This window comes from Pinus tabuliformis, chromosome X (assembly GCF_031772625.1).
Source record: "Pinus tabuliformis cultivar Carrire ecotype Pingquan chromosome X, CPIR1, whole genome shotgun sequence".
NCBI classification, from domain to species: Eukaryota; Viridiplantae; Streptophyta; class Pinopsida; order Pinales; family Pinaceae; genus Pinus; species Pinus tabuliformis.
The window spans coordinates 1,651,844,795-1,651,988,973 of NC_142308.1; positions in this window are offsets into that span (position 1 = coordinate 1,651,844,795).

A 144,179-nucleotide genomic window follows, 5' to 3' on the forward strand; every position below is an offset into this window, starting at 1 on the left:
CATCCTGTGCTATGCAGGTTGTTGCCAAAAGGGCCAACAGTTAGGGTTTAGTTGGTTGGCACGAATAACTCTGAACCTGGGTCAGGTCCCCTTAAGCCAAAAAATGGTTCTATTTCCAGGACCAAGATCAATCTGAGGAATGTGTGATGTGGAATAAGTGGTTTCATAGTAAGAAAGAAATTGAGAAGTGGCTCAATAAAAAATAATAAGAGTTTTCAACTCAGGAGGAAAAAAATATGTGGTTATCCAAGGAGCAATGGTTGAGTAGACACCTATACTCAGACGAGACTGAAAACGTTTTGTACTTCTTCCCTTACGAATTGCACAAGCGGTTGTCTATATTGGCGAACAGTCAAGGTACATGGAGACTTGATGGCCCTATTGTGTGGACTCTAGAGCTGGTGAGGTGCTTGGAAGCTTAAGGAAACAACATTGCATGGGTTGTTGATCATTGGTTCATCTTAACATAGGAGGATTTGACACTGAGTTCACAATCTATACAACTGTTAGCTATAGTGAAGTAGAGCACATGCTCTTCAAGGGACTGTGAGGTAAGTACTTACAGTCTCTGAAAACTTGGATTAAGATGTTGTGTGAAAAATGGGTTATGCAATTACCTTGATGTTTGGGACTACGCAAAGTGGAAAACCTTTCAGAAAGAATGGAGAATCAGGCTTGGAATATGGTATGCTATTGGGATCCTCTTCAAGTGATGACAAAGGAACGATCCTGAATACTTTGCGAAGTGCGTTGAAGTTGGTAAGTCAGGGTATCATGCAGATACCTCATCCATCCACTCCACCTCCACCATTCAACATGATGAACAAAATGAAGATGTCGATCTCCAAAGGGGTATGGAGAGAAGACCCTGAATAGTTTTGGTTCATTGCAGATGCCGTGCAGATAGTGCAACAAATGATTGATGATAATCTAAATAAAGCACAGTTGGTTAGAGCGCTATAGGATAGAGCACTAACCTGCTATATCAAGTACTGTCAAGACCACCCTGTAGTGACGTTGGCAGATACTCAGCAAGCTTTGAACTGCAAGTTTAAGAATCCTAAATCTTAGGTGCAGTCTATTACAGAGTTTAAGGAGATAAATCAAGTGGTGAATGAATCTTCATGGGATTTCGATCAAAGAATAAAATGTTTGATCCGACAAGTGAATATGAACATCATAGACGAACAACATAAAGATTGGTACATTGCTTTGTTATTTCCCCACTTAAGATTACCATTTTCACAGAAGAAGATAGCAATGCAAATAGAAGTTGTGGAAATCACGATGAGGTTGGAAGCCTCGCCAATACAAGATACAAACATTGGAGTACAATAGATTCAATCGTAGCTAGAAATTCTACACCTAGAGTTGCAGAGCCTGAAGAAAGGAAGGGAAACCTAGGCTGAGGTGTGTGTTTAAGTTTGGTGCTTGAAATGAAAGGGCCATAACCATGATAAATACCATTTCCTTGTTTATGAGAATTATCTTATCGGGGGCGGGTCTATTCCCTTGAAGCTAGAAAATACCAGTGGGTCGAGCATAGGACAAGCACCATGGTACGCTATTTGTCAGGTTACAGGACAACATGAAATGGACAATTGTCACATACTACATAAGTTTTTCCAGAACCCTCAACAGTTGTTTTGGAATTTTTGAAAGTTTGTAGGTCATGATGAGCGCCATTGTCGAAGCTAGGAATTAATGATGGATAGGACCCCTTCCTATCGAATGCAAGCAGAAAATTGACCTCAGGATCAGGGTGCAGGTGCAACATGTGGAAGATTCGAAGGTCATGGAAGAGGATGAGGATGAGGGGCTAGTAGAGGTCATGGAAAAGTTATTTGTTATAATTGTGGTGAAGTTGGACATTTTGCATGGAACTGTCAGAACCAATGCATCCGTCTTATCAATATTGCAGACAGTTTGACCATGTGATTGAAGATTGCCTGATCCTTATAGCAAAGATGAAAGAAAAGAAGACTCTGACCCAGCAACCTACACAGAATAACCAGATGATGAGGGTGGAGCCTCGCAAAGAAGATCATAATGTCAATATTGCAATGTGCAGTGGTATGTCCATAGGTGAAGATAAGGGAAAGTAGCTAGATATCGAGGGATGGGTGCGCAAGGCCACTGAAAAGGAAGTCAGATTTGACCTCAATCAGGCTAAAGAAACTTTTATGGAGGCTAAATATTTTTTCTGAAGCTTCTACATCCGAGAGTCAAGAGAAATTAGCTGGGAATAGTGAAGTGTAAGATGTGGATCCTTCATTGTTAGCCACTTTCCGGAAGACCTGTATGAATTTTTTGCGTGATAAGAAGGCAGTAGAAGTGCTCCAAGAAATAATAGACAATTGTGCAGGTAAGATTAAGGTTCCTTCATAACAATGCACTGTGAGGAAACTAGGTAAGCATAAGAGGCGGATAGGGCACAAGATGAGGCTGACTGCAGAGATAGGAGAATATAAAATGGACCAAGTCATCCTAGGTTTATGTTCAAATGCGAACGTGTTGCCTAAGTAGACATGCAAAAGGATGGGGAGACCTATGCTGCAATGGTCTCTTATACAACTACGCATGGCCAATCAACAGAAGATTATTTTGATTGGGTGCTTATATGGTATGACGGTAGACATTGAGGGCATGAGCACGCTGGCTGATTTTGAAGCAATAGAAACAGTAGATGAGAGTAATCGGTATCCTGCACTACTACGAATTGATTGGGCCTTTGATATGGAAATGATGATTAATATGAACCAGTAGAAGATGACATTTGAGAGGAAGGCACTCAGGGTTATTATGCTACTAGACCCTAATAAAGGAGAGTGCTATATCGAACTTGTTTGTGACATTTTGGAGGATGATGATGATCTAGAACAGATATAGAAGATCATGGTATGAGACGAGGATTGGATCAATCCCACTGCAGATGGGCGAATTACATGCGATAGGGATAGCTCCTATACCTCATATTCGCATGTACAGCTCGAACACTAGTAGAATCGATTGCATGAAGTATCTACACTGTGCTGCAATATGATGACCAAATCACTGTAGTGCGTATCCAGAAAGGTAAGAAAGCTTCCACACTATGATGGTTTGAATGATGTTAATCTCTTTTTTGATGAATTTGAAACGGGGTTGCCCAAGGAACAATGGTTCCAGGCACTTGAATTGGTACCGTGCACTACGCCCATTCGATGGTGGAGTACACAAAAGGACAACATCGTTTACTAGAAGGAGTACAAGTGGATGATGAAGTTGAGGCTTGGATATGCTAATACTAGTGTTATCCGGAAATCTAGTGTCCACTCAGAGCTGCTAGTCCCACTAAGACTGGTAGCTATCTTAGAAACAAACAAACTAAAAATACTTTTGTTTTCCTTTATGAGAAGTAGATAAGAGGGGAATGAAGGAAACCAACCTCAGTCTTGTGCTTGGTTCCTTGCTCGGTTCCTCTCCCTTCTGACAGATCCTTGTCACTTCTCCTTTGTCTACCCAGCTTTAAAGATCACCCGTGGAATCAAAGCAGCATAATACTATCAAAGAACAGAGATCTACAATCATAAACAATATAGGACCAGATATATATTGACCACACAAATGCATATATCATCAGACATACAAGAATGTGGAGGAAAACTTGAATAGATTTATTAATATCAAGAATAGAAAAGAGAATTACAATTATTCTGACCTAGCATCATCCTCTAGCATGAAAGCCCTTCTTTCACCTCCTGAAAATCTTAGATCAGCAAACACTATGATATTCCACCAAGAAACCAACAACACTTCCTTACAAGATCCAAAATTCTAGCCTCTGGATCTCTGGGATGAGGGATCCATATATAGATGATTGCAGTGGGGTGAGTCAGCTTCTGGGATTTTGATTAGTGTCCTCTCTCTGATAGTTCTTGATTCCACTTGGAGATTGATGATCTCCTACTCATCCCTGGGTGAATTCAGAGAGGCAAGTGTCATAGGAGAAGTTTCTGGAAGATTCCATGACGATCCACCTTGCAAACTGTCTCTGCCATTTGTCTAGTCTCACCCATCACACCCTACAAAAGGGCTTTCCATTATGCATCGCACCCTTTTCATTGGGTAGGTGAGATGCATCACACCCTCTGCACTAGGTAGTCTGTATGGTCTAGCTTTGACTAGTTCTGAGCAGTTTTCTGTGGAGAACTTCTGGGAGATGATGTAATTAGCTGACCTTGTTCTTTTAGGGTGTGAAGCAACACTTTTAGGGACTTAGGAGCGCTTGGTTTATGGACATGTTTGATTGGGGTTGCAGTGCCCAAAACTGTCTATAATAGTTTCTCCCTAAAGCATGAGGTCGTTAATCTTTTGGTGTCGAGAGAAATGCTTTATCATGAGGATCGTAAGTTTTTTCGAGCTGGAAGGCGACCTGTAATAAGATACAATACAATACATTATCTTCATGATATTTTTCATGATCTAGCTGAGGCAGGCATTCCCATGCTCAACTTTATAAATTCATTTTCATGTACATAACACAGACAACCATCTGTGTGGCAGAATGATGATTCTGATAGAGTCATCATCCTTTGGTTTGGATGATCATCTGTGCAGCAATAATGTAAATTTGATGTTTTTATTTTCCTTAATATATCGCAGCCTGGATGGATGAAACTAGATCCGGGGTCTTCAAAATTGTTCAATCTTCACTTGGAGTACAAGTCGATCCATGTGAAAGATGTTCTGGAGTTGAACATGGAAAGACATCGCATTATTACCAACCAACGATGTAAGCTGTTAACAGGTGCGAGAGGAATCACCGATAATGACGATGACCCTCAAGGTACTACAATACAATTCGCATGGTGTGAAAAGGGACTTGGCGTCGAACACCACGCAAAATATTTTGGTCGAAGACCATCGATGTAAACTTGTCACTGGAAGTGAGAAACTTGCCATTGAGGCATGCAAGCTTCAAAGTACTGAAAGGGTTGTTCCTAAGTCGACTTCTTGGACAATGAGCTGATGTCGACAAGAAGCGACCCTTCATAGGAGGGCCTTAATGAATCCCACATCTACGACACGGAATGGAGTAAATGATTTTCGAGGTGAAAACGATCTAATGATAGAGGGTTGAGGGTGGCAGTCATGAAAGAATGGAGCGTGAATGTATTGCAGCAGATGAGACACAGGTGAATTCTCTGAGCGAATTCTCTTGAACATACCAGTGACACTAACATGGATTGGTAGCATTAACCCCAAATATGGATGGTGTATCGGACCAATGGTGATATAACCGGTGAACAGAACAACCCAACCTGACTCGAATGTGGAGTAAAAGTGTCATGTTCAAGAGTGACTTGCTACCAATAAAGTTTCTTCAAGTTTTCTTCCCAATTTTTCCCCATTCATTGTTGACGAGTACCTCCTTATTTTTATCAAGCTTGAGGAGGATAACATATGCTTTTTCTATGATTTTCCCTTCGGGCAAACCCATCGCTATGTTTTAATGAGCCTAGCGACAGTGAAACTCGTTCTTGTCTGTATGGACAAGTTTGTCGCTACTCGGTTTCAAGAAGTTTAACGAAAAAGATAACTCGGTCCTTTTCAATTTTAGAGAGTCTGAAAGGGACTTAAAGGAAACTCCAATAATCCTTTTTTGTCATATAATCCCTTAAGTCTGAAAAAGTATAAAATAATACGAAAGGGATGAATTTTCGGTAATTTTAACAAGCCAAACAAAACAAGCGCTCGATCTTTTTGTGTAATAAACCCTCAGGTCCAAAAAGATTAAAATCTAGAAGAGGGATAGCACTTTTGGTAGCTTTAACGAGCTGGAGAGGCCAATTGCTCAACAATCTTTTCATATTTTACGAGTCAGATGAAAAGAGCTTAAAGGAGACTTGTTTTTTGAGGAACGAGTGATAATTTCAGGTAGCAGCTAATTCCAGGTAACGTTTGGAATTTTCCAATCACGGCAGTGTCACAAGGATGGCTAACAGGATCACTCTTCACAACTATTCCTCAAAGGGGGTAAACAATCCAATGGAGGTGAATGATCGGCTAAAACAGAGTGGAGGTGATGGTAAGAAAACGACCAGGGCTCAAAAGCTAATGATAATGCATTCACAATGGTTATTTACTGGAAATTGGTTCATCTTTTAATGAGCTTAAACTCTGGGGGAACATTTTCTCATTACTGAGGTTTAATTTTTAACGAGCTTGAACTTCGCATAAAAACTGCTCGTGGTAGGTTTATTTTTTAGCGAGCTTGAACCCTGCGGTAACACTGCTCATAGTGGGTTTATTTTTTAACGAGCTTGAACCCTGCGGTAACACTGCTCATGGTGGGTTTATTTTTTAATAAGCTTGAACCTTGTCGTAACACTACTCGTGATAAGTTTGCATGCCCCCAACATAATAAAAAAAATCGAGGTGCATGCCCCCCAAGCTTCATTACATTCAACACGGTCATTGGAATGAAGGTTTACCTTCGAGATCTTTGAAAGACTTGATTTGGATTTTATGAGATCGTAATCAAAGACTCAATTTGGAAAGGGAGTTGTTTCATTTTTTAATGAGGTTGACACAGGAAAAGAACTATCCTCAGTATCCACCGTATTTACAGTATTTGATAGAAAATCAAAAAACTGAAGGATGATTAAGGTTGCTGGAATAATCTTCGTGGTAATTCAGAAGATGGGAACAATGGTGGTAATCTTCCCATGGTGCCTCTCTTATCATCTTTTATTGAATGATTCCTTTGTCTGTAGAATGTACATGCGACCAAGGATCTGAAGAGGGGCCATATTCCTTAGACCTATCTATCCAAACACTCGATGAGTGTTGATTTGGGTGTGCCCCCCAGGCCAAGAAAATTGATTGCTACAATATTTCTAAAATGGCAATGATCCATGTTGTCAAAATTTTCAGGAATCTTTTGAATCTAGAAGACATCATATTGCAGGTTCCCACCGTGGCCACTTCCGCTAGATTGTTTGGAGGCAGTAGGGAAAAAGTCCCCATTAATGTAGGGTCTTTTAGTAGGCCTACTCCGACATTTTGAAGCGATTGAGAGCTTCCATGGATCATTGGAATGCTTCCTGTAACTTGTGAACTATTGGGGAGGAAGTTTTGTTGGTCAACGATCATAATCCCTCCTTGGAAGGGAAATACAATCTTTCTAAAGTATGTCGACACAACTGCAGCCATAGCATAAATCCGAGGCCTTCCCAGGAGAATGTTGTAATTGAGGTTTCCATCGATAACCTCAACATCAATTTCTACTATTTTTCCCCCCAGTTCGACTTGCAAGTTACTTAAAATCCCATATGGGGTGTATGTTCGTCCATCAAATGCTTTTAATGTCATCGAAGATCATGACAAGGGTGGAGATCCTAAAGTTTTCCAGCAACTCATCGACATAATACATGTAGATGCCCCCTCATCAATAATTGTTTGATGAATAGTTTTGTTGAGGACTTTCACTTGTACAAGGAAAGTTAGTTGAGCTGGTAATTGAGGGTCATATCCTTTGTGATTAAAGGACACAAGATTGGAATCCGTTGGGTCAATCCGACCTATCACTGATAATAAAGCTTGCTTTTGGGAGGGTCAATTTTGCAGTACCTCAAGTGTCGACATAGTGGATGGCGATTGGGCCAGATCCTCCACTATATTATAATGTTGTGCTGCTCTGGCACGAGGATTAAATGTCGATTTGTGTACTACTCCCTTTGGCGGCTTTATCGTTAGCTCAGGAATGATGGGTGGCACAACTTCGGTCAAAGTTGTTGTTGAAATAATAGGTTGATCATTAGCCTTGTTGTCCGACAGCTGTGGATTCTCGTAATCTTTATTCATTTTTGATATCAAAGCATCCTTTTGTTGCTTCGAAACCGACAACATTAGCACTTGGGACGGGGAAGCATTGTCACTAGCAACCAGATTTGTTCCTGGATTTGGAAATGGATCAGTCAATACTGTTGAGGTTTTCGAATTCTTGAAGAATTTTCTAAGCTCAACTTTATACAGACACTTTCTTGTCCAATGATCCTCATCACATATAAGGCATGGACAATTTGGTTTCCTATCTCCAGAAGGGTTTGCAGAAGATTTTTCAGGGGACGACTCCTCCTGTTTTTTCTTCTTCCCTTTCTTTTTCTTCTTGCCTCCTAGTTGCTTGGTTTCTTTTCCTTTGTCAGTCGATACAGCATTTACTTCTGAGGTGAGAAGTTCTTCACTTGCATTTTGACTTGAAACTGTACGGGCCTTCTTTGACTTAGCCTTTACGATTTTTGTGCTGGCTGTTCCTATCACGCCGTCCTCGGCATGAGAGTCTTTGTTTGATTTAGGAGAGGGAGGAATGGAAAATTCCAGTCTAGGATCATCAGGGATTTTATCGTAGAGCGTGCCAGACTGAGTATAGATTAAGTCTAAATATTGCGCACGAGCAATTACTTTCTCTTCAGCGATGACTCCTCCCTTTGCCACATCTTCCGTAATAGAAGGTAACAACGACTTAATAAACCATTCAACAAACAACTGATCAGGAACATATGTTTTTACCATTCTATGATGACATCACCACTCATGAATATGATCGAATATGTGAGTGGCCATCATTTGCTTGAAATTGGTAAGAAGCTCTGTTCCCATTTCATACCTTATGGGTAACTGAAAATGAGTTAAAAAGGTTGTGGCTAGGGTACTGAAGTTATCAAACGAAGCTCTAGGCAATTCGATATACCATTTTGCTACCGGACCAGTTAACGTTTGTTGAAAAAGGTGAAGCCTGATCGAATCATCATTTAGAGTGTTAGATGAACACCACAGGTGAAAGGTCATCACATGATTCGACGAGTCTTCACCCAGATTTCCATTAAATTTAGGAATATCTTACGGAAGTTTATGAGGAATCGCTGGCCACCAAGGGGCATAAGCGATTGGATCGTTTGTTAGCCGGTTTAGATCTGGTAACTCTAAAGTTGCCATGAAGGGAAACTGTTGATTCAGGTTCGGCGAAGCATACCCAGGATAAGATGGGATTTCCTGAGCAGTGGGTCTTTGCATACCAGCATAGTGCATTTGATGTTGATAACTTTGATAAGGTTGATGGGCATAACCATTATGAAATGGTTGATGTTGTCTGTTTTGAATATACAGCTGCCCATTACTTGCAAAGACTTGGTGCTCAGATCCTTGGTAAACTTGTTGGAATTGTGGTTGTTGATATTGCACCAGCCATGGTTGTGAGACCATGTGCTGTTGTCCAATACTGGTTGTTTGACTGAGATGAGGGGTAATGGTACCCATTTGAGCCTAGATCACTCCAGTTAAGGAGCCACTAACCAATGATTGTGGTGGCATCGCAAGGACAAGGGGCTGTTGGATTGCAACCTGAGAGACTTGAGGTTGGCATACAACAGGTAACACTTGTACTTGCGACACCGTCAAAATAGCCGGTGTAGTGGGGATATTTGACATAGGCATACTTTGTTGCATTGAGTATACAACTCTTGGTTGTTGAGGCAGTATTGGTATCCAACCACTGGATGTAATTCCAGCATAACCTGAATTCTGTTGCGAACCCTCATATGTTTGACCTCCCGGAGGAGACAATGAAAGGGCATATTGCCCCCCATACGGCGGTAGTCCGGTGCTTAATGGAATGATTTGCCTTTGAAGACCGGACTGCCCAAATTGACACTGCGAAGGATCAATTTGTTGAGACTCAACATAAGAGATTCTAGATATTGTTCTGGACGAACAAACGGGAACAGACCATACTGTCGAAACAGCCTTTGGACAGATTCCATCCAGTGATTGAGAGCTAGTTGCGACAGATGGTACGCCGGCGAACATTTTCGGAGTGACAGCAGGAAGTTTTACCACTGCTATGTCAGATGACGCAGTCCTAGATGTCGATGGTTGTTCAGACATATCTAGTCTATCCAAAAGGTTTCCTAGCGATTATACAGGAACTTCCGATAACGGTAGACTAATTTCTGATGAAGAAGGATATAGAGTAATCCCAACTCAAAACTGCGATGGAGTACGAGATGGTGGATCCTCCACAATCTCTTCTATAGCAATCAAACCAGGTGGAAGAGGTAGACCGTCAGGTCCGTAAAATATTTCCGGTGCCGAAGAAGGTATAGATTCTGCAGCGACTGATGTTTGGGGAACAACACCTTCCGAATCAGCTATAGATTGAGCCAGTTCAGGTATACTAGGATTAGTTCTACTGTCCTCTAGTGGCTGCGGAACTTCTTCTGTGAAGGCAGGGGCACCAGAAATGTTTGGAGTAACCAGAGTCTCCGAGGCTGTCGGAACACTTGTCCCAACTAGACCAGGGGATTTTGAGCCGGTTAAACGAGTTCTCTTTGTCCGGAATAGTTTTGATTCTGGGGACAAAGACAGTTGACTCGTAAGTCTCCGCGAACAACGGGGTTTCAATTGACTTTCTTCCACGATTGTTGATTACTCGATCAACTAAAAATAAAGGGAAAATGTTTCCAAATTAAATGAATTTTAGATGCTTTGACACAACTTTTTTTTTCAATTTTTAAGAGTCGAGAAAAAACAAAATATGACTCTAGTCGCCTTCGATTTTTAATGAGCCTGAAGTGACAAGTGCTCAGATGGACCTTTTCCTTTAAGGAGTCTGAAAAGGAACGAAAGAGATTACTCTGGAAATCTAGACAGAGGGATTACCAAACCAATCACAAAACTGCAGAATACTTTTTACGGTACGACAGTCAATCTTCCCGAATGTTGTGTTCAGTGCATTGCGATCGATAGGGCGGCAAACACGGCTTCCTATGGATAAAGGATATATCCTATTGTGGTCTCCCAATATATACTCGACGGTATGTGGGAGCACAAGTCCGTACTGGCACTTGTCATCTCAAAGAGGAGGAATCACCCAACCAATAGTGAAAGTGACAATTACCAGGCTTTACGACGTCGGAATACATCTCTAGCGTAGACTTCTAGATGTTGTGTGTTAGGTTCCAAAGCATTTTTATGTTCATTGAATTTATTTTACAGTTGATCTTTCTTAAGAAATTTTCCTTTCAGGTTCACCACTTGATGTAGATATAATTCCTAAAATGAAATCTAAGATGATAAACAATCACTTAATCTTCTTTTTGCAATGAAAATCCTAGCTACTAAAGAAAGAGAGATGATATTCTTTCAACATAGAGCAGAGAGCACACACTATATGCACTGTCCTAAATCAAACCAACAAGCAGTCTAAATGCAAATGCACATGCATGTATTTGTTTTCAGCGTTCTTAATGTGTGAATGACAAGAAGAATGCTATGTACAAATCTGAATTATCTTTTCAAAGCGACAATACTAACAAATTTCTCTTCAAGAACGAAAAGAAGATAATGACAAAACTTTGCTATTTTGAATTGAAAACTGCTTTCGACACTTGAAAAACTACTAATTCAAATCAAATACAAGAGTAACTATATAATTGACCATCAATAACAATAGAATTCTTTTCTTTGACTGAAAATGACACTTGCGACACTTTCAAATCAGAAGACGACAGTTTGATTATGCTACTTCTTTGTAAAATAGAACTGAAAATGGCACACAATACATAAAAACATTCACAGTTCTTTGCACAATGGAGGCAAAATGATGGAAAGGAAGGGAGTTTCCACAGTGGTATATTGATCACAGACAGCAAAACTCCTGAATAAAGCTGAAGAGAGTGAACACAGAAACCAAAATCTGAGATCAGAAGATGTCTTGTCTGATCAGCGCACCTGTAACACAGGGAAAGTGCGATGCAATGCACCTACTGCACATGGGAGGTGCGATGCATCCAGATTCCCAAGAGGAGAAGGTGCGATGGTCTAGGGACGAGACTTCAACTCGGTTCTGGGTCACAGTTTGCAGCTCAGTTCAGGGATTTAGGCCGAGCAAGTGATGTACAGTGAATAGAAATCACAGGGGCTGATCTAATGAGGTTACTAGAGCCACCACTAGGGCAATTAGAAGGTTTGCAAATCGATTGTTCAGTTTATAAAAAAAACCTGGAGATAGACTGAAGCAGCATTGATCTACTTTGCACTTGCATAGCAAATGCAATTCGAAGGCTAGCTGGCTTGACTTTAGGCTCCATCTGCAAGTTTATAAAACAAACAAATATAGACAAGCAAACAATATATTCGCTCCCCAGTGGAGTCGCCATTTTGTTATCGGGAAATCTAGTGTCTACTCAGAGCTGCTAGTCCCACTAAGACTGGTAGCTATCTTAGAAACAAACAAACTAAAACTACTTTCATTTTCCTTTATGAGAAGTAGATAAGAGGGGAATGAAGGAAACCAACCTTAGTCTTGCGCTTGCTTCCTTGCTCGGTTCCTCTCCCTTCTGACAGATCCTTGCCGCTTCTCCTTTGTCTACCCAGCTTTAAAGAACACCTGTGGAATCAAAGCAGCATAATACTATCGAAGAACAGAGATCTAAAATCATAAACAATATAGGACTAGATATATATTGACCACACAAATGCATATATCATCAGACATACAAGAATGTGGAGGAAAACTTGAATAACTTTATTAATATCAAGAATAGCAAAGAGGATTACAACCAATTGTTCTGACCCAGTGTCATCCTCCAGCATGAAAGCCCTTCTTTCACCTCATGAAAAGCTTAGATCACCAAACACTATGATATTCCACCAAGAAACCAACATCACTTCCTTACAAGATACAAAATTCCAGCCTCTGGATCTCTGGATGAGGGATCCATATATAGATGATTGCAGTGGGGTGAGTCAGCTTCTGGGATTTTGATTAGTGTCCTCTCTTTAATAGTTCTTGATTCCACTTGGAGATTGATGATCTCCTACTCATCCCTGGGCGAATTCAGAGAGGCAAGTGTCATAGGAGAAGTTTCTGGAAGATTCCATGACGATCCACCTTGCAAATTGTCTCTTCCATTTGTCTACTCTCGCCCATCGCACCCTACAGAAGGGCTTTCCAGTATGCATCGCACCCTTTTCACTGGGCAGGTGAGATGCATCGCACCCTCTACACTGGGCAATCTGTGTGGTCCAACTTTGACCAGTTTTGAGCAGTTTTCTATGCATAACTTCTGGGAGATGATGTAATCAGCTGACCTTGTTCTTTTAGGGTGTGAAGCAACACTTTTAGGGACTTAAGAGCCCTTGGTTTATGGACATGTTTGATTGGGGTTGCAGTTCCCAAAAATGTCTATAACAACTAGGATGACTGAGAAGTACAATGGGAAGGATGACCCACATGAACACGTGGCATGGTGGACTAAAGCTTGGGGTGAAGAACCTCAACAAGAGTGGGTACATGTTTTCTGCCATACCTTAGACACTATCCCTATGAATTGGTACATAGAGATAGAGCTGCACCACAGGACGACTAAATGGGATATTTTGCGTGAGAATTTCTTATTAAGCTTCATCATTGAGGATGGATTTGAATACATTGATGAAGCGCTACAAGAGATTAAGGTCAATATATTTATAATTCCTGAAGAACCGGTAGAATGGGTTCAATAGGACTGGAGTACACAGCTGTGCCACACGTAGAATGCTACAATGTGAGTGTTGAAGAAGAAGATGATCTAAGAAAAATCAACATTCCAGAAAGTGAGGGACAATACAAGGTTGAAGGACCTACAATAGAGAACCCTAATTAAGAGATCCGATGAAAACCCAGCAAGTAAATATTGGATTTGATGCAGAGCCTAAGTTCGCGATGATAGGAAACTATTGGGATGAAGATACAATCAAGAAGGTGGCAGAACTGCTACGTGAATACCAATATCTATTCCCATCGAAGTTATCTGATGTAAAAGGTATTATAGGAGATTTGGGTGTAATGAAAATTACTTTAAAACCTGACGCGAAGCCTGTAAATCAGAGACCTTATCGGCTCAATCCAAAGTATAAATAAAAGGTGTGCAAAGAGCTTGATAATATGTTGAAGGCCAGCAGTATTGAACCAGTTGAAGAATCTGATTAGGTGATTCCCATGGTGGTTCAGGAAAAGAAGTGGCAGGGTGAAATCAAAATATTCGTAGATCTGAGAAAGTTGAACGATGCATGTGTACATGATCCAATTCCAACACCATTTACAGATGAAGCGTTAGAGAATGTTTGAGGACAGGAGGCTTATTCATTCACTGATGGGTTCTTAGGATACCATCAGATTAAGATCACACAGGAGGATCGCAGCAAGACAACCTTCGCAACAAAGTGGGGTTTCTTTTAGTATACAATAATGACATTCGGGCTGAATAATGTGCCCACGATATTCTCCAAGGTATTAATCGTGACATTTAGGGAGTTTATTCATAAATTCTTGGAGGTGTATTTTGATGACTAGACTGTGTTCGGATTGGTGAAACGCCATGTTGCAAGTCTGAGCCTCATGTTGGATACATGTTGCAGATACTATATCGCGTTGAACTTGAAGAAATGTATATTATGCGTGCCTTTTGGAATTTTTCTAGGCCGTGTAGTATCTAAGCACGGATTGATGGTGGACCCTACGAAGATAACAGTGATCGAGAATTTAGAAGCTCCCAAGAATGTTAAGCGGCTGCATGCAATGTTGGGCCACACAGGCTACTATAGGAATTTTATCAAGTCTTATGCCCAGATAACTACGCCGATGGAGAAACTATTAAATAAGGATGTGATTTTTTGTCGGGATGAGCAGTGTCAACAAAGTCTGGATCTGTTAAAGGACAAGATGGTGATTGTGCCCATCTTAGTATTTTTGGATTGGAAGAAATAATTCCATGTGAATGTAGATGCCTCATGTATTGCACTGGGTGCGATATTAACCCAACCTGGTGAGGTTGATATTGATCATCCAATAATATTTTCCAGGAGGAAACTATCAAAAGCCGAAAAGAACTATTCCACTACAGAGAATGAAGGGTTGGTGATGGTCTATGCACTGGAAAAGTTTTGACATTATTTTTTGGGCACACATTTCAAAATGTACACAGATCACTCCAATCTCAAGTACCTAGTCAACAAGCCTATGTTGGGGGGGAATATCTATAGGTGGTTGTTGATGTTTTAGGAATATGATTTTTAAGTGATTGTGAAGTCGAGACGGTTGAATGTGGGACCAGATCATCTTTCTAGGATTGAGACAGGTGAAGAGCCAACTAATTTAGATGACGGATATCGGATGTGCAACTCTTTGTTGTGTGCATTGCGGAAGATCATTTTGTAGACATTATTTAGTTTCTAACCACTAGAACAACTCCGAAAGGATATTCTACTCAACAGAAGAAGGAACTGGTGGTCCGCGCTACTGATTTTTCTGTGATAGCGGGACACTTGTATAAGATGGGAATAGATGAAATATTGTGCCAATATGTTTCGGAGTTTGAGCGTGCTAGTATCCTTATCGAGGCACATGGAGGAGTGGCTGGAGGACACCATGTAGGTAGAGAAACCGCATAGAAGATTCTACGTGCAGGGTTATAGTGGTCGACGGTGCATAAAGATTATAAGGCATTTTGTAAAGCATGTGACGCTTTTCAAAGGAAGCGGAATCCTTTGCGAAGAGATGAATTGCCCCTAAACCCTCAGGTTTCATTACAAGTATTTGAAAAATGGGAAATTGACTTTGTAGGTTTGATACAACTACCATGAAGGAGGACCGGTGCGTGGTACATTCTTATTGTGACTGAGTACCTAACCAGATGGGCAGAAGTGCAGCCAGTGAAGGATTGCATTGCTGCTACCACTGAAAATTTCCTGTTTGAATACATATTAATGTGGTTTGGGTGCCCTAAGGTATTGATGAGTGATAGGGGTATGTGCTTCATGAACAAAACAATCAGAAATTTTTAAATAATTCCAGGTATACTATCAAAGGAGTACTCCCTATCATCCCTAAGACAATGGTATAGTAGAGGAATTTAATAAGATTCTGGAGAATTATTTGAGAAAGGTTTGTAATGTGAAGAGAAACGATTGGGATGTACGCATCCTAGCAGTCCTATGGGCATATAGGAGGATGTGCAAGAAGTTGACAAGCCAAACTCCGTTTAGGTTGGTATATGGGATCGAGGTGGTGATGCCCATGGAATATATTTTGCCAAGCCTACACATTGTGGCTTTAAGAGAGATGATGGAGCACAAGACCTTGGAGGAGAACCTCACACAGCTACTAGAGTTGGAAGAAGACCGGTTTCTTGTAGGATTTCACTAACAAGTGCAAAAGGAAAGTGAGAAGGCCTGGCATGATAGGCATATTAAGTTGCACACTTTCAAGGTGAATGATTTTTTTTTTCTATATGATAGAAAGTTCACCAAGTTTCCTGGAAAATTCCAAATGCACTGGCTAGGCCCATATGTTGTTAAGGAAATCATGGATGGTGCCGCAGTTTAGCTTGTGAAGCTGAATGGTGAATTGTTCCCTGGAAGGGTGAATGGAAATTGGTTGAAGTTGTATACAGGGGATCCTACCCCTGCGCAATGACTATATGGCAGCAGGACAGTCTTAGTGCACTAGGCAGTTGCAAGGAAGAGCAAGACTATAAAGTACACTTCTCTAAGAAGAGGCGAATGTAGTAAGGAGGCTGCAAGATGGATGCAAAGGGTAAAATAGAAGAAGTTTCAATGGATGAGCTGCACCATGGGGGTTGGTTCTGTGCAGATAGGTCCAAAATTAGTCCTTGAAGTCACTGTTCATTATTGGATAGCAAAAATCCCATTAGGAGGAGTAGGTAGGTGACATTTGTGGTGAAAATATTTGGAGATCTACCACCAAAGACGCATTTATGATCAAAATTGGAGGGAACAGTCGGATTTGAATTCGAAATCACATATAAATTTGGCATGTTGGTATGCTGAAGAAAAATTTTTCTTCTGAAAGTTGCATATGAGCCCTCTTGTTGTCGCTCTATGAATCAGTAGACTTGGGAGTTGCAAGCTTGACATTTGTGAAACTACTTGAGTATAACCAGAAGATTATCCTTGAACAGATGGTTGAGCCAGTAAGTCCAGAAGCCACTGTCTCTCAAGCACAAGGCCCTGAAGTTGCATCAATGGAAGCTACACCATTTGTGCCTACGACGATGAGATCACCTAAGCTGAAGCAATCAGGTGCTAAGGAGAAGTTGAAGAAGTTGAGGAATTGGATTTTAATGAGGGAGAGCCTATCACTAGGCTCCCGATGTATATCCCTCCGTGGAAAGGGAAAGAGAAGGTAACCAAGGACCTGGATTCGAGCAAATTCATGATCTTTATGCCTCTATTACCAGAAGAATTGGTCTTTGAAGGCACGCTCTTAGCACGTATCCCTGTGTTAAAACTGGAGGATTGGGATCTCGCCGATCACGAGAATTTCCGCATTTGGCCACCAATAAATATATGACCAAGATTTACTATGAAGAGACTGGGGTCACAAAGCTGGAACCAATCAAATGGATAAAAGGGGTCGGGCAGGCTGGATTGCTGCATATGCTGTGTGTGCCACATTTTCACCGGTCAATTATCAATATCGTATGTGTGCACCAATTGCTCGTGCTGGTGCACGATGGGTGTTTATGGTTAGGTAAACCCATCCCCATAACACACATGTTGATCCATAGAATTATGAACTTTCCCTATAAAAGGGCAGATCCAGCTAAGAACTTTGGAGGCAAAAGTAAGGAGAAGGAGCTTGCAAATAAAATGAAAACTGAGTATGAACTGGTCAAGAAGTCATGTGGATATTCTATCCACTCTAGTGCAGACCTAGCAGTGTAGTTTTCTGCTCAGATTTTGGTCAGGAAGGTGATGAGAAAATGTCATGTGAACAAGGTTCCAGTGCTAGTAATTTCGTTCGCTACACAATGCGCAAAGGGGATGAAGTACAATTAGGTGCACGTTTGCAAGGAATTCTTAGAAAACTGCCTTGAAGCACATGAGGAAAGCAAGGCATTTCACTATTCCTGGCTCTTGTTACTGATTGTACTAGTTTCATGGAAACTACCGGAAGATAGTCAGTTCCCTCCACAAGATGAGGATTTACTAGAGGTAGCGAAGTTCACTTCACTATGCATGACAAAGGATCTAGAGAGGATCACAAAGTCAAAAGTCTTTTGGGTACTAGTCGAGATGGACCTCTGCATAGTGATCAGTTAGAGGCCAAGGTTGTCTCCAACCTTTTTTGAACAGTTGCGAGCCTTCACGGAATTTAAGGCCAACTTTCATAATGTAGCCATCTGCACAAGGTGAGACCATAAGAAGATCTGGCACAAATTTCCATGCCTAGTTACGGAGTGCCGATGTATAAGAGATTGAGGGAACATTGCTATCAGAATTAAGGATACCCACATATATTGGCATAGGTACTAGCAGAGGCAGAGAAAGCTCTTCCATGCAGATGAAAGCTACACAGAAATGGAAAGAAGCAGCACAGGAAGTGGCATGGGAATTGGCTAAGCATAAGAAGAAATAAATTGTTCCTAAAGCAGTTGCTACTAAGGCAACTTCTACTAAGGTAGCTATCGATAAAGAGTGCACTGCAAAGGAGGCCACAGTAGAAGTCGAAGCATCAGCTTCCTAGCATACTAATGAGCAGGAATAGTCTGGACAGGAAGGATGTGGGGGCGATGCACAGAGCACTCCCTTCAGGTTGTCAAAGTGCCAAAAGGAGACAACTACTGGACCAAGGAAGAAGAAAAAATTAGAAAAACAAGCACATGCAGATCCAATGGTCCTCACTGAAGGGGACTTGTCTGAGATCGAGGACAAGGTCTGAGATACAAAAATGGAACTGCGGCAACAGTTTGAATAATAATACATGCAGACACTAGGGAGTGTCCAGAAGGATTTGCGCAAGTTGCAGATTCAAGCAGGCAGAATTCAAGCATGCATAGGCCAAGCAAGCGGGGTTCAAGTGAGTGTGAGCATAATGGAACCAGAATGAAATTTGGACCTCATAGTCATTTCCTTTCCAAAAGGAAAATTGCACGCAAATTCAGAGGAAGATAATGCCCAACTTGGAAAGATCAAAGGCATGGGTATGAATTTATCCACGCTACCACTTCAAACCCTCCACTTACTTCATTAGGGGGTCTCGGATGAGCTTCGAATCAGAGAACAATGCGTGCTATCAGTGATTAGCGAAGTTAAAACGAACAATGAGCATATCTTCACCAAAAAATTTTAGGATCTTAGGGAAAAATAGGAGCTAGCAGCGTGAAGCTAGAGCCTAGAAGCAGCAATTACACAAGTGTGTAATTCAATACAGGAGCCACACATTCTAAAGGATGCGGCTTCTTTAGAAAAGGTTCAAAAGTTGGCCACTGTAGTGCAATAGTTTAAGGATGAGGTAGGCCAAGTTACTTTTGATTTTCAAATGAAGATCTCGAAACTCCAATTGAAACTGTAGCCGACTACTCTACCAAACGTGAAGGAGCAGTGTGGCGCAGCCATCAGAGAACACATGTCTACCTTGGATAATGGAGTAATGGGCTAAAATTGTCTCTTTGAAACTACAATAGAGCTATGGACCATTTTGTAGGAGGACTCCAACCTTCAATGACTAGGTACAAAGATCAGAGAGGTGTAGCAGAAAGTTGATGAGATCATGGTGAAAATGTGCACTTTGGTGCCATTCCAGTGCTTTGTGAACTTACAAGAAATGAAGGTACTACAGGCATAGGTTGAGGAGTTGCATCGTAAAGAAAAACTTTTGAAGGCTCAGATTCAACCATGGATAGAGGAAGCAAGCCAGATTAATCTAGCTATCCAAGAGAAGCTGAAGATTTTCCAACAAACACAGTGGACCATGCACCTTGCGATGGAGGGGCTAACTACAAAGAAGTTGGTCGAAGAAGTGTTGCAAGATGCCATATAGAGAACAGCGGACCTTGAAGTCTTAAAGATGGAGTTCAATGAACTCTACCACAAAGTGGAGAAGCCAACTGAGTGAATCGAGGGCAAGTCACCATATTTTTGTTGGGCGTTTGTAGCGATGGGATTCCTAGGGTCAAATTTTGTCAGTAAAGTCAAATTTTGTAATAGTTTTTGTGAAGGAATGTAAAGTCTTCGTGAAATGAGGAAGCAGAGTGCGAAGCTAAGTAAGAGTCAAAGGGGCATTATTCCTTTGTATGGATAGGGGACAGGTCAGTTTTGAGACTCACCCATGGTCTGCGAACCATGGTATTGTAATGAAAATGCTATATATAATTGCATCTTAGCGAGTCTTAGGAGATAAATGTTGATAGAAAAGCATTGTAAGGGCAAGGTGCTAAGGCAGGAAAAGTATGTTTCCTATACTTAGGCGAAAGGGGAAGGCTCCTACAGCTGAGTGCATGGAAACCTTCCTAACTCCGCAGCTGAGTACGTGGGTCCCTACAGCTGGGTGCGCAAGGATAAGAAGTCTGTATGTGAACGTTTACCTCTTAATAAAGACTATTTTTAACTAAATTTGTGCAACTATGACTTGTTTATTTAATTTTTTAAGTTATGTATTTTCTCTATATGATCTGTTTTATGTGAATTAATGCTTAATTTATGCACAAAACAGATGGATATGTAATATTTATGCATAATAATTATAGTTAACCACCTTCGCGGATCTTGGGAAGCTATTAAATAAATCTATTGTAGTTAACTGCTCAGAAAGGATAGATCTGTACAAAGGTAGATCTAGGTCATAAAGGCTTCAGAATATACAGTTTATTACGCAGAAGTATTGAATCTGTGTCTTTTATGCCTATTAAGTACAATAAAATACCTCCGCGAAGGTCTGAAGGTCATTTCGGTAGATTTGTAGTAGTTAACAGTCAGAAGGAATAGGTCTGCCCGAAGGTAGATCTAAGCTACAAGAACCCTAAGAAACCATCACATAGGCCTCTGGGTGCAGAAATATATATAGGTTGTGTCATGTTTGCTTATAGCTGTCCAGACATCACTTTGTTGTAATTCAATATCAAAGGACTTTGTGGTCTATGAAAGATTTGTTAATCATAAGATAATATGCATCTTATTGTATACAAGGTCTGTTAGCAAAGAAATTCAAGGATTTGTTTTGGTGAAACTCATATGGAGTGAACAGAATACAGAATTTCAGAGGGGCAAAATTGTTCTCTAATCTCTAAATTTAATACCACCATTAGCAAGTAAAAAATCGTCCATTTTGAACGAACAAATTTTGCAGGCCTCAGGAATAACCATGCGAAATATTTATTGTTAGCCAAAATTCATTATGAAAAAGATAAAATATAAATACAACCCTCTAGATTGAACAAAACATGGCAAAATTCATCGAAAAAGAAATCAAACCTAGAAATAAAATGTACGAAGGAAGAAATAAAATCTAGTCGCAGTTCTTTCTCACACCAAAATCATTTCCCACTTCCCACAGGCCTTGAAATATATTCGCACTATGGTTCCTCATAAATAGAATTGGACACTTTATTTTTGTATTATTTCTATAGTTAGGGAGAGCCATGTTTTTTATTAGGGATGACATTAGATTAATTAGATTAAATTTTCACATTACATTTACATTTTACATTTATTTACATTTATATTTACATGTTTATGTTTTTTTACATGAGATCTACCCGATTTCATTAGATTAAACTTTCAAATAACATTAAGTTTATGTTTACGCTTACATTTACGTTTACATTTACATTTATGTTTACGTTTACAATTTTACATTTATGTTTACATTTTACGTTTACGTTTACATTTACATTTATGTTTACATTTTTACTTGAGATCTACCCCCATACTGGGTTGTACAACACCTCTCAATGCAATAAGCTCACTCAATGAGCATTTAATTTCTAGTGGTTAGAATTTTTATTTCTGCATTTCAGTTTGAGGAGGAAGTGACTCTGTGCAAACAAAGTTTCATGGAGATTTTATGTAAGTTCATATATTTCTGACTCCATGCCCAATGGTGAAGGATACTAGTCTATAGGTTCTCAGCACCTTGCCAGCAAGGCGCTATCCCTAGTTGGAGCCAATTTTGTCACTCACTGCTAAATGTGTTTCAGTTGTGTAAAGCATTAGAAAAACCAGTGAAGTTTGAAGTCAGATTCCAAACCACAGAGGCTCTATAAACTTAATCGGACCCCATTTCATAGTGCTCAAAATAATATTTCCAACTGTATATGGAAGTCCAAAAATGGACTTCTGGATCAGAAGTTAGATTAGACTGAAGATGGGGGTTTTGTTGCCTTGAAATGAAAGAAAAGAGCATATCAGTGGGTCCGAGGGAGAGAAAATATTGCATATCGTTGATTGGAGGGCCCCGGGCACAGTAAATAGGTGATCGACAGTGGACAAATCTTATAGTCCCACAATGCCACATATCACAATCAAGTTGTCCATGATATTGCAGTCCCACATCATTGCAATCCCATTGTTGCATGATATCACAATCCCATTGTCCTACGACATCGCAGTCTCGTAATCGCACACTCCCACATCATCACATTCCCATAGTCCCGCGATATCACAATCTCGCAATCCTACATATCGTAATCTCATAGTCCCATGATATCGCAGTCCTGAAATCTCATAGTCCCACATCATCGTAGTCCTGCAATCCCACAGTCTCACATCATCGTAGTCCTGTAGTCCCGCAATATCAGAAAATCGGCAATTGGGAGTCACAATGGAATATTCTTAAGGAATTGAGGGGGAAAAACTTGTTGATAGCACAAAATCACCAAGAATTTGGGCTTTAATGTTAACGTGCTGGGAGGGGCTGATTTTATTTAACAAAGGAATTCACAGAAAAACTAAGGGCAGATGGGCCCTTTTCTCTCTCCTCTAGGGGGCCACGTGGCAGAATCCTATTGGTCCTAAGAATCCATGGGGTAGTTGACATCAGCATGATGTGGTAGTATGGAGATGATGTGGCAGTATGGAAGATATGTGGCACGCTGATTCAGCTTTTTCAGGGGTCCTATGGGGGCATTTTCGGGTGAAATGTGTCACCACTCTTGAGGTGGCACGTGGCACTATTGATGTCATTAATCCTGCAATCAGCGATCATAAAAAGAAAAGTTTCCTCCTCTTTTGAAGTATCTCTCGGCTTGTGATTGAGATATGTAAATATCCTCCCAGATGTGATTTATTATGTGTTATATCTTACGAGGATTTCGCGTCCAAACAATTGGCTAGTGCAATGAAAGGAGGTAAAATGGTCCCCCACTCCCATGTTGTGATTGCGATATCTTTGGTGGGATCAATCCCACAGATCGGTGATCACAAGGATCAAGGGGAATGCCACAGACAAAGTACTGCAAATCATCGGTATGTGTTTTTGGGAAAACTAGTGTCTTTTCGAGCGACTAGCCCTCTAGTTTTGGCAACTACCCTAGAAACAATAGTTTAAAGCAATTCAACGATTTCTTCTATGTGTAATGGATAAGAGAAAGATAATGGGACCAACCTAGAACTTCTGCCTAATCCTTTGTTTGATCTCTCTCTCCCTTGACAGAGCTTGCAACTCCTCCCCGTACTTATCTCGCTTGGAGAGTACCTGTAGAAACACAGTAACAAAGAACCATCAAAGAATCTTGATCTATTACAACATACACATTACAAAATCAGATATATAATGAAGATATAATAGCATTCACAAATGATAACATTCATAATTGTAGAATCATATGGAAGAAAACTTGAAGAACTTTATTAAATAGAAGGGAGAATTACAACCCAGTTGTTTGATCTAGCATCATCCTCCCAGCATCAAGCCCTCTTCACCTCATGAAATAGTAAGAGCACACCAACAATACAATGCTTTTTCCTCAATTACAAACTATCAGCACTTACTCACCATTCACAACCTTCTAGCCTTCTGGATCTTTTAGGCAGTATGCATTGCACCTGGCCAGTGTAGCATTGCACCTAGCCAGTGTATGCTTCTTTAGGCAGTATGCATTGGATAGTGTATTACTCAGTATGCATTGCACCTGGCCAGTGTAGCAGTCAGTATGGTTCAGTTTAGGCCATTTTTGGATAGTTTTTCAGGTGGAACTTTTGGGGAATGATGTAATCAGATGACCATGTTGTTTTAGGGTATGAAACAACTCTTTTAGGGGTTGATGAGCCCTAGTTTATTGACATATAAGTTTGGGGTTGAAGTGCCCAAATATGTCTATAACAATATGTGATATTTTCCATAAAAAAGGAAAATACCCCCTGGAAGGCAATCCAAAGTCCATAGTGCCTTAAGGCTAAGCACCTCGCCATAGCCCCTGGTCATATGAAGAGAACACTGAAAGGGGCTATACTGAAAGGTAGCCAAGGGGCATCAGAGCTTGTTGTTCCATGACTTTTTAAAGAGGAAAATCCCTGATGCAGTGATGCCTGATAACATGGTACACGACTTTAAAGGTGGATGGGTCAGGAGCTGAAGCATTGAATGAAGTATGGCATAGTAGTAAACCAGTATAGGTGGCTCAGGAAGACTTAATGGTTCTGTATGGAGCTCCACTCTGATACCCAGCAAAGTGTAGGAATTTACAGGGTAAGTTCCTCAGACAAAATACCAAAGGACACCGCTCACAAATAGATCACAGATCAATACACCTGTATTGTTGACATGGTTAAAACCCTCAAAGAGGGAAATAGTCCATGGCCTAAGCCAATGCGGCCACTTCAGGCAATTTATTAATAAAAGAATGAAAATTTAAATAAGCTTCTCTCATGAATGGTTACCCTACAAATGACCCTCCATGCTCTTTGAATAGAGATCGTGGACCAATCGGGTGTTAAGCCACAGATCAAGTGTCGGTAATACCGAGGAGAGAATGAACCATCAGATCACTACATATCATGACCATTGGATTGTAAGTTACAAAAGTACATAGTAAGGAAACACACTTTACCTAACTCTACACTAGACCAAGTTATACTTAACTATTTCCTATGTGTCAGAATACCCTAACATCCCCCCTTAATAACAACTTGGGATAGGATTGAAGGATGTACAAATATGACACAATGGGAGAATGAAGGAGGCATTACAACCTATCCCCCCTTAGTGACAACTTCCTGAACTCCAACCATAAATCAAAGTTTAGTAAACTTCACCTCTGTGAGACCCTTTGTAAAGATGTCTGCAACTTGATCATCTGTTGAACAATATTTCACTTGAAGAACATGGTCGTGAATGAACTTTATGATGAAGTGCATGTGCCATTCAATGTGTTTATTGTGCTGATGTTGGACTAGATATTTGCATAGTTGAATGGCACTTTGATTATCACACCAAAGTGTAGTTGGATGCTACTGCTGAAAGTCAAACTATGACAGGATCTGACAAAGCCACAGGGCTTCCTTACTAGCTTCTATGGCATCACGATACTCTGTTTCTGCTGAGGAAAGAGAAATGGGACTTTGTTTCTTGCAAGCCCATGTAATAGGTCCTGAACCAAGAGTGAACACATAACTAGTAGTAGACTTCCGATCATCAGGGTCACCAGCGCAATCAGAATCAGTGAAACCAACCAATATAGGAGGTGCTTCTGCACTGCAATGAATCCCAAACTAAATTGTACCTCAAACATAACGAAGTATTCTTTTAGTTGCTTTCCAATGACTTTCATGTGGGTTTTTCTTAAACTGATAAATAAGGCCAACATCAAAGGAAAGTTCAGGACGAGTATGGGTCAGATACAAAAGTTTTCCTACAAGTTGATAGTATAAGGTAGCATCAACTTCGCAGGAAGTACAAGTGACTAAAAGTTTGGCTCCAAACTGAAAGGGAGAATGGTCTGGCTTATAGTCTTCCATGTGAAAATGGCGTAGAAGATCACATGCATACGTGGACTAAGAAAGGGAAATACCTTGCTTGGATTGCAAGACTAGAAGACCAAGAAAATAATGCAAGTGTCTTAAATCTGTCATTTCAAACTTCTTTTTAAGGATGGACTTCACATGGTTTAGAAGGTTGGGATCACTACCAGTAAGGATAAGATCATCAACATAAAGAACAAGAATGATAAGAGACTTGCCCACTTTCTTGGTGTAGATAGTATTGTCAGAATGACACCCAGAAAATCTAGTTTCTAAAAGAATGATATCCATTTTGGCATACCAAGGTCAAGGGGCTTGCTTGAGACCATAAAGGGATTTCTTAAGCTAACATACAAGGCTCGAGTCTGTTTGTATAAAGCCAGTAGGTTGTTCCATATATATTTCTTCATGAAAGAAGGAAGATTTAACATCCATCTGATGGACTTCCCATTTGAAAGAGGCAGCAAGGGAAAGAACAAGGCGGATAGAGTTCATTTTGGCAACAGGGGAGAAGGTTTCAGTATATTCAATGCCTTCAACTTGTGAAAAACCCTTAGCAATAAGGCGAGCTTTATGTTTATCAACTTGTCCATTTGGTCCATACTTGGTTCTGTAAACCCATTTGCATCTAACAAGTTTTCGTTCCTTTGGAAGGGGAACAAGATCCCATGTATCATTTGCCAATAATGAATGATATTCTTCATTCATAGCTATGTCCCAATCTAGATGGCCTGAAGCTTCTGCAAAGGTGTCAGGATCATAATTAGTTGAAGCTTGAGCTAGTAAAGAAGAGGCTCTATCGAACTGAGAACGTGTACGTCATTGATCTATAGGATCACCAGCAAGAGCACCTGCTGCATCCCGAGTAGCATGAACCCATTTTGAAAGCTGAGGAGCTGAAGGAAGATCTTGAGAAGGTGGGGGAGGATTTTCAACCTCGTTGTCATCATCTAAAGAAGAAATATTTTTAGAAGTAGAGGGCATAGGGAGAGGTGGCACATCCGCCGAACTAGGCTCGTAGGCTAATATATTTTTAGCAAACTTTACATCTCTTCTAATGATAACATTTTTGGACTTAAGTGGAATAAGTCTGTATCCTTTGACATCTTTAGAATATCCAACAAAAATACATTTTTCACTCTTAGGTTCTAAAGCTTTATGTTTCTCATTTGGAATATGGGCCCATGCTTCACTTCCAAAAACACGAAACTGACTTACATCTGGTTTAATTGAGCTCCATGCTTCTTCTGGAGCGATATTCTTTAAAACCTTAGTAGGAGTGCAATTTATTATGTAATTTGCACAGTTAATTGCTTCTGCCCAAAAATTAAGACTAAGTCCTTTAGATTTAAGCATACAATTAGCCATTTCCTTTAAGGTATGATTCTTCCTTTTAGCTACACCATTTTTTTGTAGAGTATATGGAACAATATCTTGCATTTGAATTCCATTCTCAGTGCAAAATTTGATGAATTGTTGTTAACATATTCTCCGCAATTATCAGATCTTAGCTTAAGAATTTGATGTCCAGATTGTTTTTCAACAAAGGCCTTAAAGGCCAAGGACATGTTAAATACTTCTCTCTTGAGTTTTAAGAAGTATACCCAAGTGCGTCTGGAGAAATCGTCAATGAAAGTTAAGAAATACTTGTAGCTAGAGAATGAAACAACTGGAAGTGGACCACATAAATCACTATGCACAAGTTGTAAAGGGGTTGAGGCGTACCAAGAGGCATGTTTTTCAAAACTATCCCAATGATGTTTTCCGAGTACACATCCGGAACAAACACCATCTCTACAAGATACTATTGGAAGACTTGTCACCATATTTTCATTACATAGATTCTAAAGGGAACAATAGTTTAAGTGACCAAATCGCTCATGCAAAATTTTGCTCACTTCATCATTATGAGCAACAAATACCAAGGGAAGATTTGATGACCCAAAGTTGTTAAACTTATACAACCTTGTAGAATCATCAACAATGCCAGTAGCTAAAATCTGTCTAGGATCTCTTAGGTCCTTAATTACAACATTGTGAGGTGAAAATTCAATGATTTTACCTTCACTTGAATGAGTTATCTAATATACAAATAGAAGGTTGCAAGATAAATTTGGAAAACATAATACATCATTAAATTGGCCATTGTCTATATGAATAGTTCTAGTTCGTACAACATGAAGAGATCTATCGTCACCAACATATATATTTTTGGTGTTACAATCATTTAAATAAGAAAACATGGCTTTATTTTTGGCCATGTGATAAGAAGCTCTAGAATCAATGAGCCACTCATGAGAATGAGAAGAAGAAGATACATTTAGTGCATATCTAGACCGAGATGCTTGACAACCACATGCAAAAAGTGCTATTCCTAAAGATGAAGTTGAAGTTGTTGAGTTCTCCAAATGCATGTTATGCTTCTTCATTGCTGCTTCCAAGGCTTCCATCTTCTCAAAACATTTAGATTCTAAGTGGCCATCTCAATTACAAAAGTAGCAATGTCTATCAATCTTCTTCCCTTTATTTTTATTTGCCTTATCATTTTCTTGAAATGATTTTTCATTTTGAGACTAAAATGGCTTGGGACCCTTGTTTGGGTTAGGATCATTCTTTTTAGGATACGGCTTCTTAGGATTGTTTGAAATTGGTTGTTGTTGGGCGGCTAAGGCTTTCTTAGAAGAGTTTGCAAGATTAAGAAGACCACGATGTAAGAGTTTGTCTTGTTCTCTTATTAAAGAATCACAAAAGGCATCAAAGGAAGGGGACTTGTAGTCATGTCCTTGAGAAATGAAGGCTTCTCTTGTAGAATGGAAGGTGGAAACAAATAAACAGTAGGCTGGTCTCAACAGTTAGTAAGAATGGAATAGATAAGGTTACCATCTTCTTTCTTAACCTTAACACCTTCCTAGAGAAGTATAAGGGTCTTGAACTTGGACAAAAAATATTGAATGGAAGAAAAATTATTGGGGTCCAATGTAAGAAACTCATTTTCGAGTTGATGGGCTCTAAGTTCATTTTTAATTCCAAAAACTTTAGTGATCTGTTTCATTGCTTCATTAAGAGTATCAAGTTCTGCGATATGGAATCTAAGGTCTATAGAAATAGACACCCTATCAACCCACATTCTTGATCTTGCCTATTTTCCAATTTGGCTGCCTTATCTTCATCTTTCAGTTTGGTTTCTTGGCCTGAGGCTATTCTGTAAAGACCTTTACTTATAAGTAAATCCACAATGTAGGACCACCATTGGAAGTACTTGGTGCTGTCAAGAATGACTTGGCATGGACTTTCCATTTTAACAGAAACTAAAGCTATAGATGCTAAAACTAAGTGTTCCAATGGAAAGATCTCGAAAAATTAGGCTGATTAAAAAAACACGACTCTGAAAACGGCTTCCGGATGAAGAAGTTATGGCTTTTTGAAGAAATGTTGTTGAAGATGCTGACGAAGTGCAAGAATGTGCGAAAATGAATGATAATGTTATATTTAAAAAAAGTCTACCCCCTTTCCAAACTTAATCTAATTAGCTCAACAAAAAGAAAGACTTGAACTCAAGACCTCTATTCTCATAAAGTAGCTTTGGATCAAGTGAGCTAGATTAAGGGGTTAGTAATTTTTGGAATAGAGTAAGGGTTTTTTTTAGTCACTCAAGCTTTGGGGTGTGTGCTTACTTTAGAAAGCTCTTTTTTTCCTACAAAACCCAACACAGACATACAAAGAAAACAAACCTTACGGCTTGAAGTTAACTTTAGCCGGAAACTAAATATTTTCCTCAATGTTTATGATTTTCCAAGATCACACTAAGGCACGGTAGAAAAGAGCATATGCATGAGGAAAAAAATCCTTCCTTTTTGTTTCTGATTTTCCCAGATCACACAGAGTCACGGGGAAAAGAGCATACATGGAAATGAATGGTATAGATCTGGTAATAAAAAAAACAAAGAGCTAAATGAATCGAAATAAACAGAGAGAAAATAACTAAAAACTGCAAATAAACATTGTATACCTCCATATCTTAAAAATGACGTAGCTAGGGCTACCGAAAACCTTTTTGCATCAAAAAAAAGGGGTTCCTCACTGGAACAGATGCTCCTAACACAATAGACTAGTCCTCTTAGCTCGAAAGTAGTTAGTAATAGTAAATCTAGGAAACGGCAGTCGGATTCAGTTCTACCGGCTTTAGATTTGGATCACCAATGGATGCAGCCCTCAAATAGCTCTGATACCATGTAGGAATTTACAGGGTAAGTTCCTTAGACAGAAGACCAAAGGACATTTCTCACAAATAGATGACAGATCAATACACCAGTATTTTTGACATGGTTAAAACCCTCAAAGAGGGAAACAGTCCACGGCCTGAGACAACGTAGCCACTTCAGGAAATTTATTAATAAAAGAATGAAAATTTACATAAGATTCTCTCATGAACGGTTATCCTACAAATGACCCTCCATGCTCTTTAAATAGATATCATGGACCAATCGGGTGTTAAGCCATGTCGGTAATACCGAGGAGAGAATGAACCGTCAGATCACTACATATTGTGACCATCGGATTAGTTACAAAAGTACATAGTAAAGAAACACACTTTACCTAACTCTACACTAGACAAAGTTATACTTAAATATTTCCTATGTGTTGGAATATCCTAACACAAAGGACTGCTTGGACACACTCAACTCCCACTCCGCGACAGGAATTCACAATTGACCCACTCCCTACTCTAGAGAACGAGCTATTCGGGTAGTTAAGTGGGAATTGATAGGATCCAGCCATGCAACATGAGTAGCACATCATAGCAGAGACATGGCTTGACTAGATGCCATTCACAGGAACAATAGAGGGGACACTTCCTCCATTATCTTTCCGTTTTCCTCTTTCTTTTCATTATTTTGCAATTTATGTTTATTTCCAAGAAGGGATCAAATCTCGATTGTAATCATTTTTGGCAATAGAGCCTTGCACACCGAGACAGCTAGTCTAGCAGACAGCTGGATACTGTGGCAAAGATATTTTGTAATTGTGACCCAAGCTCCCCCTCTTCTTATAAATAGTGGGAAGAAACTCTTAGGAAAGGTCCCAAAATTCTACACCTACGGGTCAGGATTTCTGTGATTCCACCTTGGTTCTACTTTCCTGTTCATGAGGGACTTGAGTGATATCTTGGCTTAATGTAAATAGACTGGCATGTAGGCCTCAGATTGGATTAATAAAACACCCTCATGATTCCAAGAAAATCAATGTGTAGTGTGTTTTACCTTCTATAATCTCATTTCATATATGTTTTCCTTCTCTAAAAATAGTGTGAGGAATCTATCGGTTTTCCTTTGATTCATGGATTTTTCTAGGCAACTAACTAAGTGAACAGTACCTATGCATAAGGAAGATTTACTTGTGTTAGTCTATAACCTACAGTACTTGTGTGCAAGATAGATTTACTTGTGTTATTTTATTAACCTGCAGTACCTGTTTGAGCCCAAATTTACTTTTGTTGTTTAGTGCTAATGGTACCCATGTTATATCTAGTATGGAATCTCAGTAAGTACTCCACTCTTCCACATCCTCTCTCTTCCATATTTCTGTTGGAACATTGTTGCTTAGGATTATGTCCTATCTACAACCCTCTGCATCGAATTCCCTCCTTCCTTTCCTCCTCTTCACTTTACTGCAACTTCAATATAAAGTTGCTTGTTGTTTTGTGTCGGCCACCAGAACTAGACATTTCTCTTTGAGGTTGGCCCAATATACCCCCTGAGAATTTGGATCCATGTATCAGTTTGAGTTTACCTACATGACAGACTATTGAACCAAGCCCCCTTTATAATATTTTTAACTACATGACAATTGGAGTGCAACAGAAACCCCACTCATAATCTTCCATGCACTCCTCTATTTAAGATGTCCTAGGCACTGGTCTACAATCAATCTAGAGGCTATCTCTAGGAGGCTTTCTAGGTCCCTTGAAGCACTCATGTTGCGGGTGCTAGAAAAAGCCACAATATAATCATTAAATACCGTTGCCATGTTCATTACACCTTAGGTCCGATCCTATCAGGTTGTGATATTACCCCATATATTTTTGCACATTTTAACTTAGTGGTAAAGCTTTCTTGTACATGGATACCCTAAATTAGCACCTTTTTTCCAAATTGGTTTCCATGCAGTAATATTTTCCTATCTTAGAATTTCTCCTTTTATCCCACCATGACGTAGAATCTAAGCCTCATTCACTCTTGTTCATCATTTTCTAGCCTTAACTCTAGAGGATTCCACCCCTTTTTACCTTGTTATTGTTGTTGTCTTTTAGCCTTACTTATGCATGTTGATAAGCCTTGGATTTCACCACCATTTTATTATTATGCTTGACACATTTCTTGATTTCACTTGGATTTCTTACCATTCCTAGAAAACTAATACATTGAGTGGCCTCCCTTTCCAACCTCTCTTCCTCCTTATGCATAGGGCGGTTCCATCAACTCAAAACTATTTTCTACCATTTATAGCATTGTTTCCTCCATGACGAGTTTCCTTTATGTCCTTCTTATGCTCATTTAACCATGAAAGACACCAAGTATCTATTTATTACTTTTTTAAGCTCGTTAAAATTGAACAAAAATTGAGCTTACTTGTCTTCTCTTTCATGTTCACTAAACTATAAAGGAGATTAAAAATAGAAAACGTGAAGGGAACTTATTTGCATTATTAGTCAAAATGGTAGTCCCACTTAAGTCACCCTTAAACATGGTACCTATTTACATCATTTCCTCATGGTTGGGTTTTAGCTTTCCTAGGAGTCATACCATACACATGACTTTGTCTACTCCTCAAGTTTGTTAGTCTTCCAATCACTATGGAGCATGTTTCAATGCCTCCTATGTCATTTCACGCTATCGTGTGTTACTCATTAGTCAATGCTACCAAGTCACTATGATGTCATGCCATTATATGTTCAAGGGAAGTATCATCCTTAGTCAGCCATCTGTAGTCCTTATTGACCCTTTTGTGTCAACCATCCTTGTGTTAGTTGCACTTCATGAATTCATCCATTCACATAATCTCTTAGTTTGTTCTATGTCAATTGATGGGGGATACGTTAAGGACCTATTTTGACACATCTTCTCCTATTGATTTTAGCTCATTATCTGGGAGCTTAATCTAGGAACTAGTAGTACCTTAGAGCTTACAAACCTCAATGGAAAGTTTCCTCATGATCGATGGTGGGTTTACTCAATTTGCTCTTGATCAACCGAGTCTGCAAATATTAAACATAAAATCATTTGTTCACACTTAATGGATTTTGCTAAATACCTTGGGGTCCATTTTCAACATTGGTGTCTCCCCTCGCATTTGTTACCGATATACCTCAATGACTTGTAATTAGGAAATTTCTACCATGTTCAACATCAACATGTCTATTCGCATGTTGTATATTCTTTCCATTGAGGTTGTGAAGAATACCTTAGGTTAGGGACACTTCACCCTTTTATGGCACCCTTACCAAGTTGTGTTGGAGTTATATATCATTTTATGTACTTTGAGGTCTAGTCTAGGGCCCCTCTCTATTATAGACATATTTGGGCATTGCAACCCAATCAAATATGTCCATAAACCAAGGGCTTCTAAGTCCCTAAAAATGTTGTTTCATACCCTAGAGGAGCAAGGTCGGCTGATTACATCATCTCCCAGAAGTTCTCCATCAAAAACTACTTAGGACTGGTCAAAGCAGGACCATACAGACTGCCCAGTGCTAAGGGTAAGATGCATCTCAACTACCATATGCAAAAAGTGTGATGCATACTGGAAAGCCCTTCTGTAGGGTGCGATGAGTGAGAGCAGACAAATGGCACAAGCAGTTTTCTAGGTGGAGACCCTGAGAATATTCTAGAAGCTACTCATTTGACACTTGCCTCTTTGAGTTCACCCAAGGATGAGTAAGAGATCATGAAATCTCCAAGTGGAACCAAGAACTATCAAAGAGATGACAGTAATCAAAATCCCAGAAGCTGAGTCACCCCCCTACAAACATCTATATATGGATCCCTCATCCTAGAGATCCAAAGGCTAGAATTTTTTAATTTGCAAGGAAGTGTTGTTGGTTTCTCTTTGAAGACATTGTTGGGTGATTTTGCTTTGTATGAGGTGAAGAGGGCTTTCATGCTAGGAGGATAGCGCTAGGTCAGACCAAGTGGTTGTAATCCTCTCTTCTACTACTTCTATCAATAAAGCTATTTGATTTTTCCTCCATATTCTTGTATGTCTCTGAATCTTGTATTGATATATGCATTTGTATGGTCAATATATATCTGATCTTATATTGTTTATGGTGATAGATCTCTATGCTTTGATGGTATTATGCTACTTTGACTCTACAAGTGCTCTTTGAAGTGGGAAAATGTTGGGTCCCTATAATACTAGTGATTACCCCATTACTATTGTAGTTATACCCCTTATTAATATTTTTGTGCCCCTATTGCCCCCATATTGTTATTATTATGCCCCATAGAATCCCTTTATTGTTATTTTTGTGGCTTTATATTATTATTGTTAGGGCGGCTGGATTATATTGTGACTCCTTAGACTCCTATATATAGAAAGGAGGTTTTTTCATTTGAATCATCCAAGAATTGTTCATTTATGTAATGTAAATGAGGTTGACCCCTCGAAGAGGCTGAATTCTAAGGCGTTGATCTATCTTTTCTATCTTTTCTTGAGCTGGTTTCATAACATTTGGTATCAGAGCTTTGGATTCTAGGGTTTCACTGCTCCAAACAGGTCATCGTGGCATTTTCGCTATAACTTTTTTCTGTGATGTTTCAGAAGTCACAAAAAAAACCCATTTGAGAAGAAATCACGCTGAACCTTGGGTTCGAATTTCAGAGCTTTTCGTGTGATATTTATGGAGATATGATTTGAGGAAGTTGGTCTTTTTGCAGACTCCTGAATTACATCCAAAACAAGTGACCTAGGGAAAATCGTCATAACTTTCCCTCTGGGGATCGGATTGAAATTTCATAAGAAGGTACAGAAAGAGAATAGACTGTATTTTCTTTTGTCCATGTTTCAGATCCAAAGGTCGAAACAGTGACTCGTGGCACGTCATACAAGTTCGCTCTGCTGAACTAGTCTATAAGCAAGTCACTGTGGGAGATTTCACATAACGCTTACTTGGAGAATCCAATTTGGGTCAGACTTGTGGCATTGGAAAGAGGACACGGAGGGCTACTACAGATCAAAAATTCAGAACTAGATGATTGGAAAGTATAGAGATACATCAAAGGCAATATCGAGCTCCTACAAAGTGAAAAAAGGTGTGTAGATTTTCTTAAATTTTTGCTTAAGCTTGGTTTGAAAATTTATTTTGAAGGAATTCAAAGGGAATAGTAGAGCATTATTATCGGTAATTGATGCCCCGAAGAAAGAAAATGCAAACACCTAGTAAGGAACCTGAAAGCTCTAGCATGACTCATGAAGAAGAGGAAGAAATGTAACATGATATATCAAAATTACAAGACCAAGTGCAACAATTGTCCCTTGCACAAAAAGGAACAGAATCTAAGATGGATGGTTTAAAGAAAGATGTAGAAGCTAAGATGGATGGTTTAAGGAAAGGTGTAGAAGCTAAGATGGACTGTTTAAAGAAAGGCGTAGAAGCTAAGATGATTGACGTGGAAGCTAAGATGGATGATTTGAAGATAGATTTGAAGACAGACATGGACGAATTGAAGATAAATATGAATAAGTTGCTACAAGAAATGGTCCCTAAGGGTGAAAGGGTACTAAAGGAAACTCATGATGAGAACAAAAGAAATGTTAATCATGATTCCATAGATGCTAATGTTGGATCGAAGACTCACCATATTCCAAAAATCGATATGAGGAAGTTTGATGGCAAGGATCCTGCCACATGGATATTACAGATGGAGCAATTCTTCGATCTCAATAATGTGAAAAACACACAAAAGGTACGTATGGAAACTTTATATTTGGAACCAAATCAGTTTTTATGGTATCAATGGCTTTGCTCTCATAAACCATTTATCACTTGGGCAATTTTTACGGAAGAATTGATAGCACATTATGAGGATACAAAAAGCAACACTTTTTTTAGCCAATTGATAAGTCTCAAACAAAAGGGTTCAATAATGGAGCACATTGAGGAGTTCCAAAAATTGAACATAAGGGTAAAAGATATTCCAGAGGAGCATAGGATTGATGTGTTCATAGGGTCTTTAAAGGATAATATCCAACATGATGTTCGCCTTTGGGAACCTGATTCATTAGAGAAGGCATTCAGGTTAGCAAGAAAAATGGAAAGCAAAATTATGGCAACCAAGAAGCATACCACTCACAACTATAAAGATGGAAGTGTTGTTGCCCCTAGTCTTCCACAACCTATAAGGTTGACACCACAACAATTGGAAGAAAAAAGAGCAAAAGGGCTTTGTTACAGTTGTGATAGCAAATACACTAAAGGTCATAAGTGTGCTGAGAAGAAATTATTCTACATAGATTGTGAAGAGGAAGAAGAAAAGGAGCAAGAAAGGTCAAAAGAAGAGGATATACTCCAGGAACAAAGCCTAGATGAAGAACAAATAAATCCGACCATATCTTGTAATGCATTGGCGGGAATTACCACTCCTCAAACCATCAAGATAGAAGGACAAATCAAGAAGAAAAAGGTAATAGTGTTGATTGATTCAGGAAGCACCCACAATTTTATTCATTGTAAGGTAGCAAAAGAATTGAATTGCTTCCTATATCCAGCACCAGAGTGTCAAGTGATGATTGCAAATGGAGAAACAATAAATTGCTCTGGAAAGTGCCATAATATCAAGCTATCCATGGGAGAATATGTATTGACTAGCCCAATGCTTTCCATTCCAATGGGAGGTGCTGATGTTGTACTAGGAGTCCAATGGCTACAATCCCTGGGTACAATAGCTTTTAATTTTCAAGAACTTTTCATCAAATTTTCTATGGAAGGAAAGGAAGTTGAATTAAGGGGTATTGCAGGGAAACCAGGAAAGATAATCAGCTCTAATGGTATGACAAAGCTTCTAAAAAAGGAGCAAAGAGGTGTAATTGCACAATTATGCTCACTAGATGTTTCCACATCGAAATCATCTATTTCTCCAGATCTCCAAAAAGTCCTGGACAATCATTCCAAGGTATTTGAGACTCCCAAAGGTCTCCCACCTATGCGTGATCATGATCATGCTATTCATCTGATTCCAGGAAGTGTTCCTCCAAACATCAGGCCGTACAGATATCCCTATGTCCAAAAGAGTGAAATTGAATGTATGGTTGCAGAAATGCTAGAGGCTGGTATAATTCAACCGAGTCAAAGTTCTTTCTCTGCTCCAGTAGTATTGGTGCACAAGAAGGATGGATCATGGCGCATGTGTCCGGATTATAGGGAGCTCAACAAGCTCACTATTAAAGATAAGTTCCCCATTCCTGTCATTGATGAATTACTGGATGAATTGCATGGATCAATTTACTTCACCAAGTTGGATCTTCATTCAGGATATCATCAAATCAGAATGAAGACTGAAGACATTCCGAAAACAGCATTTAGAACTCATGAGGGTCATTATGAATTTTTGGTCATGCCTTTTGGCCTTACCAATGCACCTTCAACATTTCAAGGTTTGATGAATTCAATTTTCAAACCATTCCTTAGAAAATTTGTGTTAGTATTTTTTGATGATATACTAATCTACAGCAAGTCTTGGAAGGATCATGTTGAACATGTTGACAAGGTGCTACAACTATTGAAGGAGAAACAATTATATGCAAAAAGATCCAAATGTTTCTTTGGAGTCCAGGAGGTGGAATATTTGGGTCATATTGTATCTCATGAAGGAGTTAAGGTAGACCCTAGCAAAATTAAAGCATTAAGGAATGGAAAATCCCCACATCCATAAAGCATCTGCGAGGATTTCTCGGGTTGACAGGGTATTATCGCAAGTTTGTTAAGAATTATGGGAGAATAACAGCACCTCTAACAACATTATTGAAGAAAAATGCATTTTCATGGACTCCGGAAGCAACAAAGGCCTTTGAACATCTTAAAGAGGCAATGTGCCAAGCACCAGTCTTAGCTACACCGGACTTCACAAAAACCTTTATTGTGGAATGTGATGCTTCAGGAAATGGAATTGGTGTTGTTCTAATGCAAGATGAAAGACCCATTGCTTTTGAAAGTCATCCAATCAAGGGAAAGTTTTTAAGCAAAGCTATTTATGAGAAGGAAATGTTGGCAATACTCCATGCACTTAAGAAATGGCGACCCTACCTAATGGGTAGACACTTCAAGGTAAAAACGGATCATGATAGCCTTAAATACTTTTTACAACAAAGATTATCCTCTGAAGAGCAACAAAAGTGGGTCACAAAGATGTTGGGTTATGACTTTGAAATCATCTACAAAAAAGGGAAGCAAAATGTGGTGGCAGATGCACTCTCAAGAAAGGATGAGGATGTGGAAGCATTTTTGTGCGCCATTTCTATTATCCAACCAGATTGGATAAATGAAGCAAGGGAGGAATGGAAGAATGACGAAGAAGTGTGGGCACTTATTCGAAAGTTACAACAATATTCCAGTACGTCTGGTACATTTAGCTGGAAAAATGATTCGTTATGGTACAAAGATCGCTTATACCTCTGTAAGAATTCCCAGCTAAAACAAAAGATTCTTATGGAATTGCACACTTCTCCCTTAGGAGGGCACTCAAGATTTTTAAAAACTTACCACAGGGTTAAGAAGGAATTTTTTTGGGATGGCCTTAAATTAGATATTCAAAAGTTTGTGGCTGAATTTTTGGTTTGCCAACAAAATAAAGTTGAAACAATCAAGACACCAGGTCTATTACAACCTTGATCCATTCCAAGCCAACGTTGGGAGGAGGTTTCAATGGATTTTATCACAGGTTTACCCAAGTCTGAGGGAAAGAGTGTCATCATGGTGGTAGTTGACAGACTTACCAAGTATGCACACTTTTGTGCATTATCACATCCATTTAAATCCAGTACAGTTTCTACTGCATTTATGGAAACAATTCAAAAGCTACATGGAAACCCAAAGATTATTGTAAGTGACAGAGATCCCATTTTCACTGGAAATTTTTGGACATAATTATTTTCTTGTCTTGGTACTCAGTTAGCTCATATCTCATCTTATCATCCTCAATCTAATGGGCAAACTGAGATAGTAAACAAATGTTTGGAAGGATATCTTCATTGCTTTGTATCTGATAAACAGACACAATGGTCAAATGGTTGCCTCTGGCTGAATGGTGGTATAACACTTCCTTCCATACAGCAACAAAAATGACCCCATTTATGGCACTTTATGGGTATCAACCACCATTCACCACATCATATTTAAGAGAAAATTCTAAGGTTCAGGCAGTGGAACATCACTTCGAACATCAACAACAAGTCCTCCAACTCTTAAAGGATAACCTCGTGTTGGCATAGAATAGAATGAAACAACAGGCAGATCAACATTGCAGTGAAAGATGTTTTGATGTAGGTGATTGGGTATTCCTACGGCTACAACCATATAAGAAAATGTCCCTCAAGAAAGCTAAGAAGTATAATAAATTATCACCAAAGTATTATGGTCCGTACAAGGTGTTGCAAAAGATTGGTACTATGGCATACAAATTGGAGCTTCCTACAGCTTTTCGATTGCACCCAGTTTTCCATGTTTCATGTTTAAAGAAGGTTATAGGGGACAAGCTCCCACTTCAAACAATATTGCCAGAACTTGACGAGGAATAAAAAATTATATTGGAACCAGAAGCAGTCACAGAAACAAGAACTCGATAGCTACGAAATCGTTCAATTTCAGAGTATCTTATCAAGTGAAAGAACTTATCCGCTGAAGATTCCACATGGGAGGATGAGAATTTTATGCAGAAGTATCCAGAACTACTCAAGCGTTGAGGACAACACTTTTTTGAAGGAGAGAGGCATGTTGGGTCCCTATAATACTAGTGATTACCCCATTACTATTGTAGTTATACCCCTCATTAATATTGTTGTGCCCCTATCGCCCCCATATTGTTATTACTGTGCCCCATAGAATCCCTCTATTGTTATTTTTGTGGCTTTATATTATTATTGTTAGGTCAGCTGGATTATATTGTGACTCCTTAGACTCCTATATATAGAAAGGAGGTTTTGTCATTTGAATCATCCAAGAACTGTTCATTTATGTAATGTAAAGGAGGTTTCCACCTCGAAGAGGCTGAATTCTAAGGCGTTGATCTATATTTTCTATCTTTTCTTGAGCTGGTTTCATAACAGAAAAGTAAAGAAGGAGTGGCGATATTTTGTCAAAGGGGAAAGGAAACAAGCAAGGAGCCAAGCGAAAGACTGAGGTTTGTACTCTCTGCTTCTTTCTTGTCTATCTCTAGTAAAAGAAAACACAAGTGACTTTAGCTTTTTTGTTTCTAAGATAGCTACCCATCTTACTGGGACTAGCAGCTCTGAATGGACACTAGTTTTCCCGATAACAAAATGGCGACTCTACTGGGGAGCGAATAGTTTGATTTCTTGTCTCTATTTGTTTGCTTCATAAACTACAGACGGAGCCTAAAGTTAAGCCAACTAGCCTTCAAACTTCATTTGCTATGCAAGTGCAAAGTAGATCAACGCTGCTTCAGTCAATCTCCGGGTTTGTTTATAACTAAACAACTGACTTGCAAACATACTAAGTGCCCTAGAGGTAGCTCAAGTAACCTCATTAGATCAGTGCCTATACTTTGTATTTACTGACTATCATTAGCTCCACAAACTGTGACAAAAAACCAAGTTAAAATCTCGTCCCTAGACCATCACACTATCTCCTTTTGGCAGACTAGATGCATCGCACTACCCATGTGCAGTAGGTGGGATGCATCCCTATTTCCCTGTGTTATAGGTGCGATGATTAGTAAGACTGTTTATACCTCCAGATTTTGGTTTTTTCTTCACTGTCTTCAGCTTTATTCAGGAGTTTTGTTTCCTGTGATCAGTAGACCACTATTGAAACTCCCTTCCTTTGCATTATTCATCCTCTATTGTACAAAGAATTGTGAATTTTTTAATGTATTTTTTGCCATTTACAGTTCTCCTTTACAAAATAGTAGCTTAATCAAACTGTCATATTTTGATTTGAAAGTGTCGCGAGTGTCATTTTTCAGTCAAAGAAAAGAATCCTCCTCTTTTTGATTGTCAGTTACACTGTTACTCTTGTATTTGATCTGAATTAATAGTATTTTAAGTGTCGAAGGCAGTTTTCAATTCAAAATCGCAAAGTGTCATTTTGTCTTCCTTTTGTTTTTTGAAAAGAAAATTGTTAGTACTGTCGCTTTGAAAGAAGAGATAATTCAGATTTGCATTTAGCATTCTTTTTGTCATTCACACATTAAGAAAGCGGAAAACAAATACATGCATGTGCATTTGCATTTAGACTGCTTGTTGCTTTTGATTTAGGACAATGCATCTAGTGTGTGCTCTCTGCTCTATGTTGAAAGGATTTCGCTTCTCTTTCCTTAGTAGCTAGGATTTTCATTGCAAAAAGAAGAGTAAACAATTATTTATCATCTTAGATTGCATATTTAGGAGTTGTATATTTACATCATGCGGTGAACCTTAAAGGCAAACTTCTTAAGAAAGATCAACTATAAAATAAATTCAATGAACATAAAAACTCTTTGAAACCTAACGCACAACATCTAGAAGTCTAGGCTAGAGACATATTCCGGTGTCGTAAAGCCTGGTAACTATCACTTTCATCGTAGGTTGGGTGATTCCTCCTCTTTGAGACGACAAGTGCCAGTACGGACTTGTGCTCCCACGTATCGTTGAGTATATATTGGGAGACCACAATAGGCTATATCCTTTATCCTTAGGAAGTCGTGTCTGCCACCCTATTGATCACAATGCATTGAACACAACATTCGAGAAGATTGACTGCCGTAACGTAAAAAGTATTCTGCAGTTTTGCGATTGGTTTGGTAATCCCTCTGTCTAGATTTCCAGAGTAGTCTCTTTCATTCCTTTTCAAACTCCTTAAAGGAAAAGGTCCATCTGAGCACTTGTCACTTCAGGCTCATTAAAAATCGAAGGTGACTAGAGTCATCTTTAGCTTTCTCTCGACTCTTAAAAATTGAAAAAGCAAGTTGTGTCAAAGCGTCTAAAATTTATTTTAATCGGAATAACGTCATTGTTCCCTCGTTGATCTTAGGTTGAGAAAATGGAGTCCACCAATTAAGGATTTCACCTTGGGTAGAATCCTAGTCCTTTCTCCTCTTGGGGAGATGTTGGTGCACCTCATATGGCCACATTGTCCCTTCCAGGATTGACAATTGGCCTGCCAGTATGGCTTTTCTCGACCTCTGTTGTTCAAAGCACCGTGATTCCTGAGCAATCAAATCAGCAACTAGATGATACTAGAGTTACCCCCCAACCTTCTACTTTGTTTGTTTCTCCCTCTCCTTCTTCCTCTTTGCTTGGTGAAGCTAGTAAAACTAAAAACCAAGTAACTAAGAAGAAGAAGAAAGGGAAGGAGAAGAAGAAGAAGGAGCCAACGGCAAAAAGGGGCAACCGTACATCGTCTAACGAAAATCCACACACTACACCATCCAAACCTAAATCTCCATGTGTCATCTGCAAAGGGGACCACTATCATCGAGATTGTCCTTACATCGCACAGATCTTAAGGGACTGGTCTCCCCGCTTGCACAATCCAGTGTCGTCAACCTCTGACAATCATGTTGAGAGTACACCATCAACTAGTGAAAACGAAGTCACCAGATAAAAAGGAAGATCTAAATTTCCTTGCAGACTGTGTGAAGGTGATCATGCCCTCCACCATTGTCCCTTCCTGGACGAAGCTAAAAGAGTCTTGGATAACCGTCCTGCATCCACGCAATGACTTCCTCCTGGATACAAGAAACTCTTGCCAAGTCCATTAGTAGTGAAAATCTGATTAACACTTCTTTTTGGTCAGTCGAAGCACCTATCATTGAAGATAAACCCTCTGAGTCCACATCGGACCAAATTCAATAGGTCGAGACGGCAGTCGACCCCATCTTGTCTTCAAAGGATTTACCTTTAGATGATACAGTCACCAAAGAGAATGAGAACGACACCATTCAAATTATTTTCATAAACACAAACTCCGATGAACATGAGGGTAGTCTACCCATTCCTTTACTGCAGGAAGGAAGTTCATCAGAGATGTATCCAGTCATTTATTTGGTCCCACCTCCAAGCAACCTAGTCATCTCCTTCGATTGGAATCTACCAGGCAGACCCCATCTACCATCTAACGTACCATTCTGATTCATAGTGTAAACTTACAGAATGGTCATGGTTGGTACCATCATAGATGAAGGGGCTTCTGTGAGTATCCTTTCCTCAACTACTTGGAAAGCGCTTGGTTCGCCATCGCTTTTGCCTGAGATGCAAAATCTGACAGGCTTCGACAAAGGAACTAATCAACCGTTACGGATCCTTCCAAATTTTCCTATAACTTTGAGAAGGAAAACCATTTATATGAACGTAATGGTAGTCAAAGGACCTTTAGATTACAATCTACTCCTTGGGCGTGGCTACATTTATAGCATGGGAGCTATTGCTTCCTCACTCTTTCGAGTGATGTGTTTTCCGCATGAAGGCAGAGTGGTCCAGCTCGTAGACCAGCTTTCATTCCCCGGTTCACACATGGCTAATAGTCAAATGCCATCCCTAATAGGTATTTTTGTGCAAGGAATGTCTCATCAATCTCCAGTACGTCCACTTGATGAGCGTGAGTGATTCGGTGGTTGTGACTGAAACCAAAGGGGCATGCACCCTACTTTGCTTTGGCAGGAAAACTTCAAGTATAGGGTGGGTTTCCACGAAGGATATATGACTAGTTTGACACACCCGTTCGTTTAGGAAAATGGGATTGGACTGGAATAAGATTCCTCCATCATAAGGTATGCCTTTCCTTACAAAGCAAATGTTTTGTCTGCAAATTGAAGGGTAACCTAGAAACTCTACTTCACTATACCTGGGGGCATGCAAACCTTTTTGCATGAAAGTGAAAAGCGATCATTTATTTTCTTAGTTTGTAGGTTCTTAACCCTTTAAACTCGTAGGATTGGTCGTTCCTAGCTTACATAATAAAAGGAGTCGGAACAAAATTTCGAATGGGGCAAGCTCCCTAAAAAATGAACCTATCGATGAGGCATCCTTATTATACGACTGGCACGAGCAGTTTTACACGAAGTTCAAGCTCATTAAAAAATAAACCTAGCAATGAGCATATGTTCCACTAGAGTTTAAGCTTGTTAAAAAATGAACCCACCTTCGGTAAATAACCATTGCGATCGCATTATTATCCGCTTTTGAGCCTTGGTCGTGTTCTTACCATCACCTCCACTCTTTTTTAGCCAATCATGCACCTCCATTTGATTGTTTACCCCTTTTGAGGAACAACTTTGACGAGTGATCCTATTTAGCCACCTTCTTTACAGTGTCATGATTGAAAAGTTCCAAACATTACCTGGAACCAGCTGCTATCCGAAAACATCACTCGTTCCTCAAAAAATGAGTCTTCTTTAAGCTCTTTTCATCTGACTCATAAAATATGAAAAGATTGCCGAGCAATTGGCCTCTCCAGCTTGTTAAAGTGATTGGAAGTGCCATACCTCCTCTAGATTTTAATCTTTTTGGACTTGAGGGATTATTACACAAAAGGATCGAGCGTTTCTCTTGTTCAGCTCATTAAAACTATCGAAAAGTCATCCCTTTCACATTGTTTTATACTTTTTCGGACTTAAGGGATTATATTATGAAAAAGGAATATTGGAGTTTCCTTTCCGTCTCTTTTCAGACTCTCTAAAATTGAAAAGAACCAAGTTATCCTTGTCATTAAACTCGTTAAAACAATAGCGACAAACTTGTCCATTCAGACAAGAGCGAGTCTCACTATCACTAGGCTCGTTAAAACATAGCAACGGGTTTGCCCGAAGGGAAAATTATAGAAGAAGCATATGTTATCCTCCTCAAGATTGACAAAAATAAAGAGGTACTGGTCAGAAATGACTGGGGAAAATTGGGAAGAAAACTTGAAGAAACTTTATTGGTAGCAGGTCACTCTTGAACATGACACTTTTACTCCATCACCATGATTGAGTCGAGTTGGGTTATTCCATTCACCAGTCATATTACCATTGGTCCAACGTACCATCCACTTTTGGGGTTAACACTACCAATCCATTTCAGTGTCGCTGATATGTTCAAGAGAAGTCGCTCAGAGAATTCACCTACCCAGCTTATGTCTCATTCGTCGCAATACCTTCACACTTCATTCTTTCATGACCGCCACCCTGAACCTTGTATCATCAGATCATTTTCACCTCCATAAAATCATTTGCTCCATTCCGTGTCATAGATGTGGGATTCATTAATGCCCTCCTACGACAGGTCACTTCTTGTTGACATCAGCTCATTATCCAAGAAGTCAACCTAGGAACAACCCTTTCAGTACTTTGAAGCTTCCATGCCTCAATGGAAAGTTTCTCACTTCCAGCGACAGGTTTACATTAATGGCCTTCAACCGAAAGATTTTGCGTGTTGTTCGACATCAACTCATATATGCACACCACGTGAATTGTACTGCAGTACCTTGAGGGTCGTCATCATCATCGGTGATTCCTCTCATGCCTGTTAACAACTTACATCATTGGCTGGTAATCAAGCGATTTCTTTCCATGTTCGACATTAGAACATCTTTTCACATGGACCAACTTGTACTTCGGGTGAAGATTGAACGAGTTTTGAAGACCCCGGATCTAGTTTTATCCATCCGAGCTGTGATATATTCAGGAAAATAAAGACATCAAACGTACATCATTGCTGCACAGATAATCATCCAAACCAAAGGATGATGGCTCTACCAAAATCATCCGTCTGCTACACAGACATTTGTCTATCCTATGTACGTGAAAATGAATTTATAAAGCTGAGCATGGGAATGCCCGCCTCATCTAGATCATGAAAATATTATGAAGATAATGTATTGTATTGTATCTTATTACAGGTCACCTTCCAGTTCGAAAAACCTCGAATCCTCATGATAAAGCATTTCATCCAACATAAAAAATATTTACAACCTCATGCTTTAGGGGGCAACTGTTATAGACATATTTGGGCACTACAACCCCAATCACATATGTCCATAAACCAAGGGCTTATAAGTCCCTAAATTTTTTTTTTCATACCCTAAAGGAGTAAGGTCAGTTGATTACATCATCTCCCAGAAGTTCTCCATGAAAAACTACTCAGAACTGGTCAAAGCAGGACCATACAGACTGCCCAGTGCTAAGGGTGCTATGCATCGCACCTGCCACATGTAAAATGTGCGATGCATACTAGAAAGCCCTTTTGTAGGGTGCGATGAGTGAGAGTAGACAAATGGAACAAGCAGTTTGCTAGGTGGAGACCCTGAGAATCTTTCAGAAGTTGCTCATTTGACACTTGCCTCTCTGAATTCGCCCAAGGATGAGTAAGAGATCATGAAATCTCCAAGTGGAACCAAGAACTATCAGAGAGATGACACTAATCAAAATCCCAGAAGTTGACTTACCCCCCTGCAAACATCTATATATGGATCCCTCATCCCAGAGATCCAAAGGCTGGAATTTTGTAATTTGCAAGGAAGTGTTGTTGGTTTCTCTTTGAAGACATTGTTTGGTGATTTTGTTGTGTATGAGGTGAAGAGGTCTTTCATGCTGGGAGGATGGCACTAGGTCAGACCAAGTCGTTGTAATCCTCTCTTCTACTACTTCTATCAATAAAGATATTTGAGTTTTCCTCCATATTCTTGTATGTCTCTAAATCTTGTATTGATATATGCATTTGTATGGTCAATATATATCTGATCCTATATTGTTTATGGTGATAGATCTCTATGCTTTGATGTTATTATGCTGCTTTGACTCTACAGGTGCTCTTTGAAGCAGGACAAGTAAAGAAGGAGTGGCGAGATTCTGTCAAAGGGGAAAGGAAACAAGCAAGGAGCCAAGCGAAAGACTGAAGTTGGTACTCTCTGCTTCTTTCTCATCTATCTCTCATAAAGGTAAACACAAGTGACTTTAGTTTGTTTGTTTCTAAAATAGCTAGTCGTCTTAGTGGGACTAGTAGCTCTGAATGGACGCTAGTTTTCCCGATAACACTCTCTCTTCTATGTGTCTATTGTCCCCTTGATGTATACTATGATATAAATCTACATTATATTTACTGGTGGCTATGGTCTTTTGGTTTGTCAAATGGATCAATTATGTATTCCTCATGACCTTGTCCTAGCATTTCATGTCATGGATCCACAATGTATAGTTGGTGACCATGTTTAGTTTCTCTATATGATCGAGCATGGTTATTCTTGAATTGAGGATGATATTAGCATGGTTGAAACTTCTACATTTTAGCTACTCTTATCTAATTTTGCAATCTTAGCTCCCTCCTCCCATTTTTAGCTCTGTGTTTTTGTAATGAATTTTTTCTGTCAGTTTCTCTTTTGACCTCATGCACTAGGGGTAATACGTTATAGCCTATTTACACACATTTAGTCAATTACAGGAACCCTTATATTGTTGACCTTGATGCATAACTTCTCCTCTTTATTTTTTCTCTTTTACACTAGTGTCATTGTTTTCACACTTACATCCTACGAAATAAATCCAGTTCACAATGTATAACTTGAGTTGTTGGACACAATTTTGTCGTTTATAACTTGCAACATTGTTGGGGATTATATATTTTTCTTATTTCCGAGGAGATTAACTCGACTGATTTTACCATGAGTTGGCTAGGGGTGAATTATTGTAGAAGTTTCCTAACTTCTCGACCCCTTATCTGTCCAAATACATTCTCCTAGAGAGGGAATAAGTCCTATATAAATTTATCATGTCAAGAGGATGAAAGAGAATCTAAAAATAGTGATAGATCTAACATATTACTGCCTTGAGACTTACTTTTTTAGAGGAGGAGTCTGGGATTTCAGATTGGAAAGAAGAAATATCATTTGGATGGTATGTTATTGTATCATTTTATTATTGTAATGAAATTCAATTCCCTTCCCACTATATTTATTTCCTTTGGTTATCATATACATTAGGGGAATTTTGAGGTCTAAAATGGGCCTCCTAAGGAAAACAATACAATAATAGTTAAAACAATAAAATAAGAGTTATGAATGTTTAAAGAAAAGTAAAGAAACTTATTTTGTTTATTTATTTTCAGTATAGATCCTTATAGGTTTACTGAAATTTCAAGCGTAGACACCCATTGGTTGCAAAATAGAAATCCACATTCATTGAGTACCCACTCTGCATATTTCTAAGTGCACCCACATCAAAGATGTAACAGCCGGGGGTTAAAAGTTGATGTAATAAAGTTAGTAAAGGAAAAATAAGACCAAGCTCATGGGACATGTATTCAAAACTGAATGTTAGGCAAAACATCCTAGTGGATGTTTTTTTCATTTATTATCACTAAGGAAATTGACAAAGGCTTTGAAAAGAAAAAGAGGCATTAATTGGTATTTTATTTATGAAAATAAAGGAAAATATGAGATAAGGGAGATGGAAGGTCACAAAATTGAATGAAGAGGAAATTGAAGGAAAAATAGTGGAAATTGAAGAAAATAAAGGCCTCAATGATAAAAAGGCTTTTGAGGATCAGTTCACAGTTTTTCTTGGTTAACTTTTTTTCAGTTCTACCTTGGAGCTCTCTCTATTCTCTCATACTATTTCACACTTAGAGAATTCTTAGAGCACTATAGCATTGGAAAAAGGAAAGCAAAGGAAGGACAACGAAGTAAAGGAAACGAAGGGACAATCATGGAAAATTTGGATCAAGCAGCTTCAATAGGAATACTTTCGGGCAATAGGTTGCATGTGTGATTTCCTAGATGGTTTGTGAATTCATGCTACATGCATGTGTGTATTTGATTCTCTTGTTGTCATTGGTATGGGTTTTTCCAGGTGTGACAACAGTTTCATCTTTGCCTTTCCATTTTCAGATAGCCATGGTGTGATGCAGTTCTTCATTTAGTTGAGCTTTTGATTGTTGGTTGGTTTTGGAACTAGGTGAGGTGGTCTCAGGAAAATTCCCAAAGGCTTAGGAAGCCCTTGACTAGCTTTGGTGGGATTGCGGTAAAGCCTAAGGGTGGAGATGGGAAAATTCCTCAAGGTATTGGTGCAGACATTATGATGCATCTAAGTCTTTTTTGGGCCTAGTAATCCCTTAACCGATTTTGGTGGGACTGCGGTAAAGCCCAAGTGTGGAGGTGGTTTAATATTTGAGAACCCTTGGTTTTTCTGGTCTTGAGTCCCACATTCATACTTGGAATATGGCACGGGGGTGATTGGCTGAAATAAAGATTTGGTTCAGCCCAATCTATGGTGAGGAGGTATGTGGAAATCCCTAACTTTGTTGGATTTTTCATATGTTAATAAGAGATCTTTTGTTCTTGTATTTCATGAGTGCTTGTACCTATTATTATGTGGATTTGATGGTTGTTCTATCATGGTTATTATTCTGGTTATACGCTATTTATAAGCATGGTTTCATAACAGGTTCTAGTTATGGCTCTTGACATGTTTTATTAGTTGATGAAGTTGATGAATGCATAAGCGAGAAAATGTCATTTCATCTATTGTGAGGGGGAATTATCCTTTCTTGATGATTTTTAGATAAATATCAAAACCCTATGTTCATATAAGCATTCATGACCTGTAGATTACATGTTCTCAATATGTTTGATGAAAGGACTATTATCGTTAGGCGTAGTTAGGTTGTGTCTCTGACTCAAGCTTGAATACTTAGATTTTTTGTCATGTCATTGTTATGTGGAATTTTGCATCTACGGATAAACACAACTTCCCTATGTGCGTAACTACACTTAGAACAATATAATTAAAGAGTTTAACCTTTTCCTATAGAAGATAAATAAGACAAGGGACCTACTTGTTATCTTTTGCTTCCCTTTGTCTCCTTTGAATAGCTCCCGTCGCTCCTTCTCGAACTGAATCTGCTCAATCAGTGACTACAATCATAAAGAGAGGAAAAAAACCAATCAAAGCAAGAGATCTATTTACTATAATAAAATGGAATCAAAATAATTTACACATATAATCATGATACATAAAGACAAGAATATGGGAAAAGGTGTAAACAACTTTATTAAGTAGAAGGACGAGTTACAACCAAAGAAGTCTGATCCCATGTCACTCATCCAGCTTGAGTTCCATCCTTCATCACACCAAAATCAAAACACTTAGGTAGCATAATAATACTTTCTTATGATCTCAAGCCTCAAACCAATAGTATCTCCTTACAATTATTCAAAGTCCAGCCCCTAATCACTATGATGAGTGCTCAATTTATAGGGAAATGGAGGTGGTTTTGTCATAAATTGGGCATTGAATGGCTTTCCAATTTGGGAGTTAGTTTCCATGGAGGAAGGGATGAGAGGGTAGGAGGTTATTTGATTCATTCCCTATCCAATTTTGAGCTCATAGGAGAGGATAAGAGGTGGGAATCTTATAGAATGGTCTAGAATGTAGGAATATTCCCAGAACCCTATGAAGATTTCGCTCAATCTCACCCAGTGTAGGTCAAAGTGGGCCTAGGTGCTCTGCAGAGTAGGCTTGAATGGGCCTAAGTGCTCTACAATGCATTTACCCCTAACCAATGCTACACTGGTCCATCAAGGAGTCATTTCAGGATGTCTTCAGGATAGGAAACTTTGAGGAATGATGGCATTCAATGTGATGACTTGTCTAGGGCATGTAGCAACTGAATTAGGGTTTGATGAGCCCTAATAGTACTGATTTGAATATTGGGAGTGATGTGCCAAAATAGACTTGTAACAACTACCCCCTAAAGCATGAAGTAGAAAATGATAATGTCGAGTGATATGCTTTATGATGTGATGAGGAGGTTCTGAAGCGGATGGTGAGCTGCATTAATTACAATACATAATATCATGATATTTTGGATTTTTCATGAATCGCTGAGGGAAGGCATAACCATGCTCAGCATATAAACTATCATTACATGTACATAGATAGTCATCTACAGATATATACCCATGATAGAAGGACCGTCTGTGTAAATCCATCATACATATGATTTAGTACTCTCCTGCAATTGCAACCCAGATGGATGAAACTAGATCCTTGGTCTTCTATCTCATTCAATCGTTCACTCGAGTACGAGTCTAACCATGTGAATATGTGATATAGAGTCAAACATGGGAAGACACTATCTTATTACTAGCCAATGATGTAAGCTATTAATAGATGCGAGAGAAATCACCAATAATGATAATGATCCTCAAGGTACTGCAATACATTCTACATGGTGTGAATGGATGTTTTGATGTCGAACACCATACAAAGTCTTTCGGTCGAAGGCCATTGATGTCAACCTATCGCAGGAAGTGAGAAAATTGCCTATGATGTATGCAAGCCTCAAGGTACTGGAAGGGTATTTCTAGGTCAACTTCTTGGATAATGTGTTGATGTCGATAAGAAGTGACTCGTCGTGGGAGGGCCTTGATGTATCCCACATCAATGAAATGAAACGAGTGTAACGATTTTTGGAGACAAAATGTGACTGTCGACACAAGGTTCAGGAATGGCAGTCATGAAAATGAAGGTTTATGAGTACTGCAAAGGATGAATTTAACTGAGTGACTTCTCTTGAACATGTCGGCGACACTGAATGAATTGGTAGCATTGACCCAAAACCAAAGTAATGGATGGTATGATAGACCATAGGTATGATAACCATCAAGCAGATAACCCAACCCAAGCAGTCACAAAGATGAAGTGAAAGTGTCATGTTCAAGAGCGACCTGCTACCATAAATTGGTTTACCCCTTTTCCCATTTTCCCCAATATTTGCTAACTAGTACCCCTTTATTTTTTATCAAGCTTGAGGAGGATAAGATATGATTTTTTTATAATTCCACCCTTTAGGTGAATCCATCACTATGTGATGTTTTAACGAGTCTAGTGAAGGTGAGACTCGGTATTGTCATGATGGACAAGTTTGTCTCTATTTGATGTTTTAACAAGTTTAACGACAATGATAACTCGGTCCTTTTCATGTTTAGAGAGTTTGAAAAGGGACATAAAGGAAACTCCACAAGTTATTTTTCATAGATTTGTCTCTCAATTCTGAAAAAGCATAAAATAATATGAGAGAGAACCTATTGTCCATGTTCGATCAACATATTCCTTTTTCGTAAATAATCTATCTCAGTCTAGAAAAGGGCTAAACTTATACTGAGTAGATGTCATTTCCAAACCATTAATGAGCTGAAAAGGACAAGCGCTTGGCAATCTTTTCATTTTTCGAGAGTCTGAAAAGAGATTAAAGAGGACTCCACTTAGAGGAACAAGTGGTGTCTAGGATAGCAACTGGTTCCAGTGATGTTGGAACTTCTCAAAACATGTTGATTTATGTGAAGAGGTTGGCTAATAAGACCACTCATTGCAACTGTTCCTCAAAAAGGGTAAAACAACCAAGTGAAAGCATATGATCAACCAAGTAGATAGTGATGATGGAAGGAAAAAAACCAAGGCTCATATGATGGAAGAAGCTGATAGAATGGAAATTACGAGGGTTAAAATGAAAATGGGTTCATTTTTACACAAGCTTGAACCATAGGGAACTATGCTTGGATTCAGTTTCATGTTTACACAAGCTTGAAACAAAAAACTATGCTTGGATTCAGTTTCATGTTTACACAATCTTGAAACAAAAAACTATGCTTGGATTCAGTTTCATGTTTACCCAAGTTTGATACGAAAAGCAATGCTTGGATTAAATTTCATGTTTCCACAAGCTTGAAATGAAAAACTATGCTTGGATTTAGTTTACATACCCCCAGCATGATCTTGAGACTAGGTGCATGCCCCCCAAGCTTCATTGCATTCACATAAATAGACTACTCATGGCTATGAGGTGGATGGAATGAAGGTTCATATATGAGATCAAGTGAAACACTCGATTGGGATTTTACGAGATCTAATCAGAGAATCGAATTGGAACTTTTCTCCAAGGGACCTTGTTTCATTTTTTAATGAGCTTGACACAAGACAAGGAACTCTACTTAGATACCTTGTTTCATTTTTTAAAAAGCTTGACACAAGACAAGGAACTATGCTGTGGGACCTATTTCATTTTTTAATGAGGTTGACACAGTAAAAGAACTATCCTCATATTCCTTGTTTCATTTTTTAATGAGCTTGACACAAGACAAGGAACTATGCTTATGGACCTGTTTCATTTTTTAATGAGGTTGACATAGTAAAAGAACTATCCTCATATTCCTTGTTTCATTTTTTAACGAGCTTGACACAAGACAAGGAATTATGCTCATATTCTTTATTTCATTTTTTAAGGAGGTTGACACAAAACCAGGAAGTATCCTCATATTCCTTCTTTCATTTTTTAATGAGCTTGACACAAGACGAGGAACTATGCTCATGGAACTCTGCTCAGATACCTTGTTTCATTTTTTAACGAGCTTGACACAAGACAAGGAACTATGCTCTGGGACCTATTTCATTTTTTAATGAGGTTGATAGTTAAAGAACTATCCTCATATTCCTTGCTTCATTTTTTAACGAACTTGACACAAGACAAGGAATTATGCTCATATTATTTGTTTCATTTTTTAACAAGGTTGACACAAGACCAAGAAGTATCCTCATATTCCTTCTTTCATTTTTTAACAAGCTTGACACAAGACAATGGACTATGCTCATGGAACCTGTTTCATTTTTTAATGAGGTTGACACAGTAAAAGAAATATCCTCATATTCCTTGTTTCATTTTTTAACAAGCTTGACACAAGACAAGGAACTATGCTCATATTCTTTGTTTCATTTTTTAATTAGGTTGACACAAGACCAGGAACTATCCTCATATTCCTTGTTTCATTTTTTAACAAGCTTGACATAAGACAAAGAACTATGCTCATGGAACCTGTTTCATTTTTTAGTGAGGTTGACACAGTAAAAGAACTATCCTCATCCCCTTTGTTTCATTTTTTAATGAGGTTGACACAAGACCAGGAACTATCCTCATATTCCTTGTTTCATTTTTTATTGAGGTTGACACAAGACAAGGAACTATCCTCATACCCTTTGTTTCATTTTTTAACGAGGTTGACACAAGACAAGGCACTTATCCTCATATTCCTTGTTCACGACCCATAAGAGGTCATGACTTCCAAGATGTCCTCATCAGATGGGAGAACAATGCTTTGGAAGGGATCCATAGCAAGGAATCCATCAGAGAGATTTGGTTCCAATGCCCCTAGTAGATAATGTACAACCTCACGGAAATGATAATCAGTTGATGTAGGCATGGAACGGGTTGCCACATAATTAACCCATGGTGGGGAAGATACCATTGGGACAAAAGGACCATTTAGGGAAGATGGTTGACTAGAAGCCATATTTGGACCAGGAAATGAAAGCTGGTCAATGGTGACAATTCTTCCTTCATGTGGGAAACACATCACTTGAAAGAGTGTTGAAATAATAGCTCCCATGTCATGAACATAGTCATTCCTAAGAAGTAAATTGTAATCTAAAGGGCCTGGGACTACCATCACATTGAGATAAAAAAAAATTTCCTCCCAAAGTAATAGGCAACTAAGGAACGATCCCTAATGGTTGACTGGTTCCTCTATTCAAAGCCAACAAATTCTAGGTAACAGGCACAAGCGGCGGCAAACCAAGTGCTTGCCAAGCAGTGGAGGAAAGGATACTCACAGATGCACCTTCATCTATAATAGTGTTAGGTACAATCATATTACAAACCTGTACTATGATCTGGAAAGGCACATAATAAGGAAGACGACATCTTGCTAGTTGATTCCAATCAAAGGAAGTGACCAGACTACTTGGAGGGAGTACTGTAAGAATGAGAGAATTAACCCCTTGAGTTATAAGAATGGAAGGATTTTCCTCATATTTTGATGGAACAGAAGGGTTGCCTCCAAGCTCATTCGAATCTGAAGAAACGAAAAGAACCTAAGTGGTATCATACTCACTCTCTAAAGGAAAGGTACGATTAACTGAAGGTGAAATCGGGTCAACTGTTTTCTCAACCTGTGATTGGTCAAGTATAGACTCATGGGATTCACATTCAGAGAGAGAGGGTTTGACTGACGGTTGATTTGGGTTAGTCACTTCATCAACTAGTGAAGGATTAAGGGAGAGTTTCATGTAACCAGATGGAAGTCATTATGGAGAAGCAGGATAGCCATCCAAAACTTTTTGGGCTTCATCTAGATAGGGACAAAGGTGAATGGGGTGATTCCCTTCGCATAACCTACAGGGAAACTTAACTTTACCCTTATTTCCAGGAACTTTACTACCACTAGTTGATGGTTTGTCACCAGCATGATCTCTAGAATTTGATGGCACATGATGATGTGAATGAGAAGACCATTCTTCTAAGATCTGAGGAATACCAGAATAGTTTCAAAGAATATGGTCTCCCGTACAAAGTTTGCAAGGATATCAAAGTTTGTGAGGATTATCAGATGGTTTCTCATCAGAAGTTGCATTCAAAGCAATGGTTGTTTGGTTGATCCCCTGCTGAATTTTCTTCTTATTCTTCTTCTTAGCCACCCATTTACTAATACCAATACTTTCACAAGGTGAAGAAGAAGACAGGGAGGAAGAAACAACCAAGGAAGAAGGAAAAGGGTCAACTTTAGGATCAACTAGAGATTGATTTTGTCAAGTTGTAGGAATATTCACTTGCTAGGCCAAGGAGGTTGAGAACAACCATTCTGGAAAACCGATGGTAAGTCTCGGAAGGGACAATGTAGCCATATAAGGAGCACCAATATTTCCAAAAGGAGGAAAAGGACTAGGATTCCCCTCAAAAGGAATTCCTTGATCGGTGGATTCCAGAGTTGTTGCCATATGTCTCAACCTAAGATCAACTAAGGAGTGACGTGAGGATGTTATCCGCGATCAATTAATTTTATTTTAATCAAAATAACATAACAAAACAAAACAGAGATGATCTAGGCAAAAGGATTACCAAGTAACTGTGAACTACAATATACTGCCTCAGTAAACCAAGGACTTAACATACATGCAGGCAATCTCCCCGAATGTTGTGTTCGGTGTATCATAGTTTATAAGGTGGCTGATTCGGTTACCTAAGGATGGATAGCAACCTAATGTAGTCCTCCCATATATACCTGAAATTATGTCGAGGCCCAATCCGTGTTAGCATTGTCTAATGCGAAACCGTACAATGAGAGCATTCCTTTATACTTTACGTATTGTAACACTGCTCTATATACCTAAAGGTACATGGACAAGCTATGATATACTTACGTACATGGAATGAGGTATCACACTTGGAATGTATCATAGACAAGTCAGTGACAGTTGCTATGTTTAACGACATCGGAGCACGTCTCTAGCCTCTAAATGTTATGTGTTAAGTTACAATGCTCCATTGGGTTACTTGAGATAAATTTTAAGTTGATCTTCTTAGGAATTTTCCTTTCAAGGTTCACCACGTGATCTATGTTTGCAATTCCTAGAATGCAACTAACATGAGAAACATTCTTTCATTCAATTAACAATGAAAATCGTAGCTAGTAAGGGATAGAGCAATCAAATCTTTGACAAAGAGAAAAAGGCACACCTAATGGAATTTCCCTAGCTATTCCTATCAAGCATTCACAAACTACAATATGAAAAATCAAAAGTTTTTATTTTTAGTACCTTTAGTGTTTAGATGAACAACAAAGGAACTAGATGCACAAACAATCAACTTTTCACACGAAACGAAGACTTTACGATAGTTTCTTTTTCAAAGAAATGAAGACTTTATGACACTTCCTTTTTAGAAAAGACTAATCAATGTAAACCAACTTTGACAATGAATTGATAATGATAAAGAAAACTCTTAAGAAACACTAAACAATTAAGGTCAAAGTAGGGCTAGGAGAAGAGATACAAGTTGATTTTAGAACGATAGAAACATTCTTCTTTAGACAAAAAACTTCAAAAGAAAAATTGGAAAAATCCAAGCCAAAGATGGGCTTTTAATCTTAAGGAGGATCAACGCAGGTCAGAGTGGGAATAACTGCACTATAGAGCACTGTCTCTAAGCCAAGGGTGCTCTGCAGAGCACTGTCCCCTGACCAAGCCTACATTGGTGCTAGAGAGGCCAATCAAAAGACATCTAACCTCAATTTTTTGACCAAAAACACTTCAAAAAAGACTAAAATAAGATCAATGAAATCAAGTAAAGTATACTAGGGTGTACTATGATGAGGATAAACTACCTAGAATGAGGGTTCTTCCCCACTGGAGTCGCCAATTTGTTATGTGAAATTTTTCATCTATGAATAAACAGAACTTCCCTAAGTGGGTAGCTACACTTAGAACAACAAAATTAAACAGTTTAACCTTTTCCTATAGAAGATAAATGATATAAGGGATCTACTTGTTATCTTTCACTTCCATTTATCTCCTTTGAATAGCTCTTGTCGCTCCTTCTCGAACTGAATCCACTCGATCAGTACCTGCAGTCATAAACAGAGGACAAAAACCAATCAAATCAAGAGATATATCTACTATAAGCAAATGGAATCAGAAGCATTTACACATATAATCATCATACATAAAGAAAAGAATATGGGAAAAGGTGTAAATAGCTTTATTAAGTAGAAGGAAGTGTTACAACCAAAGAAGTCTGATCCCATGTCACTCATCCAGCTTGAGTTCCATCCTTCATCACACCAAAAGCACAACACTCTGGCAGCATAACAATACTTGCTTATGATCTCAATCCTCAAACCAACAATATCTCCTTACGATTCTTCAAAGTCCAGCCCCTGATCACCATGATGAGTGCTCAATTTATATGGAAATGGAGGTGATTTTGTCATAAATCGGCCATTGAATAGCTTTCCAATTTTGGAGTTAGTTTCCATGGAGAAAGGGCTGAGAGGATATGAGGTTATTTGATTCATTCCCTATCCAATTTTGAGCTCATAGGAGAGGATAAGAGGTGGGAATATTCTAGAATGTTCTAGAATGTAGGAATATTCCTAGAACACTATGAATATTTCTCTCAATCTCACCCAATGCAGGTCAAAGTGGGCCTAGGTGCTCTGCAGAGCAAGATTTAATGGGCCTAAGTGCTCTGTAGTTCATTCACCCTTGACCAAGGCTGCGCTAGTCCCTCAAGGAGTCATTTCAGGATGTATTCAGGCCAAGAAACTCTCAGGAATGATGGCATTCAATGTGATGACTTGTCTAGGGCATGTAGCAACTGAATTAGGGTTTGATGAGCCCTAATAGTACTGATCTGAATGTTGGGAGTGACGTTCCAAAATAGACCTGTAACAGTAATTTATGCATAAAGCTACAAGAAATTTTGGGTAGTGGCCTTGAGGTTGACCTAGAACATATACTCAAAATTTGGGACCGCATGCTCCTAACAGGAAATTTTGGGCTACAACTGCATGGATATAGGCTTGTGCATGTGGTTGGAGGCTTCCAACCATATGGAGGCCTTGTTTTGGGTGCGATTGAGGGACCAGGGCAGAGAAGGATGGGTCTAGCTCAGTGTTTGGCCAACTGGGATGGTTTTTCAAGCCATGAGTATCTTTTAGCCCCTATAGGATGTTGTGAAAGGTCATTTTGTCGTCAATAGTCGACCATACTTCCTTAATGGGACCTAGGAGGTTGGGTCATGTCATAGTAGCTCTCCATCTCATTGATGATATATTGATATATCTAAGAATGAGGAAGAACATGTTGAACACTTATCAACAGTGTTGATGTTGTTGAGAGAGCATTAGTTATATGCCAAGCTTAGTAAATGCAATTTATTTCATTCAGAGGTACATTACATGGGGCATGTTGTTTCCAATGAAGGCATAAAAATGGATCCATAAAATTTCAAAGCTATCATGGAATTGGAAACTCCTAGAAATGTGGATGAGGTGAGATCATCCATAGGATTAGTAGGTTACTACATGAGGTTCATTAGGAACTTCTCACATATTGCCTATCCTATCACATCTTTGTAGAGAAAATGAAAGAAATTTGAATGGACAATGGAATGTGTAGCTATTTTTGAGTAGTTGAAGAAGTTTCTTACAAATGCTCCAGTTCTAAAGATCACAGATCCAGATAAAGAGCTTTTGGTATATTCAAATGCATGCAATAGAGGACCCAGTGGAGTCCTAATGTAGGAGGGACATGTGGTATGCTACGATTCAAGGAAATAAGGAAATTGAATGAGCACAAGGAAAACTATGTGACACATGATATTGAGTTGGCAATGATAATTCATGCATTGAAGATGTGCCCATATGTGTATTTGATGGTTGTTCTATCATGGTTATGTTGAAGGGTCTAAATTCTCTACCTCGACATTATAAGGGAGAGCACTGAGTCGGGACCTTAGGGCAACTCCTATTCCATTTGGAATGGTGGTTCCAACTAGTTAAACTAGGTCTAGTTACCTTCTCTCTATCTCTATTGGCTTAAAGTATGATTTTCACTTACCAATAGAGAAGAGACATCAAATTAGCCCTCTTGCTGATCTGGCAAGAAAGTGATCATTAAGATGATATAGGGCTTAGCCAATCCACAACTAAAGTTTTCATCTTTGATAAGAGGACTTCTAGGAATGTAGAATTAAATCTAAATGCGAATAAATCCTAGAATACAAGAAAAAGGAAAAAGATCTTAAGCATATATACATTAGGAAGATATATATCTAACCCAACCGAGAGAAAATTAATTAAATGATTGATATTTCAACATGTCGAGTTTATGATGAATATCTGACTAATGAAGTAGTTCAATTAATTGATATTATAATTTACCAAAATGTTGTTTAGAGATCTATTAACAATGAATGATGAACCAATAACATTAGGAAGTAGTTCTCATAATGCCAATGGAAATTAAATCAAAATTAGATGACAGATTTATGAGTAACTAGTTACTGAGAAATATGACTTAAGCATAAGAGCAAAAGGCGAAATTAACAACAGATCTATGAATCAAACAGATTAGATAGCTAATCTATAAGACATGAATTCATATCTACAATAGTGCATAATATAAATCCAATTAACATAATTCTTCCATCAACAATGAATTTTTTGACAGTGTTGGACCCGCCAACCTATTAGGGGATCTCCTCAGTAAGAAGTCCCAATTAGATCTCAAACTGTTTGGTTTAGGAGACCTAGCAGTGGGTTGTATGGTAATGCCTTGACTGTGGTTTCACACAGAGGAAAGTAAGATGTCCATGTTGGTAGCAAGTGTGTGACAGCTGCAGTAAGTCAAGGAAGGTGCATGAGAGGTTCGAACAAACTAAGGGTGAGGTGCGTGCACCCCTTGGAAACCTGTAATAGTACGTGTCTTGGAAGGGAACACATGAGAGAAGATGCATCACAACATGGAAGGCAAGTTAGCAAGAAATCCAAAGTGATAGTCCATACATGCATGCGTAAGCAAACAAATACATATGTTATTTAGAGTAAACAAGATAGATGGAATACAATACAACATATGCATGAAATGTGCTAGCTCTAATATAATAAGAAGCGTAAGATCTAGTCATACAATACATCCATGTCCAACCACTAGTTCCGAGAGTGGAATCTTACAGTCACAACCACCTACTCCTCCAAAGAGATATACTAGCTCTACGCAGTGGAGCAGCTAAGGCACGTTACAATATTGTCCAAGCTTTCTCTAAGATACTCCTATAAAAGCTTGGCTGACCAAAAGCCCATACAATGAGCTATGAGGAACTATTTATAGCAAAGGGTGGGGTGGCCCTTGACATTCCCCTTTGTGACAGTTCATCTACCCTCATGACTCTTCATCTACTCTATGACTGTTACATACAACTATCGACACTTGAACTTACACTTAACAAGACGTTAAATTACAATGCACATGTACCCATGTGACACAAAACGGTTTTAGAAAGCCATGCAAGACATCACTAACACTTGGACCGTCATGGTGAGACTAACTCTTTAACATCCTTGTGATGGTTGATGGTAGGGAACTGATTCCAAGCTTGGTCGTTCATGATGGTGTGTATGCGCTCAATGGTGACAATTTGCTGAAGCTAACTCTTTACTTCATTGCATCTGGGTACACTAATATGGCTCCTCATACAACTCATCTAATAGCATGCACCTAGTAGTCTTGGGTGCGACTACACTGGCAACATGTTGATGCATAGTGTCTGCACTGATCTCCAAGCATGTGTTGGTGGCCGTGCACATCAACTTGTCAAAATACATGTTCAGCTCCAGTTGGACTTGCTCCTTGTCTTTGCCTCAGTGAGTGTGCCAAGTAGGTGGGATCGTATACGTGCACACAATTACATGCATGCTGCTAAATTCCCATGCATGCAATCAACAACACTGCTCACCTTGTCTTCTCCGTGCCAGCTACTGGGATGGATCCATAACTTGGATGGGTGCAGTTTCATCTATCTGTGCATGTTGTGCCCCCTTCTGTAACTCATTCTCTCGTCTATGCAACTCCTATTCTTCCTTAAGTTGTTTCTTTAGCAAATGCAACTCCTGATCTGTTCCATTCCTTTCCTTTCCTTTGTGCGATCTTCATGGCAAGTTGTCACCTCATAGCCTCAATCTCCAAAGCTGATTTCATCATGAGTGGATCTACTTGGAACTTGTAGCTTTGTTCTGCCTCTGTGTTGTCAACATACTTTCTCTTGCATTCAGTGTGTGCAGGTGTGTTTCCTTCTGTTGCTTCTGATGGTGATACTCGTTGTGATGTTGCTTCTATATTATCTTGATGTCCTTGTCTATGAACAACTTGAAGTCTTCATAGGTAGGCAAGCTCATAGACACTTGCCTGGCTACAACCCTGTTGTGCTCTCTACAATGTCCTTTAACTCTTCTCTCTTGAAGGCCATTGTACTTGTTTTGTTGAGAGATAGATGAATACTTATGATACCTAGAGACATAGCAACACTCATGGCAAGAAATCTGTCAATCGAAAACCAAAACGAACTTGAGGACTTACTTGAAACATACCTGTGTGATTAATCGTGAAGGTTCTGCAATTTCTGCCAGGAGATCGAGAGACTGACTTCCAAAACTATGCAAGGCACAGTTTGGGCTGTCAGGAGGCTGACTAACTGTTGGAACTACGCAATGCATAGTCCAGCCTAGCCTACTAAGGACTGAAACTATACATTGCGCAATTTCAGTTAGCAATGACATGCAACCAGCAAACTGCATTGCGTAGTTTCTGGGGCCAGCAGGACACTGCCTCCAACAATTGCAGAATGTAAGTCTGCAGGTCAGTGCTGGGCTAGACTTGCATAATTTTTGGAGGGATGGTAGAGCCTTCGCTTCTAGAAATGTGCAGTGCTAGTTAGGTAAGGCACAGTCCGGGCAAAGGCAGCCTAGTCCAGGTGACAGGAAACTGAAAACATGAGAAGTCTAAATGCATTGTGAGATGAGTGAAAATAAGAGTGAATGATCATTCATTCAAACATCAAATGTAGGATTTAGAAAATGGGAAAGCATGCATGCATGTGAAGCGAGTCGCCGCAACGGTGACCATCCATGCAAAACAATGTCATGCATGTGACAACAATGAGATGCAAATGAAAAATAGAAACAGTGTTTATACAAGCTAACATACATGTAAACGATAGCAAGCACTCACTGAAATCAAGAAGACAACACTCACACGAAGCGATACACAAAAAGCGACAAAAACGCAATGCAAGACATGAAAGTGGGCTTGCCCAAAAATCACTGAGCTGAAAGTGTTGACGACTCCTAGATGCAATGTGGGATGTCAGAGTTGTAAGGTCGATGTGAGGAATGAGATCTACAGTTTCTGATTGATGAGTTTTGATAAAATCGAGGTTGTGATGCACATGCCACAAATATAGGAAAAGTGACACTTGGCGGGAGGTTTCCAAAATGATCCTTGCATGTAACCTCTAGCTGCTAAAAATATATCCCTGAATCAAGGGATGCCTTTGCATGCTGCCTTGGGAGGAGCATTCCATAAATGCAAATCAGTTTTTCTCGGTCTCAGGTGGAACTGATGAACCCAAATGCACATGCAACAGTCCTCTCACCTGACGGGAAAAAATGTGCATTTCTGGGAGGGAGTTGGGCTAGCTGCCTAGAGGGATTCCACAATTTCTGATTAGAGCAGCTGATGGCTGCCCAAAATTGCGCAATTTCTGGGGTGAGCAACCATGTTGGGAGGAATTGCATATTTTTTCCAGTGAGCAGTGAAAAGAAGATTTGCGCAATTCTTGAGCCCAACAAGCTGCCAGATAGAATTGTGCAATTTCTGGAGCGAAGGCTGGTTCCCCTCCAAAATTGCACAATTCCTTGAGGGAGCTACTAAGCTTGCAATTGGACCAATATTGGAGAAACAACCTGTGAGTGAGATGTAACAAGATCTCATGGACATGCTGTCATTTTGCAAGAAAATCACTGAAGCTTGTGTACTTGACAAGGCAAGACATGTTGTTGAGGATGGTTGGTAGGGAGGCTCCAAAACGAAGCTAAGGCAAAGTTTTGGATGGTGGTTGTAGTCGCTACAACACTTGGTGACACACTGGTAGAACTCCAACTCTCTAAATGGACCTTGTTCGTGAAAAGCAAGTCTAACACCTTCGGAAGTATTGTTCAGTTCTTAGTTCGTCTTGGTTTCCACACTTGCTTGATTGTAAGATGTAGCATCTACCAAGATCTTAGTCGATTGAAACACATTCCAAGCCAAGTATACACACTTGTTTCGATTTGGGTTGAGGGTTATACTGGTGCACAAGCAGTATAGTCATAAGAGTCTTAGTTTCATCTCTAGTGTTATTATCGCTGCGAGTAGGCTTGGACAGTACCCTGGTAGAGTCACGCAGGAACACAAGCATCGTTCCACTGTCAGTGAGCCTGGAAAGTACCCCGACAGAGTTACTTGCATCACCTCTTTATGCAAGAATCCTTTCTCTTCTTTTTCCTTATTCATTCTTCATTTTTGAAAATTTTCACTTTTCATTTTTTATTTTCATTTTCATAATTGTTCATAGAACTTATTCATTTCAGAGGCAGAAGAGGGATCTTGACTTATTGAGAGCATAAGAGGTTGTTCCTTCAGAGAAGTAGTTTATGTCTACCTCTGACATGATTTTTAAGGTTTTCCCCCTCACCTTACTCTACTTGACTGAATTGCCAAGGGTTAACCCAAAAACAACCGACGAGAGTAGGTGACACTAGTTAGTGCCCAAGCGTTGTGTTTTCACCAAGGTTCACTTTGAACAGTGCATATTTTCCTTTGACGTATCATGGACTAAAAGTAACAAGTTCTTCATACTGAGGCAGGATGACATATAACTGTGATAGCTGGACAAGGCCTCTTGTACTTTACCCAGCATTTTTCAAGAGTCATGCTTCGTTTCATGTGAAACTAACCTATGAACAAACAAGAAAACAAGCAACAAAGAAAAGTAGAAATAGAAGTAAATGTGAAAGCAAATCGATTAAGCAAACAAGAAAGAAGATAAACAAACATGCAAAGAAAGAAAAAAAACAAGCATGCAAGAAAGCAAACTGAAACCAAACACTACTCCTACTCCTAAACTAACGGTGCATGGGTCTGATCACATGAAGTGATATTTCCAATGCAGCCACTGACACATCTGTTGACCCATGTTGGTGAAGGCTTCGTCCATGATCAACGAGGTTGTGTGAACCAACAAATGTGAAAGATACAACAAGGAAAACAGACACACTCTGAGCTTACAAACATCAACAAAAAAAAAATGAGTGAAAGCGCATAAATTTCACTCTGTGGACTTGCCATGGTGTTGTGCTACACTGCATGTAGATGTTCAGTGTATGCATTTTTGGGTGCAGGAATTGCACTTAAGCAAACTCATCAAAACTTAATTGTCAACCCAGAGGTTTTGTAAACTTAGAAACAAATCACAGACAATGCCAGAAGTGGTATGAAATTTTCCTATTCCTAATCCTACTTCTTAAATGAAATGTTGTAGAATCAGACATAAAACAATCTTAAATACATTCGACAACAAAGCAATTCTATTGTTGGAATTTAGAAGAATAATTTGCGAGGAAATCAAGTAAAGGAAATTTCACACAACTCAAAGCAATCTTAAATGCTGAAATGAAATACTATGTTTATCTTCAGTATAGATGGCTAACAATTTAACAAGTGGGCCCTTGCAAGATCTATTTCCCAATTGATCTTCCTTCTACACCAAGCAAACTGTTCTTGTACTATTGCAATCTGCTTGCACTAGTGCAAGTACAATACTTATGTGAAAAAGTATATTTTACCTTCTTTAGTAAAGACTTATCTCTTTATGGAGGTGCTCTAAGCGTCAAGTCTTGGAGCACTTTGTTCCTGTGATAAGAGACCAACTCTTGCACCGAGACAAAGCTTCCTTCACCAAAGTTTCTAATTTACTTTCGAAAGAATTAAAAGACGTGTTGAAAATAATTGCAATTGCAAGCTAGATTTTGAGATAAATTACATGTGAAAAAGAATGCTTTAATTAACTAAACTTTGCAAGAAAAGTAAACTTCATAAAGCAAAAACAATTCAGAATAATCAAGCAGCATTCAAAGTAACTTGCATGCATCAAATAACTTTCTGCAATTCACTTATAATGTTTATGTTCCTTTTTCTTAAGTCATAAAATGCAAGTATAAAGTATGGTGTTTGTAATAACGTCCTTCCTTAATTCATGTAAACATTCTTATATCCTTTATAAGTGTAACTCTTAACATTGAAAATGATTACTTGAATTAACAATACGTTTGCTGGTAGGAATAAATGAAATTATAAGCACGAAAAGGAATGTAACACTTGTTGTAAAGTAAATGAATAAACCAGAGTGTAAGAAACTACATGCATTGGTACAGAAAGAATCTTCCTTCATGACCCGAGCGGAAGCAAACTAAGACAAAAATTGCAGGAAAATAATTGCATGAAGGAAATTGCAAGAAAGCATTTGCAGGAAAGAAATTGTAAGAAATAAATAAACTTAATTAAACTTCCAAACTAAGGATCCATTCACACTTGACTATGAAATGAATTTAACTCAGAACTTAGGAAATAAACATAAGAGAAATCCAAGCCACGCAACTGAAAGTGAATAAATGTTCACACATACTTTTTAAATGGTGAAAGCACAAGGGTAAACAAGCTGGTTTTGCTGGGCCCTAGCCAACTAGCTCGTTTCCCTTTTAGGAAACGAAACGGTTCAACACTTAATCATGCATGAAATAAAAATTAAACATAGCGTGAAGAAAACATGGTGCATTCTTTGTATTAACTTGAGCAACAAATATACATGATAGTGCGAGTCCAGCCTAGAACCGAGGGCGATGCAAAATTACAAAGTAAATGAAATTACAACTCAAAGATTGCTAGCTTGGCTCTACCTACGATCTACATTATATACAGTCTCTCAGCCTTAGCCATATTTTGCTAACTATAGTCATTTCCTATTCAAGCCTTTCGACTGAAAGGACTAACAAACAACATTGCAAAACCGACTGATGGTTATAATAAAGCATGAACTTCGCTGGTCGTAGACCATATTCTTGGCAAGTATCCCTAACTATACGCCACCAATGTCCATCCTCAGATAGTCCGCAACCGAACTAGAGGTCGTGGATCAAAATGCCTGCATGGAATATCACGGAGATCACAGAGCAACATCGTTGGTGGTGCAGGAATTTGCCAGCACTGATCACACTAATAATGATTAACACTTAGTTCTTCAATTACTTTTAGGAAATTTATACATAAGTTACAAGAGATACTAAAAGGTATGAAATCTATGTAAAGTAATGAATAAAGAACTTAATAAATATTAATTATGAAATATGAAGTATATGTTGGAATAGATGATTATCTTGGACTAGTGCAATAATGATAGGGTTAAATAGAGATCAAACAGAGGTTAAGGCTTATGGGAATAGGGTAAGAATAGAGAAATTTGGGACACCAAAATCCTCCCATCCCTAAGTTGTTGTGTGTCCTCACACAACATTTTACCTTCTGCAAAAAAAATCTTCAAAAATGGGTGGTCAGCTCTCAATCCTGTACTTCAATACTTATCCCTGATTTGACTACCTTTGGATTTTTACCTTGGGCTCCTTTAAACTAATTAGTCATCTTCTTGAGGTGTTTGTAGCACTTGGAATCTTGATACTTCCATAAATTTACTTGTTGTTTCTGCTTCTTGACTTTTGCGAGTAGCTCTACCTCGCCTTGCTTTTTCCATTTTTTCTCCATCATGACCTGGTTCAAAGCCTCCAAGTCATGAACTTGCTGCTCTAATTCCACTATTCAGTTGTTAAGGTACAGGGTAGAGGGCTTCGTGCTCAGATCCATTGGTGTAAATACCTTCTCTGCAACATACTTAAGGCAAGTCCCATCATTATCGAGATTAAGGTCATCTAACGTTTGCATTATGACATTGCCAAAAGTTTATCCACCTAGGGTTTCCTTATCACCGAGGGTTTTGATGCCCTCCACAATCTTTGCGCCAAGGGTTTCAGTACCTTGCACACTTAACTCCACAGGGTTTTTAATGGCCTGTTCTTCCAATTCTTCAGGGGATTCAGTACCCCGTTCATTTAACCCAACAGGGGCTTCAGTACCCTATTCATCAAAAACATTGAGGGTTTCGATGTCCTATTCATCGAAATTGTCAAGGGTCTCCATGTGTTGTGCCTCATCGTCCTCATGACCCTCTGCCTAAACTTCTCCTGCACTCGATGTCATATTGTTCTTAATTAATCTATGAACAAGGGTAGACAACAATATGTCATCTTCCTTTTCCACATTTTCTTCGTTTACCATATTGTGGGCCACTACATCTGCAAGCACTAAAAGGTTATGGTCTTTAGGCGAAACCTAAGGTAATTCATCAATCACAATCGGAGAGCTTTACTGATACTGATTCATCCCTGGAGAGACAGTCTTCTTCCTTGTCGAGGTTCTGATTTTTCTTTTCTTTGCCGAGGGTAGAGTGTCTTCGACAGACTTATTTTCTGCTTGTGCCGGCGTGATTTTACCATTTTTCTTCGCAACGGATGGTGTCTCTGCCTTCCTTTTCTTGCTTGCACTCGTGCCAGATGTCTTCCTTACACTCCTTGCCCGAAACTCCTTCAGGAATGCCTTCTAGGTCACTCCCTTCTCTTCCAGCACCTTCTTGATGAGGATTGTGATAAGCCCATGATGATATAGCTCATATGAAACTTGGCTTGAGTTCCCACTCTGCACACCTTTTTCCATTTTCTCGAGACTTCGGAGCAAGTAGTAAGGAAAATTAATAATTTTCCATGACTCAAAGTGCAACAACAATCTGATTTGGTACACGAACGCTAATGTGTAATATCCCTCGCAGGTCAAAAATTTATGTAGTATGTACAGGAGGTCTCCCCATTTCCAAGCATGGCACTCTGCGGAAGGCCTTTATTCCAGTTAACTTTGAACTTTCTATCACTCACAAATTGATGCCATCATTTATTTTCAAGCCTCTCGTTTTTTAACCACTGCTCCCAGATAGTTGGCAATCCTGTAGATCGCACACTGGACTCCTCCATGACTTCGAATTCTAATTAGCCGACCCTAGCTAAGCCTCCTTCAAACGTCATCATAAAATCCAACACCACAGCCATGTCGAAGCCATCGAACTTCTACAAAAATGGAAGGAATCCAAATTCTTCCAATAGTGCAAGACTGTTCTGGTATTCTGCAGTCTATTCTATCTCCTTCAAGGATGACGGCTCACTCCTTATGGGTGCCATGTTCAAATTTTCCACAATCCCCTGTGACAACCCCAAAAGGATTTTAGTGAGCGATACCAATGATTGCTAAGAATTTTATGCCGAAGGTCCATCCATCATTCGTTTTTTCAGTCCCATCTAACCGATCATGTTTAATGATAATGACTCCTCTGATCATATGAAGATACGTATCATCCTGCTATGTGTGAGCAATAATGATTGGATGTGGCGGAGGCTTATGCGACGGCAGTGTAATGGTCATAATGATAGAGTTAGGAGGTAAGACAATGATGAAAAAGTGATGGGAGATTGTTCCAAGGGGAGGTGAGTTATGAGTTTTCAAACAACCTGTACTATCCCACGATCTACCTCATAATTTAATTAAGACATATTTCAATACCCATTAAAAAAATTAGATTTCAGAACCCAATATATCTTGTACTTTAAAATTTTTCCTAAGTTAGTAAATGATAAAACAAAGTATCAATTAAAATATATAATGTTATGATCTATGAGTGCAGGAATCACTCATGTGCAGAGTAATAAAATTCCATAAAAATTCTTCATAAGGCACTCCTGTACTATGTGAAATTTGTTTTTCACTTGCTTCCATAGTCGGCCGCGCTCCTGCATTGATTCTGCTTGCACTGCATCATGCTTGCACTGCTTGCTTGCACTGTGCATCTTGCACCAGGGATTTTACCAAAATAACAATTCTGATAGAACACAATTCTATAGCTGGAAAAAAATTGCCTCAATAGATAAGAAAAGTTTTATTCGCCATCCATTGGTGTTTCATGAACATGCCTTTTGGATTGACTGCATCAAATTCTGGAATCAATTTATGAGGGAATAAAGAAGTGGGAAAGGGGTGATTTTCAGAATGGGAAGGAACATTACTGCTAAGATTCGAAGAACAATATCACCAAGGGGGATAAACGAAAATGGGATGTGGAAAAAAATCAGGGGAAACAAAGGGATTTTACGAGATCGGCTAAGGGTAGTTTTCTTAGAAGAAAGTGGAGGGTAATTCATTGGGAATTAAGAAAAAGAAAAATAGTGGGAATTACAAAACAAGAAAATAGAAGAAAGGAATAATTTTATCTTCAAGGTCTACCTGCACTGGTGCTGGAAAAGGTAATTGCAGCGGGAATTAAGCATTTACTTGGATAAAAATTTCCATGCTAGTTACCCCAAACTTGGGTAAGGGCTGGGTTCCTTGAATCTACTTCTTCTTGGTGGCAGCCAACATATCTAAAAATCAAGTAATATTCCCTTTTTATTGAAATTTTGATCTTCCTGCCAACATGTTGGTTTTTAGGTTGATCCTTCTGCAATCATGTTAGTCAACTAATTTTCATAATTACACGGAAGAATTTTTTTTTGTCATTTATTATTATTATTATTATTTTTAATGAGGAAAAGAAAGAATAAAATCTTCAACAGGTTGGTGTTACCACCTACCAACTCCTTTTCAAATTGTTGTTGGACTTGCTGCATAAAATCTCCTTTAGTAAAGGACTTAAAATATACCTTTGTTGGGCATGGAATCCCTCCACAGCATGTTTTGGGGCTCAAAGCCCAAGTTTTAGTCAAAGATTTTGTAAGACTCCGCAATTTGCAGGCGTGGAGCGCGAAGTATAGGTTAAGTCATAGGGTTGTCCGCCCTAAAGTAATGTAATGTAAAGTCATGTCAGCCTACCCATGGTCCACAGACCATGGGATTGTATAAATAGAGTGAGGCTCTAAGTTGTAAAGATATCGAAGAAGGAAGAAGAGAAAAGAAGACGAATGGTTCGATCTTAGGATAAGAGCCTAAGTGTATTGGGTCGTAGTAGTAGGAAGAGGCTCTGCAGTTGAGTGTGTAGAGGCCTAGTAGAGTCCATAGCTGAGTGCGTAGGGCAGTGTCGAGTCTGTAATCAGGATTGAACATAAATAAAGAGAAGTTGATTCTTATTTCTATGTATCTATTGTGCATTTCCTTCTTTACGTTTATACTATTTTACTTATTGCGTGCACTGATATGATTGTTGAATATGTTGTAATAATCATTAGTCTTACCTAAACAAGTTAAGTAATGAAATAGTAACATATTAAATAGCAAGGGACTTGGATATTAAGGGTTGTGCCCCGAGTAGGGCTGCAAGGAAGCAGCATCGCAGGTTACAGAGGGTTAGCAAGTGTGCGTAGTGATGTGCGCACAGGGTCAAACCATGGACCCCGAGAAGCTCATCGGACATCCCCATGGTGTGGAAACCTGGTTCTAGTACCCTCTCATACTACTTCAGGTGAGACCTCAATCTGTGCTTTGCAGACTTTTGACGAAAGGGCGAGTAGTACCGGGATTTTCTTGGCTAAATCACCTCTGAACCTGGGTTAGGCCCATACAAGCCAACAAATGGTTTCATTGTAGGGAATGGGATCTGAATAAAGGATGTTTGATGTCATTCCACTGGAATCCAACGAAGAAATAAATTGAAAAGTGGTTGGATAAGAAGATTCATGAGTTTGCGGTGCAAGAAAACAGAAATCTGCAAGTATCTAAGAAACAGTGGTTGGAGCGCTACTTGTATACGAAAATCCATGAAATTTTCTTTGCATCCTTTCCTTCTGAGCTGTATGAGTGGATCGCGAAGTTAACAGATAGCCAGGGAAGGTGTAGGCTCGACAAACCAATAGTGTGGACTTCGGAATTAGCATGCAGACTAGAAGCATCAAAGGATAAGATAGCGCTAGTTGTGGACCATTGGCTCGACCGAAAAATAGGAGGATTTATCACTGAGTTCGCAGTCGACACGACCGTCAACTATAGTGAGGTGGGACGACGTTTTCTCAAGGGACTGCGAGGTAAGTATATTAAATCTTTGAACACTTGGATTAAGATGCTATTGTGTGAAATGCGAGTTATGCAAATAAATTAATGTTTGGAACTACGCGAAGGGGGAAGATATATAGAAGCGGAAGTAGTGAAGAGTTGGAAAATAGTCCCTTAATTTCACCCTCGCGAGAAAGATAGGAAGATCTTGTGAAAGTTTCTCTGAGAAGCGCGATCAGTCTAATAAGGTAGTGTATTCCATATTTACCACCTCCACCCACACTTCCACCCGTCTCATCCTCCTCACCTCCATCTCGATCCACCCCACCTCAGCCATCACCACAGTTTAGTATGGTGAGTGCGACCAAACTACTGGTATTTAGGGGAGTGGGAAATGAAGGTACGGAACAATTTTGGTTCATGGCAAGAGTAGTATGGGAAGCACAGGGTGTCGTGGATGATAATACCAAAAAGGATACATTGGTGAGTGTGTTGGAGGATCACGCATTAACATGGTATATCAAGCATTCTAATAACCACCCAAATGTAGGGATCGGAGAGATCCGGGCTGCATTGAACAGGGAATTTAGACACAATCAATCATCAGGTTTAAGGAGATTGCAATGCTCTCGGGCAAGACCCCATGGGATCTAGACCAAAGGCTGAAGAGCATGATCCATGAAGCCAATATGACGTTAACGAATGCACAATATCGTGCATGGTTTGTGGCCTCACTTACGCCACACTTAAGGATGGTGTTGTCACAGCAAAAACTTTCCACCCAGGCTAAAGCTTTGGAAATGGCAATGAGATTACATGAGACCCCAATACAAGACCCTGAGTTGGGAGTCCAACAAATCCATGCACAACTATAGAATCTGTGTCTAGAAATGCAAAGTTTGAAACAAGACATGACACCTCGGACGGAGGTGCACGAGGAAGTATGGTGCATAAAATGTAAAGGCTAGGGGCATGACAAGGATCACTGTCCAGTGTTCACGAACTACTTGGAAGGAGAAGGGCCGATGCCGTTAAGACTAGAGGCACAGGCAGGGCTGAGCATGGCATTTGCCCTATGGTGCACGATCTGCCAGATAGGAGGAAAACATACTACGGACAATTTTCATCTGTTGCAGAAGTATACACAGAAATCCCAACAATTGTTTTGTAATTTTTGCAGGTCGATAGGCCATGACGAATGCACTTGCCGAAGCTACAAACTAATGATGGATCAGACTCCTACCTACAGGGTGTAGACAAAAACGCGAGTCCTTGACCAAAATGTAGGGATGGCACGTGCTGGATTTCAGGGGTGTGGTCAGGGTCGAGGCGGAATGGGACTAGGAAGGGGTCACAGACAACTAATTTGTTACAATTGTGGAGGGTCAGGGCACTATGCCGGTGATTGTACAAACCCAACAAGAATATCATGTTGGTACTGTACACAGTTTGATCATGAGGCAGAAAAATGCGCTTCACTGATAGGAAGGATGGATGAAAATGGGGTACTCCAGCCCCCTCCGACCCATAATTTATAAATGATGAGATCTGAGCCACGCGAAGAAGACCCAAATGTAGACATGATGCTCAGGAGCGGTATGACCACGGGAGATCATAAAGGGAAGCAACCAGAAGAAAGCATGTGGGTTTGCAAGGCTCCTAAAAAGGAACCTGAATTTGATTTAGAACGCGTGTAGGAGACATTCATGGAAGCTAAGAAGAGCTTCACGGAGGCCTCCACTTCAGGTAGTAAGGATCAACTAGAACTAGGGATGGATCCTTCAATGCTCACTACCTTTCTAGAGACATGCATGAAACTGATGCGTGATGGCAAGGCAATCAAAGGACTACAAGAACTTATCACTAGCTATGTGGGGTCAGGAGAACCGCGAATGGTCTGAAAACTAGGAAAGCATGCATTGCACAAAGGAAGGGAAATGAGGTTGACTACGCAAATAGGTGAGTACAAAATGGATCAGGTAATCTTGGATCTGGGTTCGGATGCAAATGTAATACCAAAGAAAACATGGGAATGCATGGGCAGACCCACATTACAATGGTCCCCTATTCAGTTACGAATGGCGAACCAACAGAAGATTTTTCCCATGGGAAGATTTCAAGGGGTAACAGTCGATATTGAAGGTGCGAGTACGAAAGCAGATTTTGAAGTGATAAAGATTGTCGATGACAACAATCCCTATCCCACGCTACTAGGAATAGACTAGGCCACTGAAATGAACGGAGTCATAAATCTAAAGAAGTGCAAATGATCTTTGAGAAGAGGTCACTACGTGTGGTAGTACCATTATATCCAGCCGAAGGAGCGCGATACACTGAACCGGTGCCCGACGATGATAGTGATGATGATCTCAATTGTATTTACAAGATAACTACGCGAGAACAGGATTGGGTGAATCCGACCGCAGATTGAAGGATTTCGTGGGAGCACAAAAGCTCCTGCACTTTAGATTCAGACAAAGAGATAGAGCGATGGCAGAATCGGCTATACAAAGTAACAATGATTAATTGCAACATGATGATTAGATCATTGTGCTACGTGACAATAGAGGCAAGGGATCTGTCGACATATGATGGATTAACAATGGTGGATGAATTTATGAGCAAATTTGAAGGCACGGTACCAGAACAACAGTGGTTTGATGCGCTGAAGTGGGCACTGCACGCAACACCCACACGATGGTGGGGTACACATCAAGGAAATTTTGATGACTGGCGCGGATGCTGAAGGATGATGTGCCTATGTTTTGGAAATCCCCAGCTCTGAACGAAATCCAATCAGTAGGGGCAGAACAACTTGCGCACCCACCTTTCCCGATGGGTACAGGCATATGCTGTGCAGTCTGCACAAGCACACACCACCCCCAGACTAGAAAATCGAAACAAACCACAGCAGCAGGAAAGGCGACGTGTGCTACCAATTCTCCATGACGAGGGACTCGATAAGGTGTGTGGAGTACTAAACAAGGTTAACCAGGTGAGACGAACTGATTGGGACCTAGTACGCGTATGTGTGGTTCAATGGGCCTATAGGACCATGTGCAAAACCCTGAACACGGAGACGATTCCAAAGATTTGAAACACAGTAAAAACCATAATTTCTGAAGAGAATACAAAAAGGAGTCCGCACGTAATGGCACTCGCAGTTGTGAAAGTGCGTGATGACCGAGAGGAATAAATCACACATCTACGTGAGGATGAACATCTAAGGATTCAGGAAGCCATCCGATGAGGGAAACTTAAACTTCACGAACTTGAACAGGACCAATTACGATTGAGGAAGAAAAGCATTTGGATGGATGCTGAAATCAAAAGGCTAGAAAACGATATCATGCAAGCATGTCTCATCGATAAACCAAAGATGACAAAGCAAGATACAGATGACCATACCACTGCATTAGAAGATTATCACCGAGAGTTTATGACTCTGTTGCCATGGCTACAACCACACCTCACCAAACATAGTAACTAGGGAAGCGCACTGCATACAGTAGAACACGTGGTGCTGGCGGTCATGCAGACAATTGAGGAGTTTCCATGGACTATGCGAGAAGGCGAGTTGAAGTCTCGCACAGGTGGTGCAACCACCTGACTAGCCGTAGGGAGCATAGTCTCAATGCTCCAGATAGTTGAAAGAGAGCACAAGACTCTGAAAGAGTCTATTTGGGGGTTGCGTGATGAGGGAGGTGCACCTAGAATCAACATGACACAAGTGTCACGCTCATGAGGCTGGGAAGTAACTGTTGGTGTCATTTTTCATGATGAGATGTCCAATTTAAGGAAAAAGGGAGTAGGCGGTGGGCATTTGAGACACGAATTAAGAGCTAGATTTGGGGCAATCTTTTGCCAAGAAAGCATTGATGGCCCAAAATTGGGGGAAACAGTCAGATTTCAATTCAAAAGACGCCATAAAACCCCAAGGGCTAACCACGAGACAACACTTGTTCATTTGAGATTTGAGCAGTTCATTAGAGCACACAGTGTTGAGCGCTGAGCAATATTTGAGCCCCGAAGTTTGCAAACAACCACATACAGCTCAAGTAAGATGACAACTACCAAGAGAGGTTTTGGGCTCTGTAGAAGGAACAACCGACGAGGCTTGTCACACGGAATCAGTCAAGGGTGCGGACACAACTGACCTTCCTAAAAGTCTAAGACATTCTAATGACAAACAAAACAAACTGGAGCTATCCTTCTCTAAACATACATTATGATATGAGAAATCAAGTGTTTCGTTCTTACCTTTGTCCAAACGTTGTTGTAGAAGTCCAAGCTTTGTTGATCTGGATGAGCTCCTCCTTTTCTCCAAAACCTGTAATCACCAACAATCAAACAAATAAATAGCACCTGATTATAACATAAAACAAAGCATATTCAACATATAGACCAAGGAGTACATGAAATAACCCATTAACGACAAGTTATTGAGAAGAATGGACCAATTTGCATTAAAGGTAATCAAAAGGAACCATTACAACCTGAGCCTTGGTGTTGTGCAAGCTCCTTCCAGGGTCCACAAGAGTCTTCCTCTACTTTGACAAAGCTCACCCACTTCCAAATAGAACAAGTAAAGATGACAATCTCTCCTCACAAGCTTCTAAATGGGAGTCCTAATTCCTGCAGCATTTACCCTTAGAAATGTATAGCTTTCAACCTTCTTCCTTCTGGCTCAATGCCTCTTTTTATAGTGCTCAAGAGGAAGTTAATCAGGTCCACCATCAATGGGATAGTCCCCTCTTTGGATGGGATCACTCCCTTATTGATGGGATAAGTTCCTCTTTGATAGGAGTGCATGAACCATCTGGAGGCGCTCAATACACATCAAACAACCTTCTAGAATGCTCTAGAAATGACCACAAGTAAGTTTTTGAAGATAAAACTTGCGCATTTTAACCTTTTCAGAGGGACGCACCTGCCCCTTTACATACATAGCGTCTTTGGACGCAGCTTTTGTGAACATTGGGAGCGTCCCCGCAGGTAAGGTTGAGAGAACCTGCGTCCCCAGAGATAAATATATTTATACAAGACTTTCTCTCTTTTTTGGAGTTTGACATGGAGAGCAGAGGCATAAGACTTGCCTAAGAGGGTAGCATGACTGTTGATTGAGCCATACTAACTGTAAATAGTCATGGTGACATTTTTTAGTGTAACAGATTGCCCCCTAAAGTGCGAAGCCTGGAATAGATTAGGGTTTGTAATATCTAGGAAGGGTGAAGTGCTTTATCATTTCAAGGATTATCCCGCGGAGAGCCTGGTCAGAACCTGCAATTTTCAACACAAAATACATGTATAAGATTATATCATCACTAAGGTAGGCATTCCCATACTCAGATCAAAACTTTAACTAACAGACTAACTACTCTGATACAGGAATGATCTTGCAGTACATCACAGTCATAGACTTTTGTAGACACAGTATGGACGCAGGCATCTGTTTATGATTAGTCTACTTAGATAATGAATACAAAACTCCTCGCAGCCTGGATGGTGGAAACTAGATCCAGGGTCTTCATTTCTACTTCCCGAATTAGTACGATTCTAGCCATGCGAATAAATGAGTTGATGTCGAACATGGTAGAAACCACTTGATTACCAGTCGATGATGTAAACTGTTAACAAGCGTGAGAGAGACCACCAGTAATGTCAATGGTTCTCAAAGTACCCAGTACAATCCATCAGATGTGAATGAATGAGTTGATGTCGAACATTTCACGGAATCCTTCGATCGAAAGTCAATGATGTAAACTGACGTCAAAGGCGAGAAACCTGCCATTGATGCATGCAGACTTCAAGGTACTGACGATTTCTAAGTCATCTCTCTAGATAATGTGCTGATGTCGATAGAAAGCGACCCATTGCAGGCAAGCCCGCAACACGAAATCATTGTTCAAGTTGAAGAAATGTTGCTGTAAGGACTGACTCAGGGATGGTCAAATGGATGACAAGTATTTTGCAGATGAAAGTTTTGCTTGCAGACCTCTTGAACACATAACGACACGACAGATGGCTTGGTGACAAATAACTCAAAGTTAATCCTCGGAACCCGGTTAAAGACTTTCAAAGTGGTTTGATCAACTGTGAGGTAAAAGATTTCCCAACCCAGGTGAATGAAAAGTGTGGTGTTCAAGAGTGGTAATAAAGTTTCTTTTGAGACAAAAGGTAACAAACAGGTTCATTCTTCTCTTTTTTCCCCCACCATTTCTGGCAAGTACCTCTTTATTTTTGACAAGCTTGAGGAGGATAACATATGCTTGATTATAAGCTCATCCTTCGGATGAGTCCAACCTACTTTTGATTCGAACCCTAGGAAGGAGTGGTTCGTTCCTGTTTGTAATTGAACAGGTCCTTTACTGTGAAATGTTTAACGAGCCCAGTATAGGAGAAACTCGGTGTTTTTCAATTTTAGAGAGTCTGAAAAACTTAAGAAGACTCCAAGTTGAACTTTTTCGTAGATTTGTGTCCCTCAAGCCCGAAAAAGTATAAAATAATACCTGGGGGAACCGCTTGATCTTGCGACCAAGGAGTACTTTCATAATTAGTGCCACTGACCTGAAAAGTAAAAAGCGATCAAGGACACGTCGTTTTATTTCCGTATCGAGTTTGAAACGACAAAAACCCGGCAATCTTTTCCTGATTTTACGGTCACAAAAGGGCTATAAGGGGACCGTCTTTTAATTCCGTTTTAACGAGTGTAAAAGCAACGCTCGGCAATCTTTTCATGTAGACCAAGGAGTACATGAAATAACCCATTAACGACAAGTTATTGAGAAGAATGGACCAATTTACATTAAAGGTAATCAAAAGGAACCATTACAACCTGAGCCTTGGTGTTGTGCAAGCTCCTTCCAGGGTCCACAAGAGTCTTCCTCTACTTTGACAAAGCTCACCCACTTCCAAATAGAACAAGTAAAGATGACAATCTCTCCTCACAAGCTTCTAAATGGGAGTCCTAATTCCTGCAGCATTTACCCTTAGAAATGTATAGCTTTCAACCTTCTTCCTTCTGGCTCAATGCCTCTTTTTATAGTGCTCAAGAGGAAGTTAATCAGGTCCACCATCAATGGGATAGTCCCCTCTTTGGATGGGATCACTCCCTTATTGATGGGATAAGTTCCTCTTTGATAGGAGTGCATGAACCATCTGGAGGCGCTCAATACACATCAAACAACCTTCTAGAATGCTCTAGAAATGACCACAAGTAAGTTTTTGAAGATAAAACTTGCGCATTTTAACCTTTTCAGAGGGACGCACCTGCCCCTTTACATACAGAGCGTCTTTGGACGCAGCTTTTGTGAACATTGGGAGCGTCCCCGCAGGTAAGGTTGAGAGAACCTGCGTCCCCAGAGATAAATATATTTATACAAGACTTTCTCTCTTTTTTGGAGTTTGACATGGAGAGCAGAGGCATAAGACTTGCCTAAGAGGGTAGCATGACTGTTGATTGAGCCATACTAACTGTAAATAGTCATGGTGACATTTTTTAGTGTAACAAGGCTGCGTAGAGCCCCATGGTGCATGATGTTCCCGGAGACACTGGGGTTACACAAGAAATCCCGAAATCGCCTCAAATGCCGAGTCCCAAGAAAGATAAGTAGGGGGTAGGACCAATTCGCATGTCCCCAAGGAATCTACGGTTCGGTAAACTTTCCATGGAAGAAAAGGGCAAGGCTGTCACCATTGAGACAGATGACGAGGAGGAGGACCTACAGGCTCTCGTCGATGAGATAGAGGTAGCAAAAGACTTGGAAGAGGACATCCAATCAATGTGCGCTGCAGCAAAATTGCTCGAGTACGTTCCTACGTGAAAATGGAAAGCCAAGATACCCAAGGACTTGGATGCCACTAAAAGCGCACTACAGACCCCGCGCCTCCCCGATTGAATTGTGTTTGAGGGATCGCACCTAGGTCACATACCCACAATGAAGTTTGAAGATTGGGACCTCATGGACAGTGAGAAGTTCCCACACTTGGAGATGAAGAACCTCATGAAGCAAAGTACAGAGGGGTCAGTCAACACACTAGAGCCGCAGAAATGGTTGCACGGTGTGGAGAAGACCGGATTATTTCATCTGCTATGGATTGCACACTTTCACCACATGCTTATCACTATTTTCATCATCAGGAAACTGCTTTGCCTAGTGCATGATGGGTACTTATGGCTGGAAGAGCCTATTCCCATCACGGCGGACCTCATCCACAGGATTTCCCGACTCCCCTATAAGGGAAAGGACCCTGCGGCGATAGCAGGAAAAAGTGGAGATTTGGCACTCGCAGAGGCCATGAAGAAAAAATACAAACTGGAGAAGAAAAAGAGGGGTTACGCAATCAACAACATTAAAGATAAAGGGGTGCGCGTAGCCACCCAGCTCCTGGCCGAGAAGGTAATGAGAAAATGTCACGGAGATGAAGTACTAGCGTCGATAGTTGCGCTGGTTGAACAATGCGCAGAGGGGATCCAATTCAACTAGGCCGAGTTCCTCTATGAGGAGTTCCTGACTAACTGCAAAGAAGCCCAGGAGCAGGGCAAGACCTTCCACTACACGTGGTTGCTCTTGTCTATTTTACTGGTAACAGGGGAACTGCCCAAGGACAATCAGTTCCCTAGTATTGAACAAGACTTACCAGAGGCTGCAAAGTACATGTCGCTCTGGGCCACCAAGGACACCAAGCGGATTTGCGAGACCAAGATCTTCTGGGTGCTTACGAAGGTGAGCATCCGGATGTGGATCAATATACGGCCATGCCTGTCCCCCACAATGTACAATATTTTGAGGAGCTTTGCAAACTTCAAGGTAAACATGCATAATGCGTACATCAAGGCACGTAGGGACCTGACACAGTAATGGACCAAGCTCCCCTTCATCGCTATCGATGATGCGATCTTTTCAGTGCTAGAATCATGGCCCCCTGAATGGCACGCCCTAGATCTGGCGGAGATGGATAGAACAACAACATAGAAGCAAAAGGATGCAACCAAGTTGTGTGTCATGAAGTTGGCCCAACAAAGGCGCAATGAACAAGTGGTCGTGGAGGTAAGGGTTGTCTGCGAGGCAGCAAGGGCAGCCACAGAGTAGGCAAAGGCCGCCGCAGAAGTAGCAGTAGCGCAGGCAACTAGGGCCACCACAACGCAGGACGAGGAGGGCTAGAACTTTTCTATAGGACAAGGAGTAGAGGACACAGTAGAAGGCACAGACCTAGGCAAAATTTCCACCTAGCTAAAAAGGTTGCGCGTCATGGAGAGATCGGGTTCATGAAAAAAGGTCAGGGCATCCAAATTGGCCATCAAACCAATCACACTAACAGAAGGTGTGTTATAGACATTTTTGGGCACTGCAACCCCAAGCATAAAATGTCCATAAACCAAGGGCTCCTAAGTCCATAAAAGTTTTGCTCCAACCCCTAAAGGAACAAGGTCAACTGATTACAACTTCTCCCAGAAGTTCTCCATGAAAAACTACTCAGAACTGGTAAAAACTAGATCATTTCACCTGCTCCATAGGCAAAGTGCGTTGCATATCACCTAAATACACACAGTGGGTGTGTTTCATTTCAAAAAGCCCTTCTATGGGGTGCGATGGGTGAGAAGAGACAAATGGCAGTGTCAATCCGCGAGGTGGAGAAGCATGGAATCTTCCAGAAACTTCTCCTGTGACACTTGCCTCTCTGAATTCGACCAAAGATGAGTAAGAGATCATCAATCTCCAAGTGGAAGCAAGAACTATCAGAGGGAAGACACTAATCAAATCACAAGCTGACTCATCTCCCTTGCAGACATCTATATATGGATCCCTCATCCCAGAGATCCAGAGGTTGGAATTTTGCATCTTGTAAGGAATTGCTGTTGGTTTCTTGAGGTAACATCATAGTGTTGGGTGATCTAAGCTTTGCATGAGGTGAAGAAGGGCTTACTTGCTGAGAGGATGATGCTGGGTCAGAACAACTGGTTGTAACTCTCTTGGCTCTTTCTTGATTATCAATAAAGCTATTCAAGTTTTCCTCCATACTCTTGTGTAATTTATGTTTTGTGCATCTGTATGGTCAATTTACATCTGATCCTAGATTGTTTATGATAATAGATCCATGTTCTCGTATAGTGTTATGCTGCTTTGATTCTATGGGTACTCTGTGAAGCTGGGTATACAAGAAAGCAAGTAGCAAAGGACTATCAAAAGAGAGAGGAATTGAACAAGGAACCAAGCGCAAGACAGAGGCTGGTCTCCTTTATTCTTCTCTCATCTATCTTTCATAAAGGAAAATGAAAGTAGTTTTACTTTGTTTGTTTCTAAGGTAGCTACCCGCCTTAGTGGGATTAGCAGTTCTGCATAGACACTTTTCCCTGTAACAAGGTGACCTCTACGACATCGGCAACATGGTTCGCGAGGTCACCAAGGAAGCACTCCAGGAAGCCATGTCAGAGAAGTAGATTGTGTTTGGGGCTCTAAGGGCGCAACTACAAGAACTACAGGTGTGGCCCCCAGAGGAAGGAACCGTAGCCACCTACGACATAGCAGGTACATTAGCAGCATAGAAGCTACTACGCACAAAGATGGCCAATACCATTGATCCAGGTGGATATTGGTGGCCACCTGCCAAGTCCACTTGGACCCCGACCATTTGTTCTTTCAGATTTTCAATCTCCTTAATTGTACCACAATTTACTATTTTTAGCAGTTTTTCGGGTCCTGAACTTCCGGAGCCATTTTGAGGCCCTAAACGACGATTTTTGGGAAAATTGGGAGCAACATGAGTCAATGGACCAATTAGGGAAAAACGCAGAAATTAGGGCAAATTGGCGAAATGTTGCGAATGAGCTGGGAAATCTATGAGGAGCGAGATGATGCTGGCTATTGCATGAATGGATGGTGAGCTGGAAGGTCCTGCAATAGATCTGCACAAAAACTGATCAAAGGAAGAACTACTATACCATGAAAACAAAGCTTTTTCTATCTTGACCTAATTTTTGATCTATAAATAGAAAATGCTAAATAGTACCTTGTGAATAGAAAAGCATGCGAGAGAAATATGGTAAATGAATAGGAAATGATCTAAGCAAGTGAATCTGAACCAATATCAACTTTTCCAAATCAAGTTATCACACTAGCAGTTGCATGGAAGAGCAAAAACTGTGTTTTTGGTGGCAGCAGTAGTGCCTTGACCTCAAATCATAGTCCCAAGAAGGGAGAAAGGAGATCAGGGCCTGTTGTGGCCTTTTTGAATCTTATTTTGTCACTGCAGCAACCTACTTGAGCAACTGAAACAAAAACAACTATGCTAACCATCAAAAGCAACCTATTCTAACAAAGCAAAATGAATCTATGCAACATAAATTAACTCATGAATGGAAGAAAGAAAACATATAAATACAAAAAGGAGGTACAGGGCAACTTGGGTTGGGCTCTAACCCAAGAGCTTCAGCCCTATGAAAGAGATCAGTGCTGGCTCAAAAACTATTTCATCTTAATTTATCAAAAAATAGCAATTACATCACATAAATTGTTCTAAAAAAGAACTCCAAAATAAGCTGACAAATGTGCTACACAAAAGTGTGAAAATCTACTAAGAACTGACTAACCTACCAAGGATTGAAACCTTCTTATTTATACAAATGGAGACTTCCAACAGTCCTCCTAAAATCAAGGAACTCGGCTTCCCAGAACTGAAGATAAACAGCAACCCTACTTGACTTGCTCGACTGCCCCTTGGAATCATCAACGTGGGCCTTTGTGCTCTGAGTTGCTGATGGAGGATTCGAGGAAAGGGGTCATTAATGAAGGAGACACCCCCCCTACAAGTCCTATTCCCTGTTTTCCTCAAGTTTGGCTGCCATTTGCTCATAAATTCCTTGTCTTTGTCCAAAATTGTCCAAAAAATCTGCATAAAGCACTCATTAGACTACATGGCAAAGTGACTAACCCAATTCACTCTATTAGCATAAATATTTGCAAAAATATGCATTAAACTAATGAGAATGGTGGATTAAGTTGAAATAAGAGGCAGAATGAGCCCATATAATTACCCATTTTTGGGGCTCATCACCCCCCTGCTAAATGTGTTGCTCATCCTCTGAGCAACTAATCTAACTCTTCATCCTTAAGGGCTCTGACAGATTCCCTGACATCCCAAGCCTTTGATCTGATGTCTTCCTCCTTATCATGGAAACCTGCTTTTCTATCCACTTCCTCCCATTGTTTCTGCTCTTCCTCCTCCTTAACTCCTTCCAACAGTCCTAGCAACAATGGAGGACTGAACTTAAGACTAATCCAATTGGCTTTCAAATTTTGCATTGAGTGCTTATATAGGGGCACTCTCCTCATGGCCTCCCTCATCCTATTTGGGGAGTGATACTCCCTGATCCTTAGGCTATGTGGTAATGTATTCCACCTTCTCATGCAGGCATGAAGGTGGTCATCTCCAAACAATCTTTCCATATCCTTGAAATGAGCAATAGCCTGTGCTTGATTGTCAACATAGTCAGGGAGAACTTGACGATTAGTTGCAAGGTGTTGGTGGGCATAGATGAGAGATAATGGGTCTACTGGTTCTACTCTAATCATCAGGGGCTCACTCAGCTCTTTTGTCATCATTTTCTAAATTTCCATTGCTCTCTTTTCTTCATGGCTCATCCAAGATGCCATAGCCATGAGCTGCAAGTCTCCTAATGCAGCATTTGGATCCCATAAATTTATGTCAGGAAGTGCCATGTTGTGTAGGTAAAATTTTGCTAGCTTTGCTTTATCCTCAGTTGAGCTATGATCACATAAATGCATAAATTGGCCATAGTCTTGAAATGGTATTGTGCCCCTCTGGTCCAGTGTCTTAATCTGGAATTGGAGCCACTGATCTTTGAGATACAGTGCATATGATTTAGCTGGTTGTCTGCACTGCAATGCCTCCATTTCCTAGCTGGCCATGCAGGCTAACTAGGCTTCCTTTTCCTGTAGCTGCCTTTTCAAAATCAACACTTTAGTTTCTGCTTGGGATTCTTTTTCTTGCTGCTGTTTCATCAGTGTCTCACTATCTATCTGTGGTTCTTCTTCTTGTTGCTATTTCTCTGCTGCCTCACTATCTGCCTGGGGTCCCTCTTTTTGTTGTTGTCCTTCCAAGATTGACAGCTTATTTCCTCCTTGAGGTTCCCTTTCTTGTAGCTACTTTTTCAACAATTCATTTTCTTCCTGTAGTTGAGCTCTTTTGATGCTCTCTGTGTGCCTTACCATGCTCAATTCTCTACTCATCTCTCTCAACTTGTTTTCCATGTGCCCTATATATTTGACCCCTTTGGATTTTGCAATTTGCATCCAGGTGTGGGTCCTAACTTTTTCCTTCTCTAGTTCGAAGAAAAGATGCACCGCAAATTTTTGTTGGATGATCTGCCCACCTTCTAGAAGGTTGTAGTAGGAGCCTAAGTTAGGTTGCAGTCCAGGCTCAGGTATCTCTTTTTCCATACCTTCCTCTTGGGACTGTTCTTCTGCCTTCTTTTCCAGCTTTTCAGTTTCTTTGAGCTTAGCCAATGTCTCCTGTAGAGAGGTTTGTGCCTCCTGTAGAGCTGCTTTAGAGTCCATTAATTTGATCTTTTCCTTCCAAGTGAAGGTCTCAGGACTCCCTCTCTCATAGGTGATAGAGATTTTGGAGGGAGATTCCTCCTTTGTCATAGTCAGTGCATCCTCAATTATGATGGGCTCCTTTGAAGGTGGTTGAGGCTTCCTATCTTGATCCCGGTGCTCTTTCGAGCCTTGAAGTACATGGATGTCTGTCTTTTCCTCTTCCCTTTTTGCTTAGCTGGAGTGCTAAGTGCAGCAAGAACAGATGTTGCTTCTCTTTCCAGTGTCTCAGGAGACACTTCTTCTTGTTGTTTTTCTTCTTCATTTTCTACAGTCTTTCCTGTGTATGTTGTTCCTGATTTTGTTTTCGCTTTCTCTGGTGTTGTTTTCTCCTTTTCTTGCTGAGTTTCTGCCTTTCCTATGGCAATCTCTTTCTGAGCTGTCTTGGGCTTCTTATTCTCAGCTCTTGTCCTCTTCCTTTTCTCTGCTTTTGATGCTTTTTTATTCTCTGCTTTAGGTTCAACTGTGGGGGTGTCTTGTTTCTCTTCTCCTCTCTGTTTTTCTTCTTTTTCTTATCCCAATTGAATATTTTGTGTTTCCTCATGGATTTCCTTCTCAAGTCCCTCTTTCTGCTCCTCCTCTTCACTGCCAGATGAGCTAAGGTCATCAGTGAGAGTTTTTATGTCATCTTCCCTAGACATGTTCTTGAAAATTTCCCAGGCTATAGGGATGGTGTATTTGTGGAGGGCATCCTCTACCAGTAATTTAATGAGCCCATGGTGGGCTAGTTGGTTTGGAACCCCTGCATTCAACTTGGTGCCACACTCTATCAAAGATTGGAGGAGGAAATATGGGAGACTGATTTTTCTAGATGCAGGTAGGTCCATTCCATATCTTAGTTCATGCAATAATCTGAAATGATAACCATAGACTATACTGTATCTCCCTTCACAGGAGATATATTTCATGATCTGGTAGCTAACCTCACCCCATGGATGAGGTATACTTGTCCTTCTGACCCCATTCTTATCCTCTACAGGATGTTCATTAGGTTGGAAAAATGTATTTTTAGCAACCTATCCTAGTGGTTTTTCTTCTTTACTCTAGGGGAGCGCAAGTGAAAGACCTATGATTCTGCTGATGAATTCTAGTGTAAGCTCTACATACCCATGAATTATTTCAAAGAAAGGCATCCAATTTTCCCTGGTAAATAGGGCTACCACTTCTGGGTGTTCATGCAATTTGGTATAATTCATAGGCTCTTTTCTCATAAAACCCCCTGTCATGATGTTTAGTGACTGCTAGAAATTCTTAGGTGAGGAGGAAGGCAACAAATTTTCAAGACCGAAAACAGAGGAACAACTAAGGTTTGTCTGTCTAGAACCAGAAAGGGAATTTTTTCATGTTCTTTTTTCACAACAGCAATTTGTAATTTCCCTCCCTTCAAACCCTTTTCTCAACCTGAATTTACTTCTCGAGTTTTTTGAAAAACTCAAGATTTTGACAAAACAGAGAGTATATAAACTAGTGCTCTTCTTTCTCACAAGATAAACACACTTCCCAAATGCAAATTCACTTTTTTTTAACTAGATTGATTTTCTATGGTTGCATCCCTTCTTTACAAGAGAATATGGGAAAGAAAAAGATAGACTTTTCGTGAAGAGAGTAAAATGGAGAGACTGTATGTATTTCAGAAAAACACAGGAAGACTTTTGTTTTCACTTTCCCTTCCTTTTTCAACCCATTACTTTTCTTCAAATCCCACCACCCTTTGCAGATAATTAACATCCAGTGTGGGTTTTCTGAGCCTACCTTCTTCGAGCTAGATTCTGGCAAAAATTTCAAATTTTCCCTCTACAGAGCTGCTCTCTGGCCTTCCTGTAGAAAAGCTCCTATACACTGTGTTCCCACTCCTGTAGAATGCAATAATGCTCCTGTAGAGCCTGATAAGCGGGAGGGTTTTGAAAACTGGTAGAGAGATTCTATTTTAATGTTCTAAAGGTGGTAGGTGAGTTGTTGCAGCCGAGAACTCGTCGAAGCCAATGGAAACAAAAGGTGGTGGAGGCTTCCACTGCAGTGTACTTAAGCTGATGGCATGATCTGTGATGATGAGGTGAGGTGGCAGGATGGGTAGGTTATCCCCATCTGGACCATTGGTCCCTACTCTAGTGCCATTATGGTTTTTCATGTCACCTGCCTGCCATCACTACCATCATTCCCGTTATACGCTGCCACCACTACCGGTTTTGAGTTTTTCTTTCCGAGTTGACGGACCACACGTGCTCATTGCACCTTCTGAACGCCATTTGAATTGGACGAGTATTGTTTGAACTGGATGAGGGTGGCCGGTTAGCTGGCCACCGATTTCATTTAATCGTGACCATCTCAAAGGTTCATGCAGTCTCTGAATAATATTCACGCAATAAAGGAATGGGTTTAGCCACTTACCTGTTAGTCGCTACCCTGCTCTGCGTGCTCAGGCTTTGACACTTTGTTTTTTTATTGTTGCTGATGTTGATGCTCGTGGCCTCTGAACTGGTGGCTTGGCTACCTTATGCTAGTGATTTTCGATCAGGAACCACTCCTTGCACATTGCATACATCTTGACTACATTGACCCTGCCTCTGGAGCTTGTTTTTTTAAAGGGATCAGTTGTTACAGGAATCCTACAGGATTTCCTATAGCTGCTTCTCCCTCTAAAATTTCTAGCTGATGCTTGAGCAAGGACTGAAGAGATAGCTGAGGAAGGTTTTGAAGGAAAGGAAAAACAACTTGAATGCATCAGGTAAGAACCAAGTGAAGAATGTTGTTGTTTTATTCATCATTTTTATTATTTAAAAAAAGACAACAGAAACATAATTTCTCTACTTTCTATGCAAGGAAGGAAAAGCGAGTGGAAATGTAGTGGTACAGGGATTGAATGGAGAGTTAGGAGGATCAATGGTGGTAGGGAGGTCCACAGGCCTTCTGGACAAATTTCTAAACCTCAGATTCTTTGAACTTGATTTTGAGCTCTTTGTGGTTTCTACAGGAGCCTCCTATAGAATGCACAGAGTTTCTTGTAGGATGCAAAATTTCCAGGACGAGTGAGACCAAGGCTTGGGAAAAGACAATGACGATGGAGAAATGAGATGTCAACGGTGTATGCAGCCTAGCCATGTCCTTTCTTCTTCTGTTTCCCTCCTGCAATCTGCAATGCATTCAAAAGAAGTTAATTTTTCTGTTTTTTCTCTTTATTTTTTTTTATGAGACACTTGGGGCGCCTCCAGGAGGTTTTCACCCACACTACCTGCACTGTTTTACTCATATTTTCAATGAATTCCTACCTGGAGAGGGGCTTCCTATAGATCTTCAACCTATTCCCATTGACGAGCATGTGGATGGCTTCTTCATCGATGGTCTGAATCAGGACTGAACCATTGTCATTGAATTTTTCTACTGTGTATGGTCCCAGCCATCTTGTCCTCAATTTGCCCTTGAAATCCTTATATCTTGAATCATATAGCAGCACCCAATCTCCTTCTTGGAATTGTTTTTCTTTGAGGTGTCTGTCATGCCATATTTTTCTTTGAAGTTGGACTACCTCTGAGTGGAGAAGGGCCTGCAATCTCTGTTCATCCAATCCATTTAGCTGAAGTAACCTTTCCTTTTGTGCATGGTTGAGATATAGGTCCAACTAAGCTACCGTTCTTAATGGTTTATATTCAAATTCTATTGACAGCAAAGCCTTCTTCCCATGGACCAGCTCATAGAGTGTGAACCCCATGGTGGTTTTCTAGGTGGTGTTATAGGCCCAGTTGGCCTCAACCAATCGGTCTCCCCAATCTTTCCTACCGTTGCTCACTACCTTAGTCAAAATCCCTTCCAAAGCTCTATTATTGACTTCCACCTGTCCATTTTCTTGCAGATGATAAGGGGTGGAAGTTCTATGCTTAATTTTGTGATGTGTGAGCGGGTCTTCAATCAGATTGGATGTAAACTGACTCCCTTGATCTGTGACTAATTCTCTTGGATAGCCAAACTTGTAGAGGATATTCTCTCTCAAAAACTTAGCTACTTTTTCTTCTGTTGTTGCCTTGACCGCCTTTGTTTCTGTCCATTTTGTCAGATAATCAGTACACACAATGATGTAAGATTTCTATTTTGGAGGGTTGATAGGACCTACAATGTCCATGCCCCACTTATCAAATGGCTCCAAAGTCTCTTGAGGTTGTAGGGGCATCTCATCCCTTGGAGTAGGTTTCCCCATCCTTTGACATCGGTCACAATGGTTGATATATCTCCTGACATCTTGATGAAGAGTGGGCTAACTTTCTTGCAGAATTTTGAAGGCAATCCTCTTTGCTGCAAAATGGCCCCCACAGGGCCCATCATGATAGGTTAGGAGAATGTTAGAAACTTCCTCCTCCCTGACACATCGCCTCAAAATCTAATCTAGTCCAGGTTTAAAAAGATTTCCCCCAATCCAGGTGAATGGGGCACTTTTCCTCACAATCTTACTCTTCTCTTTTGAGGACAGATGTGGCGGAAACTGTGCTGAAACCAAGTAATTTGCTATATCAGAAAACCATGGAGAGAGTACTAAGATAACAAATAGGTGCTTATCTGGCATTTGATCATCCACCATTCCTTCTTCACCTGTAGGCAGATCTAGTCTAGACAGAAAATCAGCAACAACGTTTTCCTTACCCGCCTTATCAACAATGGTTAAATCAAATTGTTGCAATAAAAGTAACCATCTAATAATATGAGCATTCACATCTGGTTTGTTCATCAAATACCTAATTGCAGCATGATAAGTGTGCATGAATGTTTGATAGCTGGTGATGTAGTGTCTGAACTTATTTAAGGAATGGCCTACAGCTAGGAGCTCCTTTTCGGTTACAGTGTAGTTTAATTTTGCCTTGGACAAGTTTTTACTTACAAAATATATGGGATAAGGCAACTTCTCATCAACTTGCCCTAAGGCTGCTCCTATCGCTTTGTTCGAGGCATCTGTATGAATGTGGAAAGGTAGGGCCCAATTTGGACCTCTAAAAATTGGGGCAGTTACCAATTTACCTTTCAAGGTGTCCAGAGCCTCTTAACAGTTATCAGTCCATATGAACTCAGCATCTCTTCCCAAAAAACCAAAAAATGGAGAGGCTAGCTAACTAAAATCCTTAATGAATCTTCTTTAATACCATGCTAAGCCTAGGAAACTCCGAACATCTCTTACCTTTTGAGGAGGTGGGACCCTTTGGATGATTGCAATTTTGTTGGGATCCACCTGTAATCCTTGCTGAGAAATTGTATGACCTATCATGGTCCCTTCAGTCATCAGGAATTTGCATTTTTTAGGACTGAGGGACAGGTTCATTTCGATGCACTTGGCTAAAAATTTTCCCAGGTTAGTCAAAGCTTCCTAGAAGTTAGAACCATAAGGGGTAAAGTCATCCATAAAGATTTCCACTAAATCACGAACCAGTTCAACAAATATGCTTAGAACTGCCCTCTAGAAAGTGGCGGGAGCATTGCACAACCCAAACGGAAGGACCCGGTATGCAAAAGTACCCCAAGGACAAGTGAAAGTGGTCTTATCTTGGTCTTCCAGGCTGATTTGGATCTGGTTGTACCCGCAAAACCCATATAGGAAGGAGAAGAACTTCTTCCCTGCCAGAGCATCTAACACTTGATCTATGAAAGGTAAAGGGAAATGGTCCTTCTTAGTAGCCTTGTTTAGTTCTCGATAATCGGCACGAATTCTCCACTTCCCATTTTTCTTTGGCACTATCACCAAAGGAGAGACCCATTCACTGTCAGAGATGGGGTAGATGAATCCTGCATCAAGCAACTTTTGCAGTTCTTCTTTGACAATGTCCTTAAGGGTTGGATTCATCCTCCTTTGAGGCTTCTTAACTGGCTTATAATCTTCTTTAATGTAAATGTGATGAGTGTAGACTGAAGGGTGGACTCCCTTCATCTCCTTATAGCTCCTCCAAGCAAAAGCATCCAAGTGGTTTTTCAATAAGCTACACAGTTCTTTCTTCGGAGAGGTGGATAGGGATGATTTGATCTTTAAGGTTCTCTCTAGGACAAATTCCACATTCTTAACTCGAAAAGTGGTCAAATCAGCCACACGGAGATCAACTAAAGCATTGGCTTGGGTTTCTTCCACCAGCTCTTCTAGTGGAAACATACTGGGGGATGGATTCTGAATCAAGTTTTCAATAAGATCATCCTTAGTTTGTGGGCCCCCATGGTAGCTTCTACTATACACAATGGTATGGAATAGACTTCATCCTCATCTTCCTCCTCCAACTAGAGAGGTAAATCATGTTCTAATAGAGGCTGGGTAGGAGGATATAGGACTAGATGTTTGGACATATGCCCATTCTTGATTGTTATGTTCCCAGCTTGACAATTGATGTAGGCATCCGCAGTAACCAACCAAGGTCTTCCTAGGATGAGAGGATACCCAGTGAGCTTTTCATTTGGCTAGAGAACCAGGAAATCAGTAGGGTACTCCCAAGAATCAATAGAGACCATTACATCTTCCACAATCCCCTCAGGGGTCACGGTGGAGCGATCTGCTAGCTACAGTACTATTGTGGTATTTCTCAGGGAGCCCTGAAGGTTGAGCTTGAGCATAGTGTCCTTGGTCATCACATTAATGGAAGCCCCTAAATCAATCAGGGTATGGGGGATTACAGTGCCATTGATGTGGACATCGACTACATGACTCCCAGGGTCTAGATATTTTGGACAAATTACTTGCCCCAACATTAGGTCAGACTGTTGTCCTATGACGTTGATAGTTAGAGCATCTCTCCTACACCTGCCTGGATGCCTGAAGCACTTCTCCTTGATCATGTTGTGGTATATGGGCACATCTTTTATGGCTTGGAGAAGTGGTATCTTTACACATAACTATTTCAATTCTCCCAGAAGTTCAGTTTCTTCTAGGGTCGATTGTGTGGCTCCAATTAGTCTCTCGGGAAAGGGTGGAATGGCTTTCGGTTCACATTCCTGTTTTTCTTCCTCATCCTCCTTAGGAGGAGATTGGTTATCTGGGAGAACCTTCCCAGATCGTAGGTTAATCTCCTGAATCTCCACAGCATAGGTCAGGCATGATGTTTCTTTAGTATATACCTGTTGGGCCAGTCTGTTATTGGGGTTTAGGTTCGGTTGAGCAGGTATTTAGGGTTGCCTTGGTAGATCAAGAGGCAATGCTTATGGTTGAGCAGGTGGTGGAGGCAAAAGAGTGGGAGGAGAGTTGTACTGGGGCCTCCACCCCTGATGAGGTGCATTCCACTGAGGCTGTGGCTGAGCATAAGAGTGAAACGGAGGAGCAACTAGTTAAGCATGGTATTGATATGGATATGACTAAGGAGGGGGTGTGGACCAAGAAGGATGAGTAGGGGGGCCAAAAGAAGGCATGGAAGTGTCTTGATTGGGGTTGTAATAGGTCTGGGATGTCCCTTGCATTCCCTACTGGTAAGGTCTGGGTCCATGTGGCCTCCTTTGGTTCATGAAATAGAGTGGTTCAGTGGTGCCTTCGGCCCCCTGATATGTAGCTTTAATTCTGGGCAAGGAAGGGAACTGATTCATAGGGTGGTCTTCTTCACAGACTAAACACACTTCTATAGAGTGCAATGGACATTCATTACTAGGATGCTTTCTAGTACACCAGGGACAAAAGATGGCCAAAGCCCTCTCGGTTTCCTCTTGTTTCCTTTTGATATGCAAGGTATTCTTTCGCATGGCAAGAGTCTGCCTCATCTCGCTCTTGAAATATTCCAGCCAATTCTCAAGTTCGCTTCTAAGGGATGAACAGGATGAGGATGTACTAGCTAAAGGTTGACTTCCCCTACCTCTCTTTCTGGCTACCCTAGAATGGTTTCTAAATACAGTCTTTATGTCATCACAAGGTAGTTGGTAGATGTCTCCCCTAGCTAGCAAATGGAGGGTATCTAGAAGATCTTCAGGTACTCCTCTGAGCAAGACCAACTTCAGAGATTCGGGGTCAAGTGTGCACCTGGCACTTTTATAACTAAGCTGAAACCTCTCTTCATAGTCTTCTAAAGATTCATCACTTCCCATGGTCATTCAGAATATTTCTTCCTTGGTATCCTTTGACCTATAGTAGCCCCGATATTTTTTGTTAAAGGCTTGTTGCATCTGAGCCCAAGTTGTGATACTGTTTCTAGGTAACCTCATGAACCAGCACAATGTTGCATCCTTGAGGATAGAAGGAAACACTTTCAACTTCTTCTCGTCTTCTACATAGTCATAGGTTCGATAGAGAACAACAAATTCAAACAAGAAGGTATCAGGATCTTCAGTAATCAATCCATGGAAGTGAGGTAAGGTTGAAGGACTTATGTTTTTCATATTTGTGTCACCATCGGTCTCTCGGATAGGAAAGGCGCCCTCTGTTGTTTCTCCATTTCCTCTAACGTTTCTGTTTTCAGCCATAGTCTCAGGAGGAATGGTTTCTTTCTCTTCTTTTGTTATAGGATCTTCGTATATCTATGGAGGTTCACCTATAGGTTCTTCTGTATCACTGCCACCAAAGAAGAGAGAACGGTGACTTAGTGATGTGGTGGGGGTGTTGGGTAGGAATTTTCCTGAATTGTCTCTGTTCCTACAAGGCATGAAAGGAAATCTCTTTTTGGGTGATTTTTGTTTTTTTTTTTTATTGTACCTGCAAAACTGAAATGGATTGAACAACAAACTACAACTAACTAAAATGAACATGCTGAAATGAAATTGCAGAATTGAAATGAAAGCAGGAAATGCATAATCTACGCTTACTGTAATGAAATTATAGAATTGAAATTTCAAAATTGAAATGAAACAACTACTATACTTTTGCTAAAATAAACTACTTAGCATAATGTTGCAGTAGAAAAGAGAAGAAAAGCAGTAATCACAAAATACTTTGACACTTCCCCGGAAAGAGCACCAAAAAGATGGTGAGCTCCAGTATTGCAGCAATAATGTTGCAACTCATGGGGCTACCTACTTTACTTTTATCAACCCGGTAGTTCATAACAAACTTAGAAGCGACAGTGTTGTATGCACAAGTACTAGCTCTTACTGCAGGCTGTCACTTGATCAGCTGGCGCAAGTTGGCTAGGAGCTTAAGCCAACTTCTATTAGTTCTCAGAAGAAGCTTTTAACTATGATGGAAGAAAGCTAACTCTACAGAGGTTATTCTACTTGCAGAAAGAGAATGAAAATTGAAATGGAACGCAAACCCTAGCAAAACCTAGCTTACCTACTAACCCTACTTTTGCAAGAAAAGAGATGGAAACTAATGAAATGACTGTCATTGACTATGGAAAAGGTAAATTGCATTTATTCAGGCTACTTCTGAAAAGAAATGAGAAGAAATCATCTTTTTGTACTTTTGAGTGATTTTATGTGAAATTATTATGCTTGTGATTTATCTGGTTATGACTATGCAGAGGTTTGGTGGCAAAGGGAGATGGAATTGGCTATTGAAGAGGTGGAGGAAGGTGTGGAGAGGTCCTAAGAAGCCCTTAGTACCCTTCTGAATATTTCCATTGCAATCAAACTTTGAAAAATCACTCACAGGAAATTCTACAGGAGGCTGCAGGGGATCTACAGGAGGAGGCCGAAAGCTATTTTTGGAGTTTTGAAAGTGGAAAAATGATGGGAAAAAGGAATTAAAGGCTAGATGAAGGTGTTGAGGTCTCTAGAACTTGTCAAAGAAGATCAGGGATGAACGATTTGTTCAAATGGCAAGAAAACAACTTTATGGAAAAACGCAAAAATTAGGGCAGATTGGCAAAATGTTGCGAATGAGCTGGGAAATCTATGAGGAGTGAGATGGTGCTAGCTATTGCATGGATGGATGGTGAGCTGGAAGGTCCTACAATAGATCTAGACAAAAACTGATCAAAGGAAGAACTACTATACCATGAAAACAAAGCTTTTTCTATCTTGACCTAGTTTCTTATCTATAAACAGAAATTGCTAAACAATACCTTGTGAATAGAAAAGCATGTGAGAGAACTACAGTAAATGAATAGGAAATGATCTAAGCAAGTGAATATGAACCAATATCAACTTTTCCAAATCAAGTTATCACACTAGCAATTGCATGGAAGAACAAAAACTGTGTTTTTGGTGGCAGCAGTAGTGCCTTGACCTCAAATCTTAGTCCCAAGAAGGGAGAAAGGAAATCAGGGCCTGCTATGGCCTTTTTGAATCTTATTTTTTCACTGCAGCAAGCTACTTGAGCAACTGAAACAAAAACAACTATGCTAACCATCAAAATCAACCAATTCTAACAAAGCAAAATGAATCTATGCAACAGAAATTAACTCATGAATGGAAGCAAGAAAACATATAAATACACAAAGGAGGTGTTGGGAAACTTGGCTTGGGCCCTAACCTAAGAGCTTTAGCCCTCTGAAATAGATCAGCACTACCTCAAAAACTGTTTCATCTTCATTTATCAAAAAATAGCAATTACATCACATAAACTGTTCTAAATAAGAACTCCAAAATACGTTGACCAATGTGCTGCACAAAAGTGCGAAAATATACTAAGAACTGGCTAACCTATTGAGGCTCGATGCCTTCTTATTTATACAAATGGGAACTTCTAATATTCCTCCTAAAATCAAGGAACTCGGCTTCCTAGAACTAAAGATAAACAACAGCCCTACTTGACTTGCTCGGCTGCCCCTTGGAACTATCAATGTGGGCTTTTGTGCTCCGAGTTGCTGATGGAGGATTTGAGGAAAGGGGTCATTAATGAAGGAGAAACCCCCCCTACAAGTCCTCTTCCCTGTTTTCGTCGAGTTTGGCTGCCATTTGCTCATAAATTCCTTGTCTTTGTCCAAAATTGTCCAAAAAATCTGCATAAAACCCTCATTAGACTACATGGCAAAGTGACTAACCCAATTCACTCTATTAGCATAAATATATTCAAAAACATGCATTAAACTAATGAGAATGGTGGATTAAGTCGAAATAAGAGGTAGAATGAACCCATATAATTACCCATTTCTAGGGCTCATCACATGGCGGATGAAAAGAAAGACGAGGGGGCAGGAGATCCTATCAAAATCTTGATCAAAGAAGCCCTCGAGCGACAAGGTAACGCGATGATGGACAACTTTGCCCAAATCCTTCAATGGCTACCCAGGGGTGACGCATCATCTTCCAACAGCTACTCTAGAAATGCCACACCGTTTAAGGTACAAGTTAATTTTGAAATCGCCATATTCGAGGGTCAAAAATCGGCTAGAGGGTTATTTTTCTTTTCATTATTTTTCCAATTGGGAAAAGATTATTTTCGCTCTTCTCAAAGCAGCTCCCCATGTCAAGGACTGGTAGGAAACCTGTTGCGAGCAGAAGGATGAAAGTACAGGCCCACTATTTTTAGTCGTACCCACTTGGAATTCATTCTGAGATGCCATCAAGGAACAATACTACCTTGTCGGAAGCTGTCAGGATCAATACACAAAGTGGACCACGGTGCGACAGGGAAGGGACCAAGACGGGTCAGAGTTTACCAATATTTTACATACCCTTCACGCACAAAGTTGGGTATCAAGGATTCAGAGTAGCATTTAATACTCAAATACGGTGGCTGCCTACACAAGTACATCGAGGAAGAAATAGAATTCCTGAACATCTCCTCGCTTGGCATGGCATACTGATATGCCATCAAGGTTGAGCAAAAGTTTAAACAGAATAAGGAAGACTTTGGATTTGCGAATCCAAAGCAAGGGAAAGGTGCCTCCAAACTGAAAAAAAAAAAAGGATAAACCCAAGGTAGGGCGGACCAAGACAACCCGCCAAAGCTACAAGCAAAGAACAGTGCCGCAAAGCCAAAAAAGGACACAGGAAAGTGGTGTGAGTTCCATAAGAGCTCCACTCAAAACACAAGTGAGTGTCAGGCCAAGCAATCACTTGTGGCTAAGCTAAAGGTTGCAGAATCAGATGCATGTTCTGACTCTAAGTCAAAACCCGACAAGGGGAATGACAAAGGGTAGCAGATTATCGATGTAGAGCCCAACACCACCGTTGCCACCACAAAGATCCAGAAGGAGGAACCCAAAGATCCAGAGGAGGAGGAGCGTCTCTTCCACTCCCTGATGTGGGTAAAGGGCTCCCCACTACAGTTCATTGTCGACAATGGGAGCCAAAATAACCTCATTTCAGCAGAGGTCTTGAAGTGGCTGGGCTTATAGACCATGGCACATCCACAACCGTACACCATCGGGTGGCTTCACCAAGGACGGGATCTTCGCGTGAGCCAGTAGTGTCACCTTCCATACAACATCAGGCCCTTCATGGATGAGGAATTGTGTGACATTGCTCCCTTTGAAGTTTGTGATGTATTATTAGGACAACCATACTTGTGGAAGTGACACACTGTGTACGAATCAAGGCCCCGTGTTGTTATTGTTACTTTGGGAAATAAGTTGTACAAGTACCGGAAGTAGCACCGCCTACCACCATCTCTTTGGTTACTGCAAAACAATGCAGTAAGCTCATTTCTAAAATTGGGAAATTTGTTTTCCTGATGATATGCCCTCAAGGAAAGAAGAATACAGTGGCCACGACCTCCAGGCAGGGCCCCTTTCCAAAACAACTACATATGGAAAAGGTCATTGAGGAGTATGAGGACATCTTCACCTCCCCCACAGGGGTTCCTTTGCACTGTCAAGTCAAGCACTCCATTGATCTGAACCCAGGTGCGTCGCTGCCCAATGGACTAGTGTATCGACGCTCTGTTCTGCAGAACGATGAAATCAAGAGGCAGATTCAGGATCTGTTGCAGAAATGTCACATTCGTCTGAGTTCATTGCTCTGTGGGAGCCTGATTGTGTTGGTACAGAAGAAGGATGGGACAAGGAGACTCTGTATTGACTATTGGGCACTGAACAAGATCACTGTCTGTAATCGGTACCCAATCCCATGAATCGATGATCTCCTAAACCAACTGGAGGGGGGAAAATATTTCAGCAAGATCGATTTGAAGTCAGGATATCACCAGGTACCAATCAAACCCTTCAATGTGTGGAAGACTACCTTCAAAGCCAAGGAGGGCCTTTTCAAGTGGTTGGTTATGCCTTTCGGATTGACGAATGCTCCTGCAACCTTCATGAGGCTAATGGATGACATCTTGCGGCCATTCACCAACTCATTTGTAGTGGTATACTCGGATTACATCTTGATCTTCAGGCAGAGTTGGGAAGAGCATCTCCACCACATCCGACAATTTCTCCAAACACTGCGGCAACACAAGTTATGTGCCAATTTGGAGAAATACACTTTTGGCATGACCCAGGCTCAGTATCTGGGACACATTATTGATGAACATGGGGAGCATGTGGATCCAACCAAGATCCAAGTCATTCGGGATTGACCATCTCTAACCACTCTAACAGAGCTCCGCAGCTTTCTAGGTCTTGCCAACTTCTACTGCAAGTTCATGTTGGTATTTTCTCATATCACTTGGCCCTTGAGTCAAGTCACCAAGGGAGGAGAGAAAGCAAAATTCTTTTGGTCTGAATCTCAACAAAAGGCATTCATAGAGTTGAAAGATTGCCTCTGCTCGGTACCAGTACTGGCATTACCAGACTTGCAACAACCATTTAAGGCCAAGACAGATGCCTTTGACTATGCTATTGGAGTATTCCTTACTCAACATGGGCATCCAATGGCATATCACAGTGAGACACTTTCAGACATAGTCCAGAAGTATCCCACTTATGACAAAGAGATGTATTCCATCATGCATGCCTTCCGACAATGGAAGCATCACAATTTGGGGAAGGAAACAGACATCCAAACAGACCATCGACCCCTGTAGTTCATACAGACCCAACGGGAATTGCAGAATGATCGCAATCAAAAGTGGTCCACATACTTGCAACAATTCCATTTCAATATAAAGTATAAGAAGGGAAACACCAATAATGTTGCAGATTTCCTCAGTCGATCACTGATCATGGCATTAACCACCGTGCTCAACTCTTGTGGGCATGAGAATTTTGAATGGCCACTTCTCTACAAAAGCGACTCATAATTCAGCCACACATACCAGACACTCTTGGAGGGTCAGCAAGTTCCAGATTTTCATCTCCAAGATGCTCTGTTATGCCACCTGGGTCACCTTTGTGTTCCTTCAAGTGAGTGTGCCAAGATGATTTGGGAAGCACACCACAGTCAGGCTGTTGGGCATTTCGGGGTCGAGAAAACGGTGGCAGTACTGCAGAAGTATTTCTATTAGCTGAATCTGCAACAAGATGTTGGGAAGTACATCAGATCATGCACTACCTGTGCCATTTCCAAACCAACCATCAATAAACAAGGCCTCTATACCCCACTGCCTACCCCTAGTCGACCCTGGGAATCCACCTCCATGGATTACATGTTAGACCTTCCTTCCACTAAGCATGGAAATGATTGTGTTTTTGTGGTCGTCAATAGGTTCTCGAAGATGGCCATTATGGCGACCTACAAGAAGAATATCACAATAGAAGCCACTGCTAAACTCTTCTTTGAATGAGTGTGGGTACACTTTGGGATCCCACAGTCTATCATCTCAGATTGGAACAACAGGTTCCTCAGTACATTTTGGTCCAGTCTCTGGTCGATGCTGGACACGACACTCACTAAGTCCATAGCCTTCCATCCTCAAATTGATGGCCACATAGAGGTTGTCAACAGGATGATCATACACATTATACAATTGTACAACTCAAAGCATCCACACACATTGGATGAGAACCTCCCCTATGTTCAACACAACTACAACCGGGCTCTCCACATCTCGACTGACCACAGCCCTTTTCAGGTGGGCTTGGGATTCCAGCCACTATGTCCCATTGATGTGGCCATGTCATTTGCAGCTACGCACATAGATTCGGCTCATGTCCATTCCGAAACAGATAAGGCAAACAACTTCATTGAGCACATCCAACATATTTTCCAACAGATCCATGAAATTCTGGAGAAATCAAATGCCAAGTAAAAGCAGTGACATGATCAACATCAGGTGCCACATAAGTTTTAGGTGGGCGATAAAGTCTGGTTGCATTTGCAAAAGGAACGCCTTACCAGAGTCTATCGGAAACTCAAACCACTCCGATATGGTCCTTACACCATTACCAAGGCTATGGGAGACAATGCATTTGAGCTCAACATTCCCCCATTCCTTGGCCTGCGCCCAGTGTTCAATGTGGAGCACCTTCAACCATACTTTTCACCATTACTAGACACATCTGACATTGCAAAACATCTCACACCCACAGAGTGAAATCCAAATTACATGGAACAAGCTACAACTGATCGAATCATAGACACACACATCAAGCACACTCGCTAGTAGAATATCCAATTATATCAAGTTGTCAAAGCAGGCCAACTCCTTCACCAGGGCAAGTGGCTCACCAGGGACCAAGTTCAGCAGAAGTTTCCTCGTCTCATGGAGGAACTCAATGCAATGGGGACCATTGCCTCCTAAGGGGGGAAGAATGATCCAGGTGGATATTGGTGGCCACCCACCAAGTCCACTTGGACCCCCACCATTGTTTCTTTCAGCTTTTCAGTTTCCTTCATTGTAGCATAGTTTACTATTTTTAGCATTTTTTTGGGTCCTAAACTTCCGGAGCCATTTTGAGGCCCTAAACGAATTTATTTTGGAAAATTGGGAGCAACATGGGTCTATGGACTAATGTTGCTCTTCCCAAGGTTGTAGTTCTCGGATAGATCTTTTTAACGAGATACTATGCGCGTCAAACGGAGATCGTATGCCAAAGTTACGACCCCGGGAACTTGATGTACCAATTTGCCCAAATGGGGCCCACAATTTGGTGTTTCATCTTCTAGGGTTAGGTTTTTGGATGTTTAGGGTTTTCAATTGTTTCTCAACAATAAATAGGCCTTTGAGCCTCATTGTAACACAATTTAGAGACATGTAGCCGCCACATATCTTCTTAGAGATGACCTACCATCGCCCTAGCTAGTTTATTTCCATTTCTGTTTGTAAGCATATTTCTATATTTTACATTAATGAAATGAAGTATTATTTCTAATACATCTCTATGTTTATGGTTATCTCTGTAACTTTTTGCATTCTTGTTTAAATCTGGATCAACCGTAGTGCTACCAGAAGGAGAACTAACAGCAGAGAAAGAGGATGAGAGAGCCACGGTAGGTAGGATCAAGGGACTTGGCCTAAATTTGGCTGCCCTTTCGTGAGACACACTGTACCAGCTGCAGGATGGCATAATAGAAGAGCTCCACGCTAGGGAAGGTCACACGATTTAGGTGATGAGTGAGCAAAAGTTCAACATCGAACATCTCAGCCTGCAACGGGACGAACTGGCGTCACAGAACCAGTAGATTATGAAGATAGTGGATGAAACATGTCGATGATTCCTAGAGTTTTCCATCACCACAGACCTACCAATAGAGATGTAGTTCCACAGTCTGGCAAGTGGAGTCCACAACGCGCGCGAGGAAAAAACAAGAGTGCAGTTGGAGCTGAACCTCCAGATTGTTGAGCTGAGGATGAAGGCGCAGCCTTCCAATCCTCCAGAAGTTAGAGAGTAGCACGTTAGCGCGATTGAAACAGGATTGGAAGAAATTAGACTCACAGTGTAGGACTATACTGGTATGTTGGACCAAGCTTTCAATGTCCTCACATCCTTGCAGAAAGACCCCAACATACAGCGCCTGGAAACAGAGGTGCGCCAACTGCAAGAACAGTATGATAATGTCAGGGAACTACGCAAAAAGTCGTCCTCACCCAATGACTGGAAAAGATGCAGCAAGCAAGGGAGTTGAAAGAGTAGGTGGATGCCACCAAACAGAAAGAGGCACTTCTCAAGGCGTGCATCCAACCTCGGATTGACGAGGCCTTCACCATTACAGCCAACATTGAGGACAAGCTTGCACAGATGCAGGAACTATATGCGCTAAGGCAAGTAGTGGATCCTCACAAAGAAGCATCGGACAAGTGCATGCAGCAGGTTCAGAAAACCGCATAACAATGCGTCGCGGACCTCCAAACAGTACTGGACCAGTTGGAGGGGCTCCACACCAAGGTTGTTGCACAATCAAAGTGACTCAGGATGAGTCACGATGATTGTGTTGGGGAACTGTTGGGCATGGAATCCCCCCACAACATGTTTTGGGGCTCAAAGCCCAAGTTTTAGTCAAATATTTTGTAAGACTGTGCAATTTGCAAGCGTGAAGCGCAAAGTATAAGTTAAGTCATAGGGTTTTCCACCCTAAAGTAATGTAATGTAATGTAAAGTCATGTCGGCCTACAAATAGAGTGAGGCTCTAAGTTGTAAAGATAGAAAAGAAGGAAGAAGAGAAAAGAAGATGAAAGGTTCAAGCTTAGAGTAGGAGTCTAAGTGTATTGGGTCGTAGAAGTAGGAAGAGGCTCTGCAGCTGAGTGCGCAGAGGCCTAGTAGAGTCCATAGTTGAGTGCGCGGACCCCTACAGCTGAGTGCATAGGGCAGTGTCAAGTCTGTAATCAAGATTGAAGATAAATAAAGAGAAGTTGATTCCTATTTTTTGTATTTGCTGTGCATTTCCTTCTTTACGTTTATATTGTTTTACTTATCACGCGCACTGATATGATTATTGAATATGCTGCAATAATCATTAGTCTTACCTAAACAAGTTAAGTAACGAGATAGTAACAGATTCAATAGCGAGGGACTTGGATATTATGAGTTGTGCCTCGAGTAGGGTTAAGTAGAAGCAACATTGTAAGTTGCGGAGAGTTAGCAAGTGCGCAAGCGATGTGCGCTCAGGTTCAAACCACGTAACCCCTGAAGCTCATCATACATCCCCAGGGTGCGGAAACCTAGTTCTAGCACCCTCCCATATCACTTTGGGTGAGACCTCAGTCCGCGCTCTGCGAACTATTGCCGAAAGGGCCAGTAGTACCGGGATTTGCTTAGCTAAATCACCTCTAAACCTGGGTCAAGCCCATACAAGCCAACAACCTTCAATCTATGCCCATTTACCAAGAACAAAAAATTCCATCCATCAATACTTTTAATCTCTATCGCTCCATTTTCAAACACTTTGATGACCTCATAGGGTCCCATCCAACGTGTATTGGATTTCCCTTTAAAATATTTGAATCTAGAATCGTAAAGGAGCACCCAATCACCTAGTTGGAACTACTTCTTTTGGATGGACTTGTCATGCCAATTCTTGTGCTATTGTTGAACCAAGATGTTCTATTGAAAAACATCCCTTCGGAATTCATCAAACTTATTCAGTTTTAGAAGATGTTGTTGTTGTGATTCAGAGAGATCTAGCCTCAATTGGACTGCAGCCCTGAAAGTCTTGATCTAGAATTCTATTGGCAAGAGGACTTGTTTCCCATACACCAGCTCATATGGTGTGTGTCCTGTGTTGTTCCTCCAAGTGGTTCGGTATGCCTATAATGCTTCTGGTAATTTTCTAGCCCAATCCTTTCTGTGAATATTTACTATCTTTGTGAGGATGGACTCAATCACCTTGTTTGTGCACTCCACATGACCATTTTCTTGCGGGTGATACGGTGTAGATTTCCTGTGTCGTATTATGTATTGCTCCATCACACCCTATACCAGATTATAAATAAACTGTGGTCCATTATCAGAAACAATTTCTCTAGGCACACCAAATCTATTAAATATTTCAGTAAAAAGAAAATCAACAACAACTCTTTTATTAGAAAAAGAAACAGCTTTAGCTTCTACCCATTTTGTAACGAAATCTGTATAAACCAAAATATTATTTTTATTTAATGATGTTGGATTTATTGGTCCTACAAAATCAATGGCCTATTTTTCAAAAGGCTCAATCATAACCTAAGGACATAAAGGAATTTCATTGGTTTGATTAGGCTGGCCAATTTGCTGACAGTTGTCACATCGCTTGACGTACTCTTTGGCATCCTTAAACAATGAGGGCCAAAAATAGCCATCTTGTAACACTTTGTATGCAGTCTACTTATCGGCGAAGTGATCCCCGCAAGGTTCATGATGGGCATATTTTAAAATGTCAAACACTTCTTCCTCTCTTACACATATACTGATAATGAGATTTGCTCCGATGTAAAAGAGGTCTCCTTGAATCCAAGAATATGCAACGCTTTTCTGTATGATATTCCGCTTTTCACAAGCGGATAAGTGAGGTGGTAATTTTCCAGTGACTACATAGTTAGCTATGTGAGTAAACCATGGGGATTGTTGACATAGAAAAAAGATGTTCGTCAGGAAAATCATCATCAACAGGAATTTCTTCACCAAGATTATTTAATCTTGAAAGATAATCTGCTACTGCATTAGATTTTCCTGGTCTATCAATAATGGTAATATTAAATTCCTGTAACAATAATAAGCACCTAGTCACTCTACCGCTAGTTAATGGTTTATTCATCAAATATTTTATTGCGGAATGGTCAATATGCACAAAGACTTCATATCCTATAATATAATTCCTGAATTTATTAATGGAAAAATTACAGCTAGAAACTCTTTCTCAGTAACCGTCTAATTTAGTTCAGAAGGTGACAAGTTTTTACTAATGAAATAAATAGCATAATATTGTTTGTCTTCTTCTTGTCCTAAAGCTGCACCAATAGCAGTGTCTGAGGCATTAGAGGAAATATGAAATGGCAGGGACCAGTGTGGTCCTCTGAAAATTGGTGCCTGGACTAGTTTTTCCTTCAACATCTCAAAAGACTGTTGGCAAGTTGTGGACCAAGAAAACTCACTATCTTTGGCCAAAATTCGGAAAAGGGGGGTAGCTATCCTTGAGAAATTCTCAATGAATCTCCTATAGTAGCCCACATGTCCTAGAAAATCTCTCACTTCCTTTCGAGTTTTGGGTATAGGAAGACTCAAAATAATTTCTATTTTTGCAGGGTCAACCTAGATACCTTTGTCAGAAATAAGATGGCCAAGAACCACCCCTAAATTGCACATTAATCTTCATTTTTTATCACTCAAGGTGAGATGAACTTCTTGGCAGTGAAGAAGCACTTTTTCTAGATTCTTGAGGGCTTCGTGAAATGAATCACCAAACATAGAAAAGTCATCCACATAGATTTCCACACACTCAAGGTCAGCAAAAATGGCCAAGACCGCCCTTTGAAAGGTAGTTGGGGCATTACATAGCCGAAAGGGAAGCACTCGGTAAGAAAATGTACCCAATGGACATGTAAAAGTGGTTTTGTCTTAATCCTCAGGTGCAATATGTATCTGGTTATACCCACTAAAGCCATCTAGAAAAGAAAAGTACTTCTTACCAGCAAGGGTATCAAGTACCTGATCGATGAAAGGAAGTGGGAAGTAATCTTTGAGACTGGCTTTGTTCAATTCTCTATAGTCAATAAAAATGCGCCATCTCCCATTTTTTTTCGGGACTAAGACCAATGGAGAGACCTACTAGCTGTCAGAAATAGGATAGATAAAATCAACATTTAAGAGTTTTTGCAATTCTTCCTTTACAACATATCTTAGAGCTGGGTTCAATCGCCTTTGGGGTTGTCAGACATGTCAGGCTCCATATTGAATATAGATATGGTGGGTACAAGTTTCAGGAGGGATAGCTTTCATACCTTCATAGCCCCATCCAAAGGCAACAAGATGGTTTCGCAACAAATTCACAAGCTGCTCTTGTTGGGAAGAATCCAAGTTTGAACTGATATGCAAGGATTTACCTGGACTAATCTCAACAAGAGTGGTATCAGGCTCAATAGTACACAGAGGTGTTGCTAGATATGGTGGCGAGGGAGGTAGAGAGCCATATCTTTCCTGAAAATCTAGAATAAAAATTTGACTAAATGACTCAAAATTGGGCATGGTGTCTATATTGTTCAAGAAGTCTCGAATCTCACCCTCTTGTGAGAACTCAACGTTTTTATGTATCAAGGAAACAGGTTGAGTATCCTCATCACTACTGTAGTCTAACCATAAAGTGTCTTAGAGCTCTTGAGTGGACCTAGCGGGTGGATACAAGGTGACCTTCTTCTTGGAATCTCCATGGGAAATATACATGTCACCAGAATGGCATCCGATATAAGCATCAACCGTAGCAAGCCATGGTCGTCCCAAGATCAAGGGATGTCCTCCCATAAGGTTCTTTGGATGAAGCACAATGAAGTCTGTGGGGTATTCCCAAGAGTCTAGAGAAACGAACACATCATCCAACACCCCTTCCAGCTTGATTTTAGATATGTGTACTAGTTCAAGCATAGAGGGAGTAGGAAGAATATCGACCAATCCAAGTGGATCCATGGTTTGATTGGTCATAACATTAATGGTTGCCCCTAGGTCTATAAGTACATTGGAGATAAGGACATCACCTATCTGAATAGAGACAATAAGGTTTTCGGGGTTGGTATATTTCTCCATATGCATACACCCCGTCATTAACTATGCTGCTCTACCAACAAATTGAATGGTTTGAGGTTCTAATATTCTCCTTCATGGCTTCTTGAGACAGAGTTCCCTAATGATTTTTGTATGGGGATCTCTTTAATAGCTTGGAGCAAAGGTACCTTTATGAAAAGGTTCCTAAGCTCAGAAGCCAGGCTAGACTTAGGAATGGGGTCTTTCTTCTCCACAACTAACCTCTCTGGATAGGGAGGTCGGTTGGAAGAAGATGGAAAAGGCTCAGAAGGTATGGGAATAGGCTGGATGGTGTCATCTTTCTCATAATGATCAAGAGTTTCCTCCTCACCTTTCTCATTAATAATCACCATAGGCTTATTTTGATTTTCTGAGGTTACTATCTTCCCTGATCTCAATTGGAGGTCATTGACTCCAACTAGCATGGACTGATATCTGGATGAGGAAAGTATGTTCATAGAATGGATCATCTATACTGCTTTGTTATTAGGGTTGGGTAAAGGTTGGGCAGACAACTGAGAAGGTCGAAATGGTGGAGGTAAAGGAAATAGTGGCATTGGCTGACTCAACTGAGGTAATGATTGTTGTGGCATTGGGTAAGGTGCATATGTAGGAGGGTATGACTGCATAAATGCAGGATAGGAATGGTGTGAAAGATATGAATGGTTTGGCCCTCTCCATCCCTATTACCAAGATTGGGAGGGTTTTCCATAATGGTATTGGTTCCCATGCTGCCAGTATTGAATGTGACTAGTATTAGGATAGGAATATGTATGTGAATTATAACCAAAAATATGCGGTGGAGGTTCAGGAGCCATACCTGCACTTACCTGAGGCCAGTTTTTTCATGCTCCCATAACATGCAGTGATTCAGCTTCAGGTTGTCCTCCTTCAAGTACAGCTTTCAGCCCAGGTATGGAGGGACATTTCTTCGTGGCATGGTTCTCTGTACAAATTTCGCATTTATTAGTTTCTTTAATATCAAGAGTAAATTCTCTTAAAAGATGCTTTCTTCTACATTTTGGAAAAAAAATAGACAATGACTCTTGTTCCTCTACAAGTTTTTGTTGAAACTACAAAGAGTCTATTTGTTTACTAACAATATTCATTATTTCAATTTTCATATTGTCCATTTTGTTTTCTAATCCAATAATCATAGAATCAGTACATTCGGTTTTCTTATTTCTATTTCGAATTCTTTTACCAGATCTATATTGGTTCCTCGAGAATTTCCTACACAAGTCATAGATTTGATGAAAATATTTTTGAGCAATATCCCCTTGTCCTAACAGATTTAGATTATTCCTAGCATCATCGGTAAGCCCCCGTAAGAACAAGGTTCTAATAGTACTTAGCTCAAATTTGTGCTTTGACCTTTGGAGGATGTACATGAATCTATCCAAGTAGTCCTCTAGAGTCTCGTCATCATTTTTCACAATAGTAAAGATTTCATCTTGAATATCTATAGTCTTACAATATTCCTGATATTTTGATAAGAACAATATCTTCATTTGTTCCCAAGAAGATATAGTGTTTCCTCCTAGTCCCATGAACTAGTGGAGTGTTGCGTCCTTGAGAGTTGTAGGAAACAACTTTAACTTCTAGGCATCGGATGAATACTCATAACTTCTACACAAAATATCAAACTCAAATAGGAAAGAGTCTGGATCTTCATGTACCTTACCATAGAAATGAGAAAGAGTTGATGGTGAAACATTTTTCATTTGTACTTGTGTATAAGGATACATAATTGGGAGTCCAAAAGTGATTTTCACCAGTTCCTTCTTCATGGTCTTCCTGATCTACCATTGTTGTTCTTCCATGTGAACCACTCTCAACAGACTGAGAAGGCTAACTATGGGTTCTAATAGTCCCCTTCTTCCCCTTTGTGGGTTGTGTCACACCTGGACCACTACTGCTAGAGCTCAAGTGGATTGTTCATGCATGATGATTCTGGGTTTGTTTGGACTTTATGCCTGCAAAAGAAGGCCCAATATGAGATTTGGTTTCATATTTATCAATATTTCATTGGCCCCTAGTGGGATTTGGACCCCTACCTCTTTTAGGCATTCATTTCAAAAAATGACAAAACAAATTCCAATAAAAATGTTGCAACTTAAAAATAACTTGACACCTGTAAATTCCTTGAAGCAAATAGAAGCACACTACAAAAAAATTAATAGCAGACTTACCCCTATTGAAAAAAATGGAAAATTCTTACCAATTCAAATCACCTCCCGACAACAGCACCAGAATGTTGGGTGAAAGAATTGCACTTAAGAAAACTCCTCAACACTTAATTTTCAACCCAAGGGTTTCGTAAACTTAGGGACGCAGCACATGCAATGCTAGAAGTGGTATGAAATTTTCCTATTCCTAATCCTACTTCTTAAGTGAAATGTTGCAGAATCAGATAGAAAACAATCTTAAAGACAATCGACACCAAAGCAATTCTAGTGTTGGAATGTAAAAGAATAATTTTTGAGGAAATCAAGTTAAGGAACTTTCACACAACTGGAAGCAATCTTAAATGTTGAAATGAAATACTATGTTTATCTTCAGTATAGATGGCTAACAATTTAACAAGTGGGCCCTTGCAAGATCTATTTCCGAACTGATCTTCCTTCTACACAAGCAACTTGTTATAGTACTATTGCAATCTGCTTGCACTAGTGCAGGTACAATACTTATGTGAAAAAATATATTTTTACCTTCTTTACTAGAGACTTATGTCTTTATGGAGGTGCTCTAAACCTCAAGGCTTAGAGCACTCTGTTCCTATGACAAGAGACCAACTCTTGCTCCGAGATAGAGCTTCCTTCACCAAAGTTTCCAATTTACTTTCGAAAGAATTAAAAGACGTGTTGAAAAGAATCGCAATTGCAAGCTAGATTCTGAGATAAATTACACATGAAAAAGAATTCTTTAATTAACTGAACTTTGCAAGAAAAGTAAACTTCATAAAGGAAAAAAAATTCAGAATAATCAAGCAGCAGTCAAAATAATTTTCATGCATCAAATAACTTTCGGCAATTCACTTATAACATTTGCGTTCCTTTTCCTTAAGTCATAAAATGCAAGTATAAAGTATGGTGTTTGTAATCACGTCCTTCCTTAATTCATGTAAAAATTCTTAGATCCTTCAGAAGTGTAACTGTTAACATTGAGAATGAGTACTTGAATTAACAATACGTTTGCTTGCAGGAATAAATGAAATTATAAGCAAGAAAAGGAATGTAACACTTGTTGTAAAGTAAATGATAAACCGGAGTGTAGGAAACTACATGAACTGGTACAAGAAGAATCTTCCTGCATGACCTGAGTGGAAGAAAACTAAGACAAAAATTGCAGGAAGGAAATTGCAAGAAAGAATTTGCCAGAAAGAAATAAACTTAATTAAACTTCCAAACTATGGATTTGTTCACGCTTGACTATGAAATGAATTTAACTCAGAACTTCAGAAATAAACATAAGAGAAATCCAAGCCATGCAACTGAAAATTAATAAATGTTCACACAAACTTTTTAAATGGTGAAAGAACAAGGGTAAACGAGCTGGGTTGGCTGGGCCCTATCCAACCAGCTCGTTTCCCATTTAGGAAACGAAATGGTTCAACACTTCATCACACATGAAATAAAAATTAAACACGGCATGAAGAAAACATGGCACATTCCTTCTATTAACTTGATCAGAAAATACATATGATAGTGTGAGTCCAACCTAGAACCGAGGGCGATACAAAATTACAAAGTAAATGAAATTACAACTCAGAGATCGCTAGATTGGCTCTACCTATAGTCTACATTATATACAGTCTCTCGACCTTAGCCATATCCTGCTAATTACAGTCATTTCCTATTCAAGCCTTCCAGCCAAACGGACTAACAAACAACATTGAAAAACTGGCTGATGGTTATAATAAAGCACAAACTTTGCTAGCCATAGACCATATTCTTGGAAAGTATCCCTGACTATACGCCACCAATGCCCATCTTGAGATAGTCTGCAACTAAACTAGGAGTCGTGGATCAAAAATTCCCGCATGGAATATCACGGAGATCACAGAGCAATATCGTTGGTGGTGCAGGAATCTTCCTGCACTGATCACGCTAAATAATGATGAACACTTAGTTCTTCAATTACTTTCAGGAAAGTTAAACATAAGTTACAAGAGATACTAAAAGGTATGAAATATATGTAAAGTAATGAATAAAGCACTTAATAAATATTAATTACGAAATACGAAGTATATGTAGGAATAGATGATTATCTTGGACTAGTGCAGGAATGAGAGGGTTAAATAGAGATAAAACAGAGGTTAAGGCTTATGGGAATAGGGTAAAAATAGAGAAATTTGGGACACCAACATGCACTCCCTTGACGGGGATATGCAAGCAAATGTGAGAAAGGTAGACCACTTATGTTGCACAAGTGTGCTTGCTATGTAAGATTCGTCCAATGCATGAGCGATGGGATCGTGTAGTTCGAGTGGAGGGAGTGAAATATGAGTGTTTTATTGTTCTTCACTACATACAGATGAGTGATGAGGAGCCTCACGTGTTTGAAGAATTTCTTGATCGGAAGTGAGACCAACCTCAAGACAGCAAGGGCTTGACATAACCATAAGCTTGAGCTGAAGTGCCTCTACAGTCTGGGGGGTTTCAACTTCATCGATAGATATATCATCGTAGACAAATGGCTTATATGGATTAACAATGAGTGAATCAACATCGTGATCATATGATGAGGTGAAGAGATCATGATAGCCAAGATCAGAAAACTCAGGATGTGGGTCAACGTCCTCATGATTTGATGAATCACATAGAGGGGTAGATGAGAAGAAGGATGTTCACCCTTTGCATTTCCAGAAAAAGTAGATGAAAGATCAAGTGGATTTTTAATGAATGATTGGTCCTCTCCATCGTGAGATGATGGATTGATATCTGGTGTGTCCTGTGAATGGTCAACAATGGGTGAATCCGTGGATGGAGATGCACATGAAAAATCAGGGATGGCAAGATCATCAAGGATTTCATGGAAAAAAGGAGGTACGAACAGACATGGATGGTCCCCTACTACTGGTGGATGTTCAAGCTCCCCATCATGCTCTTCATGAATGCCAGTGCATGTTGGTTTTGCAACACCAACTCCATCGATAGATCGATCCTCGTTCAAAACAAGTGTAGAGTCCAGAATGGAAGAACACAAGATAGTGTCATCCAGAGGATGATCAGAATACGAAGATGAAGGTTGAGGTACAAAATACATGTGATGAGGTATGGGACTTCTTGGGTAGCAGAAGCCCATGCAAAGGTCATGGGGCACAAAGCCCGAAATTTTAGGTAAAGATAAGGTAGAGACTCCGCGAGATGCGCAGAGCACAATTTGTAATAAGTCGAGTCAAAGGGGTAGTCCGCCCAAAAATAATGTAAAGAAATGTAAATAAGTCAACCTGCCCATGGATCGTGGTCCAAGGGAAGGTATAAATAGAGCGAGGCTCTATGGGTAGAGGTAGCTTAGTTTTTGGATATGCAATCTTGGATCTGATATGTAATGGGCTTTTGAGGAGAAAAGTCTGAAGGTCTCTGTAAGTCCGAGTCGAGGGTAGCAGGGAAGGGATAGAGGCTCTACAACTGTGTGCGCAGAGGCCTAGAATATTCTGCAGCTATGTGCGTGGACCCCTGTAGCTAAGTGCGCAGGGCGGATCTGGATGTATTGGTGATAAAGTGGAAATAAAGATAAGTTGCTCCTGTAATTTTGTGTTGAATTTGAATAATCGTAGATCTGGCTTTATGGTATGGTTAAAATCATTGTTTAATCTATGCACATGTTATGAATGTATGTGAATATGAGTCCATTTTAAGTGTGCGAACTGGGTAAATCTAATAAATGTTTTCTTAAAGACCACAATAATTAGATTGAATACATAATCAACACAATAATAAGCAATAAGGATTATTCCAAGTCGGATCTGTGCGAAACAAGGCAGCGCAAAGCTACAGGACAGCACACGAACCTTCCAAACCACATCTAGACATCCCAAGGGTGTGGAAACCTAGTTCCAGCACCCTCACCTGCTACCTCAGGTGAGACTTCAGTCTGCACCTCGCGGGCTGTTGCCGAAAGGGCCGGTATCTGTAGGATTTGTTTGGCTAAATAATTTTTCCGAACCTGGGTCAGGCACATATAAGCCAACAAATGGTTCCGTTGCCAAGACCGGGATCTGCCTAAGGGGTGTCTAATGTTGGAACACTAGAACCCTACAAAGAAAGAGAGAGAATAGTGGTGGGATCTGAAACTCTGCGAGTTCACAGTTCAGGAAAACAGAAATCCGCGGATATCAGAGGAATATTGGTTGGACCGCTATATATACACAGATATTCACAAAGTCTTCTTCACGACATTTCCGGTAGAGTTGTACGAGTGGATCACAAGGTTAGCTGACAACGTGGGAAGGTGCAAATTAGATCAGCCTATTGTGTGGACTCCGGAACTGGTGCGCAGGCTAGAAGCCACCGAAGATAAAATCGCACGCGCCGTAGATCATTGGCTGGATCGAGTGATAGGAGGATTTATCACTGAGTTTGTGATAGATACAATTGTTAGCTATAGTGAAGCAGAAAGGCGATTTCTTCAAGGACTGCGGGGTAAGTATATCAAATCATTGAATACCTGGATTAAGATGTTGTTGTGTGAAAAACATATTATGTGCATCTATTGATGTCTGGAGTAACGCGGAGCAGAAGAGGCTACCACGGAATGGGAGGGATAGAAAACAATCCGTTAGCTTTTATTTCACAGGAAAGTGAGGAAGAGCTCGCGAGGTTCTCACCAAGAAGTGTAGTCCGGTTGATTAGAGATTGCTTCCCACTGATACCACCTCTGTCCACACCGCCACCCACTTCCCCTATATCAAATCCATCCACTCTAACACCAGCTCCACCTCCAACCCCACCCCCACCAAAGGTCAGGATGGTGAGCACAATCAAGCTGCCAATATTTAAGGGTGTAGGGGATGAGGAACCAGGATGATTATGGTTTGTGATAAGGTCTGTATGGGACGCCCAAGGCGTAGCAGATGAGAACATCAAGAAAGCTACCCTAGTCAGTGCACTACAGGACCGCGCACTGACATGGTACATAAAATACTCAACCTATCATCCGAATGAGCAAATAGCAGCAATCCAGGATATGCTAAACAAAGAGTTTGGCCAACCAAAATCAGAAACACATTCGGTTATTGGGTTCAAGGAGATCGCAATGTTGCCTAGTGAAACTCCATGGGATCTGAAAAGGTTAAAGAGCATTATCCGCGAAGCTAACATAACCTTGACAGATGCACAACACTGTGCATGGTTTGTGGTGTCATTAACACCACATCTAAGGATGGCTCTGTCACAGCAAAAGATCTCAACCCAAGCTGAGGCACTAGAAACAGCAATGAGGTTGCACGAAACCCCAATAGCAGATCCAGGGTTGGGAGTTCATCAAATCCACGCGCAACTTCAAAACCTGAGTTTAGAAATGCAAATCTTGAAGCAAGAAAGGGTGCCCCGACCAGAGGCACATGCGGAGGTAGGCCGTATTAAATGCAAAAGCCAAGGGCATGATAAGGACCATTATCCTGTCTTCGCGAACTACTTGGCGAGGGAAGGCCCAATGCTGTTAAAACTGGAGGTACAAACAAGACGAAGTACTACACCTACGCTATCGTGCGCAATTTGTCAAGTGGGTGGAAAACACTCAACAAATAATTGCCACCTATTACAAAAGAATACCCAGACCCCGCAGCAGCTGTATTTCAACTTCTATCGATCAGTAGGACACGGCGAGTGAACGTGTCGAAGTTATGACTTAATGATGGAAAGAACCCCAGCTTACCGAATACAGATTGAAGGGTGAGGAGGACAACTAATCTGTTATAACTGTGAAGGGCTAGGACACTACGCTCGCGACTACACTAACCAAACTAGGATCTCGTGCCCCTATTGTGAGCAGTTTGATCATGAAATGGTAGACTTTCCAACGATAATTGCCCAAATGTGTGAGAAGGGAGTGTTACAACCCACCCCAACCCAAAATGTTTAGATGATGCAATCAGAACCCCACGAAGAGGACGCCCGTGTAAATATGGTGTTAAGGAGCGGCGCAACCATAGGAGGTGATACGCGAAAAGAGTTTGAACAAGGTGGGAGGAGGCGCGACATACCTACAAAGGGACCTAACTTTGAGTCGGAACAAAGGGATGAAGACGCTTGTGGGAACTCAGAAAAGCTTCGTGGAAGCCTATACTCCAGATGGGGGAGACCAACAAGAGCCAAGATTGGACCCCTTCATGATTACTACTTTTCTCGAAACCTGCATGAAGCTGATGCGCGATAGTAAAGCCGTTAAAGGACTACAGGAGTTGATCACTAGGTGCGCCAGATCAGGCGAGTTGCACGTAGTCCAGAAAATAGGAAGACATGCTCTGCACACCAGACGAGAGATGAGACTGACAACACAAATCAGTGACTACGAGATGGATCAAGTCATCCTGGACTTAGGATCGGATGTGAATGTGTTGCCTAAGCAAACATGGGAGTGCATGGGCAAGCTCGCGCTGCAATGGTCCCCGATTCAACTAAGAATGGCCAACCAACAAAAGATCTTACCAATGGGCCGACTGCAAGGAGTGACCATGGACATCGAAGGTGTAAGTACACAGACTGACTTTGAAGTCATAGAGATTGTTGATGACAGTAATCCTTATCCTGCATTGCTAGGAATTGATTGGGCCACAGACATGAAAGGGATCATTAATTTAAAGAGGTGGAAAATGACGTTCGAAAAGAAGTCCCTGTGGGTAGTAGTTCCGTTAGACCCAGTGGAAGGAGAGTGCTACACCAAACCCGTGCGCGACGAGGAAGGTGACGACGAACTGGATTGCATCTATCAGATAACATCGCAAGACCAAGATCGGGTGCATTCCACAGACGATAGACGAATCTCATGGGAACGCGATAGCACCTGCACAAGGGATTCTGATGAGGAGATGGAGCAATGGCAGAACTGATTGTAGGAAGTTACGACACTTAACTATAATATGATGATTCGATCATTGTGACGCATAACCACAGAGGAGAGACAAAATCTAGTACAGAAAGGCGTAACAAATGAGGGGCAGCTTGTCATGCTTGGCACCTTATGCCTAGCACAGGAAGAGCTGAGTATGTTGGAAGATGTGCTGTGCGCACCCAGAGGCGGGGCGTAGAAGCTGAGATGTAGAAAGCGGTTCCAGGTACGGATTGGAGGAGCTGCATGGTAGCGATGTTGGTATAGAGCGATCGTTCAATGAAGGGTATGGATTCACCTCGGGCGACCATCAATCCAACCGAATTTGCGTGGAACGAAGGCTCATGTGGACAAGCAGGGAAGTCTCTCTACACCTAGATGAACTGGCACAGATACAGCTCACTCGACCGGTGACAATAGTCGCGAAAAGATTCAGCAGCTCTGGGCAGCCATTTTGCGTGGCAAACTGCAACTTGGTCAGTTAGAAGAAATAGGGGCCAGACTCCGAGCACAAAGTGCGAAACTAGATGAAGCAATTAAGAAGCTACAATTAGAAGTCACCTACACAGACTACGCAAAGGAGCTAAGGAAGGAATCGAACATGGCTGGCTCTCCTACACTGCTACAAGCAGTGACCCCGCTAGCCTGGTTGCGATTACACCCAGGGAGTACAAGGATGCACAAACTGCAATCCATTAATAGAGTCGAGGGAATGCAAAGGCTGCCCACAACCCGGGCTAGTCAAGAAATGGAAGACCCGCACGAGGGGTTCACCCACCTGACTATCCGTAGGAGGCCCAGTCCCTGTGCCCCATGCAGTTGGAAGAGGGCAGGAGACTATAAAATAGACTATTGAGAAGCTGCACGACATGACCACGGCATACATACGAAAAACGTACCTGCGTATCTGAGGATCAGCTACTGCGGGGAAAGGATGGAAAGCAACCCTTGTAGGTACTATTCATGATATGATGGCCTATTTAAGGCATAATGGAGTGAGCAGTGGGCAATTAAGGCAGAAGAGTAACTGCCAAAATTGCATTTATGAAATGCAGCAAGGGCGAATAGCCAATGTGAAATTTGAAATCATATATAATCATAGTAAGGGTCACACCACTACGATTTACCGTTCCAGAAGAAAGACACCCTGGGTCCGAGACAAGTACAAGATGAGTGATAAGCAACTAGTAGAAAGTTTGTAGTTTTAGGCATTACCAAAACATTACCAGGACGCAATCCTCAAGGCGACAAACCCTACCACAAATAGTCTGCTGAAAGCCACACCGCAAGTAGCTGAGCTCCCTAAATCACCCCGGACGTCGCGGACCAGGAAGGACCCTCAGATTCCAGAACCAGTAAGGAGGTCGCCACGACACCTACCCTTTAGCAAGTTCACAATGGAGGAAAAGGGTAAAACTGTCACAATTGAAAGCGATGAGGAAGAAGAAGGTTCTCCCACATATGTCGAAGAAGTAAACCCTAAAGAGGATCCCATCCAGCCAGTATGATGACCCAAGTATGTGTCTCCAAGCAAGGGGAAGGCAAAGGTACCTACAAATCTGGATGAAGTCGATACTATATTCATTACCTCATCTCTTCTAAAAGAAGTCCCTGTGGAAAGCTCGGTGGTTGGTCGGATTGTGACAATGAAATTCGAAGACTGGGACCTGGTGGATACAGTAAAATTTCCCCACTTGGTGACTAACGCACTAATGGAGTAGAGTGCAGAAGGGACGGTGACAACACTACAGCCAAAGGAGTGGTTGCAAAAGTTGGAAAAAGCCAGGTTGCTCTGTCTCTTTTCTATTTCTCACTTTCTTCGGCCCCCTATTACAATGTTGGTCATAAGACAATTTCTCTGTTTGCTCCACAAGGAAATATTATGGGTTGGAAAACCCATCCGCGTCACAGCTGAACTTGTTCATCGAGTTTCACAGCTCCCCTGTGAAGGAAGAGACCCCTGGGAAATTTTTGATAGAAGTGGTGATGTCGCGATGATAGACAACTTAAAGAAGAAGTATAAGCTTGAGAAGGGGTAGCAAGGATACATCATTGATAGCATTTCAAATAATGCAGTTCACGTCGCCACCCAGTTACTGGAAGGGAAAGTAATGCAGAAATGCCAGAGCACTGAGGTTCCAGCAGTAGTTATTGCACTTGTTGAGGAATGCGCCGCTGGCGAACGGTTCAATTGGTCACAGTTCCTGTGTGAAGAATTTCTGACCAACTGTCGAGAGGTCCAGTAGGAGGGAAAGACCTTCCATTATGCGTGGCTGCTACTGTCCATCATGTTGGTCGCCACTGACTTACTCGAAGACAGCGAGTTTCTTGTCTTAGACCAGGATTGGCCTGGAGTCACTAGATATGCTTCCCTTTGGGTGACAAGGGATGCTGGACGAATCTGGAACATCAAAATGTTTTAGATACTGATGGATGCGAATGTGCGCCAATGGATTAATGCGCAACCCCGCCTATCCAATGAGATTTATGAAATCATGAAGCATATTTTCGAGTTTAAAGTGGACATGTATTGTGTCTACATCAGGGCGCGCAAGGGTCGGACTCGCGCATGGACCTCATTGCCCTTTATTGCCATTGATGACGCGGTCGACGCGATTGTGGATACCTGGCCACTGGCATGGCGCGGACCAGAGGCAATAGAGCGCAATGAGGTTGCTATTCGGAAAAAAAAGGAGGAAGCTAAGTGTGCCACACAACAAAAGCGAAATGAGTAGCTCGCCGCAGAGGTTCAAGCAGAACGGGAGGCAGCATAGGTAGCAGCAGGAAAGACACCACTAGGAGGGGTTGCTTCAATAGTGGAGAAAAGCAGTCATAAGGAACTCGCTAAGACGGCCACAGATGAACCACCATCAACTGCCATGGGTGCGCCTTTGAAGTGGTCAGCGCCACCAGAATAGCCGAAGCCACGAAAGAAGGCGAAGGCATCTAAAGCAGATAGCGAAGTGACCATCTTAACCGAGGTCGACCTAAATGACATAGAGAACACAATTCGGGATGCCACTTAGGATGCAGTCGACGAGGCCATGTCAGGGCAACAGATTGTGTTGGGGGAACTCCGTATGCAGCTACAGGAACTTGGGATAAGGATCATGCCAATGGGCACCAGTGCTACTTCGGGAGTTCCTGGTATGACAGCCACTAAACCATTACTGAAGGCCCAAATGGCTCATTCCATCATGATTCCAGCAGGAGCATTGATCACCGCAAATATGGAGGACCAGGTCGTGTTAGGATGCCTTAAAGGGCTGGCAATAAATGTGGCTACCCTACGGCGAGAAAGTTTGCAAAAGCTCCAAGACAACGCCATAATGGAGCTTCACGCTAGAGAAGGTCATGCCGAACAAATGCTTCGGGAACAGAAAATTAATATAGAACAACTGCACCTCCAGCGAGATGAAGCGGTTGCATAGAAGCAACAGGTGGAGCAGTTAGTAGCGGAAGCCTGCGCGAGTGCCCCCGAGCTGGAGATTGGGGTTGAGCTACCCATTGAGACACGAATACACAAATTCACTACCAAGTTCCGTCAAGCAAAGGACGATGCCACGCAGATTCAGCTAGAGCTCAGTTTGCAGATCGAGGACTTAAAACTACAGGTTCCACCATTGATTCCCCCAGAGATCATCGAGCAATGCCGAAATATCATTACCATGGGGCATGCGATTCTTACACAGTCACTGAAGGAATGTACTGACCTGTTAATAGAGTTGATTGTTACGCTCACCTCCTTCCAAGAGGATCCCACACTTCAGCGATTGGAATCCGAGGCCAGGGGACTCCAGCAAGCCTACGATGTGATCAAAGGAACCATGCAGACTATGGCTATTATGCAGCGCTTGGCTAAGATAAGGGAGGCCCAGGACCTAAAAGTCCAAGCCGACGCCGCTAGACAGAAGGAAGTGGTGATCAAGGCCCATCTCCAGCCATGGCTGGATGAGGCATTTGTGGTCTCGACCACCATAGAGTGCAAGGTATCACATATGTAGATAGAATATGCCACCACGGAGTCAGCCGAGACTGATGTGTCGGTGTCATGTGTGGAATAGATACAGCAGATGACGGAAGAATTTGCTGCTAGTACAAGCGAAGCACAAAGACTGCTAACCGACCTCCGCGCAAAGATTGCCGCACCAGCTGAGTGACTTGGGATGAGTCACGATGATTGTGTTGGGGGACTGTTGGGTAGCAGAAGCCTGCGCAACGGTCATGGGGCACAAAGCCCAAAATTTTGGGTAAAGATAAGGTAGAGACTCCGCGAGATGCGCGGAGCATGATTTGTAATAAGTGGAGTCAAAGGGGTAGTCTGCCCAAAAATAATGTAAAGAAATGTAAATAAGTCAGCCTGCCCATGGATCGCGGTCCAGGGAAATGTATAAATAGAGCAAGGCTCTATGGGTAGAGGTAGCTTAGTTTTTGGATATGTAATCTTGGATCTGATGTGTAATGGGTTTTTGAGGAGAAAAGTCTGAAAGTGTCTGTAAGTTTGAGTCGAGGGTAGCGGGGAAGGAATAAAGGCTCTACAGTTGTGTTCGTAGATGCCTAGAAGACTCTATAGCTATGTGCATGGACCCCTGCAGCTGAGTGCGCAGGGCGGTTCTGGATGTATTGGTGATAAAGTGGAAATAAAGATAAGTTGCTTCTATAATTTTGTGTTGAATATTAATAATCGCGGATCTGGCTGTATGGTATGGTTAAAATAATTGTTTAATCTATGCACATGTTATGAATGTATGTGAATCTGAGTCCATTCTAAGTGTGCAAACTGGGTAAATCTGATAAATGCTTGTTTAAAGACCACAATAATTAGATTGAATACATAAACAGCACAATAATAAGCAATAAGTATTATTCTGAGTTGGATCTGCGCGAAACAAGGCAGCAAGAAGCTACAGGATGGTGTGCGAACCTTTCAGACCACATCTAGACATCCCAAGGGTGCAGAAACCTGGTTCCAGCACCCTCCCCTACTACCTCGGGTGAGAATTCAGTCGACACCATGCAGGTTGTTGCTGAAAGGGCTGGTAGCTACATGATTTGTTTGGCTAAATAATTTTTCCGAACCTGGGTCAGGCCCATATAAGCCAACAGGACTCACAACCAAGTCTGCGTGAAAATCAGAAGTAGCAATGTCGGGAGGTCGTAATGGTTCAACAAATGTGTGTTCATGCTCTCCCACATCACTCTGCGATGGTAGAGCTGTTTGACGAGGGGACAACGGACAGTCACTTGTGACAGTGACCGTATCTGTCTGTGATTGCGCAGCTCCAGCACCGAAGTATGTTGAGTAAGGTTTGAGCTTAAACTTCTTCTTGGGATGGATTGACTTGTTAAGACAATACTCGAATCTATCCCAAAGATAAGGAAATTTCATCTGGCTCTTTGGAGCTTAAAATTGCAAATCGCGAAAGCGCTCCCAAAAATCCATAGGCGATTTATGCGGAGCCTTCCATTGTTGTAACAGTTTTTGGTCAAGGTATTCTCAAAAAATTTTATAGAAAGTATCTTCAATGAGATTATAGAAGTTTTGAAGTGAGTGCACGCTATTAGCCGGTAGGCTGCACAGCCACTGATGTGGAGATTCGTGAAGAGTTTATGCCAGCAGTAGACTGGCCTGTTCATTAGAACATCCATCATCCTCGTGAAGCAAGGCAAGGAAGTTATGTAAGAACTCAGGCCAGGCCACTTCACCATCATACGTGTATGTGGGTAAGAGATTAAAGAACTCCCTCGTGATGGTGACAAATTCAGCATGCGAAAAAAATCATGGAGGGAGTAGAGTGCAAGACTCCATGATAGATATGCAAAGGTTCAAAACAGGATGAGAGGACACAACTTGTCATCTGTCCCTCCTTCTAGCACCAAAAATGTTGACGGTGTTGGACCTGCCAACATGTCAAGGGATCTCCCCGGTAAGAAGTCCCAATTAGACCTCAGACCATTTGGTGTAGGAGTCCCAGCAGTGGGTCATACAGCAATGCCTTGACCATGGTTTCGCACAGAGACAAGTAAGATGTCGATGTTGGTAGCAAGGGTGTGACAACTGCAATAAGTCAAGGAAGGTGCATGAGAGATTCGAACACATTGAGGGTGAGGTGAGTGCGCCCCTTGGAAACCTATAATGGTACGTGCTTGGAAGGAAACACATGACCGAGATACATCACAACATGGAAGGCAAGTTAGCGAGCAATCCAAAGTGATGGTTAAACCAACAACACATTTCAGAAAAATTCATACATACTTATACAGAATAGTCCATACATGCATCCGTAAGCAAAAAAATACATATGTTATTTAGAGTAAACAAGATAGATGGAATACAATACAACATATGCATGAAACGTGCTGGCCCTATTATATTAAGAAGTGTAAGTTCCAGTCATACAACACATCCATGTCCAACCACTAGTTCCGATAGCGGAACCTTACAGCCACAACAGCCTGCTCCTCCAAAGAGATATACTAGCTCTACATAGTGGAGAAGCCAAGGCGCATTACAATACTATCCAAGCTTTCTATAAGATACTCCTACTGAAGCTTGGGTGACCAAAATCCCATAAAATGAGTTATGAGGGACTATTTATAGAAAAGGGCGGGGTGTCCCTTGACATTCCCTTTTGTGACAGTTCATCTACCCTCATGACTCTTCATCTACTCTATGACTGTTACATCCAAATATCGACACTTGAACTTACACTTGACAAGACATTACACTACAATGCACATGTACCCATGTGAGACAAAACGGCTTGAGCAAGCCATGAAAGACATCACTAGCACTTGGACCATTGTGGTGAGACCAAATATTTGACATCCTTGTGATGGTTGATGGTGGCGAAGTGATGCCAAGCTTGGTCATCCATGATGGTATCTGTGCACTCAATAGTGACATCTTGCTTAAGCGAACTCTTGACTCCGTTGCATCCGGGTACATTGATATGGCTCCTCCATATAACTCATCTGATAGCATGCGCATGGTCAGCCTGGGTGCGATCGGATCGAAAACAAGTTGATGCATAGTGCCTGCGTTGATCTCCAAGAATGTGCTGGTGGCCTTGTGCATCAACTTATCAAAATACATGTTTAGCTCCAGTTGGACTTACTTCTTGTCTTCGCCTCAGTGAGTGTGCCAAATGGGTGGGATCTCATGCGTGTGCACAATGACATGCATGCTGCTGAATTCCTTTGCATGCAATCAAAAACACTGCTCACCTTGTCTGCTCTTTGCCAGCTATTGTGATGGATCCATAAATTTTATGGGCACAATTTCATCTATCTGTGCATGTTGCACCCCTTGCTGTACCTGTTCCTGCTACAACTCATTCTCTTGTCTATGCAGCTCTTGTTCTTCCTTGAGTTGTTGCTTCAACACATGCAACTCCTCCTCTATTCTGTTCTTTGCGTTCACGTGATCTTCATGTCATTTCGTCACCTCATAGCCTCAATCTCCAAACTGCTTTCGTCATGAGTGGATCTGCTTTGGACTTGCAGCTTTGATCTTCCTTTGTGTTTTCAACAACCTTTCTTTTGCATTCGTTGCGTGCAGGTGTGTTGTCTTCTACTACTCCTGATGGTTCTTCTCGTTGTGATGTTGTTTCCATATTATCTTGATGTCCTTGTTTATGAACAACTTGATGTCTTCATTGGTAGGCAAGCTCATAGACACTTGCTTGGCTGCGACCCTATTGTGCTCTCCACAATGTCCTTTGACTCTACTCTCCTCAAGGCCATTGTACTTGTGTTTCTGAGAGACAGATGGACACCTGTGATACCTGGAGACATAACAACACTCATGGCAAGAAATCTGTGAGTCAAAAACCAAAACGAACTTGAGGACTCACTTGCAACATACCTGCCTCATTGATCATGAAGGATGTAAAATTTTCATCGAGAGATCGCGAGAGTGTCTGCAAAAACTGCACAAGGCATAATCTGGGCTGTGAGGAGGCTAACTGACTGTTGGAACTACACAATGCACAGTCTAGCGTGGCCTCCTGGGAGTGAAACTATGCAATGCGCAATTTCATTCAGTAGTGACATCCAACCAGCAAAATGCATTGCGCGGTTTCTGGGGCCAACAGGACACTACCTCCAAAAATTACACAATGCAAGTGTGGAGGCCAACGCTAGGGAAAAATGTGCATTTATGGTATAGAGTTGGGTTGGCTGCCGAGAGGGATTGCACAATTTCTAAGCAAATCAGTTCAATGCTGCTGAGAATTGTGCAATTTCTAGGCTGAGCATGGCTGCTCAGAGGAATTGCGAATTTTTTCCACTAAACAACAATAAGCAGATTTGCACAATTCTGTGGAGTTGAGCAATCTCCCACACAAAATTGCAGAATTTTTGGAGGGAAGGATGATTCCCCTCTAAAATTGCTCAATTTATAGAGGGAGTTTCTCAGCTTGCATTTGGACCAAGTCCTGTGAGTGGGATGCAACAATCTCTCACAGACATGCTTTCATTATGCAAGACAATCACTAAAGCTTGTGTAATTATCAAAGCAAGACATGATGCCAAGGATGGTTGGTAGGGAGGCTCCAAAATAAATCTAGGGAAAAATTTTGGAGAGTGGTTGTAGTAGCTACAACAGAATTTCATATTAAAAATAATAATATTTCTAATACAAATAAATTTGAACTTGATCTCCTACAATCTTCTCCAAAGCATAAACTATCTTGCTAAAAACAAGAGCTCCAATAGTGCAAGCTCTTCCTCTTATACACAATTCAGAAAGGAAAAAGACAAATCCCAATAATTCTAAGATCTCACATTGGTCCTCTTTACCTACAACCCTAACTCCATATTACAATATTGCTTTAAGAATTACGAAATTGTAGAAGAGAGAAGCTCTTTGCACATTCCACAAATCAATATTTATAATTTAAAAAAATGAATTCCAAATAGGAGAGTTGTTAAAGATTAATTCTGCTCTAACAATTTTCATTGGTCAAAATTCATTTTCTTCTATTGTTGGAGGAATTCCATTGATTGAAATCTTTTTTTTCCTCATCTCTTCAACTGTTTTCATGCCAAAACCAATTAAAATTTAATTAAAATCAAAATACCAAATGTGGAACAAAATATCTTGAATCAAAACTTAATTAAATAAATAAATAAAAGCTTTTCATTGATCCCTATAAATATCTAATTGGTTAAGGAGAACATAGTCAAATGGATTTGTATTCAAAAGAGGTTATGAGCAAATGAAAATACAAAAAAATTAAACTTTGGAAAATAATTTTGTTTACAAATTTGAAGCTTCATCTTCTGCTAAATTTTAGACTCATTAAATGATCAAATATGGTGATGCAACAACTTCAGAAATATTCTCCATGATTTTATCTATCTAACCAACCATCTTGGCCCTCATTTGGCTAAGTAAAACTCAACTTATAAGCTCCCAAAGTTGAATTGTCAAAATTGCTAGAATTTTTAAAAATTTGTTACCTAACCTAAAAATAAGAAAAATTTAATTAAAATCTAATCATAAATTAGATTAACAATTATTAATTAATATTAATTTAGCTATAATTACAAAATTAAACTAACTTAATTACAAACTAATTACATATAATTAAATTAAATTTTAATTTTAAAAATTAAAATGAATTTAAAAATTAATTAAGAATATAATATAGTTATATTTTTTCAAATTATAATATAATATAATACACTACATTATAATATTAATATAATATAAAATTACAAAAACAAATACCTAATAATAAAACTATATCTAAAATAATATAAGTGGTTATGTAATAAGAGGGAGAGTAAATGATAAAGGGAGGAGAGAGTAATAAGGTAGCGAGTCATAAGGAGGCCATAGGTAAGAAAATAGTACATAAAGTCTAGGTCTGAGAAAAGAAATAGTAATACCACAAACAAAAAGAAATAGTAATACCACAAACTTCGAGGGAAAAAATTAGTTTTTATGTCAAGTTTTTCTTTATATAAAGAGTTTTGAAAAGGAAGAGAGGAGGTGAGGTGAAGTCTCCTTGAAGTGGAACTAAAAATTCTACAAAATGAACTATAATCACTTTGGTAACTAAAAATCCTACAAAATGAATTGCAACCACTTTTTCTTGGTTTGATTTGATTGAGCTATTTTGTAGGACTCTTAGTGGAAAATTAAAAAATTAGTAAAAATTAACTAGGAACTCATATTTACAATGAATTACTAATTTAATTACAAAAATTAAAGTAACATACATTTTTTAACAAAGCACTAAAAATTATTATCTAACTTAGGATGAACACCATTTGCAAATCGTGTGACCAAATGAGAAGAACCATGTGCCCGTGGAAAGCTAGTGAAAAGTTGAACTCAATGAAGCAATCAAAATAGAAATCTTGGGAAAATAAAAAAATGGCAAAATTGTAAGACACTTAACCAAAAAAAATATTAAAAGGTTATTTAGCCAAAAATTTATGGAAAGGGGGCCCATTATTTGAAGTAAATAACTCAAAAATGGGGGGTGTTGGGTTTTCCTTACAAGTTATTGTTGTCTTTATATGTTGGTTATAAGCCTTGTTTCATAACACATTCTAGTTATGGCTCACATGTTTGATTAGTTTTTGCGTCTATTTTGAGAGGGCATTAGACCACCTTATCAGATAAGTGTCATACCCCTATGTGAGATATACATTCATGATCTATAGATTGCATGTTCTCAATATTTTTGAAGAAATGACTCATGGTTAGGTTTGGTTAGTTCAATTCTATGACTCAATTTTGAATATTTAGCTTTGATGTCATGTCATTTATGCATTTGAGAGGTTACAAGAAGTTCTCGGGAATGGCCTTGAGATTGGCCTAGAATTTAGGCTTAGAATCTTGGACCCCATGCTCCTAACTCAAGTTTAGGTTGCAACCACATAGGTGTAGACTTGTGCATATAGTTGGAGGTTGTCGCAAATTTAAGGATGCAAGGGTAATGAAATTAGGTAAATGTGGTAAGGGTAGAGATGCTTTAAGTATCCAGAAATTTAAATAGTCCAGCATGGAGGCATTTGCAACCGTTCACAAGTGACCTTATGATAATTAGTGAATGAAAAATCAAAATATCTATTAAGTGGGATGGATGGAGATGGATATTGAATTTATGTTAAATGCGGATAAGTGGGCATATCTCTATATTCAAACATCTGAAGATCCTTGTAGAGGATTCCTTCCCAAAGGCCGAAAGTCGGATGTTTGGAATGGTGGAACCTCGTAGTAGTGGTGGAAATCTATGCAATAGGACACTCGACATCGAGTTTGTAAGAGATTTGGGTATCCAAGTAACCCAACTGTCTATTGAAGTCCAAATATTAAGGCATTCTAACGAATTGGTAAATGGCTTTTATCAAACACATAGATGTGAGAGGCCAACAGGCCATGCGGAATCATTTTATTTTGAATTTGAATTTTTGTTGTACATAGTTTTCAAAAAAATTATTTTCAATACGCGAATCCTTCATCATTTGAAGTTTAAAAATAACTGAAATTTGGCTACCACGCATTCAAGTTCCATTGTTAAGAACGTAGTTAAGAATATCAACCCAACTATCTATTGAGGTCCAAATATTAGGGGAAGGGTTGGTAAATGACTTTTATCAAAACACCGACATGTAAGAAGACAACATAGCAAGACCATGTGGAAGTTAACTTGTATATAATTTTATTTTGAATTTGATTTTAGTTTTATATAGTTTTCAAAAAATAAATTATAACATGACAAAAAAAATTGAAATTTCTGTATCAAACATTAAAATTTTATAGTTCCGGTCTATCTGTTATAAGTTTTGGAAAAAAAATTAGTATATTTTCTAATTAATTTTTTTAAAATCTCACAAGGATTTGTTAGAATCACAAATTTTGAGTAGTGAACTCTCTACAATCTTAGTGCCTTCGGATTTTTCTAAATCCATATATGCATCCAAAAAAACTCATCTTAATCAACAAAAAAATATGACTTGACTAAAAATTATTTAGCCAACCAAAACTCCAAAACTTATAACCCAGTTCCCTAATGCTTGCAATTGTCACATAATATAAATGACAAGGCATGATTTCAAAGTTAATACCTCTTAAAATCTTTATTTAAAATCCCACTATTATACATATTTCCCAATTTATAAATCCATTATTACTATAAAATTATATATATCTCCCTTTAGATTTAAACAAGTACATAATTTAAAAATAAACATATACAACCAAACCGCATTAATGTGCCTGCAACATATTGGTTGCCTTTGCCTTGGAATTGAAAATCACCCTGATGAAAGCGAGAGAATCAGCCGAGGACAAATAAGTACAGTCCAGTTCAGCCACCATCCTGCAGATAAGCACTCGACATTATTGAATCAACCGATTCCAGGAAACAAGATTTAAATTATGAGTCAACAACCATGTACTCAACCTTTCTGTATGTTCACAAGGGCGGGCCACCAAAACTGACGGCATCGCAATTTGTGATTGATTCGACACCAGACCAGATAAATCACGGGATTCGAAGGGTGGTATATGTTGGGCCGTTCGTTACTTAAAATCCAAATACGCAGCCGTTATTTTGTGATTAAACAAAACATGTAGGTATACCTTCAAAATCCCGGATACACAGTTTTCAAGAGTGGAAAAACTTGACACATTATTATGTATTATCGTTCAGAGCGCTGAAGCTTCGATGTCCAGAAAGGACAATCTTTCATAATTTGGTACAGAAGATTAAACGATGAGTGTGGCATTACAAATTCAACGCATAAATTGGGCCATTGATTTTTGGGGCTGAGTGAATATATTAATTAAACACATGCGCTTTTTAACTGGTTTATAAGAACGGAGTAAAGCCCTTTCATATACATTATAAAGAATCAATAATCTTAAATTTTTTACACATTAAAGAATAATAATAATCAGTAAGTATTTTTTAATAACATAATAATAATAATTAGCCGTTATTAAGTTTTTAAAAGTCACATTATCCCATAGAATATTAATGTGAATAATAATAATGAGAAAAGCATTAAGTTAAAAAAATTATATGAGTCGGTTATTGTATTTTGTATTTTTATTCAGGATAAAAGAATATACTAGAATAGATTCATTTTAAGTAAGGATTTAATATGAGTGGAAAAAATCAAATTTTTTCAATTGTAAATTTTTTAGAGGACAAAATACAATGTGTTATTTTTATTGTTAAAATTGTATTTTTTAATGCTAAATATAGTATATATAAGATCAAATAAAAAAATTAACTATAAAATTATATATATATATATATATGAAAATGATATCAACATAAATTAGTCAACATAGATATTCCAATAGTTTATTTAAACCTTTTCCAATGTTTTTAAGATTTATTTTTTTTTTACTTTTAATTACTAGAGTATTTTTTCTGAATTGAGCCTTCTTTGATCTATATTACATTAAGAATAGTCTTTTCCCTAGAAACCAAAAGATCATATAACTACTAGTTTATGAAAATTAATACTTTAATAATGATTATTAAGATCAAATAATATTTCTATAACTAATGGTTAGTTTAAGAATAATAAAAGAAAGATGGAAAAATGTAAACAATAATAAAAACAATCCAAGTCAACCAAATACAAGGCATAGAGTCAAGGAGGCAAGATCCTATAACAAAAATAATAATTAAAGAAGACTAAAATTAAAACAAAGCAATCAAAAAGAGGGAAAATTATTATTATTATTTTAACCCTTAATTTAAGGAAAATAGTATTTTAATAATGATTATTAAGATCAAATAATATTCCTATAACTCCTAGTATATATATATATATATATATATATATATATATATTAAGAAAGAACAAAAAAACTTAAACATTAATAAGCAACAAACAATCCAAGTCAACCAAAGATAGAGAAAGCAAAATATATATATATATATATATATATATATATATATATATATAAAAGAGGAGTCAACACCTCATTAATGAGTCAAGATCTTATAAAAAAAATAATAATTAAATGAGATTAAAATTAAAACAAAGGAGGGAAATTTCTTTTTAAATGTGAAAAAGCTCATCAAAAGAATATTAACATTAAATACAAATGCCTACATAGAAACAAAAAATTCATAAATAGAAATGCCAAACCCTAAAAAACAAAATAATATGCAAACAGAAACAAAGTAGGAGGACAAGAGAGGGACCCAACTTCTATTAATATGTTAATATTCCGTTGATTGCTTCTATTTAAATTATTGGGTCTTTTTTCGATTTCCAAGGCCTCCCCAAACTTGCGATGATGGAAATGACTAACCTTGACAATGACATGAGCTTCCTAAATGCACATGTGATGCCTAGATTTTTATGCATGTTTTGCCAAAGCAGAGGAGCGGGTCCTTCCATGTTTGATGTTAGCTGCATGCTCACAAATCCTTTGATTAATCAAGTGACCACTGTCACCAATGTAGGGAGTCCCACAAGAGCAAGGGATAACATAAACACCTTTCATATTTTTAGGGTCCACGATGTCTTTAACGGATCTTAGAGATCTTTGGATGGTATTTATAAGCCTAAAGGTTGAAGGAACCTTATCCTTCTTTAGGATCCTCGCAATCTTGTTGGTAGTTCCTTGGATAAAAGTGAGATGAACCCTAGAAAAACTATCCTTGGTTTCTTTCTTAGCCTTAAGAGCTTTTTCAGCTTTGAGAAAAGCCTTAGTACACTAGTGTCTACTATACCATTATTAAAGAAAACACTCAAGAGGTGTGCTTTCTCCTCATTGATTATCATGAGAAACCCTTAAAGCTCTAGTCACTAAAGTATTGAGAACACCAAGCTTTTGAGCCGGGAAACGATGAGAATTTGCATGAAGATATTGCTATTGTTGGGCGCATATAAGATGTCTTTTAGAACTCCTAAATGCCTCACATTAATTATTGACCTAGGTAAGTCTTTTTGTTTCAAGAGTGTACACAATATGTGCACGTGATGGAAATTGTTGTATTTACAGAAAGTAATGCTTTAAGATAACTTATTGATTTCAATACAAGAGTAAACGGATCAAACCATAAACTACCAAACTTGTAACTTCAAAGAAATTAAACTATTCAAGCATCAAAACTCAATCTCAATCAAAAAGCTCTAATTGCAATTACAGGCCATAAGCACATCAATCGAGTGCATTGTAGCGGTAACAAAGCTCTTTCAGCTGAATAGAAACTTCTGTATAACAATAATACACATGATCTATCCAATAATACTCTTGCTCTCAATTAACAGGAAATAACTCTTATCTAATAATTGAATCAATCTACGACATAAATAAATGAAACCAATCAACAGAAATAAGAAATAATGCACGGAATGCACAAACTCAACACCGATGATTTATATATCAAGTAGATCAATCGTAAAACTATAAAACAAAGCAATTAGATGTAGAAATTTCTGTTTTCCCACCTCGGTTTTCAGTTTCTCCTTATTTCTCCCATATAGTTAAATGCCCTTTCCCATAACCATACATTTAACAAGCTGGAAAAAATAAATTTGTTGAAAACACAAATTCTAGAAATTTTACAGAATGCTCGACATTGCAGAAATAAAAGTAGCAGTAATAAACAACCATTAAAACACATTTAAACACTGAGATTTTTGGTCAATGTGACCTTGGAAAAACCCCCTACAACTCTTGGGGAAAACCAGTTTGAGAGCTCTTCTTTATTTATGAAAATTGCCTTTTTACAGTGAGAAATATTCAGCAAAAAATCAGCAAGCAAATTTACAACTTATCTCTTTTCCCATGCCTCACAGCAAACTGGAAATTACAGCAAATAGGACATCAATAAATGTTGTACGGCCTCCTCGATTTTCGTGCCCACTTTCAGCATTAAATGCTGTTGTATGGCCAGCATTAAATGCGTTGTACGGACTGCAATAAATGCATTGTACGACCCTCGTTTTGCATGCAGAAAAATCAGCAAACTGCTCCTCAATTTTTGTGCAAACCACTCCTCGAAAATCGTGCCAAAATCTGCCTTTCACTGTGTGCTGAACCAGCTGTACAAATCTGTTCAACTGCTGCCTTGGAATGTGTGCCATGTTGCTGTCTCCTTCTCCTCCCTACTCAGAAATCTCTCTTGGTCTCTTGCTCTCCTTCCCCAATCTGCTCATGAAAGAATGAATGACCTTTTCCTCCTTTTCCTCCTTTAATCTAACCCCAAGTGACTTTTGGGTGATCCCTAAATCCAATGGCTAAAATAGATTGAGATCTAAGGCTGAGATTAAATGCTCATTTAAATCTCACTTTTTATTTTTTAATTCACCCCACTTTAATAAAGACCCACTTAGTCATTTATTTCCAAAGTCACTTTTCCTTTCTAATTTTTTCATTGACTTTATAAAAGTCACTTTAAAATTAGACTTAATAACTTTATCACTTAAAGTCACTTTTAAATTAGATTTAACTTTATAAAAATTATAAAGTTACTTTAGGAGAAAAATTAAATTCTTTTGGACACTTTTCCCTAGGCCAAAGATCAAAGCCTTAAGGAACCACCTGTCCTCCGGTACCAAATTTCAACACTCCCTCTTACCGAGGAAGGTGTTCCTCACCACACCCATCTTGTCTCTGAAGTAGACATGCTTGCCCCGTGGTAAGGCTTTGGTAAGAAGATCTGCAACCTGCTCATCAGTGGAAATATACTCAAGCTTCACAACTCCCTTCTGAACATAGTCTCTGATGAAATGATATCTGATCCCGATATGCTTTGACCTCTCATGAAAAACTGGATTCTCCGTGAGTTTAATGCAACTTTGATTATCACAGTAAATCACTAAAGGTCTCAACGACTGACCAAATAAGCCAAACAACATCTTGCGAAGCCAGATAGCTTCACAACTAGCTAGACTAGCTGCCATATACTCTGCTTTCGCTGAACTCAGTGCTACTGACTGCTGCTTCCGGCTGAACCATGACACTACTGCTGAACCCAACCCAAAACAACACCCTGAAGTGCTCTTCCTATCAGAAGCACAACCTGCCCCATCAGAATCCGTGTATCCTGCCAATCTCACTCCATCTCCCTGCCTGTAGTCCAGACCATAATCCACTGTCCCCTGCAAGTATCGCAAAATGTGTTTTACAGCCACCCAGTGAACCTTCCTAGGCTCACACATAAACTGACTCATCGTGTTGACTGCAAAACAGATATTTGGTCTAGTGTTGACAAAATACATCAAGGAACCAATTAGCTACCTGTACAATGTGGGATCCACCAACTCGGAATCCAAAGCATGAAGCTTCTTCCAGTTGGTGATCATCAGTGTAGACATGGGTCTACAATCCTCCATGTGGAATCTGCTAAGGATGTCCACAATATACTTCCCCTGCCCCAGGAAGAAATGCCCCTCCTCCTTCCACACCTCCAAGCCTAAAAAGTAATGCATCAAGACGATGTAATTCATCTCAAACTCCGTCGCAAGATCTCTCTTGCAGTGCTCTATGAGTCTCTCTGCACCTGTAATGACCAAGTCATCCACATACAACACCAGAATGAGAGGCTCCTCACCAATCATAATAAAGTAAAGGTTCGGATCTCCCTCACTCTTTGTGAAACCCATCCCTTGCAAATATGTATCTATCCTGGAGTACCAATCTCTGGGAGCTTGCTTCAGGCCATAAAGGGCCTTCTTCAGTCTGCACACATGGGACTCATTCCCATGCACCTCAAAGCCCTGTGGCTGCTCAATGTACACCTCCTCCTGTATGAAGCCATCGAGAAATGCAGTCTTCACATCCATCTGGTGGATCTTCCAACCCATCTCTGCTGCTATCAATATAATGGAGCAGATCGAAGTATATCGAGCCACGGGAGCGAAGGTCTCCTCATAATCAACTCCCTTTGCCTGAGAGAACCCTCTAGCCACAAACCTTGCTTTGAATTTCTCAATGCTGCCATCTACAGCATGCTTTACCTTGTAAAGCCATTTGGAAGTAACCACGGATTTGCCCTCAAGCCTTGGCACCACCTCCCAAACATCATCCTTCATGATAGAAGAATACTCCTCCTGCATGGCCTCTCTCCAGACCTACTGGCTAGCTGCCTCCTCATAGCTAGAAGGATCAGAGTCAAGGATGCTGGAAACCATCGCCATATAGCTACAAAACCTCTCAGGTGGTCTACTCTCTCTGACCGGCCTCTTCGGCTCAGCAATAGATGAGGCATCTCTCAAGGTGTCGTGAAGCCACTTGGGCTTCCTCTTCCCTGAGCGCACTTCTCCCACCGGAGAATGAAACTCCTCCTCCTCATCATCATCAGGAGCCTGAACTCCTGACTGTCTGTCTGCTGTCCTCCTGCCTGCACCTGAACCTGTAGAAGCTGAGGTACCGTGTGAACTGTCCATTAGTGGACTCCCTAGTGAACTGCTCTGTGAACTGCTCTGCATGCTGCCCGGAGCACCACCCCCCTGTCTCGATGAGCCACTGCTCACTGACGGACCTGACATCCTCATAGATCTACCTCCGAATCCTCCTGATCCCTACCCACTGGATCCTTGCGACTGACTCAACTGCTGCTGAGGGTCTAGCTGATCCAGATACTCTAACTCTTGTGACCTCCTAAAGGCCCTGTCCTCCTCGAACTTCACATCCCGTCTGACAACAACTCTCCTCTATGCAGGAATGTAAATCCGAAAGGCCTTTGAGGTCTCATTGTAGCCCACAAAGATACCCTTCTTTGCGGTGGGCTCTAGTTTGGTCCTCCTCTCCTTGGGTATATAGGAGTATGTAATGCATCCAAAGATATGAAGATGACCAATATCAGGCTTCTTCCCAGAGAAAGCCTCCTCTGGATTCATGTGCCCCAAGGCACGATGCAGACTCCTGTTCTGCAAGTAAACAAATGTGTTGCAGGCCTCTGCCCACAAGAACAATGGCAACCCCTGATCATGTAACATGGCTTTGGCAGCCCCTATGATGGATCTGTTCTTCCTCTTTCCAACCCTGTTCTGCTTGGGGTTGTAAGGAACAATGAACTCCCTCCTAATGCCTGCCTCCGCACAATAATCAACAAACGCTCCAATGGTGTACTCTCCTCCATTGTCCGACCTCAGGGACTTGACCTTTCGACCTCTCTGTGTCTCCACAAGAGCTCTGAACTCCTGAAACCGCTTGAAGACCTCACTCTTGGTCTTCAAGAAATAAATCCAGGTCCTCTTGGAGTTATCATCAACGAATAAAACATAGTACTCATATCCACTCAAGGAAACATGAGACATCTTACCGCTCACATCAGAATGAATCAAATCAAGTATCCCAGTCGCTCTGCTGTCACTGCTGGGAAAAGGGGATTTGGCAAACTTGCCCATCGCACAACCTCTGCAAGTATCAAAGTGATCAGTACTGAAATCTAGCACACCTGTAGTGATCTCCCGCAATGTCCTCAAGGCTCCATGATACATATGTCCCATCATGCGGTGCCAAATCTCACACAGCTCAGAACTACTAGCTCTGCTGTCGGTACTACTGCTCAATGCCAAAAGGGGCTAGAATGCAAACTTGTACACCTTTGCATGGCGTACACCTATCACTCTAGCTGAATCAGCTGGAGTGCCCTTAGGATACATCAACACCTGTCCTCCCCTGAACAATACCTCATATCCTATGTCCTCCAAAGCTGAGATGGATATGAGGTTCTTCCTCATCCCTAGCACATAAAGAACATCTGACACTTTCAAGGGAGGTTTGAACTCCCTCTGAAATGTCAGTGTCCCCACCCCGATTGCTCTAACAACTCTGTCATCACCGAGTAGTACCTCTAGATCAGTTCCACTCTCTGAAAGCTCAGAGAAGTACTCACGAACTCCTGTCATGTGACGTGAAGCCCCACTGTCCACATACCAGATACCTGAAGATGCTCCACTAATCGAGGGAAAAGCATGCTCCCTCTGAACCTGTGTGGCAGGTGATCCTGCACTAGAGGACTCACACGTAGTGAATGAAAACTCCCGGTCAAAACGACCTGCAAAGTCCTCAATCTTTGCTGAAGCTACCACGTCCTGGTTCTTCCCCTTCTTCTCCAGACACACAACTACATAGTGTCCCATCTTTTGACAATTCCAACACTTCACCTTGGAATAGTCCTTCTGTGTGTTCCCCTGTTTACCTCTACCTTTGTCCTTACCCCCACCACTGCTTGTGGAAGCCTGCTTCTTCCCTTTGCCTTTCTTGCCTCCTGCCACCAGTGCTACATCCTCATCCTGATCAACTGGCTTGGATGCCCCAAGCTGACCTTTCCTAATCTCTGTCTGAATGCAATCATCCCAAAACCTCTCCCATGTGGGGAGGGTCTCACGTGCACAAACCCCATCAGCAAAGTTCAACCATGAACGGGGGAGACCATTCACTAGAATCCGCACCAACTCAGTGGGTGGAATGGCCTCTCCAATCGCTGCCAACTCATCTCTCACATTAGTAATCTTTGTGAGATATCCAGCTGCACTATCATTGCCCATCTTAATGTTCTTCAGCTTCTCCTTCAGGACCATCTTCCGGTTCTCATTGGTACTCTGGTAGAGATTGGACAATGTTGTCCACATCTCATGGGCATTGCTCTTTCCTCTCACATGAGGAATGCAATGGTCTTTGATTCCGTCTAGAATCAACCTCTTACCCTTGTTGTTCTTTTTTTTATAAGTTGTCAACTGAGTAGCATTAGTAGGCACAACAACAGGGTTCTGTGTGGTATGCACCATGATATCCCAGACTTTTGCCTCCTCAAAGATACTTTGCATTCTCTCCTTCCAAGCGCTGTAATTTGTATGCACATCCAGCCTATCCTCCACCCTCAATCCCAATGACATCCTGCTGTCCTAAAACTGAAAAAATAGCACTGCTGTAGTAAAGATAAAACTGTTGTTTATGAAAAAATCAGCTTGCTGGAATTTTCTGAGTGAAAAATCAGCAGCTATATTTTTTCCTTTTGCTGTCCCAAACTGTCCTTCAGCACTCAAGCTCTGATACCATGTAGAAATTTCTGTTTTCCCACCCCGGTTTTCAGTTTCTCCTTATTTCTCCCATATAGTTAAATTCCATTTCCCATAACCATACATTTAAAAAGCTGGAAAAAATAAATTTGCTGAAAACACAAATTCTAGAAATTTTACAGAATGCTGGAAATTGCAGAAATAAAAATCAGCAGTAATAAACAACCATCAAAGCACATTTAGACACTGAGATTTTTGGTCAATGTGACCCTGGAAAAACCCCCTACAACTCCTGGGGAAAACCAGTTTGAGAGCTCTTCTTTATTTCTGAAAATTGCCTTTTTACAGTGAGAAATATTCAGCAAAAAATCAGCAAGAAAATTTACAACTTATCTCTTTTCCCATGCCTCACAACAAACTGGAAATTACAACAAACAAGACAACAATAAATGTTGTATGGCCTCCTCTATTTTCGTGCCCACTTTCAGCATTAAATGCTGTTGTACGACCAGCATTAAATGCATTGTACGGACTGCAATAAATGTGTTGTACGACCCTCATTTTGCGTGCAGAAAAATCAGCAAACTGCTCCTCGATTTTTGTGCAAACCACTCCTCGAAAATCGTGCCAAAATCTGCCTTTCACTGTGTGCTAAACCAGCTGTACAAATCTGCTCAACTGCTGCCTTGGAATGTGTGCCAAGCTGTTGTCTCCTTCTCCTCCCCGCTCAATAATCTCTCTTGCTCTCTTGCTCTCCTTCTCCCAATCTGCTCATGAAAGAATGAATGACCTTTTCCTCCTTTTCCTCCTTTAATCTAACCCCAAGTGACTTTTGGGTGATCCCTAAATCCAATGGCTGAAATAGATCGAGATCTAAGGCTGAGATTAAATGTTCATTTAAATCTCACTTTTTGTTTTTAAATTTACCCCACTTTAATAAAGACCCACTTAGTCATTTATTTCCAAAGTCACTTTTCCTTTCTAATTTTTTCATTGACTTTATAAAAGTCACATTAAAATTAGACTTAATAACTTTATCACTTAAAGTCACTTTTAAATTAGATTTAACTTTATAAAAATTATAAAGTTACTTTAGGAGAAAAATTAAATTCTTTTGGACATTTTTCCCTAGGCCAAAGATCAAAGCCTTAAGGAACCACCTGTCCTCTGGTACCAAATTTCAACATTAGACTTGCAGTAAAAAGGTAAAAGTATATCACACGGAAAAGCAGTGAAATCCATGAGTGACCAGGCCCAAGCCATGAGTGATTATTACCTAGTTACTCTGAATATCACGAGAAAACATAAACATGAATTATATATTACTTATTAACTCCAAATGTCATTACAGTAACGATGTGTTCTTTAGAATAATGCTCTGTCTCTTAAAATTACAGTCGAAGTAAAAAGGGAAAATTTTCTCTATTCTATTCATTTTTCCCCTCTTATAGTCAAAGAGGAAAAGAGATAACCGTGATTCCTCAAGATCAGGAGATCCTGAGGAATTCGCGACCAAATGTTATTATCAAAACAATCTTTTGTCCTACGCTGATCCTTCTGATTCACTTCTCAACTTGACCGCACAAGACGCACTATTTTCTCCTTGTTAATCCTTTGTTGTTCAATAGATTGAACAACAATTGTCCCATTCTGATTCATTAATCTCTGCATAGAAAGCAATGAAAGTTAGTTTTGAAAGCCAAATCATATCAAAGGCGGTTTCGTTCACTTCCTATCTAAATTCTATCAAAACTTTATTACATCATGGCAAAAATGCGTAAAAAGGAGGAAAAAGATAATGTAATCAAGGGTAAATTTATACTTGTTGCATGGCCCAACATACTCCCCTTCTTACCTTGTTTCATGTCCTCATGAAAACAAGTAGTTATTATGTAATGCAGTTAACGAGTAAGTAGGAAAGACTTCTTCCTTATACAACCTAAAACTGTGCTTTTGTATTAAATTTTCAAAGGATGTCCCTTCATGACTGTCAGGCAGCTCATAATCAGAACAAATATCTTTCAGGAGGGTACCAAATAACAGGGCTCCTAAATCGACATCATAGCCAATGTGGTCCTTCCCTCAAGATAATATTATTATATGTGACAAAACGACCTGCGACAACTTTAAAATTCCTGTAGCCAAATGGTTCTCTGTTCTTGACACTATTGGTGGAGACTATCCATCTTTGTTTGGATGCAAGTAAGGACCTTTCCTGTATGGATAAGAAATACGCCCTTCCTGCTTGCACAATTTCTTTATGTATAGGCCCCAGATTCTTAATTACTCCCTCCTGTTTCATGAACCTCTTGTGTCTAACAAAAAGATGCAAGGGTTGAGTAGGCTCACCCCTTACCCACAAATCTAGTCCATGTTCTTTCCTTTGAAAGGTGTTATAAGCCCTGGACCACTTAAGTTGGTTCACTACGAAAGAAATGAAGGCGTGGAACTGAATGTCCCCAACAAAAGGGCTAGGATTGTTATCCACCTCCCCATCTAATAAAAAATTATGTAAATAAAGTTCACAGAGAAGAAGTTGGACTTTTATCCCATGCTCCTTATAAAATTTTATGAATTCTTCGGTTGTCTTCAATTCAACTAACTTGTTGGCCTTAACAACTTTAATCTTCAACAATAAATATCTTTCCAACAAAAACAAAGCATAGTTTGTAGCAGGAAATCTGCAAAATAAGACATCAGAATATAAAGAGAAAATAGCATCAATCTGACCCACGACCTTATCTAGCTTGGCTTATACTTTCCTCAACTTTTCTTACTCCTGCCTTGACTTAGCAAAAGTTTCATCCTCAGTTATGGTCAAATCATTGAATTGCTTCTGCAACTCCTCGTACTTTTGCAGAGGAATCGTCTCCTTCTTACATTGCGCTAAAGCAAGTCGGGCCTATACCAGCTCATCCTGTAACTCTATAAGAATAGGAGCACTACTTGATTGAGCATCATTGAATATTTCCTCTGTCTGGGTGCTTTTGTTGTGGGAGGCTAAAGCCTCCGTCTGAATAGCCATATCTATAAAATCTATATGAAAGCTTGTTTGTGTGGCTATCGTCTAAGTATAAATAGATTCAGTTTGGGTTCTTATTATCTTACCTTCACATACTTCTGTCTATGCGGCCACAGTGACTAACTGAGGAATAATGATTGCATCTTCCCCATTTGCAGCTTCTTTTAATTTCTAACGCAACCCCCTAACCGTCTTCTGAAGCTTCCGATATTTCTTCTTGAGCTTTCTTAACTTTATTTCAGCCACTTGCTTCTTCTGAGAAGCATCCTTTGTAGGAACAGGTTTATCAATACCCTTTGTGTCTGAGGGATCTTGGTGCTCGTCTTTGCTATGTTCCACTATAACCATGTCGCCTCACTGGTTATCAGATTCATGAATTATTTTGTATGTCCACTTCCTTGGCTCGGTCTGTAGCTTCTAAGGAAGGCAAAATTTCCATGTGACCCGAATCCTCTGTGGATTTAGACTTGTTCAGGTTCTAGTTGAGTAATCCTTCAGGTTGTATATATGTGTTCAAATTTGCAAGAACCTGGGCCATCCCTTCCTCAAATTCCTGCAATAAATAATCTCAAGGGCTCATAGGTGGTGTTAGAGAAGTCCCTGCTTAATTTTCTAGTTCACCATCATCTTGAGAAAAGTATTGTGCTTCCCTTCGTTCTGGGTTAGAATCATGTTCTTCCTCTTATTCTGGTTCAGAGTCATGTACAACATTTGGACTAGCTAGCTCTGTCGGGTGCTCGGTGCTACCATGAGGATCTACAAAAGTCCTCTGAAATTGATTCAACTTCGCAGAACCCCTACGCTTAGTAGGTCTTGTTACTATATGAGCAGTTCTTTTCCTCTTCAGAATAGGTTTCTATTGTTCAGTTTCCAAGGTTGTAGAATTTTGGACTACAGGGTCTAGCCTAATCTCTAGTGGAGCTATAAAATTCTCCCAAGTTAAATCTTGCTAAGAAATACTGTGACTAACAATTAGTCTAATCAACCCATGATGACTCACTATAACATGAGGATGTTTAGCCTATCTTACTCTATCGGCTATGCCATGCAACAATGAATTTAATAAAAATGGCAAATTGATAGTAAGCTTTTGCTTTAAAACAGCTAAAAGTTTAAGTTGTCGTGGTTTTACCATATCTGGTTGACCATCATAGATAATGTACTGTTGGACAACAATCACCAATTCGCACCATGGTTCTTCGAAAGGACAATTGAATGCCCTTGCCTTTTTGGGTTAGATCTTCACCTGCGTCTTTGAAAATCTCCACTGCGTCATGCAACATTACATGCTTTTTCAGCCATGCTGCTCCTTCTACCGACAACCCAGAAACATTACTCACGGATCCCTGTCATGTGACGTGAAGCCCCACTGTCCACATACCAAATACCTGAAGATATTCCGCTAATCGAGGGAAAAGCATGCTCCCTCTAAACCTGTGTGGCAGGTGATCCTGCACTAGAGGACTCACACGTAGTGAATGAAAACTCCCGGTCAAAACGACCTGCAAAGTCCTCAATCTCTGCTGAAGCTGCCACGTCCTGGTTCTTCCCGTTCTTCTCCGGACACACAACTGCATAGTGTCCCATCTTTTGACAATTCCAACACTTCACCTTGGAATAGTCCTTCTGTGTGTTCCCCTGTTTACCTCTACCTTTGCCCTTACCCCCACCACTGCTTGTGGAAGCCTGCTTCTTCCCTTTGCCTTTCTTGCCTCCTGCCACCAGTGCTACATCCTCATCCTGCTCAACTGGCTTGGCTGCCCCAAGCTGACCTTTCCTGATCTCTGTCTGAATGCAATCATCCCAAAAACTCTCCCATGTGGGGAGGGTCTCACGTGCACAAACCCCATCAGCAAAGTTCAACTATGAACGGGGGAGACCATTCACTAGAATCCGCACCAACTCAGTGGGTGGAATGGCCTCTCCAATCGCTGCCAACTCATCTCTCACATTAGTAATCTTTGTGAGATATCCAACTGCACTATCATTACCCATCTTAATGTTCTTCAGCTTCTCCTTCAGGACCATCTTCCGGTTCTCATTGGTACTCTGGTAGAGATTGGACAATGCTGTCCACATCTCATGGGCATTGCTCTTTCCTCTCACATGAGGAATGCAATGGTCTTTGATTCCGTCTAGAATCAGCCTCTTACCCTTGTTGTTCTTTTTGTTATAAGTTGTCAACTGAGTAGCATCAGTAGGCACAACAACAGGGTTCTGTGTGGTATGCACCATGATATCCCAGACTTCTGCCTCCTCAAAGATACTCTGCATTCTCTCCTTCCAAACGCTGTAATTTGTATGCACATCCAGCCTATCCTCCACCCTCAATCCCAATGACATCCTGCTGTCCTAAAACTGAAAAAATAGCACTGCTGTAGTAAAGATAAAACTGTTGTTTATGAAAAAATCAGCTTGCTGGAATTTTCTGAGTGAAAAATCAGCAACTATAATTTTTCCTTTTGCTGTCCCAAACTATCCTTCAGCACCCAAGCTCTGATACCATGTAGAAATTTCTGTTTTCCCACCCCGGTTTTCAGTTTCTCCTTATTTCTCCCATATAGTTAAATGCCCTTTCCCATAACCATACATTTAAAAAGCTGGAAAACATAAATTTGCTGAAAACACAAATTCTAGAAATTTTACAGAATGCTGGAAATTGCAGAAATAAAAATCAGCAGTAATAAACAACCATTAAAGCACATTTAGACACTGAGATTTTTGGTCAATGTGACCCTGGAAAAACCCCCTACAACTCCTGGGGAAAACTAGTTTGAGAGCTCTTCTTTATTTCTAAAAATTGCCTTTTTACAGTGAGAAATATTCAGCAAAAAATCAGCAAGCAAATTTACAACTTATCTCTTTTCCCATGCCTCACAACAAACTGGAAATTACAACAAACAAGACAACAATAAATGCTGTATGGCCTGCTCTATTTTCGTGCCCACTTTCAGCATTAAATGTTGTTGTACGGCCAACATTAAATGCGTTGTATAGACTGCAATAAATGTGTTGTACGACCCTCGTTTTGCGTGCAGAAAAATCAGCAAACTGCTCCTCGATTTTTTTGCAAACCACTCCTCGAAAATCGTGCCAAAATCTGCCTTTCACTGTGTGCTGAACCAGCTGTACAAATCTGCTCAACTGCTGCCTTGGAATGTGTGCCAAGATGCTGTCTCCTTCTCCTCCCCGCTCAGTAATCTCTCTTGCTCTCCTTCTCCCAATCTGCTCATGAAAGAATGAATGACCTTTTCCTCCTTTTCCTCCTTTAATCTAACCCCAAGTGACTTTTGGGTGATCCCTAAATCCAATGGCTGAAATAGATCGAGATCTAAGGCTGAGATTAAATGTTCATTTAAATCTCACTTTTTATTTTTTAATTTACCCCACTTTAATAAAGATCCACTTAGTCATTTATTTCCAAAGTCACTTTTCCTTTCTAATTTTTTCATTGACTTTATAAAAGTCACTTTAAAATTAGACTTAATAACTTTATCACTTAAAGTCACTTTTAAATTAGATTTAACTTTATAAAAATTATAAAGTTACTTTAGGAGAAAAATTAAATTCTTTTGGACATTTTTCCCTAGGCCAAAGATCAAAGCCTTAAGGAACCACCTGTCCTCTGGTACCAAATTTCAACATTAGACTTGCAGTAAAAAGGTAAAAGTATATCACACGGAAAAGCAGTGAAATCCATGAGTGACCAGGCCCAAGCCATGAGTGATTACTACCTAGTTACTTTGAATATCACGTGAAAACATAAACATGAATTATATATTATTTATTAACTCCAAATGTCATTACAGTAATGATGTGCTCTTTAGAATAATGCTCTGTCTCTTAAAATTACAGTCAAAGTAAAAAGGGAAAATTTTCTCTATTCTATTCATTTTTCCCCTCTTATAGTCAAAGAGGAAAAGAGATAACCGTGATTCCTCAAGATCAGGAGATCCTGAGGAATTCGCGACCAAATGTTATTATCAAAACAATATTTTGTCCTACGCTGATCCTTCTGATTCACTTCTCAACTTGACCGCACAAGACGCGCTATTTTCTCCTTGTTTATCCTTTGTTGTTCAATAGATTGAACAACAATTGTCCCATTCATTAATCTCTGCATAGAAAGCAATGAAAGTTAGTTTTGAAAGCCAAATCATATCAAAGGCGGTTTCGTTCACTTCCTATCTAAATTCTATCAAAACTTTATTACATCATGGCACAAATGCGTAAAAAGGAGGAAAAAGATAATGTAATCAAGGGTAAATTTATACTTGTTGCATGGCCCAACATACTCCCCTTCTTACCTTGTTTCATGTCCTCATGAAAACAAGTAGTTATTATGTAATGCAGTTAACGAGTAAGAAGGAAAGACTTCTTCCTTATACAACCTAAAACTGTGCTTTTGTATTAAATTTTCAAAGGATGTCCCTTCATGACTGTCAGGCAGCTCGTAATCAGAACAAATATCTTTCAGGAGGGTACCAAATAACAGGGCTCCTAAATCGACATCATAGCCAATGTGGTCCTTCCCTCAAGATAATATTATTATATGTGACAAAACGACTTGCGACAACTTTAAAATTCGTGTAGCCAAATGGTTCTCTGTTCTTGACTCTATTGGTGGAGACTATCCATCTTTGTTTGGATGCAAGTA